This window comes from Vipera berus (assembly GCF_964194415.1).
Source record: "Vipera berus genome assembly, chromosome: 1".
Classification (NCBI taxonomy): Eukaryota; Metazoa; Chordata; class Lepidosauria; order Squamata; family Viperidae; genus Vipera; species Vipera berus.
The window spans coordinates 285,825,735-285,947,630 of record NC_138202.1 but is presented as its reverse complement, the minus strand read 5'-3'; the positions used below and the strand labels follow the sequence as shown (position 1 = coordinate 285,947,630).

Below are 121,896 nucleotides of genomic sequence, written 5' to 3'. Positions count from 1 at the left end.
TTCCTTTCCCTCCCCCCCCTCCCCCGTTATATGTAGCATTTAGCATGCTAAGAAACTATTAGCCATATTGTATATGATGCTTCAGTGCATCAGCCTTAGATCATAAAAGCCTTAGATATGGTCAAAAATACTTTACCACCCACCCACCCCAAATAAGTCTTGCTGAAAGCTCTAAAGGTATAGATGGTACATTAGTAGTGTGGCCCAAAATAAGTTGTACCAGCTGAAGCTACCAAGCCTGTGCAGAATTGTAAATCTCTTTGAATTTCCCAGAAATAGTCCTTTTTCCTCCTGTATATATTGCATCAAAATACTAATATATTGCATGCATCAAAATGCTGAGGTATCAGAAAGCTTAAATTTCTTGGATGAAATATGCAATATATTTGGGTATATTTAAACGACTGGAATGTGTAGCTTTTTAATAGCTTATGGATATTTTCTATGATATAGAAATGTGATGAATAAATGCATACATTTTATAGGTCTACAGGCAGGAAATTATGCTTGCATTGCATAAATGAGAGTGAAATGGTATCTTGAAGGAATTGGCCTTGGCAGTTTATCTTCAGCATTAAATGGAAAATTCCCATTATTTACCATAAATAAGGTAATGACAGTGTCCCCATTTAGCAACTATAATTGGGATCGGCAATTCAGTTATTAAGCAAAGTGGTCACTAAATGGAACAATAGCTGTGCTTTTGATCTTACTTGTTTTCCTTTGCTTTACATATCTATAAAGGTCGTAAATGTGAGATTTGGTCGCAAAGTTACTTTTTCATCACCATTGTAATTGCAAACTGTTGGTAAACAAGGCAATCATTAAGCAACTCCCTGTAATTTGGTTGGCATTGTTGAACAACAATTGATTATTTTATTTTATTTTATTGGAATTATGCAAAATCATAAAATAAAAATTCCTGACAGGCTGAAACAGAATAGTTTGAAGCGATAGACAATATTGTCCACAGGATGTCACTATTGGACTGCATTAGGAACCCATACAGTACCTTTAAAGTATGATACTGTGATTTCTGTCAGCAAAAAAGCTGCAGAATTTTAAAAGCAAGAATGGGTCTTTTTCCCCCTTTTTTTTAACAAAAGGTTGTAGGACTTAGCCTACAGAAAGCAAATCATGATTTATCCATGTTTGGAGCTACCTCACGTGTTTCACTGGTAAAATGTAGAAACAGTCAAAAGTATCAAGAGTGGAATCTGGAAATATTTTCCAGGAACAATTTGTGAACACTGGTCATTTCTCAAATTTTGTTCTTCATATTCTGTTTATAGACATTCCAGGTAACCTATATAACGTTCAGAATGAACCCCTAAATTTCAGTAGTTGCTATGCAAAAAGACATGTTGCTTGGATTTTAGCTGATTATACTTCCCCTGGTTCCAAAGGAAGTAGACAGAATAGACATTGGCAAAAGGGTATATTATGTGCTTCATTCAACTCACTACTTTCTAAAATAAAAGTCTTCTCATAGCTCAAAGCAACTGATTGCCTTAAAAGGAAACAGCTCCCAATAATATAGAATTTTGTAGTGCAAAGGAACATCTGTTTAAACAATGCTTGGATTTTGGCTGAATACCAAGCTTATGATCAAGCCCAGGCTTAAGCAGGCTAAGAAATGGGGGTTTTGCCACTTATTGTTGTGTGACTTCAGTATCATTTTGCCAAATACTCACAGCAGTCATGTAAACTTGAAAAGGCATTTAACTTTCTATAGCATGTATTTTTTACGGAGGGCCAAATAAATGATAAATGGTGATCGGGACTGGATCTTACTTCTTTGTTTTTGTTTAATATAGCCAGAAAGCTCTTTTGCCATTTTTCCTTTGCAAATCATCTTTTTCAAAAGTATTATGGGCTCCATTAGGACCGTTAAATGCTGCTAACCAATTTAAACATGCAAATTCCACATTGACTGACCATCTATCTAAATGTGAAATGCAATCTACAAAATCTGAGAATTGGGCAGTCTCTAAATTTGAAACATGAAATAAAAATGTAAAATAAATACATAAATTTAATAAAAACACGTGTTTTTACTCTTTTCTGGAGGTGCTTTTCCAAGGATCCTGATTGCAAGATTGCTGTTGAGCTTGACCAAACGTTGATGAAAGCAGAATCCATATTCATCTATAAATAGGTAATGGGTAAGTGAGCAGCTCTACTCTTCCTAAAAAACCTAGTTGGGTGAGAGTAAGGATATTACCCTGTCAGAATTTTACCAAGATGTCGGTCTTTAAAGATCAGTGTCTGATCCTAAAACAGCCAACGTTCCAAGGCTGGGAAAGAGAAGGGGGGCTGCTGTTCCCTGGGACTAGGGATTCTGCTTTGAGGTGAGAGATGTGAGAACTTTTGTGTTAAGTTGGATCAAGGGAATAAGATGAAGAGCTTATTTGTGCACCAGCCATCTTATTGCCTGAACTTCTGGATCTGATGTCAGCTTTCCGGTATTATCAAGGGTTGGACTGGGCAGGCCTCAGGATTTCATGACTTCCATTGGAAAACATTTTGGAAATGTATTTCCCAAAACACTCCCAGGGCTGACTCATGAATATGCAAATGAACAGGGACAACCTTTAGGAAGAACAAAAGACTGGCAAATAGACCACTCCTTTGTATCTCTCCAAAGAAGAGATTGGGAGGTCACCTACTACTCTGTAAACTGCTTAGAGAGGGCTATAAAGTACTGTAAAGTGGTATGTAAGTCTAAGTGCTAAGGAACTGTTTGCTGAATTAGGACTGAAAAATTGATTTGGGGATTATGCATTGATAAAATGCTAGAGAGGGGGGCGGGGTTTATTTGTAACTTTTAAGGAAGGTGAAAAGGTAATGTATTGTTATGCTTGGTATGGAGGTTCGAAGCCACTTTTTATTACTTTTGTTGTCTTTTTTCTGGTATTTTTTTTCTGCACTTTATGCATTTTATTGTCCTATTTTCTTCTCATTTATTAGCTTTTATATGTTTATTAAGAACTTCAAAAATTATTTTTAAAGACCCACTTGCTTTCACCATTATTTTGACCTCAGATGCAGGCATATGTATGACAAGTGTATTTCTAGGAAAGCCTGGTGCTTTTCCATAGCATTTATTAATGGTGATCAACTTGTATTACGGAAACTTCTGAATAAATTGAACAGAGAGTACCGAGAATGGAGAGTACCAAGACTGACTATGCAGTCAGAATTGAAGAAGTTTCTTGAATGAGAAGCAAAAAATCTTGAAGCAACAATAAAATCCAGTTGCCTTTTGAAAAAGCACCTTTGGGACAACCATGAGAATCTCCATAGACAGGTAATCTTATATATTGTCTTTCTTTTTCCAAAGACCACATAGTTCCATAAGGAATGTTTGCTCATCACTTCAGAGAACAATTTGAATTTCACAATTTCTACATAGGTTTTAGACTACCAATCTCAGTCTGGTGCCTCCCACACACTAGATTGCTTGTTTTTAGCCGTGTTGGCTATGTTTGATCAGTTTTTAATCCAACACATCTAAAGAACATCATATTCAGGAAAGCAATGGTTAATTATGCATAGACAACTAACTACTGCCTAGGTAAATGTATTTCAGATACGTAGGACAACTTTTTGAGTTGGTGAGCAATTTGGAAGTTTGAGTACAGTAGATGTATCATGACTCAAAACACATTTTCTAGAAAAAAGATTGACAAAGCAATTGATCATTACCCCCTCTAGACACCCAAATAGCATTTTTCTCCACAGCATACTGTTGTCTTTTTTTCTGGTAGATAGCAGATTTCAAAACCAAGTACCTGACTGCAGCTACTCACCATTTTCATTTCAAAATATTGCTTATGGGATCTCTGAGGGGCCATACAGAGGCATTTTTGTAAAGATGTTAAATTTTGGCATTTTATTTATTTATTTATTATTGGGACTTATATGCCGCCCTATCTCCCGAAGGACTCAGGGCGGCTAACAATAAAACACAATAATACAAATGTTAAAAAAAAGCTTGAACTAACAAGCCCCAGTGATAAAATATTAAAAACATTTTCTTTTTAAAAACCCCTATCATCAGTCCAGGTCAGCCTGATGGAAATGTTTTGAGGTCGCGACGAAAGGACCGGAAATCCAGGGCCATCCGGAGCTCAAGGGGAAGCTGATTCCACAGGACAGGCGCTCCCACAGAGAAGGCCCTCCCCCTGGGGGTCGCCAGCCAATATTGTCTAGCTGACGGCACCCTGAGGAGGCCCTCCCTGTGTGAGCGCACCGGGCAATGGGAAGTCGTTCCTGGCAGCAGACGGTCCTGCAAATATCCCGGGCCTAAGCCATTTTGTTTGCAATATGCCACTGCCACCATCCCCTTGGGGATGGGGTAAAAAATCAGCAGGGAATCTTGTAAGTGCTAAAGGAGGAACCATGGGTGCCTCTGACCCATCAAAAATCAAACAAAAGTTTTTCTTTTGATCTCTCCACAAATAAAATATTGGAAACAGGACAAGCAACGAACTGCCAATACCTCTTTTATCTTGAATGGCAAGCCAACCCAAAGTTGTGAGCATTATGAGCGACACTACAATTAGAAATTTTAATTTTTTTTGCAAAAAATTAATTACATGGCAAATTTACTATGTGGCAAACTGGAAAGTGTCAGGGAAGAAAGGATTTCCTTTCATTAAAGTATGAAAAGGGAAAAAAATTGTCTTGTCAGAAAAACAAATGCCAAACAATACTTTTACAAGATTCCTTTGTTTATTATATAAAAATATATAAACATCATTAAGCCTTATAATGGGAGGAAAACGCTGCTTTCTAAATTTTTATCACATGAGAAATACTGCTCTACTATATCATATACTGAAAACAGACCATGCTAAATATCAACAATATAAAAACATGGAAGTTCTGTGGTAGGAAATTCAGTGGGTTTGTGTATAGTGGAGAGCCTGGATTCTCACCTACTAATACGTTTTATATTTCCCCAAGAACACAATAACTGGAATCCTGAATTCTTTCATTTATACATGGAATTACTACCAACCAGGCCTTTTATAATTTATTCCACTCCATGCTCAAGAGTTCCCTGTTCTCAGGAACAGATTTACAAGAGATATAGGACTACACAGAGAAAAGGGAAGCAGGAAAGCCTGTTCTATAAATTTAATTCTATTCTGTTCACAGAAAGGAAGTTAAAGTCTAAGCTGGAGTCGCTAATCAAGAATTTGAACCAAGATATTAACTAAAAACACAAAACAATATCGTAATCCTTTAAAGAACACATGTAGGATACAGTAGATACATAATTTACAAATTCTGTCAACTTCAATTTTAAAACATATTTCAAATATTTGTCTTATTTACTTTCTCAAGCATTCGCTTCCAAATTTTATTTATGCTAAGACTCTTCACAAAATTTTTGCTTTTGTCTGGCTTAATTTCCAAGGTGTTAGTATTAACCTTCTATAAAAAGTCATCATTAAGATACACAGAAAGGTATCCTATGAAAGAATAATGTAAGCTAAACCTGTTAGCTTTTCCTAGGTTCTTTTCTATTCAATTAACTTTCTCTTCGGTCATTTAAAAATCAACATGTAAATTTTAACCCCAGAACATTCTGAAAGGTCAAAGACTTTAACCATTTAGATAAAAGCAACAACAAAACAAAGCTAAGCAAACAGTTATCATATTGCATGTATATTACAGACTATGGTCCTTCACTGATACCTGGTTTAAGGTAACCTGCAGTATGCCCACAATACTAAAGTAGAGAACATAAGAAGTGGTCCTTGTATAAAATCAATATTTTCACTGGGCAATAAGCTTGGTGGGCACGTTAAATCATTACACAATAAGAGTTTTAGAATACAACATATTCTACTTCAGCTATTCATAAAACATGAATTATGGCTAAGATTTCTGATTGGCTTTGCTCTGATCCTGTATTTCTTGATCTTGTGTGTTGTGAGGTTCCCAGTATGGTTAGGAAAGCCCGTCCTCTTGATCAATTATTTCTGTTTTACTGGAAAATAAATCAGCTAACATATGCTTTGGTATCTCAGAACCCCTGACTTTCAGTGTATAACAGGCATTCTCCACTTTAGCTAAGCTCTGTTTCAAAGTATAGAGCTTCTTAGAAACTTCATACGGTCCAGTGTTACCAATGTAAGAAAAGCCATCATAAATCTGACAGAGGAACTGGCTCAGCTCAAATGGTGTATCTATATCACCATTGCCAACGCTATTAATACACATCCGCATCAATTCTCCAGTTAGATCAGCCACTCCCAGAAGGTAATCCACAGGTGTCACTTTTATGTTCCAGGTGTCATTTTGATTATTAGGAGAATCCGAAGATGGCTAGTAATACAACATAATACAAAACAGCTTATTACAAAGAGAAATTTCAATTTGTAAATTAGTATCGTTTTATAAAACCCTTGTAAGACCACATCTGGAATACTGCAACCAATTCTGGTCACCATACTACAAAAAAGATGTTGAGACCTTGAAAAAAAGTTCAGAGAAGAGCAACTAAAATGATCAAAGGCCTGCAAACTAAAACATATGAAGAATGGCTGCAGGACTTGGGTTTGGCTAGTCTAAAAAAAAGAAGAAACAAGAGGCGACATGATAGCAGCATTCCAACTGCCACAAAGAAGAGGGGGTCACGTTATTCTCCAAAGCACCAGAGGGCAGAAAAGAAACACGGGTTGGAACTGATCAAAAAGAGAAGCAACCTGGAATTAAGGAGAAACTTCCTGACAGTGAGGACAATCAACCAGTGGAACAGCTTGCCTCCAGAAATCGTGGGCACTCCATCATTAGACATTTTCAAGAAGAAGCTAGACAGTCAATTGCCTGAGATAGTATAGATTCTCCTGCTTGAGCAGGGGGCTGGACTAGAAGACCTCCAAGGTCCCTTCCATATTCTATTCTATTCTATTCTATTCTATTCTATTCTATTCTATTCTATTCTATTCTATTCTATTCTAATTTCAGGAAATTAACAAAAACATTTTTAGAAATAAGATGGCTTTGCTATGGAACTTTTTAATGGATGACTTTCTTGATGGAAGTCTCATTTCAGCTGGCAAGATGCCAGTCTCTAAATCAAAGAGAAGATGCATATGTATCTGTATATGTATTTTCTATTTCTATTTTTGCATTACCGGTATTTCTATTTTGAAAACAATAAATATTTTGCCACTACTATATATTTATCATCACCACTGTGGAACAAACTTCTATATATTGCTGTTAGTTTTCACAGCTTAATGAACTGAACTAAAAAAAATAATCCCATAATCAACAAATACACATAAAATTTATCCTCAAGATGCACTCTTTATCCAAGGATCAACTGAGAGAGGTTGTGATATTTCAAGAAACCGATTGCTTTACCAGACACTTAGGTACATGCAAGTCCAACCATTTGTCAATTTCACAGACGCAGTTTACAAGAGGAAGAGACTAAAGAAGAATGGAAATTTGCTGGCTGGCTGTGAAATTCTGGAAGTTGAACACAGCCTTATATGACAAGATTGAGAAACCCTGGATTAGATATATGCAGTTTTTAAGCAGCAAGATCAGATTAACTATAAATCCCAAATTTGAAGGGCAAAAAACCCTTAAGAACAGAAATGAAAAGCTAAGTACTCCTTCTGCCAAGCTCTACAAGCGATGGAAGGATGGTACTCATTTTGAGCAGAGGAAAGGACAAGCAGCTGCTGGCTAGCCTAATACTGCATGGCTGCTGCTTAGTAGAATGCCTGGAGCTATGGCAAGCTAGAGGGTCCATATAAGGCACGGGTGTCAAAGTCGATCGTGTCACGTGACGTATCGTGACTTTTTTTTGCTTTTGCGGAGCTGGGGTGGGCGTGGCCTGTGCGTGACGCACCCAGCCCACGGATATAAGGGATGATGAGGGAAGACAGTACAATGGGGTGGCAGACAAGAATTGGAACTTCCTATAATTTTGAAGTCTAGATATAGTATCCCTAGTATAGCCTGATAAGCTTTTTTTTTTAAAGCCAATTTTGTAAGTGGAAAATAATTGCAACCTTCAGAGGAAAAAAAAAGAAATTGAAAAAAGGAAGTTCAGACTTCCAACTACTATAGACATTTACCCTAAAGAAACCTTTCTTTTCTTCATTCTGTCTGTCACAGGACCACAATATCAGTTGTACACTCCTAACTTATTCCCAGTGCTGCTTTTCTTCAGTTTTTCCCTGACCCCAAAAGAAAAAAGTAAGGATTTTCAAACCGCCTCTGAAAAAGGGAGACAAAACAAGAAGAAAGACTTGCAGGAAGCAGGAACACAAGGAGATTTTTCATAATCAAATATTAGCTTATTGTCCATCTTCTATACCAATTCTTTATAATATCCATTTAGAAATGATCAATGAATTGCGAAAATTGTATAGACAAGATTATGGTACCTTCCTTTCTTCTTCTTTATTAACTTCTGCAAATACCAGTTGTCTATTGATGTCCTCTAAGCTAATTAATGACCGGGTTTTGATAAAATACTGAAATGAAACAGCTTCCACGTACTCTTGAAGACCTGGTTGACATGGAAAAATGTAAAGTATATTATTACACTGTAGGGATTCACAATAAAAAAATTTAAATGATATTCTAGGGAATGTCAGCTTTTAATCACTTTTTGATTGACACAGACTTTTCTCGGTTATGTATTGGAGACTCTTTTAGAGTATGTATATGACAATTTTAGTTGCAATGATTAGATTAGATTTAGATTAGATAACCTTTATTATCATTTTTATTGTGAGCACATTGGCACACATTAAAAATGAAATTTAGTTGCTTGCTCTCAAAGTGTACACACACAGTACATAACACACATTTAAACATGCTATATACACCATATGTATAAACCTACACTCATATAAATAACATAAATATTAATCATTGTCCATCTTGAATACATAACAGAAAGAGGACACTTTAGAGCCTCCTCTCTAAAGGCAACAAGGAAAACAGGTCATGAAGAGGACGTGTAGTGTCCCAGACAATCTTGCGGACCCTGCTCAAACAACACTTAAATGCTATGTTCTGGATGGAAGGCAGGGAACTGCCAATAATCTTTTCAGCCATCCTCACCACTCTCTGCACCGCCTTCCTGCCTGAAGCAGTGATGCTTCCAAACCAGGCTGTGATGCTGTATGACAGGATGCTCTCGATCGTCCCTCTGTAGAAAGTGGTAAGAACAGCGGAAGGAAGATGTACTTTTCTCATGTGATGCAGAAAATGCAGGCGCTGCTCTGCCTGCTTCACCAGTGTCTCACTGAGCGACTTATTAACTGCGACTTATTAACTTAATAAGCTACTTATTAACTGCACTCCCAAGTATTTTTAAAAAATATAAAATTAGTATTTTATAAAATTAGCCTTTACTGCAATGATTCTTGGAGAAGCAAACTATCCAAATGTATGTTTCTCCCTGCCCAAGCTAATGTAATAAAATATCTTGGAAATTAAATCAGCATGACTGAAAGATTGTAAACCATAGAGAACATGAGATTAAGGGGAGAATTAACCTATGGAAAAAATGGTCAGCATAAATTACTGCATGTATTTTCAGTTCTTGAAAAGAATTAAATGCTGGTCTTCAATTTTTAGGAACTTAAAAAATATATAACAAAATTTGGGTTATTCTGTTTGTTTTTATAAATATACGTTTAATTATCTTAACCTTTATATTCTGTAGATAATTGCTCATTGATAGTTGCCCCGCCATTTTTCTAAAGATATAATCTGTACATAAGACACAATTTAAATTGTGAGGGATTCGTTAGATAATATGTAAGTCATGACTGCATTGAAATGAAAATAGAAAAGCAGGATGTGTTTCTTTGTTTGTTTGTTTCAAGCATTTATATATCCACCAAAATCAAATAATGTGATCCTGTCAGCATACAATAAAAATAAATATTAACAAAAAAACCCCTAAACATATATAATTAAAACAATAGCCCAGTATATAAAATGGCAAATTGAACAGGATAATTTAAAACAATCCACAGCACATAGTAGCATCAAATAGCAATGGCTGAGGACACGAGAAGTGCAAGAACCAAAACTTTGTATCTCCCCCTTGATACCTGTAGTAGTAAAAGAGGAAGAGAAAGATGAAAGGGGACTCTACTCAATTAGACCCCAATGACTGAGGAAAACAGTTTTTCAGGGCCAGCAAGGTTGAGGTCAGTTATACATCATGTGGGAGGGGGAACTGTTTCAGAGCACAGGAGCAGCCACTGAAAAGGAAGGCCTCCAGGTCCCATAAGACACCAGTGTTTAAATGAGGGAATGTGCCTTCCTTCTGGGAAGGTGTAAGAAAAGCCAACATTCTTGAGAGCGAGTCCTAGGCCTCGCATAACGTTAAACGTACATAGACACCTTGCATTACGTACACTTATTGGAAAGCAGGGAAGCTCACGAGTAGCCATGTTGCATGAACTTTACAAGTTGAAGAAAATATTCTACACACATTAGTCCTAGATTACACTGAGAATTGTTTTAACAGCATCTTCTTTCTTACAATAAATGTTTGACATTAAATACGTGCCTTTCAGAAGTTCTCCACAAAAAGCAGCTTGGTATTAACATTTAAAATGACCCAAGAGCTTGACAAAAGGTGGTTTTGCTAAGCAGGTAAAAGGATGTTTAAATATATTGTAGTTTTAATGGAAGGACATCCGTTATTTTCACAAATAATTCCCAAGGTGGAAAAAAAAAATCCCTATCCCACTTCACTATTTCATCCAACAACATCTTCCTGCTTTTAGTTTTGGATTGTTTCCAAGAAAAAAATTACTTAGAAATCTCACTGCTGGGAAGTGAGTAGCTTACAAGAAAGCTTAGAATGGAGATCCTTTAAGATACATCAAATCAATACGTGTTCCTTTTATACTGTCCAACTTTTTCTCCCTTTTCTCTCTCATCTCTTTTAAAATATAAGATTAGCATATAAACAAATAGGGAAAGTATGCAGAATACGATTCTAGAATTCTTTCCAATGCCACTAGAGAAGTCGTGGTAGGAAGCATTTATATTTTGTTCTGCTTATATCTTTGTGTTTGATATGTGTGCACAAGACCCTTGCAATAGGGTCTTCTGGCCGCATGACTAGGGGAAAAAGAGCTTAGAATGGAGCTGCTGGCAACATTCCAATCTGTTGCCCAATTTTGTCTCTTGTAGGGCTCCACCATTATTTTCTGGAATGTTTTGCTCTTTAACCCCTAGCGAGATTCAGCTCCTTTTTATACTCAATTTTCTTTTGCCAACGTCCCCCCTGCCCCAATAAATTTGATTCTGTTCTGTTTAGTTTTCAGGGAGTTCTCCTAAGGATGGACTCAGAGGCAGCCTTGATCCAGATTACACGATTTTCAATATCATGCTGGATTGAAAAGAACAGGGCACAGAAAGCAGACTTCTGGATTTTCCCCCCCATTCCTTTATAGTAGCTCTGCTCTGGGTCATGTGACCAGGAGGCAGAGCGTTTCTTAATGTAAGCAACTTGTATCACAATTTGTTGTTTTGTTTAAAAAAGACCCAGACTCACCTGCCATGTTTGTCACAGCCACCACAAAATTCTCAAAATATTATAATTGGACATAATTCAAAGAATGATTTTCTTCCGTATTCTCTAATATTAACCCAATCTGGGCTATTTGTCATACTCCTGTCAAATAGTACCCTTCTATAAACCTCTTCATGAGATAACAGTTTACTTTCAGAAGTCACCCATTTTTTTCTTTTCTATCATAATATATCCTTGCCTAGATCTGTACTTATTCAGCTCCACAACAGACTTTTCAAAGGTCTTCTGCTCTTTCTCCTTTTCTGCTCCTGTGAGTTGCTTACCAAAGCACCTGTGTGACACCTTTTCATGAAACCTTGATAAAATTCCATTTTTATGTTCTTTTCTAGTTCAAACACAAACCAATTTCCTTGCTCATTTATATTGGGAATTTCCCTCTGCTATTCTTCCTTTATCAAATTTTACATTATGTCGTCCTTATATTTTGTAGTGCATAATAATAGTGCTTTATGGATTATGGAAGACATATAAGGCTATACAGTTAAAATATGCATACTTACTGCAAAATAGAGGTTTTATTGAAATTGTTAGGATTTACTTCCAACTAAACAAGCACAGAATATGCAAAGTAGTAAGGCGATAAGTAGTTATCATGATACTTTATTCACATGTTTCAAGATACGAGTACATTAATATTAAGGAAGAATCTTATTTTAATGTAAGGCACTAAATTGAAGTATATGGGAATTCCCTTTATTAAATAAAATTAACTTTTCAACCAACGTAACACTATTAGAATAACAAAAGCAAGTACTGTGCAAAATAAGTCTTGCATTTGTCTACCACTATTTCAGTTTTAAAGACGAATTGTTCATATATTCCAAAGGATATGTATCCTTTACAGAGTAGGAAAGAGAGATTTTATTATTGCAAACCTACTTCAAAAGTAACCACAAAAAGATAACAATAACAATGTGCAAAAGTTGGTCTGCCTTTGTTTTTTAACTAGTTATTTCAGCGTATCTTTGTTTGCTTGTTTAATTATCCCTTGGGACAATCTGTACTTTAAGAAATGTGTAGAGAACAGTCATCATTTTTGTTATTGTTCAATTATTAGTACTATACTCAGCATTTGAGCTCATATGAGTATCCTTAGGGGAAATGTTCTGAATGCCATTAGCACTACTCTTAATGAGGGAAAAAGTGGAACTTCTTTAGTGCTTTGCCAGAATTATTTTATCTTTAAGTCAAAGAACAGTGGCTTGGAGTAACCCCAAAAAAAGCATTTCGTAACAACCAACGCCAAGCAATATTCCCAGGAATCGTATTTATGGCACGTCAATTTATAGATATGATTATTACACTCAATGTTTGTGTAGCCTTGTTAGATTTTTTTTGTTACAGTCACTACTGTAACTACATTTAAAAAATTTAACAGATTATTCCATTCTTTAGCCTTTATTGTTGCACCATTTTTGATAAAATCTAAATAAAATAAAACAATACAACCAATTTAGTTAGGATGTACAGAGTAAGATCTTCAGTTACTTTTTCTCAGCATGTCACCAAAATCCTACAATTTCTTTTTGATTATGTAAAGTTTGAATGCTATACCATAAAACGGGTACCATACTATACAAAATTTCTGAAGTACAATATGATCTTATTGTGATTGCTGACCATTAAAAGTTCAAATGCTATTCATTAAAACTTAGTGCTAAAACCTCTGAAGTCAAACCTTTAAGTGCATATTTTCCAAAAAAACAACAGCTCTTGTGAACAGTATAAAATAGAACCTTTTTAATGCTTCAGATGGCCCTCAAAATAATTTCAGCAATAACATGTATAGCTTGACTACTCTGTTCCTTGAACAATTTGAAAGAATGATTTCAAAAACCTATTTGAAATATTACATCGCTGCCTCAAGTGAAAAACATTCTAGAAAATGTAAAAATGTAAAAGCAACACGACTGGGCTGCCATACATAGGTTACAAACATCCAGACAACCATTAGGTAACACACAAGTATTATCCTTTGCTGTTATCTAGTGATCATCTGCACTAGAAGATTTTTGCAAATGACCTATTGGAAATGGGAGAAATAAAACTAAGTATTTAAAAATACTGGCTAAAGATGAGAAAACAGTGAACAACAGTCCATACAGGAACCAGCAGTCAAGCCCAATTCACAGCAACTAAGTATTAAACCACAATCCTATTGCAATATTAAAACAAATGAATGCTTAAACCAAAAGAAGTCTATACAGTATCTCTGTAATACTTTTTTATTTAACTTAAGTGCAGACTCTGGCCTCTTTCTCCCCAAACATTGTGGAAGTCTAATCTTTGGATGTTAATATCAGATCACAATGAGATCTTTATCCTTGTCTACTAATATGATTCTCAATATTCTCTGTCTTTTCTAAGCAATTAAAATGTCTGACAGCAATCAGAGCACCATCATGACACAAGGTCTTTCTCAAAAGGGGATCAAGGTAATGAACCTAACAATTCAGACCCTGAGGAACTAAACACAATACCAGCACTGAAAGACCAAATGTGGGCATTTCCGTTCCCAAGCACAATATAGATCACTGATGACCTGAAATTGGAAACACATGCAGAAACAAAGGAAAAAGCCAGCAGCTATTTCTTTCATCCTAAAATATTTTGAAGCATCATCTTCCAAGTCCTATTATATTTTTTGAATTGTGGCTTTTATATCTCACTGGCCTATAACAATCTTTTCCTAGTGATCTATTTTTTTAAAAAAAAAGACATAAAAATTGATCTACTTATTCCTTTTTGTTTATGGTCTTCCTTGGCTATTTCTAGTTGGCATCTGGCATGTTATTTCTCGTTTCTCCAGGTGCCCTTTCTCTCATGAGCCTTGTTTTATTAGACTTCAAATCTTCAGCAAGAGCCTCTTATCTTGTATGACGCACAGTAATAAGTGTACACACAGAGATTTATGCAACAGTGCAGTAATCTGCACTCACAAACTTTAGAGTAGAAATCAATTATATCCCTGAACATCTGGAGGTTCATTCATCAATACTGACTTGTTTAATATAGTTCTGATTACAATTTAGATAAAACCTCTTATGTTGGAGCTCAGGCTACATATGAAACACCAAATAGTAAATTCTTCCACATTTCTTGAATCACTGTCAGTTTCTATGATTCTACTGATGGTTCGTGGTCTGAAAAACTACCCAAGAATGTGATTTTTTAACTCCTGCTTAAAAATCCTTGGATTTGTTGTAAGCACTCTATTGCTTTCCAAAGTATCAATTTAGTTCTGGTAGTTTGGATAATTAGTATGCTTTCCCAATTTATTTTTCTAAGGATTTCTGCCATTATCTTGCTCAGTGTTGAATTATTGAGACTGATACAGAGGTGTTATTTCCATATTTCTGAGTCTATTCATTGTTCTAATACAACTGTTCATCCAGTCCTATAAAACATTTGAAGAAATACAGTACTTTGTAAAAATTCCAAGAATTAAAATAATCGCATTCTTTCTTACTGAACATTCACAGAGTTTAATTTGGGAAAACTGTCCTTCTTCTGATGAGCTAATTGAATGTTGTAGAATTTCATTATAAAGTGCTAACATTTAAGAGAATCACTAAAATTAGTAAGGGATAGTGTGAGAAGCTATATATTGACAATACCTGACCGTACCATTTTCCACCAAGTATAAAAGTTGCAGTCCTAGTACCTCATTAAAATTTGACCAGATTTTTTTTAATTAGAACCCATCTACTGTAGGTCTTTTAGTTAATTAAAAATGTAAAACAAACTGAAATAATTGCTGTGTCATTAGTAATTCTGTACCAAATTGAACTGTGGGCCTGGCTTTTCCGTTTCCTTTTGCAGCATTAAATAGGTGTGTACTGTTGAACCACCTTAGTGTCTGTGTATTTCTTTTTTTATGCAAATAGTCCTCGTTTAACTACTACAATTGTGACCAGAATCCCATGAAGTGGTCATTAAGTGAGATGTCCAAAGACTGCCAGGACTGCTTTGCTCAACACCCACAATTCTGGCAATCCCAGTGGATGTCATTAAGCGAACAGAGTCCCAGATAACGACTGCAAGGTGCCTTGGAAGAGGATCTCCCTGGGAGGTTCCCCTCAGGAGCTGAAAATCCTCCCTCCCAAAATTCAAACAGGATTTTTGGGTAGGATAGATAGATGTATAGCCAGCCGCCCCAACAGGCTGAAGAACAGTTTCTATCCATGGGCTGTCAGGCTCCTGAATGGGAAATAACTCTACGTATGATAGACTTGTGGGGCCGGCGCGTTGTGCAATTAGCTCGCATGGTGTAACAAGATGGTGGGTTTGCTGTCACTGTGAGTTGCGGGGGGTGGGGGGTTGTACGAAGGGAGGCTCAGCCAATCTCACTGTACACCTGTTGTACTTTGATAATAAAGGTTCATTCATACTCCCACTCACCTGAGGCAAACCACATTCCTTACGTTGCTGCACTGCTGCTCTGCTCGGATTTTGGCTTCCTCTTGTCTCTAGAGGCTGGCTGAAAGAGTTGCCAAAGGAGTTCAGCTCCCATGAAGACAGCTCATATCTTCAGAATCTGGGTTCCATCTTTCCACCTCTCATGAGAAGATCATCTTCCCTTCACTTGTAGGTGGGAATTCCTTCAGTAAGATGCAGTAACCTGGGGATCTGAGCTCCGTTTCTCCACTCTGCCGGAGGATGTCAGCACTTCCTTCACATGTGGAAAGGAATTCTTTCAATTCCTTCAGTGCAGGAATGGAGCTCAGATCTTCAGTTCTGCTCTCTCACCAGGAGAGCTCTTTCAGCCACCCCCAGTAACACAAGTCCTCTTGGCAGGCAGGCAATTTCCTGCTGAATGCCCATATTGTAAGTGCAAACAAGTTCCAGAGTACCCAGATATTGCTATCATAAGACCACAGGGGGAAGAGCACATTTTAGGATATGCAGAAATGATTTACAGGCCATTAGGAACCCTTTCTGAAGGTGTCATAACCTTGGTCATTCAATGACTTGCCATAAGTTGATAGGGCCCGCAACGTGGGCGTCCTCCTGGATTCACGGCTCAGTTTGGAAGATCATATAGGAGCCGTGGCCAGGGGGGCTTTTGCCCAGGTTCGCCTGGTGCGCCAGTTATGGCCCTATCTGGACCGAGATGACCTACGCACAGTCACCCATGCGCTCGTGACCTCCCAACTAGACTACTGCAATGCTCTCTACATGGGGCTACCCCTGAGGACCACTCGGAGGCTTCAGCTGGTGCAGAATGCAGTCGCGCGAGTTGTGATGGGAGTCTCCCGATACTCCCATGTAACACCTCTTCTCTGCGAGCTGCATTGGCTTCCAGTTGCCCTCCGGGTGAGATTCAAGGTGCTGGTGATGACCTATAAAGTCCTAAATGGCATGGGCCCGGATTATCTAAGGGAGCACCTGCTGCCAGCGTCAATTTCCCATCGTCCTGTGTGCTCCCACAGGGAGGGCCTCCTCAGGGTACCACCGGTCAAAGATTGCCGACGGGCGATCCCCAGGGGGAGGGCGTTCTCTGTGGGAGCGCCTGCCCTATGGAATCAACTGCCAACGGAACTCCGGACTGCCCCCAACCTTCGTTCATTTTGCCGGGACCTAAAAACCTGGCTCTTTGAGCTATCTGGTCTGGACTGAGGGGTTTAATGTTTTTAAATTGTGATTTTAATTTTTGCGGCTAGACTTAATTGAATTTTAATTTTATATTGTATTGTTTTTAAATTTTGCCTTGTAAACCGCCCTGAGTCCTTTGGGAATAGGGCGGTATATAAACCAAACAAACAAACAAACAAACAAATAAATAAATAAGTTGAGGGCTAGTGTAAACATGCTTTCCTTGATCAAATTGACTTGTGGAAATTATTGAACCAAGTAGATTTTTCTGCAGTTTTTCCCCACTCAGAAAGCTTCAGATGTACGGCTCTGTCTTTTAATCAGTTTCTGGAAGGTTTCTGGATTAAGATCAAATGGTCATTATCAATTGTTGTCAACGAAGTTTGTGGCTCTTGCTCAGCGCTACAGATTCACAGAAGGCTGTCACCGAATTCACTTCTTTGGCTTTTGTCCCAGTCAGTGCTTGGGGGGAGGGGGAGGTCAAGCCCTAGGCTCCTGCAATGCAAGGTACCTCAGGACTCTCACTGTTCCTCTTTAACACCTACATAAAACCGCTGGGTGAGATACAGTATGGTGATCGTGCCCTTTCCTTTCTCTACCCAAGGTAGCATTTAGTGTTGACCCAGGTCCTACGAGAGTCTGTATAAGAAGAAACCGGCTCCATTTCAACCCTAGCAACCCTGGAGAGGCTTTGGGTTTCTGATTTCTTTCCAAGTGCAATACGATTTATTGCTTCATTACTTTTAAAACCCTACATGGTATGGGGCCAGGTTGTTTGTGGAATGGGCTCTCCCCGATGCCATCTGCCCACTCTATTAGGCTAGATAGCATGGGGACACTCAAGGTTCCATCTCTTAAATCTGGTAGGACTCAGGAAGCATACCTTTTCCAAAGCAGCCCCTTCCTGTCTGGGATCTAGCAGGCTCCCATACATTTAGCTTCCAAAAAGCCATAAAGAATTACCCTAGGCACTAAGGTAAAGCCCAAAGATTTCATTGTTTGTTGGACTAAAGATTGTAGATCAGATGACTGACTTATTACCTTTGGTTTGTTTTTTTATTATTATTGTTGTAGTTTTTATTGTTGTTGTGAGTTGCCCAGAGTTGTGATTTTCAAGATGGGCAGTCATATACTTCTTTTAAATAATTAAGTAAATATTTATTTATTTGGGGGGGGGGGTTGCATCTCTTTGATTATATAACATAAGTAGAATTTTATAGTAGAATTCTTATAGTAGAAATAAGTACGACAGAAATTAAGGTTTAACCCTCTAATTAGATAGCCCAGAACAATTGCAACTGATTTCTGTACAATGCAAAGTCTCTCCCTAATTCAATGTTATAAATTCCTATATCCAAATATCTTAATGGAATCAAAACAGACATTGACAGAATCAAACGATGTCATCAATATGTTGCCCAATGCAATAAAATCAAGACTGATAAAATATCTAGAATTATCCCTTTTGCAAGTTTTGTTTGCTTTTTTTATTTTTCACACATACCTGGAGAAATAGCTCTATGGTACTGATGCATATCCTCTCCCATCAATTCCTGTGCTACTTGTTTTATCTTCTGTCTCACAAGATCTAATTTGACTTCAGATTCTGCTAGTATTTCTTCTACGTTGGAAGCACTGTGATCACAGAATACAATCAAATTTAAAAATGACTAGTTAAAACATCAGCAAAGAAGCTAATGTTATATGCTATACACAGGTCATTTTTATTTTGCTCTAAAAGTATCACATTTATCCTTTTCAAACACTAAGCCCCAGACATCTGTCTATATATAAACCATCTTTTGCTAATGAAGTGTTATATCACTTGGCAAACACGCTTCGGATTAACAAAGATTAAGTTACCCTTTACAGTATAAATTTGAGGTACTATTTTCTATTACTGCCACAGTAATTCAGTGAATAAAAACTGCTTCTAAATATTACATATATGATTTTGAAAATAAAAATAGCATTATCTTGAAAATAGTTGTGATCTATACCAAAGCTCATGTAACTTATAATAATGGAAAGGGAATTAACATATCCCCTTTTTTTCTAAACACATATAAACCCTAACATATCCTAAGAGCACCATTCATATCAAGAATGAAATGATGTGGGAATTATAAGGTTTGCATAAATTTTCATTTGTAGGGAAAAAAATCCATTAGTATGTTTAGTATAATACTGACCACTGTTAAGGAAGGGATAAAACTCTCGTCCAAAAATAAAGTTAGGGAATAGAATGTTGGCCTCTTGTATATCCAAAAATATATAGAAAAAAATTCTTCCCTCCATTCCTAACTCTTTCTTTTATGTTACCTATACAGGATTCCTTTGTTTTTACATATCTGACCAAAGGGATCAGGAAATGTGAAAGACAAACATAGATACCTGCCTGGTAATTCTATGAAGTAAGAATATGGTCCTTTTACTTTCAATAGTTATGTCACGACTAAGTTTCACAAGTCTTTCATATTTATCATGTCTTGTATCAAGTTCCAGCTGAAACACTGAAAATGAATGCCGATAAATATAATAAAACAATATTAGAAATACAGATATGAGCACGCAAACTCTACAAAATATATATGTATAAAAACAGATTTCATGTGTTCTGAAAAACCCACAAAGCTACTAAAATACATTTTAATCTTTATTTAAATACAGCTTAACTGTTTAGAATGTTAATAATTTGCTAAAGTTTCATAAACTTCATTCTGCAAAATTCTGACCCAAATCTTTAAAGAATCGTATCCAATTCATACATATCAAAGGAAAAAATAGTGCAATCCCCCATTTTTATGGAAGTAATCACTTACAATATGAAGCAGTCAATACAGAAACCATCTGTAACCATCTCTGCAAACACAGTACTCTGTTATAGAAATGGTGCAGAATTGTTCTACCATAGATTAAGAGGAATTGCATGGGAAAATCATGTATATCATTACTTCATATACAACTATATGAACCACACAATTCAGGTCTCTAAAATTACTTACTCTTGAAGGATGTCATTACAGATGAAGAAACGTTAATGCTATCTTTTTCTTCCCTATGACCATGTGGAAAACTTTCATGTTTCCTTTTTCTGAAGCCACCTGTTTGTGTAAGATTGAAAAAAAGTATTATCAAATTATAATATAGTTCTCAAAAAATGTTCACAACTTTTCATAGCTGAAAATTGTATACAGTACTTGATATCATGGGCATTTGAGAAACTAGAAAACTGTCCACAGTTCCATTCACTGTTTTGTACAGAAAACTGGATTCAGTCTACTGATCTGGAAACTTTGATTTCATGGTATTTTAAGACGAGAGCTAACTGTCAAACAAGGCAATGGCACTTCATATATAACAGATAAAGCTTATCATTCAAAAAAAATGAGGCAACATACAGAGTCAGCTGATTTTGGTTGTTTCAAGGGTCAGCTAACAGTTTTTAAATTTATTAAATTCATTTGATTGAACAGGCATAAAAGTAATGTAATATTAATTACATTTCATGTTTCCCTATTTTCATGGACAATGTGTGCTTCTCTCCAGATATTACTTCTATACGTTCTAAGTGAAATGGCCATTAAAACAGAATTGTTAAAATCTGCTTTCTGAGGAAGTACACATTGCCAGTCTTGCCCTATGCTTCATGTGTAAATAAGAAGCAACAAAAACAATGCTATGCTCTGATATGTGAACTCCTGGACCAAAGGTATAAATAGGATATTTCAGATGGTGGGTTTCTGCCTCTTCCATTATATGAAGTGCTTCATCATACTTGTTACAGGCACAAGAGCTTCCTGCCAAAAAACAACCCTTGTAAATTTGGTTGTGTAAGGCATTTGATAAAGTAGACCACAACCTACTTCTTGGTAAGATATGAAGTGTGGGATAGACAGCGTCACTATCAGATGGATTCATAAGTGGCTGGCAAACTGCACTCAACATGTAGTCCTTAATGGAACTACATATACACGGAAGGAAGTATGCAGTGGGGTATCACAAGGTTCTGTCTTAGGCCCAGTACTCTTCAACATAACAGAATAACAAAGTTGGAAGGGCCCTTGGAGCTCCTTCTAGTCCAACCCCCTGATCAAGCAGGAAACCCTATACTATTTCAGACAAATGGTTGTCCAATCTCTTCTTAAAAACTTCCAGTGTTGAAGCACCCACAACTTATTCCACTGATTATCTGTTCTAACTGTCAGGAATTTTTTCCTTAATTCTAGGTTGCTTCTCTCCTTGATTAGTTTCCCTCCATTGCTTCTTGTCCTGCCTTCAGGTGCTTTGGAGAATAGGTTGACCCCCACTTCTTTATGGCAGTCCCTTAGATATTGGAATACTGCTATCATATCATCTTCATAAAAGAATTAAATGAGGGGATAGAAGGGAAACTCATCAAATTTGCAAACAACACCAAACTAGGGAGAATAGTCAACACTTACAGGTGTCAAACTGCCGGCATGCGGGCTGGATGCGTCACGCCAAAACTGCACCCACCCCATTGCTAGCAATGGGAAAAAAGTCACGTGACATTGCAAGTTCGACACTCGTGCTTTAGAACAGGGCTTTTCAACCAGTGGTACGGGTACCACCTATGGTACATTGGCACCTGGCAGGTGGTACGCGACCATCCTAGAAAAGTGGTAGTGCGGGAGGAGAATGAGCTGAACCAGTGGCAGCACCCCACAAGCCTGAGCGAGAGATGGCTGGAGCTTCAGGGCTGTCAGGGCAAAAGCGGCGGGATCAGCATTTCGGGGCTGTCAGGGCTCAGCAAAAGCGCCAGGATCAGCACCAGGTTCCAGCTGGAGCTCAGCGCTGATCCTGGTGCTTCTCAGCCCAGAAGAAGTGCCCATCAGCTGGAATGTTGCAGCATCTCCAGGGTCTTGTGATTTACATTCAGATGCTTGGCAACCGATTCATATTTACGACAGTCACAGTGTCCCAGGGTCATGTGAAGTGACCAAAACCTGCTGCAACCACCCAGCAGACGGGGGTAATAAAAACCAAACACCCCCCCACCCCACCCCTGCTGCCAATCATCAACAGAAATGCTCACAACAATGAAAACCTTGGACAGGAAGAAGAGCGCTGCCGGGTGGGCAGGCAGGTGTCTTGCTCGGCTGTGGCTTGCGGGGCACTTTTTCAGTGCCATTGTAACTTCGAACAGTCACTAAGCAAACTGTTGTAAGTCGAGGACTACCTGTACTTCATCACTTTTTTCCTTCTTTTTTTTGGTCATCATGTTTTTGACACCTTGCTGCCATATCCTAAAAGTGGTACAATGGGTGAAAAGGTTGAAAAGCCCTGCTTTAGAAGACAGGCTCAAGATCCAGAAAGACAAGACTTGATCACTTGGCTCCATCCAACATAATGCAATTCAGTGGCTAGAAAAGTAATGTTTTACACTTCATATTTAGCTCAACAACAGTAACTGCAAGAGGGATTTAGGAGTCCTAGTGGACAATGATAGCAGTTTCCCAACATTTCAGGGGCTGTCATTAACAAGAGAGGGATAGATAACCTGTTCTCCTTAATCTGAAGGCAGGACCGAAACTTATTAAAGATCCAGCCTAGAACTAAAGAGAAACTTCCCGACTGTGAGAACAATGAACCAGTGGAACGACTTGCCTCCAGAAGTCGTGGGTGATCCCCCATTGGAGGTTTCTAAGAAGAGACTGGACGGCCATCTATTCGGAATGGTATAGGACAGGGGTAGGCAACCTCGGCTCTTTTATGACTCATGGACTTCAACTCCCAGAATTCATGAGCCAGCCAAGCTGGCTCAGGAATTCTGGGAGGTGAAGTCCATGAGTCATAAAAGAGCCGAGGTTGCCTACCCCTGGTATAGGACTCCTGCTTGAGCTGGGGTTGGATTAAAACAGGGGTCTTCAAACTTGGCCCTTTTATGACTTGTGAACTTCAACTCCCAGAATTCCTCAGCCAGGCATGCTGGCTGAGGAATTCTGGGAGTTGAAGTCCACAAGTCATAAAAATGCCAAGTTTGAAGACCCCCGGATTAAAAGGTCTCCCTTCCAACTTTTGTTACTCAATTATTAGAAACGAAGCCATGAAATGAAGAACCACGGTTAAATAAAGAGCCTGGGAAAGGCACCCGGTGACGAAAGGGGCCGCTGGCCTTCCCCCACGCCCTGGCATTTTGCTCCTCGGGCGAGGGCCTCTTCCCTCCTCCCCTTGTCCCACCGCCACCTTCTTTGCTGCTCATCTTGCCCGCGCTGATCCCGACACAGCAAGTCCGCTTCTGTCACACTCGACCTCGGCAACCGACACGCGTAACGGCTTGTCGCGCGCTCAGCAGAGATTCTCCGTTGCTCCCTAGCTCTAAATTCGGTCTCCGCACCTGTCAGGACCTCAACCAATCCACCCTCCCACCGCTCTTGGGGTGTCTAATCCGATCCCTGATTGCCACGCTTAATTTTTGTTAAATCGAGCCTCGCTGGGATTAATACCTCCACTCCGCCAAGGCAGAAAAGGAACCAGGCTTCTTCTCAACCCATAATGAAGTATTTTATCAGGCAGAAGAATCCATTCATTTCTCTAATCAGGCATTAGTGTGTCAGGTATTTCCGGTTTGCTGTAGGGCTTCTTTAAGACCTACAGTCGAGCAAGACCTTATGGGAAACGTAGTTTTACTTCGGGTGAAGCGTGCACAGCACAGTAACTATAAGAACTTCAGGAATGGGAGGAATGAGAGCTGGAATCAGAATTGGCGCGTGAAATACTTACAAATTTGAGATATGCCGATTATGACACTTTGTTAATCAAAGCTAAAAGGAGGTTTTCGTTGTGAAAATAAAACAGTGAAAAAATCTAGATTGTTAAAAATTTAATTCCTTGATTGCTAATTAATATTAAATATTTAGAAGATAGATTTCTTATAGTGTACACTGTGAAAACTAAACATTAAGGTACAAGAGAAAAAAATATTAATAGGCAGTCATAGGTATGGTTCTCTGAACTGAAAGTCTGTCAAGTCAGACAGTCATGGACCAAGGAATTCTTACACATGCATAATAAGGGGATTCTTCCACACATGCATTCAGGTGCTTTCATCCTGCCCCAACCTCTTCTGTTTCCAGGGTTGCAGGGAAAGCTTCAGAAGTGGCTCATTCAGAAACAGATGTTGCACTTGTAATCCTGCACATTCCAAAGCTTTTTTTCCCAAGTTGGTTTTAAGCTTTGCCTAGCCCTACAGAGACAATAAGGGAAAGCTCAATGAACACACTACTATGTTATCCCTTCAGGCACAATGCACAGTTGTAATTAGAAACTCAATTTGTGTACGTAACTAGAAACCTCCACTGTTTGGATGTTCAAATAGCAAGTTACCAATAGAAATCACTGAATTTAACTTATGTCAGTTTTTGTTCTATACTCAAGGCAGACAGCAGTACCAAATGATGGCAGACAGAATGCCACTAAGCCTTAACAGAATTTGCTTCCAGGTTGTTTGTATGTCTATCATATTTAAGAACTACCTATCTTCTTTGCAGAGGGATTCTGGGTGGTATATAGTAAAATGTGTAATGCAAGCATAATCAAAACATCTTGACATATATAAAACAAAAATATACGATGACAGTTCAGTGAATAGGGTGGCCAGACACCTGGAATTTTGCCAGATCATCTGGATTTTAAAAACGTTGCACTCTATTCACACTTTTGTCCACCTTTTTTGCCCGCTCTAACCTTGATCTACTTTTCTGACAGCTCGTGTGATGGGCCTTGGAGCAAAGCTATCATACCTGGGTTGCCAACATCTGGATGGCCACTAGAGAGTAACAGATTTTTTTTTAATCTCTTTACTGCCATTAATGGTTGTCTCAATTTCTGCAGCGCAGATGTTATAGTCTTAATTTGGAGGCAGTAAAAATTCACACCGCTGCATGACTGATTTAGCTAGCCTCAAGGAGTCTGCAGGGTAGTGAGTCAGAATGGTCTGGATAGGAAGGAAGTGTATGAAGCAAAACAAACAGTTGGACTCTGAGACAAGCTGCTAAACCTTTTTTCCCTTTTTGGCTGGCAGTGCAATTAAAAAGTCTGCTGCCAGTATAGCAGACACTGGCATTATCCTACACTCAAAAAGCCAAAAACACCATGTATGTATAAGACAGAGAGCAGGAAGGGGGGAGGGAACAAAAGTTATATTTGTGGGGGTGAAAGGTTTTTTGGGGGGGGAAGAGAAACCAAACATAAATTTGCTTATGTCAAGATAAAATAAGATGGGCAGTTTAGAAATAGGAAATACAAGTAAATAAAATAAAATAAAAAAGTATGCTGTTTAGACTAAATGTAGAAGTGCAGTGTAATAATATTTGTTTCAGCAAACCAAGAGAAGTTACTATTAGATCTAGCAATTGTTGGACCGCTGATCCAAATGCCAAAATAAACATTATTTAATTGAGAAAGGACACATATTAGTAACCAAGAGTAAAAAGGTGAACATCTTGCATTTCACATCTTGTGATGATGCCATTAGCAGCAAGACAATAAAGGACTGTTCTTCACTGATATATACTGCTCAAAAAAATAAAGGGAACACAAGATAAGACATCCTACTATTAAATACAGTACATTGTGTTGTTTAAGTGTTCCCTTTATTTTTTTGAGCAGTATATTTTGTCTAAAGAAAATATCCTGAATACTCCAATGTAAGGGTATGCTGTCCTGGTTTTCTAAATCCTCTATGACAACCCAGGAAGATAAAAATCATTGTTGCTGAACTTTGCAAGGTCTAGCCTGTTGCATAAGTTTGGTGAGTATGTAACTTTACCCTTTATTATAATTTTTCATATGGGAGGTGCATCAGGTTGTAACATAAATCACTGTCATTCTTCCACTGTCTTCCTTTCTTTGGATCTATCTTAGGTTGCTATGTCCACTCTGTTAACAAAGTATTGTTTCCAACCTAGTGCTTTATGCTGTTGATTTGTGAAATGGACAGCACTCAGTCATGGTTTCCTTAGCCAAGGTTCATTGAATAAAATACACCTGGCAGGTAACCCATAACATATTGTACTGTAAACAAGCCACGGACATGGCTTTACAAATTACATTGGCTGCACTGATAACAATGGGCTAAATTAAAATTTCACAAACCATATCCAACCATGAATGAAGGCAAATATGCATGTCCCAGGATAATGTTTCAGGATCCAATCTGGGTCGAATATTTCCCTGAAGAGGGGCTCCAGCAAGAGTCCAAAAGCTCAGAAGGCAAAACCTCTGGTTCCGGTAACTGATCCAGATTGGATTCTGTATATTCAACCATATTAAAATTTACTTATGAATAAGTAATGCCCATATTTGTTAAAAGGAAAACAACTTTTCCTGTTTTGTTTCTAAATTAATATATATGCAGAGTGAAACTTTGTACATTTTACACACATGCACTTACCCATATTATACATAACATACATTTTACAAGAAATTCTTAATAACATCAGCCCAAATCATCACTACGTGAAGGCCTCTTTGTTGAGGGTTTTGGATGGATGAATGGATGGACAGGCAGTCAAGACACATACCTCTAGATAAAATATTAGCTTGAACAAACTCTGAATAAAGGATAAAGTCCATTATTTCCAAAGTAGTACAGATGACTGATGATTTATATTATCTGTGTAGTTACTTATTTGCACAATAATGTAAATATACATACAATGTAAATTACATCAATTCTATTAAACGGACATATGGCTCTAGTCTATTGGATATTTCTTCTCCCCAGTTAGGCTGTAAAATTGAGGTTTTACTCTGTGCATAATTTGGTTTGCTTAGAAAAGTGCTAAGGGTATAAAATGAAAATGAATTTATTGACAAAGATGATACATTTATTGATTTGCTTTAAACTGTATTTAATTTGTGTGACAATAAGAGCAGATTAGATTGCTGAAGGATAAGAATTCATGTCTCTTCATTTTTGCCTGTTTAAAAGAAGCAGGCAGGCAGAAGGTAACACTGAAATCAAAAGAAACAATGCTCAGCAAAATGAAAGAAGTTGTATATTCTGAATTTTCTCTTTCATTGTGTCAAATATATAAAATCCACTGATTTTCAGGAGAAAACAGAACATGGGGGAACAACAAAAGACAAGTGTTAAGGACCAGAAGTAAAATCTAGCCAAAGAATATCTGCAGCCTGAATACTCTATCAGCTACAACTGAAAAATCCTGCACCTGGAATAAATTTAGACAAAACCTTAGTTCAGATATAAATAATAAAGTATTTCTGCTATTTTTGGCTTAGGGAGATATGTGAACCTGTTCATTAAAGAGAAGTGTGATATGAATGTCAGATTATCAGAACTTATTCAAATAACTGGTTTTTTTTAAAAAAAAATTCCAGTTTAACTTGATACATTTCACATTGGTCTTTTCCCTCAAATCTAATGATCCAAGCTGTTTTTGAATAAACTAATCAATACTTTCATGTTTCAATAGCCCTATTCATGGTAAAATAAAGCACTTGCTTCAGGTTGTGTTTCCCTGCTGTCATAGGTGAAGGGATTTCTCGGAAGAAACCGGTGAATCAATCGATTCTCCACCAGATGGTGGGTCCTCCTGGGCCTCCTTTGACAATAGCTACATGATATGGTCTCAGCTACTTGGTATGACTTGATATTTTCTCATTACTCCTGAAAAATATAGCAGTGTGATTCTTGGAACGTGAAATTATGCAGGAATTCATAATTGCATTTCTTTTAGATCTAATTCTGTCATACTAGCAAGACAAAATGTGCTTATTTTGTAGAAAGAATTGTACATATTTCAAACAACATTTTAGTTATTTATATTTCGTGTTTCTAAACCATGCATCTTCCTCCACATACAGTGGGTTTCTCCTAAAGCTCCTAATATTAATGCCAATATTGTAAAGAAGTGGAAGATGTATAAAAATACATTTTTGTTATCTATTTAAAAATAAAACCTTATTGTCAGAAGTTAGAATATATTCTAGTAGCAGTTACAAGGCAGTCAAATGTAGATGTTTTCTTTATGACTGCATCTTCATGCAAAGCCCACATGTCGAATATTCTATTGTTCACAGCTTAAGAACAAAGAAACTCAAAAGCAAAATGTAACAAACATCATGTGGGTTATAAAGCTGTGCTTTTATTATTGAATTGTTCCATATCACAACATCCAGCTTTGTAGGATGCAAGTATTGCTAAAGAACAGAAAAGTCACAGTGTATATGATTGTTCTTTAGAATTTAAACGATGCATAAAAACTGCTGTAAAAAGAACTGGATGGACATAAAATAGGTTAATTATTAAACAAATTTTTGCAAAAAAAAAAAGCAGGAATTGGCATTCTACTGTTGTTTTCACAAGATCGGCTCTCATGTTTCTATGCTGAGTCATGGTGATGTAACTATATTAAGTAAACATCACAATGCAAAGTAAGGTCATGGCCAGATTGTGCCTTTCTTTGAAAGCAGGGAGGGAAAGAACATTGCTAAACAGATTTCTACTAAGCATTTGTAAATTTAATATGCTATGAGGCAATTTCCAATCATTTTTGTTTTTAGAACTGTTTTAGAATTATTGTTTGCCAAGAATTTAATACCTAGAGTCATAAATATTCTAAAATTCGCTACTCAGTCAACATTTATACCTTTTGAAACTTATACAAACTGAATATGTTTGAGGTATATTGTTCCCTTGGCAAATACATTTGTGACTAAAATGTTCTGGTTATGGAAGGCATTTTTTTTCCAAGCATACTCTGGTTCTGCAGCACATAACCTACAAACTGATAGTGCTAATTATGCATATCATCCCTGGACCACCAGAAAACCTGACAACCACTGAAGGGAAACGGAGGTATAGAAAACTATCTCCTATCTATTGCCATCCAATAGTAGTCCAGATTTTTGAAGCCAAAACATGTAGGCTAACCTAATACTGATCGATATTATAAACAAGGCTACTTCAGAAATTTTTGTAATTCGTTCTGCTGAAGCTGACTTGAACTGAAATCAATTCTTCTGGAGGTTATCAAATTGCCTGCCTATTACTTCATGGCTGTATAATTATTAAGACTCTCATTCTGACATTACATGTGATAAGTTGATAATTATACTCTACTGAATGTTAGATAGTTCCTTTGAAAGCATTCTTCACAAATGCTTTCAGTTTCTTTCAAAATGCAATGTTTGTCCTGGAAAAAAGCCTCTATTTTTTTACACTGATGTGTTAAGATTTCTTGTGTATACTATTTGTTCTTCTAGAAATTAATGACTGCTGAGTTTTTCCAGGAATCTGTTCTAATAGTTTTGCAATGAAGAACACTATTGCTACTGTACTGGATAAACTTCCTGGAATTTGTAAGTTATTTTCCTCAGCTGTCTTGTATCAGAATTTAGCACTTAAGAGCAAGTCATTTACTTCAGTAAGAGGGCATATTGTATAGTCCAAATGTCTCAAGTACGGCAGCTACTTGAAAATCTCCCATACAATGTATTTCAGTTTTTCACAGGACAGAGTTTAAAATGAGGACAAGGGCAATATAAGAATGTCTTACAAGTTTTCAGAAGTGTTATAAACTGTGAGCCTGTTAGGATTGGCTATAGAAAAATTAATAGAAACAAGCTGTATCAATCCATGAAGTGATCTTTCATTTATAGAAGTATATTGAGGCCAGCATTTGCACTGCACTAACCTACAACTTGGTTTCTTTGATCTTGTTTTCTGATTCAAATTGTTATATAATCAATACATTATGATTAAATACTGGATTAAATACAATGTGAAAATCCAAGCTCACAATGAAAGTGCTACTACTAATTCTTTATTAAAGCTCAAGGCCATGTCACATTCTGGTATCACAACAAAAACAATCTATTGTTTGGCTACATTTTTCAGAAAGACGGGGTGAAGATATTCTTTAGTTGAATACATGTTCAAGATCATCAGCTATAGAAGGCTCAAAAGTTGTTTACTGATAGCATCTAGACAGCAGTACCACAAGTAGGACTATAGGTTACTCACCATTTATTAATTCTAAAATTTCCATCTTATCTTAGCACATATGTTTTAAATACTTCATTAGTATATTCTTTTTCAGCAATGCCTATCAATGGCTATCATGAGCAAGGTCAAGGAAGGAGCAATACACATTTTTCTTCATCCTTATGTAACCACGACATAAACTAAAGCGAGCCCACTGATAATTGGAAATATGTGATCACTAAGAGCTGACATCAACTAGATAGCCATAATCAATCAAAACCAATCAACCTGATACACCCACGGTTGGCAAGTCGGGGGTGGAGGGTGGATAGCCCAAATAAACTTGTTTTTCCTCTGGCACGAATAGAATTCCAAGTAGACCCAACAACGCAGTAGACTCTACTCTTAAGTAATAACGTTAATCTTTTTTAATGTAAACTTTCTAAATTTTTACAAAGATCCCGACCTACATAGCTTCTACACATAGGATCACACATAGCTGGATACAGAATGGGGGTGGGGGTTCCGTTATGCAAGCGTTTTTCAAACTTGGCAACTGTGTGGAGTTCAAGTCCCAGAATTCAGCAATTTATAGACCAAACTTATACATTTGTAAAAACGATTATTGAAAGAATTGGTCAAAAAGTTGCCATGTTTGAAAACCGCTGCTTTATGCGTTCTTCTGGTGGAAGGAATCCTGGGCTTTAAATCTAGAAAAGCTTCCTGTGTTTTCACATTAGCAGCTACAACGTTTCTCGGCACTGTAAATCTCCTGGTTCAGGTTCACATGGTAGGTAGGCAGGCTCCCTTTTGCTTTATTCAACCAGATTTCCTGGGTTCGACTGGCAGACCAAATAAACGACGCACACTGAATTGCGGGTGGCTGGATGCTTTAGCTTCGGAGAACCAAAAGTAAAAAATGCGTCGACACACACGCACACACACACACACACACACACAGAGAGAGAGAGAGAGAGAGGGAGGGAGGGAGAGGGAGAGAGAGAGAGAGGGAGAGAGAGAGAGAGAGGGAGGGAGGGAGAGAGGGAGGGAGGGAGGGAGAGAGAGAGAGAGAGAGAGAGAGAGAGAGAGAGAGAGAGAGAGAGAGAGAGAGAGAGAGAGATGGAGAAGAAATTCCGAAATCGCGAACAAAATCTCCTTCAATCGGCCCAACCGGGTCGCATAACTCAGCTAAAACGGAACTTGAGGATTCATCGGGTGGCGCTGCCGCCGCGAAGCTCCCCCGCCCACAGCCACGCGGCCCCGACCCTCGCGCAAGAGAAAGAGGGAAAGGAAAGCCCCTAAACGCGCGTGGCCACCCGGGGGTCCGCCTTCTACTGAACCTCCCGGGTGGTTCGGGAGCGAGCGCGCGCCCGCCCGCCCGCGCGTGCTCCTCCCCCTCGCCCTTCCCTTCTTCTGGAGTGGACTGACTGGAAGTGGTGTACGTGCAAAGCAGAGCCGGAGAGTGGCGGCGCAAGCCACGCCCCCAAGGCCCGGGCAACGGTGAGAGGAAGAGGAGATAGGCGAGGGTGAGAAGGGCTCGCGCCGGCAGCGGACGCGTCCCTCGCTTCTCCCGCTGCCTGAGGAGAAGGCAGAGGAGAAGAAAAGGGAGTCGGCGGAGGTAGAGGACGCCTCAACGCCCCGTTTGCCGAGGCTGCTATGAGGCGGCGGTAGGAGGGCGCCTCTTGAAGCGGCAGGCGAGAAGGCGGCGGGCTTTGGTGGCGGCCCTCCGCCCATCGGGAGGAGAGGAGGCGGCGGACGGACGGAGCAGCCGAGCCGCGGCGCAGCTCTGACGGGCAGGGGGCGGCCATGATGAAGTGAGCCACTCGCCGCTTTCCTGAGGCCGCGGAAAAACAGGGGCGGCCAAGGAGGGGGACGCGAGAACATGGCCAATGACAGCGGTGGGAGTGGCGGCGGCGGGGGGGCCGGCCAAGGCGGGGGATGCGACGGCGGCAGCGGCAGCAGCAGCGCCGCCAGCCAAGAGCGGGACCGGCAGTACTGCGAGCTGTGCGGGAAGATGGAGAACCTGCTCCGTTGCGGACGCTGCCGCAGCTCTTTCTACTGTAGCAAGGAGCATCAGCGACAGGACTGGAAGAAGCACAAGCTCATCTGCCGGGGAAGCGACAGCGGCGGCTCTCTGGCGGCAGAAGGGGGCGCTGCTGAGCCTCGAAAGTCCGGCGGCGGCGGCGGCGGCGGCGACCAGCCCTTCCACCAGGGCGCTCGCCACGGCCGCCCGCCTGCTGCAGGACGGGACGGCGAGGAGAGGTCCTCCAAGAGAGCAACGGCGCTCCCCGCCAAGTCGCAGCGGGACGCCAACTCGGAGGAGAGCGCGGTGGTAACGAACAACCACGTTGCCAAATTGGCGCCAGGAGCCCGAACACAGGAAGAAGAGGAGGACAAGGAAGCGGCGGTTGCCGCGGCAGGTCCGGCCGCGGAGGCGGGGCACTTCTACCGGGATAAATCCAACTTGACGGGCGAGGCGTCCCTGCGCCCCAATGGGCAGATGAAGTCGCTGGTGCCTCAGCGTCTGGCGTTGGAGTACATCGTGCCTTGCATGAACAAGCATGGCATCTGCGTGGTGGATGAGTTTCTGGGCAAGGAGCTGGGCGGGCAGATCGAGCAGGAGGTTCTTGCTTTGCACCATACTGGACGCTTCACCGACGGGCAGCTGGTCAGTCAGAAGAGCGATTCCTCCAGGGACATTCGTGGCGATAAAATCACCTGGGTGGAAGGCAAAGAGCCTGGTTGCAAAACCATCGGAAAGCTTATGAACAGTATGGACGATCTTATACGCCACTGCAATGGCAAACTGGGTAACTACAAAATCAACGGCAGAACGAAAGTGAGTGGCACCCTCCTCTTTCTTGCCATCCTGTAGTCTGGTACTTAAGCAGCTATCTGAAGTGAGAGGCCTTTTTTCTTTATGTTCCCTAAGCGTATTTATTTTTAGGGCGGTTTAATAGATTAATTGAAGGCCTCAAATTGTGGGTGAGCGACAAGGGTCAAGAGAAAGATTGTGAGAGACCTTCTATAAGAGATCCTTGAGGGTTTCTTAATTTTTGTATGCTTGGGGTTAATCCCAGCCGAATTTAGTAGAACTTCAATGCTTCTGGTTGAATAATTATGTATTAAATAAGCACTGGATTAATGAATGAAGGCAATGGTTAAAAGATCCCAAACCTTTATCAAATGACCATGTGATAAAACTTGTTCTTCTAATTCAACCATAATACCATTTTAAAATTCATAGAGGAGAAATGAAGACAAAATATTGAAAAATTTAAGTTTTTCCCTATCACCGATTGATGCCACAGTTACCTATTTTTTTTCCATATAACCAATTAATGCCACAGTTGTGTTTCAGAGCATGTGTTGAGGTGATTGAAATGAGGCTCTTGTAAAGTGAGGTTCTTGAGTAAAGTGTGTGTGTGGGGAGGAAACAGTAAAACAGACCATAGTGCCAATATGTGTGCTGTTTATCTTCTCTCATTTTACCCATATGCCTATAATAGTATATAGATGCTAAGTGTTAAATTAGCTAGAACTACAGTATTTATCATGATGTAATCCTGGGGAATTTGAATTTACTTCTTGACAGTCTATTCAGTCTTAGTTATTTTCTAATGCTAAAAGTACATCTTGTTATCTATAGCACAAGGCTCCTAATGTCAATATTGCACAATTATACTTACTGAGGTGTAGTAATTATTTCTTCTAGTAAACTGAAAAGGCATTCTTTACTTTGGATATTATGGCAAGCATAAAATTAGTTTTTAATTTTCTTTTAGGACCAAATACATTTTTTGATCTTATATTGATATAAAGGACCAAAGTTTCATGGTGTTACCACATTACATAACAGCAGAACTGTATTATAATTAGACAGTATTATAAATCTTTATGGTGGTTTTGTTTCTTTGCACATGATAGAGGTAAACTAATGTAGATTAGCAACAGTTCTTTTTAATATATAAACATTTGATTAGGCTAGTTGAAGATGAAGAAATTGCCTGGATTATATGCTCTCTTCTCAGTCTGTAACCAAGAGGATAAAGCAAATTTTGATGAGGATTAACTGAGTGGGAAGAAATTATCAGGTTTAAAATACAGACAATATCCACTCATTAGAAAAAGTGTTGGGATATGTGCTAATATTATAAACATTTATAATTATCAGTGATAAAACTAATAATGTGCTGCTTAAGTCCAGTATGATAGAAAAGTTGTATCTTTGCTAACCATCAGTAAAAATATAATTGGGTAGCACCATTGTTTAAAATGTTTCATGATTAGGTAAGTATAATTTTAGGGAAAAGGCTCCTGTCCCCATTTTTCTATAAATCATTGTGCTAGGCAATCATAGAGAATCAGGACTGTTTTTATTTTATTTATTTATTGTCCACTTAAGAATATACTTTTGAAGAATACAGTTAATATAAAGCAGGCATGTCAAACTGCCGGCCCACGGGCTGGATGCATCATACTAAAACCACGCCCACCCCATTGCCGGCAATGGGGAAAAAGTTGTGATACGTTGCGTGATGTCACAAGCTTGACATGCTTTATATAAAGAGGAGAAGAGTCATCTACACTTTTGTGTCCCACATATATTAAGAAAAAAATGTTTATTTTATAAAATAGGACAAACTGGTACATAATCTGAATTATGAATTCCTTAAATCTGTTTGTTAGACAAATCATGTTATTTGGTGGCTTTTGAACCTCATGGGAATAGTGCATTTGATAGTGCTAAGAAAAAGACTGTGTGAAAGCCCTTCTAGAGTTTTTATGGGCAATTGAAGAAAAAAATCATTTAAGGCTTGCCTGGAATATTTTCCTGAAATATGAATGTGTATATTACAGCCATGTAGCAGTTTAGATTTGAAGACACAAACCCATATCTTCTCCCAGAATTGTGCAGCAGTTTCAGAGGGCAACCCTCCTGAACAAAATCCCAAGAAGAGGTAAGGCTGCTTTAAGAGATGCTACATTTGCTCTCTGAGATCTGGACTATCTTGTGCCTTCAAATCAAAACCTATGCACAGACCTATAATTATACATGAAAATAATTTATGGAACAACTGTGAAGTCAAAGTAAAATGAAATGTAGAATCAGTTACAGATTATGTAATGATCGGATTGAGAAAAATTAACATTTTTAAAAAATTTCTACTCGAGCTGATTTGACATATGATGTGAACAATATTTTATTTACAGGAAATAGTTAAATTTCTTAGTGAATGCTGGTGAACAGGAGTAGCTGAGATTACTACTCAAACTATTTGCTAATATTTCACTTCAGATGCTTTAGAACACATACCTTTCTTCTCATTCCATTTTTTATTCTTGTTATATAAAATGCAATTTTCTTTATAGGATTTTTCTTATATTCAACTGAATGTTATTCCAGGGGTCTTCAAACTTGGCCCTTTTATGACTTGTGGACTTCAACTCTCAGAATTCCTCAGCCAGCATGCCTGGCTGAGGAGTTTTGGGAATTGAAGTCCATAACTCATAAAAGGGCCAAGTTTGAAGATTCCTGGTTTATTCCATAACTACCTCTGTATGTAGTACGGTGACTTCAATGTGTCAGACTAACTTTCTGCTTTCAAAACTCACCCCCCCTCTGATTACAGGTAATCCTTGACTTACAACCTTTTCTTTAGTGACTATTTGAAGTTACAACAGTTCTGAAAAAATGCTGTTGACCATTATGACCATTATTCACATTTACAACCATTGCGGCATCCCCATGGTCACGTGATCAAAATTCGGAAGCTTGGCAGCTGGCTCATATTTATGACAGTTGCAGTATCCTTGGGTCATGTGATCGATCACCTTTTGTGACCTAACAAGTAAAATCAATGGGGAAGCCAAATTCACTTAACAACTGTCTTGCTTAGCAACATAAATTTAGGGCTCAATTGTTTCAAGTTAAGGATTTACCTATATTTCTTAAATTTAATAATTTAATTTAATAATTTGATTTCTATACCGCCCTTCTCCCGAAGGACTCAGGGCGGTGAACAGGGCAATACACAATAAAAATTGAATACAAAAATTAAAAACCATTAAACATCATGCCAATAAAATCAATACATATTAAAGTTAAAACTAGTTTTAAAAACCCAACCCCATCCCGTCAGACCAGGCCAGCTTGTTCGAAAAAGAATGTTTTGAGATCGCGCCGGAAGGAGCGAAGGTCGGGGGCCATCCGGAGCTCAACCGGTAAGCGGTTCCAAAGGTCTGGCGCGCCCACAGAGAACGCTCTCACCCTGGGGGTCACCAATCGGCATTCTTTGATCGGCGGCACCCTGAGGAGGCCCTCTCTGTGGGAGCGCACTGGACGGAGGGAAGTTGACGCCGGCCGCAGGTGTTGCCGTAGGTAATCCGGGCCCATGCCATGAAGGGCTTTGTAAGTCATAACTAACACCTTGAACCTCACCCGGAGAGCAACCGGTAGCCAATGCAGCTCGCGGAGCAAAGGTGTAACATGGGAGTATCGGGAAACTCCCAAGACAACTCGCGCGGCTGCATTCTGCACCAGTTGGAGTCTCCGGGTGGACCTCAAGGGCAGCCCCATGTAGAGAGCATTACAGTAGTCTAGACGAGAGGTCACGAGCGCATGAGTGACTGTGCGCAAGGCATCCCGGTCTAGATAGGGCCGCAACTGGCGCACCAGGCGAACCTGGGCAAAGGCCCCCCTAGTCACAGCTCCAATATGCTCTTCCAAAGAGAGCTGTGAGTCTAGAAGGACCCCCAAGTTGCAGGCCCTATCTACGGGGGGTAATAGCTCACCCCCCATGGCCAATGATGGAATAATCGGAATTTCCCGGGATGCCGGCATGAACAGCCACTCAGTCTTGTCAGGGTTGAGTCGAAGCCTGTTCCTCCCCATCCAGACCCGGACCGCCTCCAGGCAACAGGACATCACGTCGAGGGCATCACTGGGGTGGTTTGGGGTCGAAATAAAAAGCTGGGTATCATCAGCATATTGGTGATACCCAACTCCAAAACCACGAATGATCTCACCCAGCGGCTTCATATAGATGTTGAACAGGAGAGGCGAGAGAACCGATCCCTGAGGAACTCCACAAATGAGAGGTCTCAGGGTCGATCTCTGCCCCCCTGCCAACACCGACTGCGAACGTCCCAGAAGGTAAGAGGAGAACCACTGGAGAACTGTGCCTCCCACTCCTAACTCCCTGAGACGTCGCAGCAGGATACCATGGTCGATGGTATCAAAAGCCGCCGAGAGATCTAATAGGACCAGGACAGAGGAACAACCCCTGTCCCGAGCCCGCCAGAGATCATTCACCAGCGCGACCAATGCCGTCTCCGTGCTGTACCCGGGCCTGAAACCCGATTGGTACGGGTCTAGGTAGTCAGCTTCATCCAAGAACAAAGGGAGCTGCTGCGCCACCACGCTCTCAACAACCTTCGCCAGAAAGCGAAGGTTGGAGACCGGACGATAGTTGTTTAAAATTGCTGGGTCCAAGGCAGGATTCTTGAGGAGGGGTCTCACCACCGCCTCCTTCAAGGCGGCGGGAAAACTACCCTGACTCAAAGAAGCAGTAATCACTGCCTGGAGCCAGCCTCGTGTCCCATCCCGGGCTGCATAAGTCAGCCAGGAGGGGCACGGGTCCAAATGAACTTGTCTAAATGAACTTGTCTAGCCTTGTTACTTTTCAATTTCATTTTTTTAAATTTCATTCCATACTATAATTTTGTCAATTGAATATAACTTACAACTGTTTATGAAGGGACCATGATACATTTGTGTGCTGCGTAAAAGTTAGCACAGTTTTAGAAGAAAAAAAACAGGTATTGCCTATTGATATATTAATATTAACCATAAGTTGTCATCATATACCTTTGAGTAAGTCTCATAAGCTTAACTTTAGTAAAATATTTTGTTTTGAGTGAACAACTATTTAAAAACTCCAGGATTGTTAAAAGGGTAATATAAAAACCTTTGATGTAAAGTATTATTTAGAAAGGGACATGGTGGCTCAGTGGGTTAGGACGCTGAGCTTGTCGATCAGAAGGTCGGCAGTTTGGCGGGTCGAATCCCGAGTGCCACGTAACAGAGTGAGCGCCTGTTACTCGTCCCAGCTTCTGCCAACCTAGCAGTTCGAAAGCACGTAAAAATGCAAGTAGAAAAATAGGGACCACTACGGTGGGAAGGTAACAGCGCTCCGTGCGCCTTTGGCGTCTAGTCATGCCAGCCACATGACCACGGAGACGTCCTCGGACAAGCGCTGGCTCTTCGGCTTTGAAACGGAGATGAGCACCGGCCCCTAGAGTCGGAAACGACTAGCACGCGTGTGCGGGGGAACCTTTACCTTTACCTTTATTATTTAGAAACCTTTGCTTTATATAAAATATTCTTTGTAGAAAACAACCATTTGCAAAATCATATGTATCACACTATCATACATATTTGATTCTCAGAATATTGCTGCCCTTAGATGCAAGTACATTCTAAATGAATTTTGCTTATTTGAAATGAACAAGGTAAGGGTATCATAAAAAAATGAATGTAGCTTAAAATGGCAGGCTTACAAGTCATTTTTGAGAGTTGGCCACTCATCTAGTATCCTGTAACTCAAAACTTAATTTATTTTGAAGACATTTTGCAATTCTGATTTTAATGTCATAAATGTGTTGGTCAATTTTGCATTAGATCCGTTTGTCCTATTTATTCACTTATTTTAAAGGTCAGTAAATATTTACCATAAAAGTAGATTTCTATAAAGTTGCTTTTATTCCATGTTGTTGCTTTTTATATACCAGCAAAATTGATTGGAGTCATATAACTGTTTGAAATATATACAGGTACTCTTCCACTTATGAATATGACTGGGCCCCAAATCTTAATGGTTGAGGGAAGTGATGATTAACTGAGATGCCATGTGACCATTTCAGTTACCTGGCTAACAAGGTCAGTCATAGTTTCAGAAAGCAAGCTATTGGTGCTTTTTCCTGCTGCACTTTGTGTCCTTCTCCCCCCACCTCTCTGTCATTCTAAATTTACTTTTTTAAAAAATTATAGGCTCATAGAATTTCAAACCAAATATTAGCTTGTAGCCATTACTCATTTTCACTTTCTAAGAACAGACCCCAGGGACATTGATGTAAATAAAGACGATGGTATAGGTAAGGTAATTGATATGCAACTGAACAGCTTTCCACTTTTTTATTATTAAAATAATTATAAATATATTTGATCAGGGAACCTAATAAATGCTGAAGGTGGTATCAGTAAAGTCTTGCTCTGTTCACCTTGGTTTAAAGCTATTAGGAGTAGAATAGAGTTGGCACACTCCAAATTTTTTTGGTTAAACTACTATGTCATTTCTCAGAATTCTGGAAGTACCCCTTCTCTATAGCTGTGCTGCCCTCTGGAATGAGGTTTCCCTCGAGATTGAGTGGCTTTGAAGGCCTTGCTTTTGGCAAATGTGATTGCGGACCTTCTTTCCTCTTTTTCTTTATTCCCATCTGAGTTTGTTACTTGTGCCATCTTTGTTCCTTTTTGCTATTTGGTGTTTGTTTGTTTAAAAAAAATATTTTTTTTTGTAATTGCCAATTGGATTTGGTATTTTTATCCACCTATGGAGTCCTTCCCAAGGACCTAGATTAGACAGGTGTTGTTTGATGGTGTTAAAGATATCAGCATCACAGGATGTAATGTTTTGTTCCAAAAAAAACTTCCTTTTGCAATTGACCGATAGTCAATTTTGTCTATGCTGTTGCTGTTCAGTTGTTTGGTCATTGTGGTTGCTCCAGTTGTTTTGGTATTGCACCTAAGGTGCCTATGTACTTTTTGTTTTCTTTTGTCATAATCATTGAAAGTCTTTGCATATTGTGATTTTCTTCAGTTCTTTTTCTTCTTTCCCGCTATCTCGGGGTACAACGAAGTCCGCTATCCAGATTTTTTGTTCTTGTTATCAACAATTGTTATAGTAGTTATCTGTTTGAATTCTAAAATCCCAGAGCATTTTAGCTTCTCCATTTTCTATGTATCTATTTTGTGGACTCACAGGTTCTTCCTTGCTGGCAAATGGTGTTTCTTACAGATCTTCCAATGCACGATTGTTGTTACTTTGTCATGCTGTTGTTTGTCAGTCTCTGCAGTCTTCTTGCAGCAGTTAACTAGGTCTACTGTTTTTTCAGCTTATTTGCAGAGGCTTCATTTGTTCCTTGGCTTTGTATGCATTTGTTCTTAAGGCTTGGTCTTGTACAGCCAAAATTATCCAGTATCTTTCTTTAGCTTTCCTTCTTTTGGCCATTGTTATCTGCTTTACCTGATTTTTTTTTAATATACTGGCCATGTAATATTTTGCCTTGTCTTTTTTCTATTCTTCTTTTGGTCTGTCTTATAGGCCAATTTGGTCTCTACAGTACTCAATAAGCCTTCATGGTATACTAGATTGAGTTCATCTTCTTAGCTGTTCTTATTAAAATATTCCAGAAGATGAACTCAAAGTAGGTTGAATACATTTCTGCATCTTAAATTTTATAAATTCTTTCCTTTTTCTATTTTATTTTTAAGTTATGTATTCTTTTTGTGCAAAATAATATAAAGAACCGCAAAGGTTGATTGAGCTTATTTAATAGAGAATTAGTTACTTTCCAGGTTGGCTTTCTCTTGACTTAGGAGTTGACCACTTTTGTAGGAGAAGCATCCTTTTCTCACTTGTAGTGTTGCTGTTGTTGTTGAGGGGGAAAAAATAGACAATTAGCTTATTGGGATATATTGGGCTTAGTTTGTGGCATACCAATTTTTACCCTAGGCATTTTAGTTTTCTTATCTCTGCAATAGCGGTGAATATCTACAGCTTGGGTGTAGGACGAGGATGAAGGTTCATTCTCTGAGCTTGTAGATTGATTTCCAAACATTTCATTACCAGGCTAGGTAACATCTTCAGCAGAGTTTAGGGAATGACAGTGTCAGTGTTCTTCTGTTTATAAGGGCTTTGTGTGGTCAGTAGTAAGGAGGAGTCCTGAAATAAAAATATTTAAGAAAATCAAACTGAAAAATTTGTGTTTATAACACATTTAAAGGTATCTTAGTTATAGTATGTTGCTACATCACATAGTGCCAGTTGAATGGGAACATAGAATCTGAAACTTATCTTAGAAACAAAGACTAATTTTAAATTATTGTGTAAAAATGAAATATTATGCAAAATGTTTTCACGTAGCTGTTAAAAACACTTTTAATAAAGCATATCCATCCATCCAGTTCTCTAACCATCCACCTATCAATCACGTTTATATTACCACCCATCTCATGTAGTGACTCTGGGCAGTGTACAAGATAATCCAAAAAAGCCAATTAATAATACAACAATTAAAAAGATTTTTAAAATGGGGGGAGCTGTATAGAGAATTCATTCAGTTGGCCATCATGTAACCATCTGGCAGGTTCCGCTCTATTATGGGATCCAAGCCAGTTGACATAACCATGTTTTGAATGATTTCTAGAAGATCAGTAAAATTGGAGCTAGCCTCACTCACCTTGGGTGAAAGAATGCACCACAAGGTGAGCAGCATGGCAGAAAAGGGTTTCCTAGATCCCACTTGAAAAAATTCCCTATCTGAGGAGTCCTGTAACATGCCCCTTCTGCCAGACCTATGGGACAGGTAGATGTAACTGGAGAAAAGCAATTTCCCCCAAATAACCTAGGTCAGGGGTAGGCAACCTTGGCTCTTTTATGACTCGTGGACTTCAACTCCCAGAATTCCTGAGCCATTCTGGAAGTTGAAGTCCACGAGTCATAAAAGAGCCAAGGTTGCCTACCCCCTGACCTAGGGCCATGATAATGATAAACTAAGTATCAATACAAGCATTACATCTTTGTACCTGATACAACAATTGAACACACTCATTTTTGTATTCCCAAGCAGACACAAAGTTAGATTATTAGATTTGTTGTAAACAATTAGAAAATCAAGCATTCAAAGAAATTCTGTATCTAACGGAATCCAGAATCTTGCCATATGTATTCCCAAGATTTAAATCTTGAGTCCCTTTCTCTGAACCTTTATAAGCAGTGACAATTTTGCTGCTCATTTCCTGATGCTAAAGATATGCAAAGCAACTACCGGTATTTTAATGGTGAGAATCAGATCCCACTTCAGCTCTTAACAAGTGCTATGAGGGGAAAATCTATAAGAAACAGTACTTTTTTTTCTTCTACTTGATTGTATGAAATGCAGTGAGGTTCATTTTTCCTAGCCTCAGGACTCATCTCTGCTTTCAGGTCTCCATTCTTTATTGAAAAGGGTTTTCAAAGCCTGGTCAGACACAGAGAGACACGTTCCGTAATATTCCAAGAGCCAGACCCTGAAACAAAAAAACCTGGGTTTATTTATTATCAGCCAACAAGGAACTACAGACATGTAAAAAACATGATTGGTTACAAAGAAGTCTGAAGCAAAAATAGACACATTATGCTGCACCTGTCAAATGTGAAACCAAAACTTTCCCCTAGTTTTAATGAACAACTTCCTTTTGAAACCCTAACCGCTTGAAACTATGATGCATGCTTGCTTGATTGCTTACAAAACAGTGGCTACTATATTTAAAACTCTTAACATTCTGCACGGGAACACTTAAATTCATTCATACTATGAATGTGCAAAATGTTTCATGCTTGGAACACACACACACACACACTGTTTCGGCCTAACCGAAGGCCATCCACAGGCAGTAGTCACAACAGTGACAGCTCATATTTGTGTAAATTTTAGATTGCTAACAAAGAATTAAAGGGAGACTGATATGCATTTCAAAAACAAGTAAGTTTGAAATGCATATCAGTCTCCCTTTAATTCTTTGTTAGCAATCTAAAATTTACACACACACACACACACACACACACACACACACACACATATATATATATATATATATATATATATATATATATATATATATATATATATATATATATATAAAATAAAAACTATTTTTATTATATTGCTTCTGGTAAAAAAATACTCCTTTGGTATTCAATTTCTTAATTCATTAAGAGTTCTATTAGTTTTCTTGTAACTATTATTTTCTTTTGGAATGTTTTTGGAGGGGAATCTAAAGGTACTTACAACAAAATTACTTATTACTGCAGATAAATGGAGAAAGAGATAATCTTTAAAAGATTACAGATATATTTCAGCTGACCATACTGAGGGTAATTAGTTTGCTGTGGGGATGATTATGGCCTAGGGCTTTTGTTTGATTGGTTTACTGTTTTATTTTATGGTTGTTTTATAGTTACTGGTTTTACTGTTGTTATGAGCCACCCAGAGTTGCTTAAGATGGGCAGCCATATAAATCTTATAAACAAACAGACATGATGACTTCATACAACACGCTATACTAGTCTAAAGTGCTGTTGGATAGTTTGTAATTCAGTGTATTGTTGGGGTTCATATCACTGTCCTAGCATTATATGAAGTAACCAGTCTTGTTTAGCTCTAGTGTATTATATTTGCTTTAACATAGCATATAATTCAAATATAGCAGTTTTGTTTTGTTTTTGTTAATCTATTTTAAGGTGTAGAACCCAAATAATGTTTACAATTCCTTGCCTTGCCCATTTTGAAACTTAGGTTTTAGTGTAGAATATAAAGTAACTTTCCAATTCTTTATAGGAAAGTAATAGTTGAATTCCTTCATGTGTCTGTTTTAAGTGTTCTTTGAAAAAATTTATAGTGTTTTGAAATGCCAGTGAAAAGTCATTCTTGTTTCTTTGCATGTAACTACATATAAATCAGTGGTGGAATTCAAATATGAGAACAACCGGTTCTCTGTGTGGATGCCATTTCTGGAAGTCCATTCCGGGCTTGGGCAACAAAAAGTTAGCTACCAGTTCTGCCGAAGTAGTGCGAACTAGCTGAATCCCACCACTAATATAAATGTATTAAAAACTAACTTTAGACAGCAGCAAAAACACTAATCATCTGTTTCCTACATTATTGTCACAATAGAATTTATAAACAGCAGGCTAAAAATTAATGGAGAGCCCTCTGTATTCTCCTCCAAATTATAATATTCTTATACCATAATAAAACAATGTGGATGATTCAAGTTATATCAGTTTACTGACAGAAAAGATTTATGCCGTTTAGGGAGGTAAGGAACCCAGGAACAAGAGAGGGCTGCAGAGGAAAAAAAACAGAAAAAGTAATTGTGGGAGCAAAAATACACTTGAAAATGATTGAATATAGATGTATTGCTTATGAATTTATTTATTTCATCAGTTTATGTAGCTGCCCATCTCAGTGAATAACTCTGAGCAGTGAACAATAAAATAAAACAATGACAATTAGAAAAATTAAAACACATGGCAGCCAAGAATATCATTATCACAATCAAGAGATGGGACCCTTCATATACCAGAGCCCAGAAAAAGTTCTAGCAAAATATTTTTGGTTTCTTCCTGCTTTAAACTTTAAATTGTAAACTCTGTTGAGCGTTGACCTGTGATGTTGTTTTGTTTTTTAATTTCTCCATATTTGCTGGCACAATAATTATACCAGATGATTAACACTTACAAATTGTCAATATGTATAAGGCTATCATTACCTAATGTGTTAGACAACTGTCTGAATGAATATGCTTTTAAAAAATAGTTTCAGGGATATTACACATACTCACTTACATATTTATTAAATATTTTTACAAGATGAATTTCAAAATTCAGAAATTCAGAAATCCATTTCTTGAGATAGAGAAAAACTCAATTTATGTTCATGTTTTATGCTTTCTTTTTAATTGCAGGCAATGGTAGCTTGTTACCCAGGCAATGGAACAGGATATGTGCGACATGTGGATAATCCAAATGGAGACGGAAGATGTGTCACATGTATATATTACCTTAATAAAGACTGGGATGCCAAGGTAACTTTCTATTTTTGGAGAAGGTTGTAGTACATATATTAAGAAATGGCATTATTTTTATATTAATTGTAATAAGTGGTTGAGTGTTATGCTAAGTTGTTTAAACCTGCAAAAGATGAAGTGAGGAAAAAGCTAAGGTTCAAAATGAACCACGGCTTGCGACAAAAGTAAAAAATAACAAAGCTCCTTTCAACATGTAAAAAACAAGAAAAAAGTTAAGGAAATGATTGGTCTGTTAGTGGGAGAAAGTGGCAAGAAGGTGACAAGCAACAGGGAGAAAGCAAAACTACTTAACTCATTTTTTGCATCCATCTTTACACAAAGAGAAAAAAACCAGTCCAACCACTATCAAAAACAGTATCGTAAAAAATAGAATAGAAACGCAAGTTAAGATAGGCAAGAAAATGGTAAGTGAGCACCTGTCCACCCTAGACGAGTTCAAATCACCAGGACCAGATGGATTACACTCCAAGGTTTTGAAGGCACTGGCAGATGTGATCTCAGAACCACTGAACTATATCTTTTAAAGAAGGGGTCCCCAACCCCTGGTCCATGGACCAGCACCAGCCTGTAGCATGCCAGTAAGCGGGCCGCACAAATAAGCAAAGTTCCATCCTCAGGATGCAGGCAATATTCAAAACCACAGGCCCTCTGGTCCGCGGAAAAACCTTTCTCCATGGCACCCGTCCCTGGTGCCCAAAAGGTTGGGGATCTCTGTTTTAAAGATCCTGGAGAACTGGGGAACTACCAGAGAACTGGAAAAGAGCTGATGTAGTTCCCATCTTCAAAAAAGGGGGGAAAAATGGATCCAGGAAACTACAGACCTATTAGCCTGACCTCAATACCTGGAAAGATTCTGGAAAAGATAAGCAACGAATCAGCGAACACCTAGAGGCAAACAAAGTCATTACTAAAAGCCAACATGGGTTTGTCAAAAACAGATCATGCCAGACAAGGCTTATTGTATTATTTGGCCAGGTGACAAAATTAGTGGACAAGAGGAATGCTGTGGATATAATTTACTTGGACTTCAGTAAGGCATTTGATAAAGTAGAACACAACCTACTACTTGATAAGATAGAAAAATGTGGGTTAGACAGCATCACCACCAGATGGATTCATAGCTGGCTGACTGGCCATACTCAGCATGTGGTCCTCAATGGAACTGCATCTACATGGGGGGAAGCGTGTAGTGGGGTGCCGCAAGGCTCTGTTCTGGGCCCAGTGCTCTTCAACATCTTCATCAATTATTTGGATGAGGGGATAGATGGGGAACTCATCAAATCTGAGACAACACCAAGCTGGCAGGAATAGCCAACACTCCAGAAGATAGCCTTAAGATAGAGAAGGATCTGGACAGACTTGAACACTGGGCGCTATTTAACAAAATGAAATTCAATGGTGAAAAAAGTAAGGTTCTACATTTAGGCAAGAAAAACCAAATGCACAGGTATAGTATAGGTGGTACCTTGCTCACAGTAGTAACTGTGAAAGGGATCTCGGAGTCCTAGTGGACAATCACTTCAATATGAGCCAGCAGTGTGCTGCAGCTGCCAGAAAAGCCAACATAGTGCTAGGCTGCATTAACAGAGGAATAGAATTAAGATCATGTGAAGTATTAATACCACTTTACAATGCCTTGGTAAGGCCATACTTGGAATACTGCATCCAGTTTTGGTCACCACGATATAAAAAAAGATGTTGAGACTCTAGAAAGTGCAGAGAAGAGCAACAAAGATGATCAGGGGACTGGAGGCTAAAACATATAAGGAACGGCTACTGGAATTGGGTGTGTCTAGTTTAATGAAGAGAAGGACGAGAGGTGACATGATAGCAGTATTCCAATATCTGAGGGGCTACCACAAAGAAGAGGGAGTTAAGCTATTCTCCAAAGCACCTGAAGGCAGGACAAGAAGCAACGGATGGAAACTAACCAAAGAGAGCAGAAACCTAGAACTAATGAGAAATTTCCTGACGGTTAGAACAGTTAATCAGTGGAACAACCTGTCTCCAGAAGCTGTGAATGCTCCAACACTGAAGTTTTTAAGAAAAGACTGGAGAGCCATTTGTCTGAAATGGTATAGGACAGTGATGGCGAACCTTTTAGAGACCAAGTGCCCAAACTGCAACCCAAAACTCACTTATGTATTGTCAGGTGCCGGGTGGGTGTGGCCCATTGGTTGGGCGTGGCTGCGGTGATAACGGCAGACAGGGTGGGACTAAAAAGTTCAATCAATTCCAACTTTGCGAGATCTTTTTTTCCCCACGAGAAGTTGAAATTGATTGATTGAACCTTTTTTTTTTTGCACATGGTGGCAGAGGCCTAAAGCGAAAAGATATTATAAAACCCAGCTAAAGGCCTAGGGACAACTGGGACAACTGCATGCCAACTGTGGCCCGTGTGCCATAGGCTTGCTACCACGGGTATAGGGTTTCCTGACTGAGCAGGGGATTGGACTAGATGACCTCCAAGGTCCCTTCCAATTTTTGTTGTTGTTGTTGATGATGATGATGATAATAATAATAATAATAATAATAATAATAATAATAGTAATAATAATAATAATAATAAAAAATAAGATGGTTTTCCCTAATTTTTTAACTGACACCCTTGAATACCTGGCATACCTATTCTTAAGATTGCATTTGCAACTAAGCCTGGGTCTCCAGGGCAAATATATTCTGTCTAGGACCGAAAATGTTATCGAGTTCTACTTTTGAAAAATATATTGAAAATTCTATTATGTAAACTGAGACCTTTAGCCTTAAGTAATTCTCCTACCCTCAGATTATGTTTTTACGACAATAAACGTCATGTTTTGTGGTTGTTGGTAAAGTAATTCAAATGAAAATGTAATAAATGTACCGTATTTTCCGGCATATAAGACTGGGCGTATAAGACGACCCCCTACATTTCCTGTTAAATTATAGGGTTTGGGCTATACTCGCCGTATAAGACTACCCCTCTTCCAACGCACACCAAATAAAAATTAAAAAACATCAGATTTGATTTTAATATGGTAATTTTAATTCAAATGCTTATGACATGCAGGTACTTAGTAGGAAAACTGTCACTTATAAACATAAGGCTGTTTGTCATCAAACATGTAAACATAAAACAGTGCAAGTGGATTAAACTTTAATAATAATAATAATAACACGAAGAAGAAGAAGAAGAAGAAGAAGAAGAAGAAGAAGAAGAAGAGGAAGAGGAAGAAGAAGAAGAAGAAGAAGAAGGAGGAAGGGACCTTGGAGGTCATCTAGTCCAACCCTCTGCTAAGGCAGGAAACCCTATACCATTTCAGACAAATGGCTGTCCAGTCTCTTCTTAAAAACTTCCAGTGTTGGAACATTCACCACTTCTGGAGGCAGGTTGTTCCACTGGTTAATTGTTCTAACTGTCAGGAAGTTTCTCCTTAGTTCTAGGTTGCTTCTCTCCTTGACTAGTTTCCATCCATTGCTTCTTGTCCTGCTTTCAGGTGCTTTGGAGAATAGCTTGGCTCCCTCTTCTTTGTGGCAGCCCCTGAGATATTGGATCACTGCTATCATGTCACCCCTCACACTTCTCTTCGTTAAACTACACATACCCAATTCCAGCAACCGTTTCCTATTTTCCTAATTCACTTTTTCACTTTTCCTAATTCACTCTAAAGCTTTCCCTGCGCAGAGCCTTAAGTAACACCAGCTGCCTGCAATTAGTGCAGGTTCGCATCCCACCAGGCTCAAGGTTGACTCAGCCTTCCATCCTTCCGAGGTAGGTAAAATGAGGACTCAGATTGTTGGGAGCAATAAGCTGACTTTGTAATAATGCTGCTTGTGGGGGGTGGGTGAAAGCTCTAATAAGCAGGCATATACATAGAATGAAGGCTATTGCTAAGCACATTGATTTGTGCTTTAAATTGTAAGCCGCCCTGAGTCTTCGGAGAAGGGTGGGATATAAATGGGATTAAAAAAAAAGACCAAATGGGAGATCCGCTCCAGGTTTTCCAGCCAGCCCGCCCAGTTCCTGAGTCAAATGTGTCCTTAGAGCTAAGCAGCTGCTCTGGCTGTGGCATTCCCCACCTGCCTTTCAAGTTGGGATAGACTACAGCTGCTCTTCAACTTTAGAAGGAAAGACGCCCAGACCCCAGCCTGTAAAAAATCACAGACTGCAGCTTCTTCTCCAATTGGTCCCGCTTTCCCTGCGCAGACTAAATGGGAGATCCGCTCCAGGTTTTCCAGCCAGCCCTGTCCCTAAAGTTTCAGCACCCGGGGTATAAGACGACCCCTGACTTTTGAGAAGATTTTCATGGGTTAAAAAGTCGTCTTATACGCCGGAAACTACGGTACTTATGATAAAATACCAAATGTGTTATATCTTTAATTGTGGTGTTCAGTGTATATGTTGAAAGGGAGGAGGGGAAGGAAGAGGAAGAATAATCTTTTGGAAAGTTTGTGAAAAGACAGCCAGAAGATAATTTCTACCATCTTCGTTTGATGGCCCTTTATAACTGTAATTTTCTATTACTTATGCTTCCTCCTGAATAATTTTGGAATATTAGGAAGTATTGCCATTATTGCTGTTATCTATTGTAGCAGATAACAATATTTTACAATAACTGATAACTACTAAAACTGTGAATTCCTGTTGAATTTTTTTCAAGGTAAGTGGGGGTATTCTTCGAATATTCCCAGAAGGCAAAGCCCAGTTTGCTGATATTGAACCTAAATTTGATAGACTGCTGTTCTTCTGGTCTGATCGCCGTAACCCTCATGAAGTACAGCCTGCATTTGCTACAAGGTGAGATGAATGAATCGTACATACAGATTTTAAAGAAGCATGGCAGAGTGTGAAATGTTAAAAACTTGTTTTAGCTTTCAAAAATTATTATTAATTGTGTTAATTACATCTGGAAAGTTACAGATGAACAAAACTTTCTTCACATTTAAAATATTTATTGCAATTTGGGGGTCTACCCTGCTGCTGCTATTTGTGGGCCATCAGAGTCAAAGTCTATCAGTTTAAGTACTGTAGAATATATAATAAATAAAAAGTTAGAATTTTGGACTACTATTTTGCAATAATGAACCTTTAATGGATCTTGTTTTAGTGGAGTTGGGTTTAGTGAAAAAGTCTAGTGATTATATTGAATGTAAAAATAAAGAAATAAACTTTGGCTGGATTGTTCTATGTTGTTCTTGGGCTGGGCCTGTACTCTTTCAGGGATTGCAAAAAAAGTAAATAAATTTAATTTATTATGGTATTATTTTAATTAATGCTATGGCAAAAAATAAACCATTTCAATTATAAATTGAAAAATTAAGAAACCATTACATGGTGTAAGTTAGGAATATCCATCAAATGTTTTATTAAGAATTAATAGACTGGTAAAATTAATTTGAAGCATATTAATCAGAAGATACTTCAATATTTCTTCTTTTCATATTGATTTAAAAATGAATTTCCATAAATTACAGAGGTTTCGGTTCTAGAGAGATTAAGATAGCAGGTATCTTGAGCTTCACTTTAAAAATTGCCTAGTTCCCTAATAATTTATATAAACTGAAAGATCATGATATTCATGGACCCCATTTAAGGGGGAAATAATTCTATAAAACTGATAAAATGTTTTGGAATTGTACTTTTCAAGTATAATAGAAATAATCTAAACTAATCTTGACAGAAACATGATTTTAATGTACCATTACTGCTTCATCTTTTTCGTTATTTTAAAGGTACGCAATAACAGTGTGGTATTTTGATGCAGATGAAAGAGCCCGTGCAAAAGTAAAATACTTAACAGGTAAGTAAGTTCCCATATTTTCTTACTGGGTGTTTTACAAATATCTTATTTGAATTTGGTCTAGTAGGATAATTCTAAATTATTTTTAAAAACTATGACTAATCAAAATTACGCTGTTATCTAGAGCATAGAAATTGATTTACTGTCACTGTATTAAAATGTCAAGCACTAGCCACTCTAGGGGGATAGTTTACTAAAACTGACTACTTTGGCAAAAATAGGATTATATATTGTGTTAGATTACTTTTCCTGTGTAAGAATTAAGAGTGAATTGGGGGAAGTATGTAGCCTTTGAATAGGCACATTGCATAGTTTCTAAAAGATGAGGATCTATTTGCTTGATTCTTTGAAATGTCCTGAAATTTTGCTTCTACTTGCTGACTGTCCATCAAAGGATCTGCATTGTCAGAATTAACAGTCTTAGTTTGTTTAGTAACCTGTTTGTTTTATGTCCTATTTTTCTGCAAAAATTGCTTGAGACAGCTAACTGTACAAAATATGGAACCAAATAATTCCAACTATTTTAAAACAGAATCAGCCATTAAAATAGGGAGATCCAAATTCAAATAGCCCCTCAGTGGGAGATTCAGTGAATGATGATCCAATTTACCGTACATGGTTGCTGTGGGGGGGGGGAAGGAAGAGGGAGCACTCTTGTCTTCCTGAATAAAAAGGAGAATATAGGTAATCCCTGAGTTAGGAGCATTCACTTAACGCTCATTCGAAGTTAAGTGATGAGCACCCCCTAGTGCTTACGAGCAACTCCCGAAATTACGAATATTGCAGCACCACGGCAGTCATTCGCCCTTACGAGCGACCGCAAAGGCTCTGCAATATTCACCCTGGTTATTCCCTCCCTCCCCCACCCCCGCCCCGGGTCTCCCTAGGCACCAGGCCTTCAGTACTCACCCGGCAAAGATCGAGATCCTTTGCTTTCTTGGCTGCTCCAGGCCTTCGGTGCGTTTGTAGAGAATGGAGGCCTAAAGTGACTCCAAGATCATGCAAGATCCCACGCTACTGATCTTGCATGATCTCATGGTACTTTAGGCCTCTGTTCACTGCAACAGAGGGGGACGCTTCCATGTGCCTCTGGAGGCCGGATCGAGGCTCTGGAGGCCTTTTCCAGGCTGCTGCCGCCTGGATCTGAGGCTGGGGAACACTTATGTATCCCTCCAGCAGCCCATTTCCAGGTGGCAGGGAGGGGGCATGGAAGCGTTCCCCAACCTCAGATCCAGGCGGCAGCAGGAACCGTGGCAGAGAGGAGATGGATCTTTTCCAGGTCTGGTGCGGCAGGAAGGGAGGGGGAAGTATGAGGTATCTTAGTGGGTTGGGGAGGTCTTAGGGGCCTGTTCCATCACTAGGCCCCCCCAGTGGCTTCCCCACCTGAGATACCTCTTGTTCACTTAATGAGCTGTGTGCGTTTTAACGAGCAAGGGAGTGATCTTGTTCGAGGTATGAGATTCACTCCACAGGTTTGTCAGTTACGAGTGGAATGGGCAGGCTCCATTACACTCATTTATTTATATTTATATTTAAATTTATATACCGCCCTATTCCCGTAGGACTCAGGGCGGTTTACAGGGAAAATTAAAAGTTAAAATACATCATATACAATTAAAAACGATTAAAACTAAGATTAAATTAATCCCTGAACTTAACTAAAACCCCATTAATTAAAAATTAAAACCCCTCATAACTCGAGGTCTACTTGTATAACTCAACAAGCAACAGGAACAGTCAGGATGCTGGGTGGGTGGCACTGTGTTGTGCTGATTCACCTTTCTCTGGATTGATTCTAGTCAGTGGGTGTTGGAGGGGGAATCTTTGCCTTAGCCCTTACTCTATGGGGTGCCAAAGGGTTCAGTGCCCTATTCAGCATCTAGTTAAGATCGCTACGTGAGCTTATCCATCACCATGGGATGGGGTGTTATCGGTATGCTGGTGATACCCAATTATACATCTTTACCCCTGGTGAATTAAGCAATGTCCTGGATGTCTTCCCTTGGTGTTTAGAGGCTGTGAGGGTCTGGATGGGGAACGATAGGCTTCAGTTGAACCCTGGTGTTGGGTTTGAGGGGTTGCCAGATCTAGGACTATGCGAACTTCAGTGCTGAGATGGGGTTGCCCCCCTAACAGATCTGGTGTGCTACCTGGGATCCTCCTGAACTCACAACTCCTGCTTAAATAGCAGGTGAGTGTGATGGCTAAGAGGGCCTTTGCACAATTTCGTATTCTGTGCCAGATGTGCTCATTTCCATCAGCTCTGTTCACAGTCACTGATGCCCTAATCACCTGATTAGACTACTGAAATGCACTCTATGTGGGACTGCCCTTGAAGAATATCTGGAAACTTACTTACTTTGTTTGTTTGTTTGTTTGTTTAAATGAAAATTACAAATTTGAACAAAGCAAATAAGAAAATCAAAATGTGACAGACAAGCTAGGCACGTCAGTGCACTTACACACTCCCCCTTAGGGACCTCTTAAATGTGGAGTGAGGTCCACAGAAGTTAAATTAGAATTAAAACCATAAACCTTTAACTTCAACTGGTATGAAATGCAGTGGCACTTGCAGTTATATGTGTCTCTAGACCAGTGTTTCCCAACCTTGGCCACTTGAAGATGTGTGGACTTCAACTCCCAGAATTCCCCACTCAGCATAGCTGACTAGGGAATTCTGGGAGTTGAAGTCCACACATTTTCAAGTGACCAAGGTTGGGAAACACTGCTCTAGACAACACGCATTACAACCCTGGTTACCAGTTTGTTTTTTAAGTTTCAGTTCAAGGTGCTGTTTTTTTAACTTGTAAAGCCCTACATGGGCCAGATTATTCGAGGCACCACTTCTCCCCAATTATATCTGCCTGTCCTATTGGTTCCAGCTGAATAGAGCAGTCCTGTCAGGGAACTAACTACATTTGATGGGACTCAGGAGGCAGATTTCTCTGCTGTGTCACCCACTTCAAGGACTAATTGTGGGCTCAAACATGGTTGTAAGTTGAGGACTAACCAGTAAAGGGACTTTTTTGTGAGATGGGTGGCCGTATACATTTGATGAATAAATAAATAACGTAAAAATGAAACTAAGATGCTGTGTTAAGTATAACAAAATAATAATTGTTTTAACACTCGAAAGCCAAGTGCAAAGATGTGCCTTGATGCTGGGTTTTTTTCCCCAAATTCAGTCATTAGCTTTGTATAATTCAGTATGTCCTGTTAGTTAATAATTATTTTAATAGTGAATTAATATTTAACTTGGTTTTAAACAGGCATTAATTGTGAAGTTCTAAAAATATGTATTATATTTTGTTTTAAAGTTTAATAAAAGGAAAATTATAACTTATTTTCAATCCATGTATCACTACCATCTCTCCATATTAATATCCTCCCTTTTTTGCAGGTGAAAAAGGTGTGAGGGTTGAACTAAATAAACCTTTGGATTCAAATGGAAAAGAACATTTGTAAAGCCTTTGGTCTTACAGTTCCCTCCTCTACATCCTGGCTCTTTTCACCTCACCTTCATCAAACTTTGGTGATCTATTAACTTTTGAATGTGAATAATAATAAAAAGAAAATCAACACCAAATCAGGATTTTGAATCAGTAAACAATGGGTTTCAATATTGCATCAAATGGCATTTTAACTGCTGAAGCATTGTAACTCCACGACTATGACTCCAGTCCTGTGACTGCTAATGTAAAGATAAGCATTGACAAGAAACAGTTTACACATGAAGTGCCCAACAGTAGAGATTTTCTATCATTCATCTTTTGACATTCAGTTCAGAGCTGTTCATCTTACTCTTTAAAAAAGTGATAAATATGGAGTTTAAATAATTTTGTATGACTAGGCTCAGTGATCAAAATTGAACAAAACATTGTCCAAAGTAGCATTTATCTATTTTTGTAAATCTGCTATTTTCCCCATTATTCTACCACATAAAACTTAATTTAAATAAATGAAATGCCAGTAAATGATTGTCTTTTTACCTAAAATCTAAAAAGGAGCACTTTAATAATCATCTAAGAACCCATTTTTTCATATCTTATACTGATTTGATTGATTGTATTGTGTTCTCTCTGAAACTTAAGCAACATGAAAAAGATGCCTGTCTTTCTGTCAGTTACTTATGGCTTAACTTACCGAATCCAGAAAGTAACCATTTTTTAATCTGTTTCATTTGGGTTTTTCTAAGTGACTGGCTGGCCACTAAGTGAACTTCACACTATCTGTACTGTCATAGTGTTGAACGCTATGGGTGTACTCCACTGGGAACTTCAATCTGTGAACCCATTTGATGGAAACGCAGTTCTTCAAAGAAAAGCTGGGCTCTTGTGCAACTTCTGCAGATGAATTACTAGGTGGATTCTGTCCACAGATATCATTCAATACCTAAACGGAAAGGGCTTTTCTAGGCTTTTAGATGAAGCAACACCCCCATCTATTACTTCGATGGGAGATCTGTCTTAACTCATTTCAAAGCTTTCTCTCATTTGTGTGAGTTAAAATCAGAGATAACGTTTTCTCTCAAAACATTATCATCCCCCATCATTTACTGTTTGCCCCTTGATCCTCTTACATAGTGTCAGGGGTAGATTAAATACATTAAGACTGAAGTGCATCACTGCAGGCTTAATATGTGAAGGATTTCATACTGTGGAGAAATTTTTACAATGGTCTGATGTTTCTGGAAAAATAACAGTGAGGAACAGTAACATTCATTTACCAGCTATGTGAAATTTATTTTAGTTTTCTGCTGAAATGTGATTTCCCTGAAGGGGGAAGCTTTTAAATTCTCCCAGCCTTACCGATAGCATCACCAATCCCTTTTTTGCCTCACTTAATCAAAATAAAGTAAGTGTACAGAAATGTTTCTCTGTATACAACTTAACATCTGTATAGTTTGTATTCTTAAAAGTCCTTTTCTATGGAAAGCTCGGTAATTTTTATTTAAAAAAAACTTACTATTCATGTAAAACATGAAAAACAACAAGGATCGTGCTTAACGACCATTGACAGAAGGGAGAAAATTCAACATTATAATAACATGCTGGGGAAAGTTACAAAAAAAATCTGGGTGTTTTTTTGTTGTTGTTCCCTTCTGTTCCCTTCTCCAAAAATTACTTACTAGCTGTCAAACTTGCAATAGTTTAACTTTTCTCTCCATCCTGGTAAATCAGAAGAAAACACATTTTTTAAGTGCCTCTGGAAGCCTGGCCAAGGAGTGTAAATTCTTTACTGACTGGTCTGCAGCGCAATGCACAGTTTAGGTCTAGTAAATCTAACTTTTAACTGCTTTTGTATTATGTTTAATGTGTTAAAATGCAAACCTAAGACTTTACTTTGTTGTCCCATTATTCAAAGGTATCAGCATCTTACGTTTGCGCTTGCTGGGGAGATATATGATCTCTTTAATATCTTCATTATTTACAAAATTTACCAAACCGGGGCCTCTGATGCCCATTTGAAAACAGTTCACGTCAGTTAAATTTTCAGCCTGGGGCATCACCAAATAGAAACCTGTTTCCGACTGTCCTATGGCCTGTATTTCTATTTAGTCCTGGTTAAAGATAAAGCTTCATGATGCTATTTTTATTTCATGACATTAGCCAGCTGTAAAACAAGACTTTTATCTAGCAGGCAAAGAAATGCAGGATTCATTTGCAGATTTATTACAAAGTCATGTAACTTTTGAAAATCGGTGTTCCTTCCTGAAAGAGCTCTGGAGTTGCTTGTAAAGCTAATCTAATTAAAAGATTATAAAAGTTCTTGAAACAATGTGGTTATTTTGTAATTATGTAACTCTTTTAAAGCCTATGCCACAGCCACTGATTTGTAATCTGATAAACTGTGAGTGCGCGTGTGTGTGCCTGTTTTTAGCAGGCAGTGACACTGTAACTGTAGCCCAAAGTCTGTTAGCTTTATTTATAAACCCTGTTTTTAATTATCTAATCTAGCTGTGATTGTTTTTAAAAGTGAGGCTGCTGAGGGAAAATAAGCAGAGGGAGAAAAGTGCTGTGGCCTGTTAGTAAGTCAACACTATGATGATAAACATTTTATCTCTTACTACCTTAGTGCCTCCCTTGCTGTAAACACAGTTCTTGATTGAGAGTCGTAGAGAGGTATTCTGAGTATATCCACACAAACTCAATTCAGAGATTCACAATCCTGCCCTTGTGTCTTCTAATCCAGGGCTTTTCGACCTTTTTACAGATTGTACCACCTTTAGGTTATGGCAATATTTGAGTACCACCACTCAGCTAGCATGGTGTCAAAAACGTGATGAAACCCCCCCAAAGGAAAAAAGTTATAAAATATAAGTAGTCCTCGACTTACAATGGTTCGCTTAGTGACTTCGAAGTTACAGCAGCACTGGAAAAAGTGACTTATGATCATGTTTCATACTTATGACCATTGCAGCCCCCCCCAGGGTCACATGATTTACATTCGGATGCTTGGCAACTGATTCATGTCTATGATGATCACAATGTTTCAGGGTCATGTGATCCCCTTTTGCAACCTTCTGACAAGCAAAATCAATGGGGAAACCAGATTCGCTTAACAACCACGTTACTAATTTAACAGCTGCAATGATTCACTTAACGAATGTGGCAAGAAAAGCCATAAAATAGGACAAAACTCATTTAACAAATTTCTCACTTAGCAACATAAATTTTGGGCTCAGTTGTGGTCGTAGGTTGAGGACTATCTGTACACCCACTTACCACACTTTTAATGAACTTCTGCCTGTTTCTTTCAAATTAATCTTTGCACTGTTCTATCCCCTTCTCTCCCTCTGCTTGTCTCAAAGAAACCTGTCTCTTTCTCCATCCCCTTCTTTTTCCCCATCGTCTTTTTTTCTCTCCTTTTCCCACCAAAACCACCTCTTTTTATATCCTCTCCCCCCCCCCCTTCCTCTTCGGTACAACTCCAGCTGTCTCCCCAAGGCTGTGTGCTGCTCCTGGAAGCGCCAATCAGCTGGAACCATGTGCCAATCCTGGGCAGTCAGCTGAGCCCCAGCAATACTGTAGCTCCAGCTGACTCACCCACAGGCCTGTGCAGTGTTGCTGTGTTTCAGCTCATCTCCCCCACTACACTTTTACACTTTTTTTTACAGTGCTTTTCAACCTGTCTTATGCATACCACCTGCCAGGTGCTGACATACCACAGGTTGAAATGCACTATTCTAATCCACAAAAAGCAAAATGTGCTATCTGGATACATTTCAAGGCTAGTCATCTCCCAGGGAAGGGACAATTACATATATACATACACTTGTATACGTACACTTGTCAGAAGACACTAGAAGGATTCACTTTTAATTGCCTACATAAAGCACTGGTTTCAGATTATGAGTTATTTTTAAATTGGTTAGAGATCTTCAGATGGTTCAAACCATCTTTAAATAAAATCAGTAGTTCACTTTGTTTTTTGCATTGTTAGAAGAAACTTTGTTTTGAGAAATTTAATTTTCTGACCATCTTTTTACTACAAATGTGTTTTTAATTGAATAAGTTTTAAGTCAAAACAATAAGCAAATGTCTTTCTACAACACATAAATAAATGCAAGAGCCTTAGTTTACGTTCTGATGTACTTTTATTATTTCTAATATTTAGGGAGACCTCTCTATAAGAGTATACAAGTAACCATACATATAAAAATAACAGTAAAATACAATGCAGTTTAGAAAAAACTACAGTACAAAAATGTAAACTATCAGCCTTTTGGGCTACGATATATATACATTGCTTGACAACAAATTGCCTTTTAAATGTAAATAATGTGACATTCTTGTTATGCAGTATAGTAAATCTGGAGATTCTTCATAACAATGTCTACACAGTTGGTTACAATAAAAATATTATTTTTATTATTTTATTATTTTATCTTATTTAATTCTATTTTAAAGTGTACTTATTTGTATTGTTTTAACTCGCCCTGTAAACCGCCCTGAGTCCTTCGGGAATAGGGTGGTATATAAAATCAAATAAATAAATAAAATAAAAAAATGAATAAATTTGATCAGTTACTTGAATAAGTCACGTATGTCTTGTTCTATGCTTGTTTTATATATTTTTGTTAATTGTTGTTGTTGTTAGCTGCGAAGTCGTGTCCGACCCATCGCGACCCTATGGACAATGTTCCTCCAGGCCTTCCTGTCCTCTACCATCTTCTGGAGTCCATTTAAGCTCACGCCTACAGCTTCAGTGACTCCATCCAGCCACCTCATTCTCTGTCGTCCCCTTCTTCTATTGCCCTCGATCTTTCCCAGCATTAGGCTCTTCTCCAGTGAGTCCTTCCTTCTCATTAGGTGGCCAAGTATTTGAGTTTTAGCTTCAGGATCTGGCCTTCTAAAGAGCAGTCAGGGTTTATCTCCTCTAGGACTGACCGGTTTGATCGCCTTGCAGTCCAAGGGACTCGCAGGAGTCTTCTCCAGCACCATAGTTCAAAGGCCTCAATTCTTTGGCGCTCAGCCTTTCTTATGGTCCAACTTTCACTGCCATACATTGCAACTGGGAAGACCATAGCCTTGACTATACGCACTTTTGTTGACAGGGTGATGTCTCTGCTTTTTAGTGTGCTGTCTAGATTTGCCATGGCTTTCCTCCCCAGGAGCAAGCGTTTGTTAATTAGCAATGTCAATTGAATTCAGATGGATACCATCTAGACTCTGTAATTATGCTCAAGCTGCATTACCCAGAAGGCATAGAACATAATGTACAGATTATAATAGAACAATTATTTGTCTCACATGATGTCATGAGGCAAACTCCATCCTTACATGTTTGTATCAGTCTAATGCAAGCACATAAGTTGTAGATTTTGCATCATGACACATTTTTATTTTATTTATTTTTATTTTAATTCCATTTATATCCCGCCCTTCTCCGAAGACTCAGGGCGGCTTACAAGCTTAGCAGTATCCTTCATTCTATGTTGGCCCCTTCATGGATGCCTGTGATTATAATCATGGTTTCCTTTACATTTTTCTTCATATTTTTCTTCTAAAAGTTGCTTCATATTCTATTTACCTCAATATTCTAATGCAAAGTTTTTACGTCATCCCTCTTTTTTGTATCTAGTGAATCTTTTAACTTTTTTTGTTCCTATATCTGTTGCCATAATTCAATCAGCTTTGGGAGCAAACCTGTTTCTTGTATCTATACGTCTGCTGTTAATACCCTAAAGTTTTGTTTCTTTGTACAGAGTAGTTTTGATGTATTATCTGAATCCAGCCAAAATGTAGCTTGTTTAATACAGTATAATCCATAATGCGTGAACACAATAATTGTCAACTTACATTTGTTTTGGCAAATTTTCTGCTTGTTTTTCCATATTGTTAAATGGAAATGTATTTTACAGTCTGTCTTTTCACTACATTGGTTTGATGCACTTTTCAAACAACTGTAGTTTATGTTTTAGTTGAGCTTATATTATTTTAAACCGGAATAACAGGCAAGTTGGGCCTTGGAGTACAAAATGAAGCAGGGCACAGGCTGACAGAATTTTGTCAAGAGAATACAATGGTCATAGCAAACACTTTTCCAACAACCCAAGAGACGGCTGTACACATGGACATCACCAGACAGTCAACACAGAAATCAGATTGACTGTGCTTTGCAGCCAAAGATGGAGAAGCTCTATACAGTCAGTAAAACCAAGACCAGGAGCTGACTGTGGCTCAGACCACGAGCTTCTCGTTGCAAAATTTAGGCTTAAACTGAAGAAAGTAGGGAAAAGCACAAGGCCACTTAGGTATGAACTAAATCATATCCCTGAAGAATATGCAGTAGAGGTGAGAAATAGATTTAAGGAATTAGATCTCATAGGCAGAGTGCCTGAAGAATTATGGACGGAGGTTTGCAACATTGTACAAGAGGTAGCAACTAAAACCATCCCAGAGAAAAAGAAATGCAAGAAAGCAAAATGGCTGTCTGAGGAAGCTTTGCAAATACTGTAGCTGAGGAAAGGAGGGAAGCAAAAGGCAAGGGAGAAAAAGAAAGATACACCCAACTGAATGGAGAATTCCAGAAAATAGCTAGAAGAGATATGAATGTCTTTTTAAATTAACAGTGCAAATAATTAGAAGAAAACAATAGAATAGGGAAGACCAGAGATCTCTTCAAGAAAATTGGAGAGGAAGGGAACGTTTCATGCAAAAGGATCAAAATGGCAGGGACCTAACAGAGGGTGGAAAAATTACACAGAAGAACTATACAAGAACGAGCTTAACGTCCCTGATAACCACAATAAGGTGGTCACTGACCTCGAGCCAGACATCCTAGAATGTGAAGTGAAGTGGGCCTTAGGAAAGCTGAGCCACAACAAAGCTAGTGGAGGTGACAGTATTCCAACTGAGCTATTCAAAATCTTAAAAGACGATGCAGTAAAAGTGCTACACTCAAATTTGCAAGCAAATTTGGAAAACTCAACAGTGGCCACAGGATTGGAAAAGATCAGTTTACATTCCAATTCCAAAGAAGATAGTTTGAATGTTCAAACTATCGCACCATTGCACTCATTTCACATGCTAGTAAAGTTATGCTTAAAATCCTACAAGCTAGACTTCAGCAGTATGTGGATCGAGAACTGCCAGAAGTACAGGCAGGATTTCAAAGAGGCAGAGGAACTAGAGATCAAATTGCCAACATACACTGGATCATGGAGAAAGCTAGGGAGTTCCAGAAAAACATCTACTCCTGCTTCATTGACTATGCTAAAGCATTTGATTGTGTGGATCACAACAAACTGTGGCCAGTTCTTAAAGAGATAGGAGTACCAGACCATCTTATTTGTCTCTTGAGAAACCTATATGCAGGTCAAGAAGCAACAGTGAGAACTGGACACGGAACCACTGATTGGTTCAAAATTGGGAAAGGAGTCCGGCAAGGCTGTATACTGTTGCCCTGCCTATTTAACTTATATGCAGAGCACATCATGAGAAAGGCAGGGTTAAATGAATCAAAAGTTGGAATTAAGATTGCCGGGAGAAATATCAACAACCTACGATATGCAGATGATACCACTCTAATGGCAGAAAGTGAAGAAGAACTAAAGAACCTCTTGTGGGTGAAGAGAGTGCAAAAGTTGGGTTGAAACTTAACAAGAAGAAAACCAAGATCATGGCATCCGGCCCTCTCAATTCCTGGCAAACAGATGGGGAAGAAATGGAGGTAGTGACAGATTTTATTTTCCTGGGCTCCAAGATCACCACAGATGGAGACTGCAGCCAAGAAATTAAGACGCTCCTGGGGAGGAAAGCCATGGAAACTCAAATACTCTGGCCACCAAAAGAAAAGGATGGACTCACTGGAGAAGAGCCTAATGCTGATGGAATCACTGAAGCAGTAGGCATGAGCTTAAATAGACTCCAGAAGATGATAGAGGACAGGAAGGCCTGGAGGAACGTTGTCCATGGGGTCCACAATGGGTCGGACATGACTTCGCAACTAACAACAAATATTATTTTAAATTATTTCTAAGCACCTTGGACAATTGGTTGATTCTCTAAATTTCCTTTTATCTAGATTAGTGGTCCTCAACCTTTTGGGCACCAGGTTTTTTTCTATGTACTGCCTGCATCCCACAGATGGGGCTTTGTTTGCGCAGATTGGTTTCTGGCATGCTGCAGACCGGTGCCGGTCCAGAAGCCAGGGGTTGGGGATCCCTGATCTAGATCCTTCCTCTCATTCCATCATCTGAGTCTGAAGCTGAATATGATTGTGCTGAAGGTTATTGCCAACCTGCATCGAAGTCACATTTCCCAATCAAACATATATCTGCCAACATCATCATGTATAAATATGTAGCATAACCACAATGGAAGTAATTTATATTACCTATTATTTCAATGCATTCTATTTGGATGACTTGCTTATTTATTTTTCCAACTCAAAATTTCTTAGTGGATTTTGAATATTTTTTTGAGACTGGTTGTGTCATTGTAGAGAAAGGTGTACATGTAATGAAGCAACAACTGCTCTCCTTATTGGCCACTTATCGGTCATTCTAGGCTATTGACAAGGAACCACCATCAGCAGATTGGTAGAATCTCAGATGAGCAAGAACCTGAGGGATGCCACTGCTGTTCCTTTCATAGCAGTGGCCTATTGTAGGTTTTCCAGTCAACACTAATATGCGAGCCTGAATAGATGTTTGCTTGCTTATGTTAACATTGCTGCTCAAAAACAAAAGCTAGTACAGGAGCATCGCATCAGATCACCAAAACATAACTGACCTATAAAGACAAGTTACATTCTACATTTTATTTAAAGGCAGATTATGAAATTCATGATCTATTTTTGGAAGAGTTCTACTTCTGATGCTATTTCTGAAAAGTTATTTATTTTTAATTGTACAAATAGCTGACAATCAACTGCGTTGTGTGCAAGAATATATTTCCATCTCAGAGGAAATAAGTTTCAAAAGTTATTAATAGTAGGCATACATCATTCTAACAGGCACTTTATAAATGAAATGGTAGCATGACATAGCCTTCCCTATATACTTATGATTTAGAAAAACATCTACCTGATCAAAAATTGCATAAGACAAGATATAATCTGTCTAACCCTTCTGAACTCAAAAGAAAAAAGCTTTGGAAATCCAACCCAAATCTATAAATTTGGTAATAAAAAGAGGACATCATAATTTTAAAGCAAACACTTAGTGAGCCATCTCTTTAGGTGGAAACAGAAAAGTAGCCCGTATTGTTTACTATATGACATCAGCTTTCAAGTTCAGGGAAAAACAATCTCATGTCTGTCTCTTACACAATAAATGCACACATTCAAACCATATTCTCCTATGTAGCATTTAAACGTCTTAACAAAACCCTAACCAAACAAAAATGTAAAAATAGCAAATTATTTTTCCCAACATAATTAATACATGTAATATCACTTCCAATTTCTTACCTTACACATGCCTTTTGTTAAATATCAGATCAAATTATTATAGAACTAAGAAACAGTCTCTTAAAAACACACTTTTCTCAAGGCTTATGTTGCATTCGGTGTTAACTGTGTTATTAGCATATAGGTACTGAGAAAAAACTTTCAAACCGAAGAAAGTTTCATACACAAAACTAAATTGAATATAAACTTTTCTCCATAAAACACAGTAGATAAATACAGATAGAGAAATCTTGGGCAAAGCAGCTTTAGATTAAAATCACATTAAAAGATTTCAGAGGCAGAGGTCTAAGTGTTCATTGATTTTGGTTTCCAAAACTTCAGATTGACAGACAGGGCAACACACGTTTCTATTTTGGTCATTAGTGGATGTTTCTGAGATTGCTGGTTTACTAGTCTCCTTGAGTTCTCCTTTCTTTACAAAATAGTTGACAAACATAACTGAATCTTCCATTCTGGCTCGTTTTGCTGGGCCACCATTATGGGTGTTGCTATTTCTCTGAGATGGCGACTGGGATCTTGGAGTCATTGTAGCTGCTATAGAAATTGTGGTTTCTGGAGTCCCTTTGTGAGATATATCTGTTGGAGCCTTTGTAGAATTTGATTCTGACCTTTTTCCAACCAAAGAAGCATTTTTAACTGGTGAGCCATTAACATTAGTATAAGCTTTATGGTTAGCAACTGAAAATCTAGGGAATGTGATACTAGAAGCAGAACTATTTTCAGAATCGCTCTGAGAAAACGGAGAGGAAATGGTTGTGCAGGAAATATTTTGCTCAAACTTGATTTCATTTTTAGGATTTGACCTAGATGAACCAGCAGGTGAATGATATTGTGACTGGATCAGTTCTCTGGTCTTAATGCTTGGACTTACAGCTCCCTCTAATGATGATTCACTTCTTTTTCCTCCAAGGATATATCCTTTCCCACTAAAAGGTATTATGCTCTGTATGAGGCTTCCATGAGCTTTTCCTGAAATTACACCAGAAGTTCTTTTAGTTCAAATAAATGTCAATCATTCCAAATGCTTTCTACTTGATATATTTACATGTACTAAGGAATGCCCATTGCACAATGAATTTAGCAGATTTATTTGTGGGTAGAGAGGGGGAAAAACAGAGCTTGAAAGGTTTCCAGAATATTTGATGTATCAGCCATAAAATTGCACTTGTGGAGTGAGAATTCTGCAAAACCAATATGGGATATGAGCAGAACAAGCTAAATTTTAATTTATGTGGAATTTATTTTTTCTATTTTTATTTTAGAGAACCAGTCTGATATAGTGGTTAAGACACAAGGCTAGAAACCATGAATCTCATCTTAGGCATAAAGCCAGCTGGGTGACTTTAGGCTTAGGTCTCTGTAGACCTAGGAAGGAAACAATGGCAAACAACATCTGAAAATGTTGCCAAGAAAACTACAAGGACTTGTCCAGGCAGTTACCAGGAATCAAGACTTTAAGGCCTACATGCACACAAAGTCCACTATATACCTATTTAAGGATTCTGGGATGGGAAACTAATTTACTAGTGGAGCTGAGGAATTGAGAAAGTCTCTTATGGAAAACTTCATTCTGTTCCAACTGCTTTTAGAATCCAAATCACTAGTTCAAGTTTATCTCAAATCACCCTCATGACCTATAAAGCCCTAAATGGCTTGGGTCCGGGATATTTATTTTTTATTTTTTTTTTTATTTTAATTCCATTTATATCCCGCCCTTCTCCGAAGACTCAGGGCGGCTTACAAGGTTAGCAGTAGCCTTCATTCTATGTATATGCCTGCTTATTAGGGCTTTCACACACCCCAAGCGGCATTATTACAAAGTCAGCTTAATTGCCCCCAACAATCTGGGTCCTCATTTTACCTACCTCGGAAGGATGGAAGGCTGAGTCAACCTTGAGCCTGGTGGGATGCGAACCTGCAATAATTGCAGGCAGCTGGTGTTACTTAAGGAGGCATTAGCCCACTGCTCCACCAAGGCTACATCTGAGGGAACACCTGCTGCCGGCATCAAGTTCCCTTCGTCCAGTGCGCTCCCACAGGGAGGGTCTTCTCAGGGTGCCACCGGTAAGAGATTGCCGGCGGGTAACACCCAGGGGTAGGGCCTTCTCAGTGGGGGCGCCTGCCCTTTGGAACCAGCTGCCAGTGGAGCTGAGGACTGCCCCCGACCTCCGTTCATTCCGCCGGGGCCTGAAGACCTGGCTCTTCGAGCTCTCTGGCCCAGGCTGAGGATTAATCTTATTTTAACTGGGGTTTTATTTATGCAGGGACAAATATAATTTTTTTTAAATTTGTTTTTAACTTTTGTATCTTGGTTTTTTAATCACCCTGTAAACGGCCCTGAGTCCTTCAGGAAAGGGCGGTATATAAATGTAATAAAATAAAATAAATAAATGTAGAAAATAGAAATTCAGTGCCTTTTGCTTTTGTACTGAACACAATTCTATATACTATTCTATATACAGCACTACTGAGAAAAAATTAAGTAGCTTTCTAATTAACCTTTTCGTTTATCCTTACAGAATTTAGTTACGTAGTTGGTAAATAACAAAAGGTACATACGTGAATCATCACTTAGGATTTTTGCTTGATCATCTTTCTTTTTGCACTTCTTGGAGCTATTATTGGGCTCTCTGACCTTGGTAAATGTTCCTCCACAGCTCTTTTGGTGCTCTGCCCACCAATAGTCATTGGAAGACGGTGCCCTATTCATTACACGTTTTACATAGCCATAATAAGGCTTCCTATTTTGACATGGTCCATTACAACGCCACCAGTGCTGACGATAGAAATCCACCTCATCGTGAAATTCATGATAGATCTGAAATTAATCCAAGGAGGGGGGAAAAATACAGCACAACTTTCATTTTCATTTTATGTAAATACGTACATATCTGTAATGCTATACTATACTATACTATATTCCCTTTCAGGGTAAGCAGTGATAATTCATAGTGCAGAAAAGGAGTGAGATACAATAAATCAAACAAATTACAGGTATAAGAGGGTCTGGACACCCCCATCCAATTACTACTTTCTTGATCTTTCACTTTCTCTTGTGTGTACTGATTCTTCCTTCATATATTTGTTTTCCAAACTGATTAACATGTATTTTCTTTACATAAGCAAACTATTTTAATATATATTTTTTGTATTACTAATTCAAAGTTCAGTCCGTATGAATTAATCACCCACTCATTCTTGACCGTAATCTATTGTCCAGAAGACTAATTTTCTCACTCTCACTACTTTTCTTATGTTTCTCCTGTATACTCAAATCCTTACTTTCACATTGTTAACATGGGCAAAAGGACACTCTTAAATACAACTATTTTTCACTTCTTCCAACATTCATTCCTTTTTTACAGAATATGTGTGTTTCTACCAGCATTTGTATGTATTACACATCTACCCATTTTCCCACTTTCAGTAAACATTTATGAAGGTATACATTCTTCTACTTGCTCTAGTTGCCCTCAACCCAAAAGATGAAACTACATCTGCAAATAATAGAACTCTTGAGGATTGGCTGAAAATATCAACTCTGCTAGAGTATACTATCCCTCCCTGAACTGGCTTGCCATCTCATCATGCAATCTCTTATTCTGTGCTTGAAGAATCAAAATGAGTCTATATATCGCAAAAAGCCTTTACCGTAATATTGGCTCCTGTTAAGCGATTTATCCGATGCATATGTTTGCAGAACTCTGGACCATGGGACTCGCGATCCTTGTCATTATTAGTAACAAACAACAGGGCATGAATCATTTCATGCAGGAGAGTCTGAAATTAATTGATTACTTAAGTATCCATTTTCTAAAAAAAGACAATTGCATATGCATATTTTTTAAAGAAATTTCTCAATTTCGGTTTATCTTCCATATGGTAAGAAAAATATGAACTGTATTGTGAAATTTGATGCTTAGAATTCAGGTTTGCACAAATGTACTTGATGTACAATGGGAATTCATAAAATTGTTTTTACTTTGCATTTATTCCACAGCTATGTAGAACTGTTTGCAGTTATCAAGCAAATAGATCCATTGAAGTTTTTTGCCCCATTAATGAGTTAAGCAAAACAACTTAAGAAAGATAGCTTGCTTCTCTCACAAAACAATCATGGAGGAGAGAACAGATCTCATGAAAACTAAGACAGGCTGGATGGGATGTCTTAGCTAACTGGCCATGGACCAGAGGCTCTCCATCCTCATAATAACAAAATTTTGTATCTCCTTGTTTGAAATCCAATAACTAAGAGAAGCCCTTGGTCAAAATCACTATTATGTTATAATGAGGAAGAAAAAGAGTCTGAGAAGCAGATCTTGGATTTTCAACATATGACATTTCTCATCTCATTATATAAGAAAGTAAAATACTAGTATAGATCAGAAATAAGGCACATAGTAGTACACGGGAGTTCCCTGGTATTCTTTACAATACAGAATTTGTTATTTCTTCTATCTTTGTAGAATTAAAACATTCTTTAAAGCAAATGAGAGCTAATTCCTAGGAAAAAGTACTTCATTACATATATATAGTACTGAACTTCTGCAACCACACAGAATACTAACGTATCAATCAAAGTGCTCTATTCATAGAAAAGTTCTGGCTATTCATATGATTACTTGCTACATTTAGATATCTTACTATTATCCAGATATTATTAAGCATATTTCGAGATCTGATTTGTTACTGACAAAATATATTCCAGTTTATATATGCCTTCAACCAGGTTAGGCTGCAAGAAATGTACATGCTGCATTCCATCTTTGTAGAAAGAATTCCATCTTGCAATACCTCCACAAGATCTTTTCTTGGTCGTAATTTTAAAAGTGGTTCACTTAGTCGGATGGAGCACATTCCACCATGACCTTCATAGCAGCAAACTCCAGCACACCTAAAAGGCAAAGCAGAAGCTATCATTTTTGTTTCCCAACAACAAAAATCTACCATAGCAGAATGTGACTGGAACAGTTATCCATTGTGATCTACTAGTTTGCTAATAAGAGGGCAATTTTTCAAGAAAGAGAAGTAGAAAAGTATTTAAAAGCAGCCCAGTCCTCGGTCTGAATTACACTGCTACCTCATCCTGCTGGTTTCTTGTAGCATAAAATCCAAGATTCAGGTACAAACACTTTATTGATATCGCTGATCTTGACCAGTATATGTATCTGATTATGCATGCCCTGCTTGGCTGTCAGGTAAAAACTCTGCCTGCTTGCAATCAGGCAATCCAACCTTGGCTGACTAGGAAAGCTCATCAGAATCAGAAATATCAGGGTCGTAACTTAAGCTAAAGGGACGCGGTGGCTCAGTGGGTTAGGACGCTGAGCTTGTCGATCAGAAGGTCGGCAGTTTGACGGGTCGAATCCCGAGTGCCGCGTAACAGAGTGAGCGTCTGTTACTCGTCCCAGCTTCTGCCAACCTAGCAGTTCGAAAGCATGTAAAAAATGCAAGTAGAAAAATAGGGTACGGTGGGAAGGTAACAGCATTCCGTGCGCCTTTGGTGTCTAGTCATGCCGGCCACATGACCACGGAGACGTCCTCGGACAAGCGCTGGCTCTTCGGCTTTGAAACGGAGATGAGCACCGGCCCCTAGAGTCGGAAACGACTAGCACGAATGTGCGGGGGGACCTTTACCTTTAACTTAAGCTATCAAACCATCATCAGATAAAAATGTTGCAAATTTTTAATGGGTAGATGTGCTCTACCTTTTTAAAAAGGGGGGGGCGCAATGGGAGCAGCTCTAGAGGCATCTTTGTTGACAACCTGAGCCTGCGAGACAGTCTTTCCTTCCCCCGCCTCCCCCAATATTCTCTGCACTACCATTCCCAGAACTGCAAGCAGCAGAGAATTCTGGGAGTGGTAGTCCCACCATCCCTGGAGGGCGTCTCTTTAGGGATGCCTTTCCCCGGCGCTTTCTTCGGCGTACACGTACAGAGTCATGCGCGGGCTCCATTTTACTTCCACCGCCGCCAGGCGCCCCCAGAAGAGGGTCTCGTTGAACTGAAGGAAGAGGCCCCTCACGTCGGGGTTCGGGTCCAGCAACTCCCAGGCATCGTCCATCAGCGAGAGCGGCCGCGGAGGATCAGAGGAGATCGTCCGAGCCCGCACCTCCTCGTCCTCCGCTTCCCATTCCTCCTGCAACTGCAGGGCCAGCAAAAAGTCCTCGTCCATCGTGCCTCGGAAGAAGCCACATCCGAGCCGCCGACAGCCGCCATCCACCCGCCGGAAGCGGCTGTTCAATCTGGCGCATGCGCTAAGCCCCACGTCTGGTAAAAAAAAATCTCTCATTAGGCTTCGATGCTGCAACGCGCTTGCGCATCTCTCCAGACATCCGGAACTGAAGGCTGGTCTACGCGAGATACATCTATGGTAACGTGCGAAACGGAGAGCGACGTGTCGCCGTTCCTTGACGTTTGACGTTTCCCGCAGGCTCTTCTCGCCTGAAGATCCTCGCGAGCGACTCTTCCTTTTTTTTTTCCCCCGGCGCAGGCGCCCTTCGGAGTGTTTCCTCCGTGGGCCTTCTTCCTTCGTCTCTGCTCTTTGGGTCTTTCGCTGCTCCGGCTCAGGCATGGCGGTGTCTCTCGGGGAGGTGGCCGCCGTGGGTGGCGCTAGCCGTTTGCGGCGGCAACTGGAGTCCGGCAGTTACGCGGCGGAGGAGTACGTGAAGCAGCTGTCCCAGCAGTCGGACGGCGACCGGGACCTGCAGGAGCACCGGCAGCGCATTCAGGCGCTGAGCGAGGAGACGGCGCAGAGCCTCAAGCGCAACGTCTACCAGAACTACCGGCAGTTCATCGAGACGGCCCGCGAGATCAGCTACCTGGAGAGCGAGATGTACCAGCTCAGCCACATCCTCACCGAGCAGAAAGGCATCATGGAAACCGTCACCCAGGCCCTCTTGCTGCAGGCCAATGCCGGCGAGCGAGAAGACCCGGCTGTGGCGGGAGCCCGGCGAGCTGCCGCGGCCGCCACCGACCCCCACGCCAACCCCTTCCTGCCTCTCTCCGGCAAGGACGCCTCGGCCAACGAGGAAGGCCGACAGCGAACTCTCACCACCCTCCTGGAGAAAGTGGAGGGCTGCCGAGACCTGCTTCCAGAGAGCCCCGGCAAGTACCTGGTGTACAACGGGGACCTGGTGGAATACGACGCCGACCACATGGTGCAGATCCAGAAAGTGCACGCTTTCCTTATGAATGACTGCCTGCTGGTGGCAGCCTGGCTGCCCAACCGGCGGGGCGTGTACCGTTACGATGCCCTCTACCCGCTGGATGGGCTGGCTGTGGTTAATGTCAAGGACAACCCCCCCATGAAGGATATGTTCAAGTTGCTTATGTTCCCCGAGAGTCGCATCTTCCAGGCTGAGAATGCCAAGATCAAGAAAGAGTGGTTGGAAGTGCTGGAGGAGGCGAAAAGAAATCGAGTTCTCAGTGAGAAACGAAGGCTGGAGCAGGAGGTGCCGACGCGGACTCTTCCACTGCCTGCTGAGACTACAAATCCTTTTGAAGCAGACGAGGAAGAAGAGGAGAAGGAGGAAGGGAAGGCAACACCGGAAGAAGAAATGGTGGATCTGTCATTAGAATGGATTCAGGAACTGCCGGAAGACTTAGATGTCTGCATTGCTCAGAGAGACTTTGAAGGGGCGGTTGATTTGTTAGATAAGCTGAAGGAATATCTGAGTGACAAACCTGTGACCCAGATGGTTAAAGAATTGCGAGCAAAGGTAGATGAAAGGGTCCGACAGCTCACTGAGGTCCTTGTGTTTGAATTGTCTCCAGATAGGTCTCTCCGAGGAGGGCCCAGAGCTACCCGACGAGCTGTTTCTCAGCTCATTCGCTTGGGCCAGTCAACGAAAGCATGTGAGCTTTTCTTGAAAAATAGGGAAGCTGCTGTTCACACAGCCATCCGACAGTTGCGCATTGAGGGTGCCACTTTGCTGTATATTCACAAACTTTGTCATGTCTTCTTTACCAGCCTGCTAGAGACTGCAAGAGAGTTTCAGACAGATTTTGCTGGAAACAGCGGGTGTTACTCAGCTTTTGTGGTCTGGGCCCGGTCTACCATGCGGATGTTTGTAGATGCCTTCAGCAAACAGGTGTTTGATAGTAAGGAGAGTTTATCTACTGCTGCTGAGTGTGTAAAGGTAAGTAAATGGAGGGGAATGGAATAAAAACTGGAAAAGTCTGTCAGTGCATCCCTAATGGAGAAGTATTTGAGCAGTGTTTTGGAATGTAGTGGCTGTTCAATTCTAAATCCTTCTCCTGCCTAGTCATATCAGCAACTTGGAGATTATGCTGATGCCTCCTAATACAGATATACACATAAATGCCACACAGGAGAGCAGAAATACACATACAGCATTTTGTTTTGTTACACAAAACAAAATGCCTATGTTCAATTGGTAAAAGCTGGAAGACAGCAACATTTTCATTTCCAGTTCTGCTTGTGGTAAACAGACTCGCCCTCTAAAATTTGGAAAAGACAGGTTAGTCATGTGCACTGCCTTTGCACAGCAGCTGGATCTTAACCACAGATCCTGTCTTACCTGAAAAAGTACATTTTGCTTTGTAGAACAAAGGATGAGCCTCCTTATAATGTTGCTTTTTTACTGTTCAAAGCAAGTTGCAAGCACATCCGCCCTGAGTCTTCAGAGAAGGGCGGCATATAAATGGAATTAAAATAAAAAATAAAAATAAATATCTGTCAGGTTTTATTTTTTCTCTTATCTCTGAAAAGAATGGAATGGACTACAGAATACTCTTTTCTGTTCACCTAAATGGTGGGAGTAATGGAAATGAAACTTGTCTTTTATCCAGTTTTATTTCATATTGACATTAACATTAGGGATATAATTTAAATTACTGGAGAATACGTTTCTTTTAAATGTATGAAGCAAGTTTCATTTATATGTTTTAAATTAAGATGGTTACAGCAAATTTTTTTATTTTTACTTAAATTTTAGCCTAAGTAATGTTACATGGAATGTAACATTACTAAGTAATGTTACACGGTGGGAAGGTAACAGCGTTCCGTGTGCCTTTGGCGTCTAGTCATGCCGGCCACATGACCACGGAGACGTCCTCGGAGAAACGCTGGCTCTTCGGCTTTGAAACGGAGATGAGCACCGGCCCCTAGAGTCGGAAACGACTAGCACGCATGTGCGGGGGAACCTTTACCTTTACTAATGTTACATGGATTAGATCTGCGTTGTCTTTAATTAAGTTAAGTGGGACAATAAAAGCCAAGTATGAGGCTTAAAACTGTTCATAAATTTCATTCTTCCTCTGTCATATGTTTGTGGGCAGGTTGAATAAGAAACTTAAGAAATAATGTATCTTGAAATGCAGTCTCCAAACATGAGACAGTCTCTGTTCATATTTATTGAGTGGCACAAAGCCTCTTTTGAGCTTTATACAAACTTTGAAGTACTTGTGCCATATATTGAATTAGGTCCTGGTAGAAAAGAACCACCTTCTGAATTCATATTATCTTTAGTATTTATAACTTTCCTTCCCTCATCCCCTTCATCTTTCTGCCTATTATGTAATAGACGTTAACATCCCTCATTGACATTCAGCAGCAAATTCTCCCAAGAAATGTGATTGTCAGCTGATTAAAATGTGGTCCACCCCTGGATTAGACAATTATCTATTAATGATCCACACTGTGATACTATCCAGAGATTGGTTTTGAAGTAGTCCTAAGCCAGGGCTTTTCAACCAGTGGTACGGGTACCACCTATGGTACATTGGCACCTGGCAGGTGGTACGTGACCATCCTAGAAAGAGGGTAGTGGGGGAGGGGAATGAGCTAAACCGGTGGCATCACGGCACAAGCCTGAGTGAGAGATAGCTGGAGCTGCAGGGCTGTCAGGGCTCAGCACCGCTTTCCAGCTGATTGGCGCTTCTTCGGGGCTGTCAGGGCTCAGTGGAAGTGCCAGGATCAGCACCAGTCTCCAGCTGGAGCTTGGCACTGATCCTGGTGCTCCTGCTGAGCCCAGAAGAAGCGCCGATCAGCTGGAATGTTGCAGCATCTCCAGGGTCCTGTGATTTACAATCAGATGCTTGGCAACTGATTCATATTTATGATAGTCACAGTGTTCCCGGGGTCATGTGAAGTGACCAAAACCTGCTGCAACCATCCAGCAAAGTGGGCAGAAGAAAAACCAAACACCCAACCCACCCCCGCTGCCAATCCTCGACAGAAATGCTCACAACAATAAAAACCTCGGACAGGAGGAAGAGCGCAGCCGGGTGGGCAGGCGGGTGTCTTGCTCGGCTGTGGCTTGGGGGGGCACTTTTTCCAGTGCCATTGTAACTTCGAACAGTCACTAAGCAAACTGCTGTAAGTCAAGGACTACCTGTACTTCATCACTTTTTTCCTCTTTTTTTTTGGTCAAGTTTTTGACACCTTGCTAGGCGACTGCTGGTACTCGGATGTTGCCATATCCTAAAAGCGGTACAATGGGTGAAAAGGTTGAAAAGCTCTGTCCTCAGCTATGTGTCAGTGTTCTTTAATGTTTCCCATGGGAAGATAATTTTACCATCTCTCTGTTGTGCAATTTCTTTAGATTTAATTTAATTAATCATGTCATTTGTTGTTGAAGGTGGCCAAGGAACATTGTAAGCAACTCAGCAGTATTGGTCTGGATTTGACCTTCATTATTCATGCCCTACTAGTAAAAGATATCGAAGGGGCTTTGCAGAGCTACAAAGACATCATAATTGAGGCCACAAAACATCGTAACTCTGAAGAGATGTGGAGGAGAATGAACCTGATGACCCCTGAAGCCTTAGGCAAGCTTAGAGAGGAAATGAGGAATTGTGGTGTGACCAGTTTTGACCAGTACACTGGAGATGACTGCTGGGTGAATCTTAGCTACACTGTTGTGGCTTTCACGAAACAGACCATGGCTTTCTTGGAGGAAGCTCTCAAGTTGTATTTCCCTGAGCTGCACATGGTTCTGCTAGAAAGTCTGATGGAGATAATCCTTGTGGCCATCCAACATGTTGATTACAGTTTACGGTGTGAACAGGATCCTGAGAAGAAAGCATTCATCAGGCAAAATGCATCTTTCCTCTATGAAACTGTCCTTCCTGTTGTGGAAAAAAGATTTGAGGAAGGTGTTGGAAAGCCTGCTAAGCAGTTGCAGGATCTGAGGAATGTTTCACGACTAATGCGTATTAATCCTGAAAGTACTACCTCAGTGGTGTGACATGTAATGCCTCAGTAGTTTTTATATAAAGATTGTATATATTTGTGTACATACATACATAAAGATATGTATGTACATGTATGCATAAACTAATGCTTATCAAATATAGCAAAGCTCTCGTAAGTTAATTATGTTCAGCAAATACAAGAGACAAAATAAAGGAAAAGAAAGCAAATGATGTAGTTAGAAAGCTCAAGTAACATCACTTTTTTTGAAGGTCTGATGGCGACCGTTTAAATTTCAAGATGCCCTATATGATGACATCTGCTTATGTTAATAAATTTTATTTAAATATATAAATGTAATTAGGTGCTCAAGAAAAAAAAATTCTGACCCTTTTTAGGAATGTAAATTATGAGATGTATCTATTGATTTCTTCACGTTAGGTAGGAGTATACGTACATGACATGGGAAAAATGCTTTAAACAATCTGCTGTATTCCAAGCGTTCTGTTGAATTGTTCCTTATCAGCCAGAGCTAAGCAGACCCCCAAGCCCAGAATACTTTGGTTATTCTGCGTTTCAGATGGAACAAAATCCAAGTGGGCCAAATAGGGCTAAGGTGGCATGTATTACTCCTCTTTCCCTTCCTCTCCCTCAGTGCTTCCCAGTGAGCCATAGCTCCTCATACTGGGAACAGCCAATGGAAGGAAGGGAAAAACAGATCTGTGCCAGCCTTTTCCCAGTACTTTCCCTTAAGCCATCTCCAGTGTTCTAGTAGGGCATATCCCGGTGGCCCTTGTCCCTATTTCCCTGGCACCTTCCCTCTTCTTTGCCATTGCTGACATTCCAGAATGGCATGTAGCACTGGCTTGCCTTTCTCCCTGATTGGCCCAGGATTTGCCTTCCCTTCAGGTGCCAGGGTTCCTGTGTGTCTCTCTTCCCCCTCCCACCCCCACCCCAAAAAGATCATTTCTGCCTGAAACAAAACAACTCTTGTTTGCTATTCACAATCCATAAAGCCAAAACATGCGTATCAGTTTGGGCATTGTCCTCCTAAAGCTGGCTATTAATGCGGGAAACATTTTGTACATCTTTAATATTAGCCAATTTCCCTTTGTTTCTAAAGCAGCAAAACTGGTGTAGGAAACAAAGCAGTCTCGCATAAACCCCTCTCGGGTGATGAGGAAATACTACAAAAGCTGCAATCCGTAGTTCAGTTCAAAAAAAAATCCAGCTTAAAAATTCTTTGAAAATTAACATTCAGCACGGGGTCTGCACTCTTAATGATAGCATTTCTATTGTACACATATTTTTTTGGCAATAATAAATGCTACTTTAAAACATACCACTTCTTTTTGATTTTCAGCAAGTGAAGAATAATTTCAAATAATATAATAGTTGTCTCAAAAAGGCAAGCCTGCCGCTATCTCTGAATTTTGCTGCAGTTTTGCCAGTGCTTCCTGACATCACTGAAGCCAAATCTACTTTTAAAAAAATGAAACTCTTTTTAGTTAGAAATGGAGTGCTATAACTAACCACAAAAGTTGTGCTTGATCCAAGTTTTCATGTACGGTATCCATTTACACATATCCTTTCAGTTGCAAACAGTGATGTTAATTTGAGAGAAGATATGTAATCTATTCAGTTCATTATGTCTTTATGTGGTCATCAGTGCTCCAGTGATCAGTGAAAACTAGAAAGAAATGAAGAACAGTTTTACAATGTTAAGAAATCTGATTCTCTGAAAATTCCATGGTATGAAAAATCACCCATGTACAACTAAGTAGTGAAGGATGGAACATTTAGGGTACGGCAAGAAGAAATTGGATGGGGGCTTACCTGGATTAAAAAAAATAAAAATTTACCCAGGCAATATTCATTGTGTAAAACTGTAGTAACTCCATAGTTTTGCCTACAGTGATTATGTATTAATATGGGTAGAGGGTTACATTTGTTTCTCTTTTTAAAGAATAAATACGCTAAACAAGGTAAATGCCTATTGAAGGAATCCCTATCAAAATATACTGGTGTAATATAATTATCTAATGAGCACTAAGCCAGAATGAATAATTCCAGGAAAGTGCTCCAATTTGTTGGAAGAAAACAACATTATGTTCAGTAGAATGTAAAATTAAATGCTACACTGAAAATATTAAAGACTTGCTACTACTGTGTTGTGGCCTTTAAAATTGTGGAATGGAGATTGGGTGAATTGACTTTGCCATTTAAACAAATACTCCAGAAAAAAAGAGGCTAGGGGAAAATTATTCTTACCTGCATTTATAGTTGAGTCAAACTGTTATGAATGTGGGACTATCATACATGTTCTGTTCTAGCTGATGGTCATGGAAAAACATTTATTAGCAGAATATCTGCACCTTTCTCCAGAGGAATGTGGGTATAAAAATGTTTTGAACATAACCAATCTAATATTCACTGGAGATATATAGGCCTGTATTTCAAAGGACACAAAATTAAATTCTGCCACTTGATTTGCTGCAGCAAAAGAAAAGCCCTAATGCTGAGGGTTATAGCAGTTTCATGTATAGATAGAATGACACTTAGGACTGTGCTTACAGCAGCCTCAGCAGACCAAAGAAGCTACAATTTAATTGGAGGGAAGTTTATAGGGCAGATCTGGGTATCTGAACAATACTAAATAGTTGGAATTTAGGAATTTATGTCACACCCTAAGAATGCATGCAGACTTAGTGAAGGGAAACACTGCCCAATGTCCAGGTTTTTTATTTAATACAAACAAGTCGGCATACTTAGCACCCCTTCTATTTTCCCCCACAGTAACAACCCTGTTAGGTAAGCTGGGCTGAGATAAATTGACCCAAGCTCATCTAAGAAACCTCTCTGGCATATCTAAGGCTACTTCATATTCAGTCACTTGAACTTGATACGAAGTATGCAATTGAGGACGGTTTTAAATATTGACACTTGCTCTTCATTAATCAAAGCCCAAAAGAAGCCTGATAATGTTGCAAAGGACCAATTTTCAGCAGCATGTTTCCAAGAGTAAAAAAAAAATCAGGCCTAAAAACATTTAGGGAAAAAAGGTTGGCTGCCATCCAATGTTTTATGTAAGGAACCCTGATTACCTATCCAACTACACAAAAAGGTAAAATTAAAGGCAGCAACAGACAGCTACCTTATTAGCCTTTTTTTAATTAATAAATTTTATAATTGTCCATTATGACAGCTGCTTTGTGAAAGACCAGCCTCCCATTTGGTGAAATGCCTGTAACATGCCCACAAAATTTCAATTCACAAAAATGCTAATAAGCACTCCCCAAAGATAGGAGAGACCCTTTTTGAAGACAGCTTTATAAAAGGAATAGATGCCTTTATGGAGAAAAAGCGTATCCAGTGCTATTAGCCATGATGCTGGGCTGGAGATGAGACTTGATGCTATGGGTCTTGGATTGATTTATGATAAGCATTCTTAACAAACTTAAATTTGTGAGATGCGGAGATTAAGATTGCTGAATCCACATTGTCACCGTCATGGTGCTACACCAAATTATTATTCCAATGTTCAGCTGCTAATTCGATCAGGCACAAGCCTTGTCAGACTCTATTAACTGTATTTATGTTTTGCACTGAAGCTTGAAATGACACATTAAATGCTGATACGAATAATGCTATAACCTCCAGATGAATGAAATTAGCTGTGTTCAATCATTTATGTCCATCGGTTACCTATTTATTTGATCAGCATAACTACTTAGGGAGACAACTGGAAAATGATACATATTTATCATATGCAGTATTTTGCTGTAGGGCATAGCTTTAATACTAATATTTTTGAACCTCTGAAATAGTTGCTCTTATCTTTTGGTTAGACATTATTTGGTCAGTTAGTAACCATTCAAGAAAACATTTGAATATCACTTTACTTCAAAGAGTGATTTTCAAAACATACGGTAGTTTCTTCTCTAATCTATATCCTCATATTCAACATACAAAATGCAAAGAAACAGTTCCGTTCTTACCAACATGTTGGTAATCTGATAATACGGGGGATTCATTCTTGTTTGTTTCAAAATCTGCCTCTAATTTGGTTCAGGATACTGTATCCTAGCAAATGTGCCAATATATAATCATTCAGAAATGCTGGCACAAAACCACCATATTAGTTTACTTTTTCCACAGGTTACAAGTCAGGATTGCAAAGTTCAAATGTGTAATCAGATAAGTTTTGTGGTTGGTTAGTTTTTAATTTAATTACATAATAGTTACAATGCTGAATATTATAAACCATTATGCATTGTGGTATGAACTTTATGGGACAATCAAAATTAAGGCATTTTACCTTGCTATAATTAAGGTTTGATATTTGCAAATTTAAAAAAAACCAGAAGGTAGGGAGCAGTGTTTAATTTTTTTAGCATGTTAATTTAAGAGCAAGATAACCTTTGCGCATGATCACATTTAGGGTTACCATGGATATCATAGTAAATTGCATCAAGATTCTTTGCATGGTTTTCCTGGATTTTATGGAAAAGCTTGGAGGCCTATCAATATTCTCTATGCATGTTAAGTTTCCCTCATAATGGTCCTCAATTTTCAGCAATCACCGTCAGAGAGGGCTTCAAGTTACCCAACCTTGTTTTTTAAAAAAATGTATCTTAGATCTCTATAGTTGCTCACTATAGATTACTTATTGATATATTAATAATTAAATTGGTGAATCATCATCATCACTAGCTACATGCAAGACTAGGCAGATAATTAAATTGGTGATTAACAATAAACTAAATTATCAGCAGCTACATGCAACAAAACTAGACAGCCTGTCTCAAATCAGATACTGATGAACTAAACTCCCAGCAATTGTCTTGATTAGGTTCCTAGGAATTGTAAGGCACAACAACTAGCAACCTCTGATACCTATGCTTAGCCAGCCAACTTTGAGTATCAGCTGTGAGGAGTCTTGGCATGCTCTGAGCTAGTTTGACTTTTCTCCCCTCATCTTATAGTTTCCAGGCTGGTTGTTGGGAAATCCTCGGTCTGTCCAATTAGTTGCCTGTGTTTTAAAACATTGACTGTATCATGCTGGAATAAAACACTGGCTAATCGCTGGCTTAGAGTGTTTTGCAAAGTCAACCAGTATTACGGATTACAGTTCAATCAATTTGGGTTTAATTCATTAAACAATTCTCTTAACTATAGATTAACTTATATGAACACTGGCCATTGGCCGAATCAAACATAAGCAATAGATGATCTGTGCAGCAGGTGGCAGTCTTCTCCCTCTAAATTAAAGCAGCTGAATAAATAAAATGTGCCAACAATTTAGTGGACGCAATTTAAATCTAACTTGCAACACAGAGGGCATCATGATAGCAATCATTTTTGTATATTTGAAGTAGTATGATAACACTGTAACAGAGACAGCTATAATGCAGTGGCGCATAATATCATTTATCAGGTCAATTTTAGTAAGAAAAAACCTTCAATCTGTTGCTGTCCAGACCGAATAGGATCTGGAAAAGTGATGAAATTTTATGGATAATTAAATGTTTCAATAAACTACACTTTGAAAGTTATGGAGTGAATATGTAAACTTTTTGTCACTGAATCCTGGCTAGTACCTAATTTCTGTCAGTATTTTAATCCTTCTGCAGCTCATAGGGTCCTTTCTGTCTAGGTTTTTTTTTAAGGACAGAATGATCAGTTTCTGATTGTTATGGTCTCATATCCAGAAACACAGGACCTCCACACACATAAAAACACATGCTATAAACCAGCGTTTCCCAACCTTAGGAACTTGAAGATGCGTGGACTTCAACTCCCAGAATTCCCCAGCCAGCTATGCTGGCTGGGGAATTCTGGGAGTTGAAGTCCACGCATCTTCAAGTTCCTAAGGTTGGGAAACGCTGCTATAAACTAAGTAGACTTGCATGTGACAAAGATTTGTGAGGAATTTCTTTTAAAAACAATTGGACTGTCTCTTGATACAAAACAAAGAACTTATTTGAGAAAAGGGGAAAATTAGAAAAACGAGGAAAAGAGCCACCAAGCCATAATTCCAGAAAAAATAAACTGTAATCATTTAAGTTCTTTACATATTGGGATACTGAAGTGAACTCAGGACATATTCAGAATTTAAGTATTGTGTAGAAGGAGGTCGATTCAGACCTTGGAACATATAATGAGATGCTCAAGTGTGGTTATATCAAAATGTAGGGTTTTTTCCCCCCACCGGACCTGAGTTGAACTCATAGTCTTCATTTGAATGAATAAGAACTCTGCTACTACTAACGCATGAGTTAACTTGCATGCATTGCTGTTGGCTAGCAAGCACTTAACAATCTTCTCCCCCTCCCAGTCCCCCCTTTTTTAAAAGCTATGTTCCTTTCCTCGTGATTTTAATCAGTATGGCCTTCTACTTCATGCCCCTTTCCTGTGCTTTGCGTAACACTATTTACCTTGAAAGAGAATAACGTGATCAGTATCTATGTGGCTTTCCGGACAACTTATTTACCATTCTGAACAATCTTTATGGTCTCTTCCTTGGTGACCTGGTATTCTTCCATCTTTTTTGTGTCCTTTTTTTTCTTTTTTAAAACCTTTGGATCCTCACTCAGCTTTTTGTGTGGTCAAGATGAAACCTGCACACTTTCTAGCTCAAGTAGGATTGAAGTAAATAAGGACAATAACACAATTGGTAGATGGCCAATAATCCGATAAGATGCAGTAAAGATAGCCATCGCTTCCATCAGTCATTACATCTCTGATAGGTACTGAAAGTCACAAGACTAAGCAGGAGTTGGCACACTGAAACGTAGAATGCAGGGATTCCCGAAAGTTTATTCTGTAGTTCTGGCGGTCTTCCAAATTGTGCCACTGAAACTTCATAATGAGGCTTTCTGCCAATATTTGGAATATTTGTGTCATGGATGTCCCATCTTTTGGCTTGCTGGGGCAGCATTGAATGAAGAGGAATTGTCTTGGGCCACATGTAAAATATATAATAAATGTAAATAAACAGCAATCTTCCTTGTTTAATGTTTTTTAATTACAACATGGGGCTGCATTATTAGTTGTCCAGGACTGAATGCAGCCAGCGGTCACAGGTTGGACATGTCTGGTTTGTTAAGACTACATTTGGAACATTTTCCAGCCTTTCATGTGACTAAAATTATTTTAGATAATATTTTTATTTTGTATATGTGAAGGTATCATAGGAACCAAGTGATTTGGGGGAAAAGCAGCAAGAGTGACAACACACACACACACACACACAGAGAGAGAGAGAGACAGAGACAGAGACAGAGAGACAGAGAGACACAACCAGAAAGTTAGTATAAGATCATTCCATTCTTTTCTTTAGCAGTTTTTTTACAGGTTCACGTAGTAGTTCCTATTTTATGAAAGGCTTTCAGGAGGGAATGTGGGCGAAATAGTTCTCTCCTTAAAGGTAATCTGAAATCTCATATGCTTTTATAAAGTAAGGAAAAGAAAAGAAAAAGAAAGAAAAGTAAAAGCCAAAAGTGCAAGAAAAGAAAACTAGAAAACAAAAAAAGATACAAAGAAATAGTTTCCAATATTCTTCACAGCAGTTATATAAGTACAATTATATTTTAACCTGTTTCTAAATTACATTGTCAAACTCTTTCTATAATCTAGCCTCTCTAATCATCAAAGCCATAAATCACAAATTCATTTTTTATTTTTATGCAAAAAGTGCATAAGAGGTTTCAGTTACCAAAAATGTAGATGTCTTTTCTCTAATCAAAGAAGTTAGTGTATCTCAGCAAGATCTGTCAATTCCAACCACCATTCCGCCATAGTGGGTAGTATCGAATCATTCCAACTCTGAGTATGTAATAATCGCAACACAATCGCATCTTGAAATATGATATTATTGAAATAATGTTCCATGGCTTTTTTTCTAATTGTTTATCAATCAGTCCTAAAAAAAATATATGTTCTGGCTTCAACTGAAGCTACTTCTTTGTGTTTCTTCTTTCTTACTTTATATTACTTTGTATTAATTTCTTACCTTTCTTTTTAAAAGTTCTAATAAAAGGTTATATGTGAAGTCTTATTTACTAAAAGCTATATATACCTTTACCTTTACCTATATATTAAATCTTGTATGCTATTATTTTGCAGGGTTAATTCCCACCCATCTCACAAATATATTTATTCAGAAGAAGCTAGGGGAATTTCTTTCTTAGTAAAAATGGCTAGGATTACAATTTAAGCCATTTGTGCCTTTTATTGTGTCCTCTAGATGAATTGCATAATAACTGCCAATCAGAATTACCCTTTTTGACTGGAAGGCTCTTGGTTGGCAGGCTTGATTTAATAGACACTCATTAGCCACTGACATCAACTGTTTTGAATTTGGGCTTGGGTCATTCAGCTGTTTATTATTTCAGCAAATGTTTTAAATTAGAAAGCATGCTTCAGCTAAAAGGTAAAGGTTTCCCCTGTTCAGTCACGTTCAACTCTAGGGGGCAGTGATCATCTCTGTTTCCTAGCCACAGGAGCCACCATTGTCCATTGACACTTCAGTGGTCATGTGGTCACCATGACTATATGCGGAGGCACATGCAATGCTGTCACTTTCCCACCTATTTATCTACTTGCAATTGCATGCTTTTGAACTGCTAGGTGGGCAGGAGCTGGGACAACACAGGGAACTCATCCCATCCCACAGTACTTGGGTCTCAAACTGCTAATCTTCTGGTTGACAAGCCCACTAGGCCACCCACCCACCCACCCAAGCTTCCGCTATAGACTGTTAATTATGTCTGAGTAGAAGGGCAACTGGTCTAGTGGCTTGGTCTAATAGTTAAGGCACCAGGCTGGAATCCAGGAAACTTGAGTTCTAGTCCCACTTTAGGCCTGAAAGCCAGCTGGGTGACCCCCCCATGTCAGACTCAGAAAACAAGCTGGTTGGTCAACTACTGCCACAACCAATGAATTAATACTCAATTGATTAAAAAAACCCTTCAAGTGAATCCCGCATTTGCAGAAAAATGCTAGGAAGGAAAAAAAAGGTAACTGGATATAACCAGAAAATGTCTCATAATTTGACATTTAAATGGGATCCAATATACTGCTTGTCTGGCAGAATGGAAACAAAAGCCATTTTTAGCTGTCAGTCCACTAAGCATCACTCACTGGATTCAAGTGATACCTTTGCACGTGAGCCCATGAAGGAGACAGTGGATTAAATCTTGAATAGTGATTCATTAATTAATTGAGATAAAACTGTACTGTATGTTGGGGCAATATTCTTAAACCCCCTCGTATCATGGTTTACATTTTAATTACTCAACTGCAAAATTACCCGTTCATAACAAAGAAGTGCTTGAACTGATTTATGGAATAGCCTTATTGAATTGAGTTTTGGTGTTAGCTGGATTTACATTTTTTAGTTTAATCCCAATTTGGTATAAAGATATATTGCTATGAGGAGCCTAGTATTGTTATCTTGTTCTCCCTATCAGCACTAACAAACCCTTGCAACAAACTTTTTTCATATCATGGTAAGATTTAATGTGAATTTTGAAAGCTTCTTTGGAGTGCATTCAATATTATTCTTTCTTCTTGCTGTGTTCCAAAAATTAGTATGCTTTTAAGATCATTGTTGTGAATATAATGGAATCATTACAAAAACAGACTCCTAAATGCTTGAAATGCTTAATCTAAAAAGAAGGGGACAGCTACAGTACCATCTTCCCTTCTTGACCAAATTGATTCCAATAGATCACTAGCTTGTGATCTGACCTTTTAAGTGCACCTTGTTTTTCGTTCTGTTTTCTTCTTGACCTGATCCTTCTGTCTTGTTCTTCTAGAACATGGGTACATAGTATAGTATTTACGGTTACAGAAGTAACCAGAAGTGCTTGGATCACATTGCTTTCATCAGAATGTCAAAAGCCCTGTAACGCTGCAAGCTCCACCTTTTGGGGGATGATACAACACAGGCGAGAGAAAAGGGGTGGGGCTTGCACTGAGATGCTAGGATGTTTATTATTATTTATTTATTATTGGGATTTATATGCCGCCCTATCTCCCGAAGGACTCAGGGTGGCTAACAACAATAACATACAATAATACAGAAGTTAAAAGAAAATTAAATTAATGGCCCTGTAGAATAAATTAAAATTAAAATAAGTTAAAAATTAAAGTTAAAAATTAAAAACATAATTAAAATCCGTCAGTCCAGGTCAGCCTGGTGGAAAAGGAGTGTTTTGAGGCCGCGGCGAAAGGACTGGAGATCTGGGGCCATCCGAAGCTCAGGGGGGAGCTGGTTCCACAGGGCTGGCGCTCCCACAGAGAAGGCCCTTCCCCTGTGGGTCGCCAGCCGACATAGTCTAGCCGACGGTACCCTGAGGAGGCCTTCTCTGTGTGAGCGCACTGGGCAATGGGAAGTCACCATTCATCATTCTGACCTCCCTTTCCCATCCCCATTGATATCAGTGATAGCAATACCGTGGATGACTTTTTCCAGAGCTGCAACATCCTGTAAAGCTACAAGCTACATAATTGGTAGGGCAGAGTTTTAAAGAATGTGAAACTCACATTCTGTGATCTGTAAATGCCATTAGTTGCACAAAATATTTTTTTCCATATTTATTGGATACCTACCTTAAAGGATTTTAAAGAAATAGATTGGGTTTCAACATCTGCATGCTTGGAAGTGTAGTACTTCCACTACATTATACTAAAACATATTTTTGCCTTGTGCCATGGTCGATCATTTTGGTTTAATATTCGTATGACTGAAATACCCAATTTGGGAAGAGAAATAAGATTTATGGATGTAACATTAAATTGCATCCTGAATTGCCTAGATAGAGAAGTACATCTCAGAGTTTTCTATATGCCAGTTTGATTTCTGTGAGAAAATAAAGGTGAGATGTTGATAACAAAAATATGATCAACCCATTTGCATTTTGCCACTTTCTTTTCAACAATGTTCTTATCAGAAATGTTCATAAAAGTTACTTTAACTATGGACCTGTTTCATGTAAATGAACGATAAAAATTCAGCAATAATCAAAAAGTTGATGATGTTTACACATTAAGTGAAATAGCCACAATGCCAGACAAATAGGGCTTAAGACGTCAGTGCCGAACACCATGGCATCTTAGGGGAGGGGAGAGCTATTTGCTTGGAAATTTTTATTATGAATTTTATAAATAGCAGATTAATTGCAGGAGGCATGAAGGAAGCAGAAAACTAAAAACAAAAGCTTATGTTGTATATACATTTTTAGAGCATCAGTATCTCTACATAAGCTGATTGTTTAAACTGAAATATAAATAAATAAGTGCTCATTGCTTAAATTGAAACAAAAATCAAAAGGTGTTTATTTTACTATAACAGAGTTACGCCAAGAGTAACTCTGGTTCACTATATAATACTGTTAACAGCATCTACGTACTATACCTTGAATGACTGAGGCTGTCTACCTCGCTGCTGGAAATAAGGAGGAATTTCCTGACAGTGAGAACAATTAATCAACAGAACTGCTTGCCTCCTGGCATTGTGGGTGCTCCATCACTGGAGGTTTTCAAGAAAATATTGGACAACCATTTGATCAGGATAGCATAAGGGCTTCTGCCTTGGGCAGGGAGTTGTACTAAAAGATCTCCAAGGTCCCTTCCAGTCCTATGTGTCAAGAGTAAAAATTTGGCAGCTACAGTATGTGCCTCTTTGTTTTTATCTTGCTATTAGAGTAAGTTGGGGAAAATGATGCTTTGACTGGGTTAGTTAGAGAAATGAAACCTCTCCAGTTCTTTGGAAGTTTGATGAGAGAAGGCTGTCTGGAAACCTTTCAAGGACATTTTAGCAGGTGTGAAGAAGACAGCAGCCGGTTCTCATAACAAAGAGAATTTGTTTATATGAGCTATGTGAACATCTGGGGTGGTTTGGCTGGGAATGTCCTTGTTATATGCTATGGTTAGATGCCTTGGGATTTTAGAGTTAGTTTTCCTTCACCTATATACCATGCCATGTATTCAATAAACCAGTAAGCTTTTCAGAAATGAAAGTAATCCTGCACTTTATTTGGAAAGTTGAGCTGGAGGGTAACACTATGATTCTATAATTGCAAACTTTTCCTTTTTTCAAGAGAGCTATGGAATTTTTCGGGTAAAATATCTATGAGGTTTTTCAGTCCTTCCTCCTGCACAGCATGAAATTTATGTTTTCACCATTGCCACTAAGTGATAATTTGTCTCCAATATCTTATATTACTGCTATCTGGTGTAGGTGTCTACTTGCTTCAGCTTGGCAGCTGAAGTGATCTTCACACTTTGCTGGGAATATGTACTCTTGGTATATTCCTTGCTCATCCCTCCCAAAAGAAAGCAACACAACAAGACTTGAAGTGGGAATGCATTTCCGTAGTTGTGTTCCTATGGATTCTTTTGGATGCAAAGTCAAGAATAGAAAATTGTGATTCAAGCAAGCATATTTAACTAAACTGTATAAACTCCAAAAGTCTGTTTATTAAACCAAATACTGAACAGCATATAATCCATAAATTCCATCACAACAAAGCATTTCTAAAACTCAGAAGTTAATCTTGAGAAGCACAGTCCACAAAATATATGATCTATCTTTTTATCTGGTATTGATTTTATTACCTTGACATCAGCAAAGATAGAGTCATGCCAACACATGCTATTTTTGTAAATTTGTCCTGTTTTTTTGTTCATTATAAATGGAACAATCTAGTTTTGTCATACCTGACATTAGAAGTGAGATCAAGTATAAATCCTAGCCCATAACCTGAATCTAAAAACTCTTTTGGTGTTACCTGTATACTTGGACCTGATCCTAGGATCTGAACTTTGTTTGCTGGCTTCTGTCCCTAAACATGAATCACATTTCTTTCTTTTTATATATTGTTCATACCAAAGGTTCAAAGAAAGTATTCAGAAATCTTCAGAAAGAAATCTATAGATTTTACACATAAAAAGGCCTTTAGTTGTACAATAAAGAAATGTCACATCGCCAACAAAGTCTTTTTAATTTCACCATAGCAAAAAAATGGTTTAACTGGGGGTGTTACACAACAGCTAGTTGATCATCCTGTTAAACAAAAGCCTAGTGTACTGTACTCTGAAAGACACATTACAGTTCAATACTGGCCACAGAAGGATAAAGCAACTTTGAAAATTTAAGAACAAGTTGAATATTCATGTTTCTTAGACTGAAGTTGGACTACATGTTTAAAATGAACACAGAGCATTTTTCCCACAGTACACAGTCATTTCATTAATTATATCTCTGCAGTTACCGGTATTTTTGCTTCTAGGATTCTCAAAATCATTTATCTGACCAAAAGATCAGTTAACCGTTTCTATATGAATGATCTTTCTCTATGGTGGTAGATTTTCCCCCACTGACAAAGATGCTGTAATGGGAATAATGAGGGAGGTATAAAACTGTCTTTTGTCACCAAATGTGATGTACCGGTACTTTATGTCATTCGTGCCATCTGCATAATTCCCAGTATGAACACCAAAATTCTTGGCATCCGAGTTCATGGCAGATGAAACAGTCACCAAAAGTGTCACCAAAATAAGCATGTAGAGGCCAAAAATGATGAGTTTCCAAAAGCAGCAAGACAGAATATTATTTGTTTTCTTAGACAGTAAAACTTTTACATCAGCCAGTCTCAGAGAAGAGGTAGCATCATCTGAGACATGCCTCTCTGCTAATCATAAAGTTGGTAGACTGCAGCAGCCACAATGTCCAATATTTGCAAACAATTCTATTGCAATCTTTGTCCTATAATCTATCTGGCAGTAATCTGGCGATAATCACCTCCACTTATTCCATTAATTCTTTATTCAAGATCTGGACATTGGCAGCAAACAATGGGAATTGTAGCCTCCCACATCTGGAAGGCTTTTTATGTGGAAGTCCCATTATACTTAGTGGCTGAATTAATACATAACCTAAACTATAGTATGGTTTGCTAGGTTTCAATTTAATAAACTGAGTAAACACAACTTTTGGATGTAATGATTGGATGAATCCAACCCATTTTTGTTTATTCAGCAATTCAGTATTAAACAATCAATGGTTTAACAGGGAGCAGAAAACATTTTTAATTTTTAAAATGTCATTCATAAATATTTCTCACTAATATAATTCAGTAACCCATGCATTTTTGAAAGTTTATAGGCTGTTGTCTCCATATTTATGACATTTTCATTAAAAAAGTACAGTATACATATTTGCACACCCAGGTATGCATATACACAGATAGATGAGAGGGAACTTGAACACAGAAAACTAAAACCACTACAGAAGTGGTTTTCCATTGCCTTTTAAATTTCCCCCCAATTTTTCTAGTCTAGCCTACCATCCTGGATTTCCCATTTGCCTTCTGGTATTAACCAAGACTGGTTTTGCTTAACTTTTGGCATGGACGTAAGCCAAGCCTGTCTGTCTTAACACGGGATACGGAAGGTAAGGTCAGCATTTAGATTGAAAATTTAGGCCAGACTGAAAACATGAAAAATATATTGGAAGAAGGGAATGGCAAATGAGTTTGGCATTATTGCCAAGAAAACTGCATGGTGGCATCCATATAGTCGCCAAAGTTAAGCTCCAATCAATAGCAATATGGATATCTTTAATTTTAAAAATGCAAAGTCTTAAAGAGCTGGAAACAGGTGAGAATGAAGTATTGATATTCAGACATCTTTGCTCTTGGATTATTTAACATATATCAGAATAGCTAGGGTTGCTGGTTGCCTATTACACACACATTACACTTCTTTATACTACTTTGTGCCTATCCTTGAACATCTCAATTCTCAATAGCACTGTACAACAGGTGTTCCAGATACCGTAGCCAGAAGAGTAACCTCGATGGGATTTATACTAATATTATTTCATAGAAAATATGCTGGAGTACTATCGTGGCATCAGACTGAAAAACTCCAAAATACGCTTTATTATATTAGAAAGTTTAAGGTATTTGAGTCCTAATCCCGTAATAAGCGTCACCCCTTAACGTGTTCTAAATTTGATTTTTATAACAACGATCTTATTTCGATTACCTTTCCGGGAAAAAGAAATGCAATTATTCTGGCAGAAGACAGAAGGAAGACACGTGCAAAAAGAAGAACTACGGGAAATTGGAAAATAAAAACACAAGGGACCCGACAAGATTGAAGAAACGGCTGTGGAAAAAAAAATTAAGTTTTAAGAAACGAAGGGAAGAGCGGTTTTTTTTTAAAGACTGGAACGAACAGATCGCGCTACGCCTCCGCAGGCGGCCCGGTTTACGTGGCCTCGTTCCAACGTCCAGCCAAATGAGATACCCAATTGTCGTCAGCGTTCGAAAAGAAGCAGATTGGCCAATGGGAAGCGCCAGATTACAGCCGAGCTTGATTCCACGCCGGCCCAGAAACGTCGCCTTCCTTCTTCGCGCTTTCGGCCCGGTCGAGCGGCGCTGTGGTGGAGCGCCCCCTGCCGGCAAGTCCCTCTCCAGAAAGCCCCGCCCGTCCCAGGCTGGCCCGCCTTCTTTGGCTCGTTTTCTCGCTCTTCTTCGGGATTATGTCATCTGGCGGCAGGTCGAGCGCTTGGCTGCTGTAGTCTTCCCGCGAGCAAAGACGGCTGCTCCTGCTCCTGCTGTTGCTGCTGCTGCTGCTGCTGCTGAAGGAGCGAGATCGCACGTCTTCTGAGGTGCCGGAGCTGCAGAGATCGGGAAGAAGGAAAGCTCGGCGCTCGGATCTGGAAAAGCTCTTCTCCAGCAGGCGGTTTTTTTCCCCTGCCCCGGTTGCTTCCCGGCGCCCCTCGCCGCTGCCTTCCGCGGCTGTGGCTCGGCGGATCTCGTCGTCTTTGGGGGTCTCCCGCAGCGGAGCCGGGCGGATGCCGCCGCAGCAAGAAGGAGAAAGCGGCTACATCAGCAAGCCGCTGCCGGGCGGCTGCGAAGTGCCTCCGGTGCCTCCGCGTCGGGTCCGCAGCAGCCGAGCGGCGGCGCTGGGGGCTGCCTTGGGGAGCCGCTGCCGGGCTGGAGCTAGCGGAGGGGCCGGAGCGATCGGAGCGGAACCTCGGCGGAGCATCAAGTGTGTGCTGGTGGGAGACGGCGCGGTGGGTAAAACCAGCCTGGTGGTGAGTTACACCACCAACGGCTACCCTACGGAATACATCCCGACCGCCTTCGACAATTTCTCAGGTAATCAGCCGCTTGGGACGGGACGATTCCTGGTGGGTTTTCGTGGAAGCATTTTAATGCACCTTACCGGCTCTCCGTTCCTATATGGGAGAGCACCCCCCCCTCCTCTGGTCACTTCCGACCTCATCGGGGTCCGGGGATTCCTCGCCCTATCGGCGACGTCTCCTCTTGTGGATTTTGAATCTTCCAACTTGGGAAGGGGCGGTGCCCGCGGACTGAAGTAGGTACGCGTGGAAGCGAAGGTTGGCCTGGCCGGCCAGATCGCTGTTTCCTAGCGGAGGGGAGTGCTGGGAAGAAAGGCTTGCAGACCAACGAAACGGATCGATCCCCAATTGCGATTGGGGCGGGCTCAATCGTAAATTACCTCGTAAAATCCCTGCGGGGTTAGTGGGGGGGGGGAGAAGAAAGACATCAGCGTGCAAAGCAGCTCCGATAGTCGCTTGTCCGACCTTTTTGTGAGAAGGAAGAACGTGCAGACGGCGCCTTCCTTCTCCCTTAAGGCGGGCAAGCCCATTTCTGACCATTACTGTGGTCGATCCAGTAGTTAAAAAGAGTCGGAACGCATGCGGCTAGTTTTCCATACCCATTTGTGTAGCGAGCTCTTGCTGTTATTCATATAAAATACTGTGTTAAATCCTGGGCATCTTTTATTTTTTGCAAGGTGTATATATGCCTCTTGCAGTTGTTAAAACTATAAGGGTAGCGGTACGTTTCCTATGTTTTATTGGGAATCTTCAGTGCATTCAGGGAATTTATTGTCCCTGTAGCATTTTTAAAAATGTAGTGTTCTTTCTGTTTAGTTCATTTTGGAATATGTGATCCTTCTGGGCCATATTTTTTCCACTAGTCCTGGTGATGAGGACTAGTAACTTGTTAACTGCATTAAAATCAGAATCTTTAGGAATGTTGCTAAGGCTTGCTGGTGGGAGTGCTGTGTGATGCAGCATATAGAGCTTAGTAATTTTGGGGTGTTGGCATAGTTTGGTTTATCTGTTTATATAGCAGGGAGTTGCATTAGACTTCCCAACTGTGTTATTCTGTTATCTCAGGGTCAGGGAAGTTACACTCTGTTCTCTAGCCTTGGATTTCTTATTATTGTCTACAATATTGCACTTCTCTCTTGCTTTGGAAATCCTTTGGGCTAACTCATAATCCTTATCCCTTAAAGATAGTGGATAACTCCTACTCATCCTTCCCAGCAGGTTACTTTAGACTTCCTTTTATTTTTCTTGAAAACCATTGTGGAGAGAGCTTTCTGCTGTGCGCTTTGTGAATGTTTGTAATTACATTCTTCCTGACAACTTCCCTAATATTTAAGAAAAGGGTGGTGCTCTGAATTAGAATTCTTTATTGGCCAAGTGTGATTGGACACACAAGGAATTTGTCTCTGGTGCATAAGCTCTCAGTGTATATACAAGCAATAAGTGATAAATCATGATCCTAATCCTCATAAAAAACATCATAAATCATAAGAGACAACAACATTCAGTGACAGTCAGAGGATACTAAATAAGCAATCAGCATAAATCATACTAGAATACTAAATAAAAGAACATAAATTGTAAGATACAAGCAACAAAGTTATAGTCGTAAGAAGATAAGGAAATAAGTAATAGGAAAGATGAGAAGGATAATAGTAATACAACAGCCCTGCTGGGTAGTTTGACAGTGTTGTGGGAATTACCATAGTTTTTTAGCAGAGTGATGGCATGGGGTGGGTGGGAAACTGTCCTGTCTAAGTGAGAAAACACTGGCTCATCATGCTTCTCTTTGGAAGAAGATATTCATTGTTACTTGACTTTTCCCCCAAAAGATGGGTTCCTTGAGTGCAGTATCTATATTAGTTGAATCTTTTCTGTAAGGTTTGAAGAGTTTTTATGTGCTTGAAAGCAAACACCAAACAATAAACACAGGGCTCCAACTGTGGGAGTTTTGTGTGAATTTCATTCGGTGCAGGAACATGTTTTTCCAGCCAGCATTACAGGACACACACTCTTTAATTAACCTGATGTCAAAATGCAAGGATTTTTGTTGTAATACAAAATATGAGTTGATTATCTCTACTCTAAATTGTCCTATTTCTGCAAGACCTGTAAGCCAATCTAAGTTTACTTGAAAATGTGTTCCCTTGAATTTAGTGAAATTGACTCCCAAATAAGCTTATCTGGGGTTTTGCAAACTTGTAGTTCTACAATGGAAGATTTGCCTTTCGTATTCATTTTTTAAACGTTTATTTTAATCACTGTAGTGTATTAGATTTCTTAAAATATTATATAATCACTAGTGTATATAGTTTGCTGTTGTTATGGTTTGTTATAATTCACTGGTTAAAAGAACCAATGAAGTATTTGGTTTTTGTACAGTTTTTGAGACTTCACATTTATTGCCTTATGCTTATAGTAAACTGGTGTTATAAATACCTGAAGGGCACAATTTTGCTATCAGTGTTGCAGATTGATAGAGTGGTGACAATAAAGTGATGACAAAAAAGGTTATCTCTAGTGCTTAATCAAAAGCAGCATTTATTTATTTATTTATCAATTAATCAATCATATTTCTTAACCACTTTACCTTGTATAATGGGGGGGGTGTGTGGGGGGGAGAAACCTAATCCACAAGGAAGAAACAGCAGAATAAGAAGAGAAGATTTTTCCACAGGGGAAATATGTAAATATTTGTATTGTCTTCTTTGTGATTTAAAGCACTGGGGAAGGATTCCCTAGTCTATATGCTTTTAAAACAGAATCTGGTCCTCCTCCCCCCAAAATCAATCTTCAAGCATGTTTAGAGGATGCTTGCAGGGCAAAATCCTCATTTTTGTTTGGGACAACTCTCTTTGTATTGGGCAAAGGTCTTTTGGTCACAATTTTCTGCTTTGTAACGAAAGCCGGAAGCCCTAAAGGGCTTGTGTAAACCCAGGGATTGTTGAGAATAGGGGGGGGGGAGGAGGCTGGGGAGAAGAAGCTGACTTGTGGCTGTTAACCACAAACTGACCCAAAGTTAAATGATTAATGTGAGGACAGATGTAATCCTTAATTCACAGTTAAAAGTTTTTCTGACTCTCCCCTTCCTTCCATTTCAGCTGTGGTGTCTGTGGATGGCCGACCAGTGAGACTTCAGCTCTGTGACACAGCCGGGCAGGTCAGTAAAGCTGCTTATGTACTTGACACAGCGGTTTTCCTGCTGTGTGTATGTGAGTATATGTGTCTCACATATGTATATCAGTACACATCTGCGAATCTGTGATGGAAAAATCATCCTTAGACTTCTTTTAGAAGATTCCACCTCCTTAAATCCTCAGAAGTCCTTAACCTTGTCCCTTGATTTTCCCATGTTGGATTTGCCCTAAGACCCTTTTCCACCTTCTCACAGCTGCCATTAAGGAACTGGCTCCCTTTTGCCCACCTCATGGCCTGCTTTTCTGAACCTTCCCCTGCTGCCTTTGGCTGGACACTTGGGTTGCCGTGGTGATAGCCTGGGAGCAGTGCCACTCTGTCCCAGATGGTTTCCCAGGGTGACACGAGGAGCCCAGGAGCCTACATCCCCCCTGAGCCATGGCTGGGAAGTGGCTATTTTGTTACCCTGAGGGCCCAAGATTATAATGGATTCTTTGTCACCAGGACAGTGACAATCCCTAAACAGGATAGGGCAACAGTGGGAAGAGGAAAAGAGTTGCTTCATTTGTTTGCAAGAGTGTCCTATATGTGAAAGAAAGCGTGTGGCATGTGAATATGTGCAATGGAGAGAAAGAAAGAGTACAAGAGAATTAACTTGTATTTGTGGGCATATATATTTATATCTGGCAGCCTATTTACCATCCAGAATCTGTAGAAAAAGCCTTTTTGTTCCTTGTGGGGTCTGGGCATTGGTACACTGGGTTATAACGGGACTGAATAACATTTTCTAGGCTGAAGGCTACATTAGCTTTCAAATCCAAAAAGTTGACAAGAACAGGACAGAAACCTTAAGCTGAGGTCATTTCAATTACATCCAGTTAGAATTAAAAGTGATTGTGATATCCCTCTGGTCATGTATTAAAACATTTTCCTCTTCTGGTCCATGACATATTAGAGTTCAGTAACAAATTCTGGAGGTCTCTTAGGTCCAGTCAAGCCTTGAGGGCTAGATTGTGCTCCTCTGTCTTGGAAACTTATGTCCATCAACAGTAAATGGAGTGTTGTTTCTTTCTCTCTCTCTCTCTCTCTCTCTCTCCATCCATTCTTAGAGGAAGGTTTAATCCCTGGCAACTGCCTCAACAAGTTCCTGCGGTTTTCTTGGCAAGGTTTTCAGAATTGGGTTGTCACTGCTTTCATTCTTGAGCTGAAAGAGAGTGACTGACCCAGAGTCACCCTGCTAGAGGGCCAGAAAACAGCCTCCCGATAGCGAGTGCCCTAACCACTACATCAAACTGACTCTCAAACATGACTTCAAAGTGCTTCAAAGCACAAGCCAAATCTATAGAGTAGAACCTTGGGTTTTGTCCCCTAAATCTTGCCTGCTGTATGTACTTCCTATTTTCTTATCAAACCACCCCTGTGCTTTTAATAGAAGAAGTCTGCAAGATCAGGGGGCTCAATGCTCTTATTTCAAGATGGGATTAGTGCAAAATGCCTTTACCCAGACGCCCTTTCAGGATTACTTGGAAACTGCTGCTGCACACCTGGTGACACATAAGAACACGTAAGAACCACTTGAGCACAGTAATAATAAGGCACTGCATTCATTTCCAATTTATTTTTATTTTATTTATTTATTAAATTTACATGCTGCCCATCTCACTTTGTAAAGTGATTCTGGGCGGCCAATAAGTTTCTGAGTACAGTTCAAAGGAAGGGGTAGGAGAGAGACAGCACCCAAAGAACAGGTTTTGTCAGTCACTGTCCCTGCCCAGAGGGACACCCTCACTTGAAGCTACCCCCTCCCCCCAATATTTCTAAAGAAAGGCAGTTAAAATGCTGTTATTCTGTAAGATTTGAAGTCTAGTGCTATTCATTGTGTTGAGTTTTAAATTGTGGACACTGGATTGTATTATGGTTTTGATGAAGTTTTCTGAGATGGTTCAAGTTGGAGATTTTATTGCCTTTTAATGACTTAAAATCACCTGGAGTCTTATGATAAGCGTGGGGTACATACATTGTAACAAATAACACTTATTTTAGTACTTCTGATTGACGTCAGATAATCAAGTCAGAGGAAGCATCAGCTGTAGGCCCTGGAAACCTTTTCCCCTGGGTTTTAGAAAGCCTCTTGGAACTATGGATGCTAATGCCATTTTTTGTCAAGCAAGGCTGTTTCTGTACTGTGTTTGGTGATGATAAGGGATGAGACAAGAGCCTTCGATTATCTAGGGGCTTTCACGTTTCTACCTTGCCCTGACCTCTCCATTTACTCCTTGGTTGTGTAAATTTACCATTATTCCCCTGAGCTATAAGATACATGACATGATTTCTAATTATGCAATTATTTAGAGCGGCAAACCGTGTAGGAATACATAGCTGCCATACGGCATCCCACATGCACGATCCTTTAGCAAAGAGATGAGTGCTTTGTTTTATTCTGTGTTCTTGAGGGGTGTTAAATCTGTCAAATAAGTGAGCTAATGAAACCTTGCCTCTTAGACCTCAGTTTTCTTTTGCAAGTACCCCCGCAGATGACTTCAAGAAAATGGGGTTGCACATCTGTATTTTTTCCAAATATGAACCTCAAACCACCAAAACCTCCTTTGTAAATTGATAAGTTCTACCTTGGCAACAAAATGTTGGCACAAGAGGGATATTTCAGAGCGTATTTGTTAGCTCTTTGCATGTGTTAATTTAAGGCCCTCTGACAAACATTGCTGGATTTTAATTAAAATACCAGCACAAGAGATAAATCCTACCTCTTCAAGAGGCCATTGTTGCCATGTTAATATTTTCCTCTGTTTACTTTCCTTGACTTTAGCTCTTGGAACTTGTATAATTATCAAGCTGTTCCCTTTTTACTTTGAGATCTCTCTTTTTTCCAAGAAAAAAGTTGAGTTCAGATCTAACAATAAAAGCCAAGCTTTTTCAAAAGCGTATTGTGTAAAGAGTTCCAAAATGGAGCACAGGACAACGTTCATTGTACTGAACCAGGAAGTTGGGGAAGGAGACCATAAGGGGCTATTTTTAGTGCAGATCATTGCAATAGAAGGCAATAATAAATATTAATCTAAAGCAGGCTATTGTATTATCTAAAGATTTCTTCAGCATGATTTTTGGATTAGCAAAAACCCTTCAATATTCAGTAAGAACAAACAAACAAATTTCACCTGCTCACAGAAGTGAAAGAGATGTAAAGGCAGAGACTGGTAGAAGAGTGTTGTTCTTTGAATACAAAAGATGCTTCAGGTTAGGTTTGGGCATGTATGCATTGTTGGTGCTTCTTTAAAGAAGCCACATGATCCAGGGAGTAGGGGAACTTTTGGTCTAAGGAGACGTTGACAACCAGCAGCAAGGTGGACAGACCCAGTTACAGTGGCAATAACTGCACCATTGTCACAGTAAAAATTAAAGTCATCCAAGGTTTGGATCACTAATCATGAGCCAATACTTCACCAGAAACAAAATTCATTTTGGCTGGGTTCACATTTTATGTTAAACTGTAATTTTATCAGAGTGTGGGTAAATCCCATGGTTTTAAACCAGAGCTTATTACTGTATGAAAGAAGCAGTCCCTTGTGGTTTGTCAAAAAAAACAGTATTAAAACTGGCTCAATGTGAAATGCAATCTTAGCAGTTGTATTTCGAGGAAGATGTTTCTAAAGTCAACTTAAAATCCAGGATTTTGATTTATTCAATTTGTTTATTTGATTTATGTATGCAGCCATTCAGTTTGCTACCTCCAAAGCTCTAGAGCAGAGGTGGGAAACTATGGCCCCTTTATGACTTGTGGACTTCAATTCCCAGAATTCCAGAGCCAGCCAGGAATTCTGGGAGTTGAAGTCCACAAGTCATAAAAGGACCTTAATTCCCCACCCCTGCTTTGAAGAAGGACAATGGAAGGGACCCTTCTGAATAAATCCCATGCCAATGGATCATAATAGAAAACCACATGCTATTCTGATAAATCTAATTAATGTATAAATATTATGTAGTTTAAGATAACAGATTTAAGCTGAAGAAAAATTTGGGGTATATGTAATTACTCATTCTCTGCTTCTGCCGCTGCCACCATTTATCAAACTAGTAATAGAGTGGTGTAAAAAGCTAAACTGGCCCATTAGTAAGTAAATGCAGCAAAGCAGCTATTAAAAAGAAAGCAAACAGTAGCAACAATGACTCATGTACAAATTCTGTGCCATGGTATTGTGTGTGTGTGTGTGTATGTACACACACACACAGAGAGACATGCAAACACACACACACACACACACACACACACACAAATACTGTTTGCTAGATTGTAGCTAATATGTTAGATTTGATCTAGCCCTGAATTGATTTTCCCCATTTGCATAGGCAGTTTATGGCAGTATTATGATTTTGATTCCTGGGAAATGTTAGGCAAGCCTTCTTCAATTGAAGAAGACCACATATGGCAGTGTTGGTTTTTGATTGAATTATTTTTAATACTTTAATACTTTATGGTTCTTCACTTTGTGAAGGTCTTCAGTTCTTCCATTTTCTCTAATTCATATAGGTATTCAATCCATGTTGTACACAGGTTACCCTTGAGGTCTGGGAGGGGAGTTACATCCCCACCTCATGATCACAAGACCTTAATAAATACTTTATGTATGTGTCAAAACCTGACACCCCCCCCTCAATTTTGCATGTGCATAAAGTAGCAAAAAGCAAGGCGAAACCCACAACAAGGTGAAACTTACACCTAACAACTATAGATATGCAAACCATGGGTAATGGCCCCACAGATAATGAGAACCACCTGTAATTTCTGTTCTTCCAACATCAACAATAGTTCCTGCCTTTTGTGAGAAGGCTGCCTCTTTGAAATGAATGAACGAAGATTGCATCATAGCAAAGCCAATCCCTTGAATCAGGGGTGTCAAACTCTCAACGTCACCTGATGTGTCACAACGTATCATGACTTTTTCCCCATTGCCGGCAATGGGGTGGGGGTGGTTTCGGTGTGACGCATCCGGCCCGTGGGCCGGCAGTTTGACACCCCTGCCTTGAATCAATTCTGTTTTCCAAATATGGTTGCCAGCTAATGTTCATGCTGAATGATGTACTGGTTGTGTGCTCACTTCTGTATTGTGGAACCATATGGGACAGTCTATTTATGGTTTGGCCGAGTAGTTGTGCTACAGTGCACAACTAAATAATTTAAAACAGTACACAACTAAATAATATAATATAAAACAACAAAACAACAAAAATATAATTGCATCAAGGAGGAGAGTTCTAATTTCCTCTACAGTTGTTAGTTTTCTTTGTTCAGGGACTTTTGCCTTCCATGTCCTCTTTCCTTCTCTCTGAGGTAGCATTCAGACAACTGGTTCCTTGCTACATGCCACCTTGGTACAGTTGGTGGGAATAACCCTGCTCTGCAAAACAATTATGGTTGTTATTTTTATAGAACTTGTTGTATGCCCATTTAGTAGCTGATAAGAATGGTTTTGTTATATTAATAAGGAAAACCACAACTTTCTATCCTGCACATTGGTTTTAGGGAGCATAGAAAGGTCTTTTTCTTACTATAAAGTTACTATTCACATTACTTTTATTTTTGCACAGGATGAATTTGACAAGCTCCGCCCACTGTGCTACACCAACACAGACATCTTTTTGCTGTGCTTCAGTGTAGTGAGCCCTTCATCTTTCCAGAATGTGACCGAGAAATGGGTCCCTGAAATCCGATGTCACTGTCCCAAGGCCCCTATTATTCTCGTCGGGACCCAATCGGACCTCCGGGAAGACGTCAAAGTACTAATTGAGCTTGACAAATGCAAAGAGAAGCCTGTGGCGGAGGAGGCCGCAAGGCTCTGTGCTGAGGAAATAAAAGCCGCCTCTTACATCGAGTGCTCCGCTTTGACTCAGAAAAACCTCAAAGAAGTCTTTGATGCAGCCATTGTGGCTGGCATTCACTACTCGGATACTCAGCAACAGCCAAAGAAATCCAAAAACAGGACTCCGGACAAAATGAAAAACCTCTCCAAGTCCTGGTGGAAAAAATATTGTTGTTTTGTATAAGGTTGGGGCATTTTTTTGGTTTTTTTGTTTTGTTTTGTTTTGTTTTTGGAGTGAAGGCCTTGGAAATGGCAGTTTGACCACCGAGGGTGAATTGAGGTGACTTTTGCTGAAAAAAAACACTCTGTTCCAGAATGCACAGTCAAAATCCACCACTGAACATGCTGCTAAAATTATCTCTTTCCGATGGAGATGGGGATGAGCGTGAGCTGAGAAGCTGAGGTTGACCAAATTGGGGGTTTTCCCACTAGTGGCAGTTTCTTTTTATTGAGGACTGCTGGCCTACACTTTGGTGGAACTGAAAGTTGAATCATGAATTCACTATATACAGGTGTAGGAAAGGCTAGAACCAAGGCTTCTCCTAAGAAGTCTACATGACGACTGTGAGGACTACTCTATAGTCCAATTATTGTTTTCCAGGTGGATGTCTAAAACTGTGCCTCTTAGGACATTTGGCTCAAAATGGAGAATTTCCCTGCCTGCATCTGCCTGCATTTTTAGTCTTGTAGGCTTCAGGAACACTACATCACATTTATGAAATGAACATTGTGTTGCTAAATTAGCAGAATCTGCACGTGAATCTGATATATTTTTCTTAAAATGATATGCCTACTTTTATGCACAGTGTGGGGAATGTCATAACAAATAGAGCAGCTGTGCAAAATTGTATCTTCCTTGTATACCCCGATTGACAGATCCCTTTTACACCATGAAATGTGCATGCTTGTTGGCTTGGAAAAAGGGGAAATCATATTTTGAATAGCAGTGGGCTTCTTTTCTATTTATAGAGCATATATGACATCAAAGATCTATCAATATCTGCAGAAATATGGTGCAAAATGTAGATATTGGTGGACTTGGTGATTCCTAATCTGATGCCAATCAGTGCGAACCTGACTTACCTTTGTTCATTTGTAATCTATAACATGAAGGGTTCTAAGTTGGGAAAATCTTGTTTAAATTCACATGGAAACCTTTTTCCGTAAGATAATCTCAACTAATTTTTAGTCTTTGCTGAATCAGGTATCACAATACTGTGTCATTGAAACAATATTTGCTCATCTAAGATAAACTGGAAAGAAAAAAACTATTAACTGTTCAAAATTCCAGAAAGTCTATTTTTTAAAAAAAAAAGTCAGGAAATTTAATCTAAGCAAATGTGCATAGTGTTAGGAATTGACTTTCTTTCAAAAGATGCCAAATCTTTTACTGGCAATGTTCGTGTAGCAATAAATGATGGCAAATGCTGGTTTACCAGTGCTCATAAGTACTTGGAGGACATGCTTTTGTACCAGTTTTATTCCGTCTTCCTTATTTGAATAAACCGAACATTGGCTAAATGCCACACATTTTCGTGGCTTGAGTGAGTTTTTAGGACCATGCAAAGAATAACAAAAGCAAAACAGCTTTTCTTTGCAATAGGTTAAACTAAACTGTGTCTGAACTGTTGTAGATTTATTATGTAATTGCACATCTGTTTTGGGGGATTCCTGTTCTAATTAAGTAATGCAATACAGAGATTAATTTAAACTATAATTGGGCTACTTTAGTAGCTTGATTTTTCTGTCTAATTTTCCTTCCTTGCTTTTATGTAGCCCTTTGCATTTATAATATGATCAGCCTATGTTTGAACTTAAGAAATAATTCTTTATCATTCATGGATGAACCTTGGTTTCAGGTGTTCTTTCTCCACATGGCTCTTTTTTATATATAAATAGATATATTCATGTGCTAGGGTAAAATAACCCAAGTATTAGCTTTCATTTTTAAACTAACTACAATTCACTATAACATCTGAATGTGGGAATTCTAATTTTTAAAAGCAGATTTTTAAATGCCATTAACAAAACATAATTGCTGATCTGTGTTGGAATAGATCAAAAATATTTTGTCTAAAAAAATTCACACTAGGATCATTAGTACACCGTGGCTGGTGCTAACCATAGCTTAGATTGAATGAATCTTTGGGTTTATCTCCCTTCTACAAATCACCAGCAATTTATTTTGCATCACCTGTATCATGCAAAATTAATATGAAGGCTACCTCATATCAGGTGTCAGAGAGAGAACCAAGATTCAACCAGGATCAGAGATGTTGAAACATGTGACTGCATCCCAACAAAAATTTCTACATCACACTAAACAACTGAATATCAGGATAATAATTTGTCATCCCGTATCTTCTATGCTTATTTTACCATTATACAGATTCTCTTCTGCTGCCTTGTAGTTTTGTTTATTTTGGATTTCATATGATGCATGACCATTGGGACTTGTTCAACAAGCCATGTTAAAAGGTGTTTAGCACATTGCCTGAATTGCAGCATTGCAATCAGAGGCCCACATCAAATGAATATTCTATGTATCTGATGAAATGAAGGTAATTGACAAATCAAATCATTTTTTAATCCCTGAGTATCTTTCTGATTATCCTGCAGCAAACTCAGATGGCTACTTTACGTATAGGAATGCTGGTTCCTTTTCACTAAGAGTACTTGCATTGCTATCAGAGGAACTGTAGATAATTGAAGTTACAAAAGTGATGCTTTGATTTCCTCCTGACACATAAATGTTGGTGTCCATACTTCCACATTCCTATTGTGTCTGAATTGGCCTCACTGGGGTCCATAGTTATAATCTGAGAAGCCCAATGAATAAAACTGACATGAGAGCCCTGTGGATGGCTACCAATTTTTTCTTAAGTCTTGTGTATGAAAAATGCCAGCTGGATGCCAAATGGAAAATTCCCAGTTACCTGATGGTCCAGCTGCTGAAAACTTTTACTCTCTAGGAGTCCATTTTCTCTCAACTTTGGGATGAGTTGTTGCCTACGAAATTGGTTAAAGATGTTGTGGTTTTAAAAAACTGATCAGGATGTGCCTCTTATTGTTAACTTTTTTAATGGAGAAATAATTAAGTGCATATAGTAATCACATATACAAATGTGTAAATTAGAAAAAAAGGGGTGGAGGCAAAGAATTCCTTTCAGGTGGTTTTTCACTGCTGGTGTCACTTAGACTTTGAATTTTCTCTGCTCCACTTGTGCTATGCAATAGCCTGTCCAACCTTTTACCTGCCAGCTATCTTGGACTATAACCATCAGCATCCACAGTGGCTGGGGAGCCTCTGAGTCATAGTCTAATGTAATCTGAAGGGCTTCACAATATCCTCTTTTCACCCATTCATATGTATGCAGCAGAAGGAAAAAATAGATATGTGGTCATCTTTATAGATAATATGTGAAAGACAGCAGAGATATCTAAGTGTGTGACTAAGTCTGGCTAAAGAGCAGTTCTCTGGATCCACCAGGCTCCCTGTCCTGTCTTGCATCAATTGATTGTTGTTGTTGTTAGTTGCAAAGTCATGACTGACCCATCGCGACCCCATGGACAGGCCTTCCTGTCCTCTACCATCTGCTGGAGTCCATTTAGGCTCACGCCTACTGCTTCAGTGACTCCATCCAGCCACCTCATTCTCTGTCGTCCCCTTCTTCTCTTGCCCTCAACCTTTCCCAGCATTAGGCTCTTCTCCAGTGAGTCCTTCCTTCTCATTAGGTGGCCAAAGTCATCAATTGATTAGTGGCTGGGTTTTTTTTATGGGAAACTGGCACTTTGCAAAGGAAAGTACTAACTTTTGGCACCCTCAGAATTTAGAACACTCTTTGGAGACTATAGACGTTCAAAAATAAAGATGATAGCTATCGGCAGCTGAGGACATTGTTCTTGCCTCTGAAATTTAAAAAAAAGGGGTAGGATAAAAGAAAATTCTTTTGCCTCTTATCTCTCATCCCCTATTTCCTGGTGCTGGTTTGGCTCAAATTCTCTCCAATATAAAAATCAAACAAACAAAAACAAATAGGTTCTTCCAGAGAAAAATAAAGGTTTTGAACTCATTTTTAACCCCAAGTATGCATAAACTAGAATGCACATAAATTGTTTTACAGTTTCTCACTATCTAATGTAAAATAGCTTTCAGTTTTTTTTAAAAAAAGATTAGATTTCCCCTTCTGCTTTTATTACCGTGTTATGAAAATATAAAATATGGATGATTTTAGAAATGGTAACTTCCCTTTTTGCTGCTAAAATTTGGGAACAGAAAAGAGAATAGGTGCATTCCATAAGTGAATTGCGATTAACTTTATGTAACCCACTAAAGATTGCTTTGTTTCAAGAGAGTATGTAACTTGTAATAAATATTTTGTTTTGGTGCAAACAAATGCAGCATTTTTGGAGTGCTGCAGATACCAATATAATGAAGGCTGCCTACATTTTTCTAGACTTTGGATGAATTTTTTGGGGGAATGTTACTAGAAATGTGGAAGTAAAGATTTTTTCCTATAGTTTATTATCTGCTGTGCCTTATGAAAAGGTTTTCAAAAGTATAGTGCATGTTGAAAAATAAGCTTTCCAGAAGAACAATATAAATCTGTTCTCCATCCTGAAATAAATCTAAAACCCTGGACTTAAGAGTTCACTACTTCCTCTTGTTCAGTCTACAATCTGTCACAGGTAAGGCTTCTTGGATACATGGAGAATTTTATCCAAAGAAGCATTTCAAGGCTGATGTCTGTCATTGTGGCTTAAGTTCCTTTTTTCCCCATCTTAACATCCTAAACTAGATCAGTGTGATTTCACTATAGCAAGGATGAATGGAGCTCCAGGAGACCGTCTTCGGCCTGCCCCACCGCTTTTAATTCCCAAGTAGATTTGGTCCATCTGACTTTGGATGCGGTCTCAGTAATGGGAGGTCCAAACCTTAGCTTATTGCTGGATTGAACGTTAGCCTTAGGAAACAATTTTAAACCAGGAAGATGAAGAACCTTCATTGCTATGCAAGAGGCAGTCCTATCTGTTGAGTGTTTGAAGGACTGACAGTCTAATACTATTTCTGATTAATGAAAAATAAGTAAATCTACACTGGATTTTTAACTAAAATTGTTTGTGCACTTGTTATTAATAATATCTCCCCCCCAAAAAAAAATAATCCTGAAAGCCTAGATCCGTGAAACAATTGAGATTGCTGAAGGAAGCCATGGTTTCTTGGACTGCCTGGATGAATGGTGTTATTTCAAAACTTTAAATGTCAATTTTATTTCATTATTATGTCCCTATTTCTTTGGGAAGTAACAACAGCTGCTCCTGCAAGCCCAGGGGGATTTTTCAACCTTAGCAACTTAAAAGATATCTAGGCTTCAATGGGCAAGTGGTTGAGAAACATTGTTCAGGACAGTGTATGACAATGTAAGTAGGTCTCCCTGCCCCATCATCCTGCAAGCAAGCCTGAAACTTGTGGCCCAGAATCATTCAATGAACTTGATGGTAAACGGGGAACTTGAAACTGAATGAAGTTTCCCACTCCAAGTCCTACCTCTTAACCTTTATACAGTATTACCCAATGGCCAATGATTTCCAGGGGATGTGGAGGCACAATGAGCGACTCTTGAATGCGAGAAAGGATGGCTTCATTCGTTTGCTGCCAAAGTCCAAGCTTTGGACAGGCTGCTCTGTTGACATGGTTCAGACTTCCACTTCACTGACATGTTTACTGAGCTTTTTTTATAGATCTGTTTCTCCCGTCTCTAGGCATTAGTGGTTAAGAACCAAACTGCAAACTGCCTTCTCTGCTATGCCAGTCAGATTCTTTTTTGTGATAATTCTGACCAACTGTTTGCTTTTCATTCAGGCACTACAATTTAGGCTTCTTTTTCATGCATGTGTGAAAGAAGATAGATAAAAAAATATACAGTATGGAAAGAATCCAACCGACATGTTATAGAACTTCTTAAAGTAATTCTGTGGTGCGCTGTTGGCATACTTATAGTAGTACTGAAGGTTTTTTGTTTTTTTCCCTCTTCTGTACGGTAACAGTAGTTTGGATTTGGGACATTAATAGTGTTGTAAGAGAATAGAAAAACGTAAGGCTCACAAAAAGCAATGTATTTTTTAAGACTATGCAATCGCCCATTTTTACACAACTACTGAGCTACTTAATTAAAACGTTTCAACTATTCAAAACAAAAATGTCTGTGAAGGTTTTGGTTATTTTGATCCTGCACCAGGGAAAAAAAACCCTCTAGCAATATATTATAGATTAGCTTTTCTTAATCATCATATTTTATTTTTTTATTTTTTATTTTAATTCCATTTATATCCCGTCCTCCAAAGACTCAGGGCGGCTTACAAGCTTAGCAGTAGCCTTCATTCTATGTATATGCCTGCTTATTAGGGCTTTCACACACCCCCCAAGCGGCATTATTACAAAGTCAGCTTATTGCCCCCAACAATCTGGGTCCTCATTTTACCTACCTCGGAAGGATGGAAGGCTGAGTCAACCTTGAGCCTGGTGGGATGCGAACCTGCACTAATTGCAGGCAGCTGGTGTTACTTAAGGAGGCATTAGCCCACTGCTCCACCAAGGAGCAGTGCTTGGATTATCAGACTAGACCAAAGGGTATTCTAGGTAAACAGATGTTTATCCCCAGATTTTGTTAAAAGTACCAGACAGAATGAATGCAGCACTGAGTCCAAGGAATGGGTATGGGGTGTATAAAAAAAGTCAAGATGGCAGCTATGGCTGTATAACAGTAATCCTAGCCATTTGTTTTTGTTCCACACATGTAAAAAAAAGTGGTGGATTTTAATGGCTGTGCAATATCTACTTTTATTTGTATTCTGGAAACTAAGGCAAAGAAGAGGCCCCTTTGACTTCAAAACTACACTTTTGTGTTTAAAAATAAAACAAACCATCCTCTATTAAAATCCAGATGTGATAATTGGGTAACTAAGAGCCAATAAACAACCTGAATCCTGGGAAGATGGAGATCTTTCGCATGGCTGGTTGCCAGGTATAGGAACTGGGAACTGGGTGGATGTGACTAGCACTCTCAGAATATGGTTAGAAGGTGCTCCAAGAAATCACTAATTAAACAAGTTCCAAGTATCCTATTGCACCTTTTGGTTACTGCTGCAGTTCTGCTCTTTCCTGGGAATCGTGTTTATGCATTGGTGATCTCCTGTTTTAATATTGTAATGTTCTCTACTACAGATGGTGCAGAAGGTGGTTATTATTTTGTAGAACGGGACAGCTGACTGCATTTGTTTTGCTGAAGCAGCTGCACCAGTGGCGGGGTTCAAATAGGTGAACAACCGGTTCTCTGTGTGGATGCCGCTTCCAGAAGTCCGTTCTGGGCCTGGGCAAAAAAACATTAGCTACCGGTTCTGCCGAACTAGTGCAAACCGGGCTGACTCCCACCACTGAACTGCACCAATCAGCAACTGAGTCAGGTTCAAAGGTTTGCTTATGTTTATAAATCCTTAATACAACTTGGGATCTAAATATCTAAATATCCAATATACATTACAAACCTAGTTGACTATTAAAATCATCAGAAAGTCTTACTTCTTCTCTCAGGCTTTCCCATGATGGTTCAGATTTGTTTTCTTATCCTTGTTCTGTTTTTTTAATAAACAAACAAACAAACAAGAGTGTGTTTTTAATTGTTTTAATAAAATAAATAAAAAATGTGATAATGAATAGTTCAAGGTACGCGAGCTTCTCACGTATAAAATATCATAAGTAGATTTAGTTCCAATAAAGAAGGTTTTGTCATTTGATTTTTGGGATATGACTCAGGCAGTTCTCATTCTTGGAACTTTTTCAGACATACATGGATCTTAGAAGCAAGCCTGACTTTTCTCAACTTATGCAAACAGACAGTGGTGGGATTCAAATATGTGAACAACCAGTTCTCTGTGTGGATGCCGCTTCCAAAAGTCCAATCTGGGCCTGAGCAACAAAAAATTAGCTACTGGTTCTGCCGAAGCGGTGTGAACTGGCTGAATCCCACCACTGCAAAGAGGAGCTGTTTTATGACTGCTTTTGTCTCATTTGTTTTAAGAATGAAAGTGGGAAACAGCATTTCCTGAAGACAGCTAGCTAGTCTTTTGATTCTATACCTCCCTTTCCTCCCCTGAGCAATTCTCATTAACTTTCTTCCCTTTCCTAGAGCCATTTCACTTCAGGATCCCCTAAATTCAATTCTATCACTGTGGTGTGCAATAAAATGTCTCCAGCATGCAGGTCTTCTGCATAAGAGGCAATGCTCTCCTGAAGAATAGACCCCATTTCATTTCCATTTCAGTTCCCAATTTTAATGATTGGCTACTCTCATGAATCTTTGCCCAAGAGGTCTTTGTTTTATTTTTTTTATTTCTCTATAAAGTTGTAGGTACTCCAGCCTGAGGATCCGTTATTCTAGTACACAGATGATGCTCTATTTGGTTACCAAAGGATCTATATTTGGAGAACATAATTAATTTTTAGAACATATGATTGCTGTCATGAGCTTTGGAATTTAGTGCCCCATTTGTAAGAACTAGGTGTCTGAGATGTCAGAAGTGAAGAGGAATATTTGGCACCACCCCTTTCCATTGTGTTGCTTTTGATCTGCCTGCTCATCTTTTCCCTAACTCGAGTGTGAAAGACAGCACGAGATGAGTGGCAACAGCAGAGTCAGAATTTGTCCAGTTATGATTTCCATTGTTATCATATTGATCTAGAAACCATCCCAGCTTTTCTATAAAATAGTTTTAGGAGGTAAAGGAGGCCTCATGATGGGAAACCTTGCTTTCCAAACTGCAACAATATCTCTTGGTTTGGAAGAGATTTATTATATGTAGGTGTCTAAGTGTCCCAGAGTCTCTCAGGGCCCATCTTGCAAAAGCTTGATGATCTGGGTTACCATAAAGAGACTATAAAGCCTTTGAATTTATTGGATGGACTAGAGAGAGAAAGTCTTCAGTTAGAAAGAGGGTTTGGACTACTTTAAACCAAGACCCAAACAAGAATTGTATATGGTCATGTATACCATGGTATTTTTCCCATGGTACATGAGCTGTGCCTGAACCATCTGCCTGGGCTAATCAGGTTATGAAGGAAACCCTTCTTGTTAAGGTGGGAGCACAAGAACTAGTTATAAATATCTGTACCCAATTAATAGCATAATGGAGCAAGAACCAGCCTGAAATAGTTATTGCTGGTACTAAACCAGCTCAGACGTCTGGAGATCAACCACTACTTGCCTGTGCACAGCATCAGAGAGACCTGTGATTTGTATGCTCAGATGCAAAAAATATAGAAATCAGATCTTATTACTTTTTTATCCTTACATTTTTCATCAAGCTCAGTTAAGCTTACAAGCTGTATTTAATAACATTTTTATTGCTACCTTTCATGAACTTCCATTTCTTTATCTTAACCTCCAAGACGGAGACTTGGGAGATTCTCTGTCTTTAGGTATATTTGAGAAGATCCTGGGAATTTTGATCTTGACTTAGAGCAGCTCACTATTTATTACACTTTTCATGAATTTGATGAAAAGTGAAGTTCATGAAGTTTAGTTGGACAAGCTCAACACCCAGTGAAGACATGGGCTGGTGGATGTCTGAAGTATCTGCAACTTTCATGTTTCTGGCAACTATCTTGAAGATGGCTTATATCTTTGACAACTACTGGTTCAACTTAATCCATCCATGCAACTGGAAACCTTTGAAATGTAAACAACACTTGTTTTGTTCATTGGAGGATGTGATGCTGATATCCTGAGCAGTTCTGGTTGTCTGTTAACCTTCAACGAATTCTGTCTCATTCATGTTATTCAACCCTGAATTTCCCCAAAACTGGAAGCATTGCTTGGATAAGCTTTAAGTGATATAACAAGCTGATATCCCTTATTTATTTTTGCTGCCCTGTAAGCTGCAGCTGTACACATCTGGAAAGCACCCAACTTGGATTAGTAAGATCTGGTTGTGCTTAGCCCTGTGGTAACTTGTACATGTGCACTGTGGTTTGATCAAAAGAACTTTTCAGCCTCTGGATCTGAAATATGGGGTGAGGTAGAATCTGAGTTTGATAAGAATGCATTGAAGTAAGTCCATTGTAAATAAGATTTCCCAGGACACTAAATCCTTTGTCATTTTCTGACGGATGAACATTCCTGGAATAGGATTTTATATTAAAACCATGTGCTTTGAGAAGTTGTAATTAGGAAAAAGGGACAAGGCATGCGTACGTTTTGATTCACAAGAGCACAGTCTGAATACAATGAACCTTTCACTCTGGACGTGTGTCCTTGTGAAGGAATTATGTATTTATCAAGCTGCTTACGTTGCTGTAGAATCTCTACAAGCTGCCAGTATTGAAGGCTGGTTGCTATGCCAAAGGGACAATTCCAGTAGATGTATATTTTGACTGCATGTGTGTTGCATTAATCAGCTGAGCAGTCTCATGGTCTGAGGGTGGCTTCTTCTATTCCAGTTATAAGTGATACCTATGCTGAGGACAGCAAGTTCCCTTAGGAGCCCCAGGGGAGGCTGTATCTAGCTGCCACTTCCATCAATTTTTGCATCCTCCAAATAAACTCATTTAGAACAAAATCTTGTTGTTAGCTGCGAAGTCGTGTCCGACCCATCGTGACCCCATGGACAAAGTTCCTCCAGGCCTTCCTGTCCTCTACCATCTTCTGGAGTTCTTTTAAGCTCACGCCTACTGCTTCAGTGACTCCATCCAGTCACCTTATTCTCTGTTGTCCCCTTCTTCTATTGCCCCTTTATGGATTACTGCCTTGTTGCGGCGAAGGGGCTTGCGTAACTCAATGAAGTGATGAGCTACAGTGTGCAGGGCCACCCAAGATGGACTGGTCATAGCAGAGAGTTCTGACAAAATGTGATCCACTGGAGAAGGAAATGGCAACCCACTCCAGTATCTTTGCCATGAAAACCCCATGGACAGTACCAAAAGACAAAACCTTACAGAGGCTTATCAACTACCCTTCCCTAAAACCTGGAAGAACAGACAGTTTTTCAGCCCCTTTTAGAAGATGGAAGCCATATTTATTTCTGGAGGAATGCCATTCTAGAGGGCTGGTGCCATGACACAGAAGGCATCCCTCAGAGACCTTCATAGGTGGGGGTGTTTGTGATTGATGAGGGTGGCAGGAAGATGTAACCTGTCATGTGACTCCTAAGGAACCTGTTTAATTGAGGGGTGTAGAATTCACCACTTAGTCAGATCCTACCAGATTTTGTGAAGAAATACATAATACCTTTCCCCTGGTGCTTCTGATTTCTTTCCTTGTCACATTGACTTTGCTTCCTTTTCTTCTGTACCCCATGCCTTTTCTTGCCCAAAGTTTACAAGGTTGGTACTTTTTTGAATATAGAGAATCTTCTAAAACCTTTTCAACCCAGAGCCAACATAAAATGCTGTATAAAAAAAAATCAGTAAATTTAGGATTGGTCAAGGATATTCTAGGAATATCTTAGGAAGGACCATAGGTCTATCCTAATATGAAGGCTGTCCAGTAAAATACTCTAAAGTATTAGTGTCCAGATCTGGTCACCATTATACAAAAAGAATGTTGAGTCTCTGGAAAGTGTACAGAGAAGAACAACAAAGATATTAAAGGCTCTGGAGGTAAATCATATGATGAACAGTTGGAGTTCCCTAGCCTATCAAAGAGAAGGATCAGAGGAAGACATGAAAACTGTGTTCCATATTTGAAAGGCTGTCACAAAGAAGAAGGGATTGACTTATTCTCTAGGACACCAGAGGGCAGGACAAGAAGTAATGGGTGGAAGCTTATCAAAGAGAGACGCAACCTAGAAGTAAGGAGAAATTTTCTGACAATAAGAGCAATTAACCAATGGAATAGCTTGCCTACTGGGGTTGTGGGTGCTCCATCTCTGGAGGGTTTCAAAATCTCTTGACTGAAGGTGAAGGTTCACTCTCTGAGTTTCTGGGTTGGTTTCTGGACGTTTCGTTACCAGGCTAGGTAAGATCTTCAGCTGAGTTTAGAGGATGTCTGTGTTTAGGGAATCTCTTGACTGGGATGATTGAACAGGGAGTTGGACTAGAAGACCTCTGAGCTCCCTTCCAACCCTATGATTCTATGTTTGTTGATATCTGTTCCTATAGAAGTTGATACATGTTCCTAAACAAGTCATTTATACCCTAAAAAGTTGGGGAATAGGATTTGATTTTTGTGTAGAAAATACACAATGTGTAGAAGCAATTCAAAAGACTGGAGATACCAATGAATGGTCATTTATAGGACTGGTCTATTGCCAGGTTTTGAATTTTATGCATAACAATTTATTGATGAGTGAGGAAATCAGGGATAAAATTATAAATAACAGGTTAAGTGCTGAAAGCAGAAAAAGAGAGAAAGAAATGAGCCAATTTGGAATAATAATAATAATAATAATAATAATAATAATAATAATAATAATAATAATAATAATAATAATAATAATAATAATAATACCACCAAAATGTGAGCAGGTACTTGAGGATGGAAGCAGTTCCTAATAAAGCCACCTTTTGCAATTGACTAATGGTGAATTTGTCAATGCCAGTGGTGTTCAGGTGGTGCTCCAGTTGTTTTGGGATTGCGCCCAAGGTGCCTATTACTATTGGTACTACCCTTGCTTGCCTTTGCCACAATCTTTCTATTTCTATTTGTAGGTCTTCGTATTTTGTTATCTTCTCCAGTTCTTTCTCATTTATTCTGCTGTCTCCAGGCACTGCCACGTCCACTATCCAGACTTTTTTGTCTTTCTTTTCAACAATTGTTAATGTTGCAGGTGCTTGTCTGTTTAAATTCTGAAGTCCCATAGCAGTTTAACTTTATCATTTTCTATGACTTTCTCTATTTTATGATCACACCAGTTCTCGCTTCCAGGCAAATGATATTTCTTGCAGATCTTCCAATGCACCATTGTTGCTACTTTGTCATGCCACTGCTTGTAGTCAGTCTGTGCGATCTTCTTGCAGCAGCTTACCAGGTGGTGCACTGTTTCTTCAGCTTCTTTGCATAGGTGGCACTTACTGTCTGTTGCTGTCTTCTCAATTTTGACTTTGTGTATATTTGTCCTTAAGGCTTGGTCTTGTGCAGCCAGAATTAGTCCCTTGGTCTCTTTCTTCAACTTTCCTGCTCTTAGCCATTGCCAGGTCTTGTTATTATCTGCTTTCCCAGCTATTTTTTTTAATGTACTGGCCATGTAGTGCTTTGTCTTCCCATGCCTCTGTTCTGTTCTTCATTTGGTCTTTCTTGTAGGACAGTTTGGTCTCTCCAGTAATCAGTAAGTCTTCCTGATATACTAATGCACAGATGATTTTAATTTTATTTTTATCTTAATTTCTGTACTTATTATATGTTTTGTTGTTAGCCGCCCTGAGTCCTTCGGGAGATAGGGCGGGATATAAATCCCATTAATAAATAAATAAATAATTTCAGTGCATCTTCATCATTGTCCTTCAGATATTCTTCTAAAGCCATTTTTTCTTCTTCAACCATGGGATGTTGTTGTTGTTGTTATTGTTATTGTTATTATTATTGTTATTATTATTGTTATTATTATTATTGTTGTTGTTGTTGTTGTTGTTATTATTATTATTATTATTATTATTATTATTATTATTATTATTATTATTATTATTATTTCCAGAATGTCATAATTGCTTCCCCCCATTCCACCATAGAAATTTCATGAAGTCTAAATAATACCAACAAGATAGTAACTTTTAGACCAGTTCCTGGTCACATGCATTTAGAACAAACTTGTTTTATGAAAAACAAATTAAATCCCAGTTCAGCTAGCTAAATCATTGTTTGCTTAACAATAGTTAATTTAATAAACCATAGTTAGTTTATTTGCACATGCAGAATCTAAACCATGTTTTACCAAGCACAGTTAGCTTGTACAATATGTTAGGCCAGAAAGCAATTAGTTTTGTTGAGTTTGGGGAAAGAAGAAGTCATTTATTTGTTGCTGGCAGGGTCGGTGGTACACATGGGGCATTTTGCCTGGGAATGGAATATTCTACCAATGAGTTAAAAAGGTGAGAAGCAATCAGGAGCTTGCAACCCAGGAACAACAAAGTTAAGGAGGTGTGATGGGGAGAGGAATACACTGATCTTCCCCCTCCAAACACTAAGTAGCAAAGTAAATTTAGTAACTGCATGAGAAAGTAAGGAATAGCTTACTTATAAAGCTGAATGGAATGGATTGGTGATATGCAATCAAGCTGGCGCTGACTCTTAGTGACTACATTGATAGACTGTCTCCAGCAGGATTTGTTACCAACCTGGAACATAACTGAGTCCATTTCCCTTGCTGGTGATCGTCCTTTTTCCTTCTACCTTTCTCAGCATTACAGGCTATATAGGACAGGAGTTATTTTTCGGTGAAACATTCCTGAAATTATACATATAAAATATACATATATGAAACTTTTCAACAATAAGTACACAGGCAAAAAGTCAGTAAGAAAGAAGGCATCTTCTATTTTGTTGCCTGAAATGTCAAATTTATAATGGTGAGTTTATGTTTGGTGAAATAGGCGCCTGGCTCTCAATAAAATTCACTGCTTTTGAAACTAAGGAAGTGAAGTTGGAATTGTTCGGAGAGCCAGAGAGTTATGTAGAGGAGATCTGGAATGTAACAGCTTTATCTCTTCCCAGAAGGACAACTCTCTGGGTAGCAAAAGACAAGGAACCAGAGGAAGAAGGATTTCTTCTATATTTGCTTATTGCCGATATCCATCTTTAAAACATTGCCATTTAGCAAACTTTGGGAAGTTGATTATACACATGACGGGGGGGGGGGGGGGAAGCAGAACTCTGAAAAAAGTGTGGACAAAGGCAAGATCATTCAAGAGATGGCATGAGGTTGCCCCTTGTTTGCAAAACTCTGAATCAACTAGAGAGCGTACAGGATTAGTAGCCTAACAGTTTTTTGTGTAGGGTTATTCCCCCTAGCTCTTTGTGTGATCCTCTGTATTCTGATGTTTAAATAATGCTCTCTGTAGTTTTGAACAATTGTATTCATGGTTACGTCTTGTCCTCCACTTTGACTAGAAACAGGTTTCCTTAGCCTCCTCAACTCATCTTGCAAATTGAGAGTCTGTTTGTGTTTCATTTATTTGTAATTGAAAGTGACGTCTGGTCCCTTTTGTCTGCTTTTGGTGCTGTCTGCATTTATTTCTTGCTTGGCCTAACCTTTCAGTAATGATAGTTCCCGTCACTCTGACTTTTCCTCTTCTTCAAAATGAATCACATATGGATGTGCCCATCCACTCCTCATCAAATTGCAGCAATCAACAAATCTAAAGTTCAAAAAAAAACAAACCCTGACTTTTGCTGACAGTGATAAACAATAGAAAAAGAGACAGCCAAGAGGTGAAGTCTGATACTTTGCCACAGCAACACATGCCTGATAAGAAGGCACCAAATGCTTATGCGGAAGAAGGACGGGTGACTGACGTCTTTGAGGGAAAGGACTGTTTCTGGGCTCTAATTGAGAAAGAATCCTGGCCATTTCCAAAAGACTTTGAAGTAGCTTTGGATTATCTTCTCCGGGAGATAACTGATGACAAAGAGAAGGAGGAGGGATTTTCTCTAAAAATGGTTATTCCTTTATCCAGCTTGCTTAACTGTAAATGCCAGACAAAACAAGGCCCAGATGTGTGACCCACAAAAGGAGGCACAGGAAATGTTAGGAGAAGGAAAGTGAAGTAATGCACACAGCATCATATATCCAGACCTCCCGTATCTGTTGTTGTGTTGGCTTCCCAAAGTAAAGAATGGGAATTAGCTGAGATGTGCTTGTAGGACTGACTTTCTGCTTTCTTTCCTTCTCTCTTTTCCACCCTTGGGTACATATAAACAAGCCCAAAATTGCTTGCCATTTCAAGTTAAAGACACTTCTGGGTAGATGTAGGCCAGACTTCCTAGACTGAGAATTCTACCCCAGTGAATTTGGAGGGCACAAAATTGAAAAAGGTTGACTTAGACACATCTTTTTCACCACAGGCACAATGGCTCACTATTTTCCCCTATTGTCATTTCTGGATTTGGCTCAAGGGAAGCAAAGAAATCCCATGTATCTATAAACCGAGCAGATTTGGATTGTTTATTTATCTTTTAGATTTATATCTAAAATTTATATCTGTAAAATAGAGTTTAACTGCAAATTTGCAGGCTCTTGAAATCTTCAGGGGTGGGGCAAAATATTTGTGGAAAGGTGCATGCAGGTGTGTGATTGCGGGATATTGTTGCTGTTCTGTGCAATATTATTCTGCTCAGATTCAACTTTGTAGGGTTTAAAATTTCTCAAGCTATACAGTCGGTTTGCTGGAATTGGGTATGTGTAGTTTAACGAAGAGGGGTGACATGATAGCAGTGTTCCAATATCTCAGAGGCTACCACAAAGAAGAGGGAGTCACACTATTCCCCAAAGCGTCTGAAAGCAGGACAAGAAGCAACGGATGGAAACTAGTCAAGGAGAGAAGCCACCTAGAACTAAGCAGAAACCTCCTGACAGTTAGAACAATTAACCAGTGGAACAACCTGCCTCCAGAAGTGGTGAATGCTCCAACACTGGAAGTTTTTAAGAAGAGACTGGATAGCCATTTGCCTGAAATGGTATAGGGTTTCCTGCCTGAGCAGGGGGTTGGACTAAATGACCTCCAAGGTCCCTTCCAAATTATTATTATTATAATAATAAAGGACATCCAACTGATTCACAGGATTGCAGCCAACCTTCACTAGATACTAAGTGGATATGTGAAGAGAAAGCTCTAATAGCCAGCATTATCAAATTGATATTGTCCACTTAGGAGATCAGGTAAGCTCCTCAATTTAGCATTTGTACACTAGACAAAGATAGTCCTTGATGCTATTTCAGAATTTTACAGAATAACTGGAGGAATTACAAAGGATCAGAAATACATCCCAAACATTTTGTTTTTCATTGTTTGGACCAGATGCAGTGCCAAATTTTAACAAGACTTAAGGAAAAGTAAATTAATGCTGGAAACAGAGTCTCAGCTTTTTAATTCCCCCCCCCCCCCATTAGATGCTTTACTTAAACAATTTGCTCTTCTCTCTCCTTTATGGTCACAACTGATGAAGATTAGATCATGGAGGTTATCGTTGGCCACAAGCAGCCTCATTAACTAAGCCAAAGGCTCATTTATTAGCAATTCAGTAATTGTGTGGGGAAAGCCAAGACTTCTGCAAGAAGCCAGTTGGATAAAAAGCCTGTTCCCATCATTTGCTACTTGCTTCCTTTTCTAAAGAGTCTGTTGGGTGGGCTCTGTTATGCAATCAGGCAAGCTAAGCTGAAATTGATTGAAGGCACTCCAGGCAAAATGAGCTAATTCCTGCATGGTGAAATCCTAACCCTGAAAATGCAGAGACCGTACTGTGTGGTCTAACATATCATCTCAGAATATAGAATAGTGGTGAGGAGGCCAAGTACACTTAATGGCACTATGGATGAATATATGCCCTTGCTAGCTGTTCTCATTTCAGATAAGGATATGTTGGGGGGGGGGGAATCAGAACAAGCGAATCTATAGATGTCCAGTCTTTGCAATTGCTACACTTATTTTGAAGTAATCTAGGTTGCCCATAGTTTATATCAATGGGAGTATGTGTTTATTGAAGTAGCCGAAGGACCGCTCGGGACGACAGGCTAGTTAAACAACAAGTTTATTTAGAGCAAGGCAAGACAGAGAATAACTTGTCCGGCTTTTATAGCCGGCAGCTGGTAGCGAGGACCAATCAGATGTATTTATTTTGGCGCCGTGTCAGGCAGGGACCAATCAGCGTCGTCTTCTGTTGACAGCTCCGGCTTCCGCGTGGTGTGGTGTTTTGACAGCCGCGAGCTGTCAGTGGCTGCGCCTGCGCAGTGTGGCGGACGCTTTGACAGCTCAGTCTTCTTCACGGTCCGGAGTTTGACAGCCGCGAGCTGTCAGTGGAGGCGCCTGCGCAGTACGGGGAACTTTGACAGCTGTCAAAGTTCCCGCGTGTATTCCTGTCAGGCGGCTTCCCTTATATATGCTTTGACGATGCTTTTGTGCTGTTAACATATGCACTCAAGGGAATGTTTACATCAAGTTATATCATATATAATACACCCCTTACCCCTCCCCTGGTGAGTTTCTTTCCTCTTGGATGTTTGACCCTGCCCACTGATAGTCCTTTAGGTAGGTGGGTGGTCTTCGATTCCTGGATGATCGGCGAAGGGGTGGTGGATGGTCTGGTTCTGGTTCTTCGTTTTGGTGTTCAACTTCCTGGTTTGGGATAGGCAGCATTTCCGGTGGGGGTTGTAAGTCGGCGTTGGTTGGTTGCTTGGAATTGTGTGGCGGTTGTCTGGGTCTGAGCTGGTCAATATGGCGGCGTATGTTGCCCTGTGCCTGCGTAGCTATGAGGTATGAGATGGGCCCTGTTTGTTTTATTACTGTCCCTTGAACCCACTTGTTTTTATCTGTGTATGATCTTGCCCATATTAATTGACCAGGGTTGAGTGTGCGGCCGGGGTGGGGGTGCTGTTTTTCTTCTGGGTATGTGTCGGGGTGCAGTCTGTCGAGACGTGTTATTAGCCTCCTCCCCCATCTTAATTCCGCTGGTGATTTGCCCGTTGTGGAGCATGGCATTGTGTGTTGTGACAAGAGGAACTGGCTGAGTCGCCTCTGCCAGTTCCCTTTAACGAATTTTTTTAATGCTTCTTTCGTGGATCGTACCATAATTTCAGCCATTCCGTTCGACGACGGGTGGAACGGCGCCGACGTGACCAGTCTAATACAATTCTTCGTAGCGAAGATCTGAAATTCACGAGAGGTGAATTGAGGTCCATTGTCGGAAACTATGGTGTCAGGTAGGCCGTGCGTTGCGAATATTTTTCTTAAGGCTTGAATAGTGGCTGCGGACGTTGTTTTCCTAAGGGGCGTGACTTCCAGCCATTTGGAATAGCTGTCTACTGCTATTAAGAAACTTTGGCCCTGGATAGGTCCTGCAAAATCTATATGTATACGTGACCAGGGGTTCCTTGTAGTCTCCCATTTATGGATCGGTGCCTGGGGGGGTTCACTCCTGGTCTCCTGACAGGTATAACACCCACCCACATACTTTTCAATTTGTTTATCTATGCCAGGCCACCATACATAACTTCTAGCCATTGCCTTCATTTTTACAATTCCAGGGTGCCCTTCATGTAAAATGTGTAATGTTTGGTCAATGTTTTTCTCTGGTATGATGACCCTATTTCCCCATAGTAGGCATCCTCTATGTGTTGAAATCTCGTTTTTCCTGTTATAATAAGGTTGGAATTGGGGTTGTGGGTTTTGAGCTGGCCACCCTGTTGTGGCCCATTTGAGGACTCTGGCAAGTATTTTATCTTTTGCTGAATTATTAGCTATAATGTTTGCCGTCAGGGGGCATTCTGGAAGCTGAGAGATTGCTAAAATTAGGCTGGCTGGGGCTGGATCTGAGTCCCTGGTTTGTATGGGCAGTCTGCTGAGGCAGTCAGCATGTCCTAATTCCTTACCTGGTTTATGTATTAGTTGATAAGAATAGGCTGCTAAGAATGTTGACCATCTTAAGATTCTCGGGGAGAGAATTTGTGGTGTAATTTTATTCCAAGTAAATATGCCTAGCAGGGGTTTGTGATCTGTAAATATCGTAAATGGTCTTCCATACAGATAATCATGAAATTTTTTGACCCCTGCTACTATCGCTAGGGCTTCCCTGTCAATTTGTGCATAGTTTCTTTCTGCTTTGGTCAGAGTGCGAGAATAGAAGGCTATGGGTCGTTGTGTGCCATCCTTGAATAGGTGACTTAAGACTGCCCCAATTCCGTAGGGAGAGGCATCGCAAGCGATGCATATTGGGGTGTCTTCTCTGAAAAGGGTGATGGTTGAGCTTTGACAGATAATTTTTTTTAACGATTGGAAACTATTTTCATGTTCTTTGGTCCAGGACCAAGTTGTACCCTTATCGAGGAGCCTATGGAGAGGCTCTGCAATAGTGGCTTTGTGGGGAATGGAAGCATGGTAAAAGTTTAACAGTCCCAAAAAGGATTGAAGCTCTTGCTTATTCCTAGGGCTGGGTGCGGTTTGAATAGCCCTTAGTTTCTCAGAGGTGGGGTGGATGCCCTGGCTATCGATTTTATACCCTAGGAATTCTGTAGAAGTGACTCCAATGGAGCACTTTTCCCGCTTAAGTTTGAGACCGGCTTCTCTGAGCCGGCTCAGCACAGCTGACAGCCTGTCAGCTAAACTAGCTTCATTTTCTCCGGCGATGAGAACATCGTCAAAATAGGGGCAGACCCCGGGTATTCCTTTCAGGGTCTTTTCCATGATACCCTGGAAGATACCCGGGGCTGCAGATATGCCGAACTGAAGCCTCTTAACTTTAAAAGCACCGCGGTGGGTGACAATAGTTTGCGCTTCCGCGGTGTCGTCTGTGACAGGCAGCTGTAAATATGCCTGCGAGAGGTCGAGCTTGGCGAAAATGGTGCCAGAGCGGATGGAAGCAAATACGTCCCTTACCGCTGGCACCGGGTAAGCATGGGGGCTGAGGGCTAGGTTGACTGTCGCCTTATAGTCAGCGCATACTCTCACTTCGCCATTAGGTTTGATTGGGGTGACAATAGGGGTCTCCCAGGTTCCCCCATCTGTTGGCTCCAGCACCCCTAGACTCACGAGTCGGTCCAGCTCATTTTCAATTTTTTCTTTGAGGGCAAAGGGTACCCTCCTAGCTCTTATTTTAATTGGTTGGATTGCTGGATTTAATTGCAGGGAAATGGGGGGACCTGTATATTTCCCTAAAGTGCCCTCGAAAACGTCGGCGTACTTTTCGCAAACGGCTTCCAGGCTGGGTGTTTGAATGGTATTAACCCCAGATAAGGCGATGCCTAGTGGCGTGAACCAGTTAAGCCCTATCAAGTTGGTACGGTTCCCTGGCGTAACTAAAACCTCCAGGGTGCCTTTGAACCCCTTATACTGTACAAGGACCTTGGCTTTCCCTTCCAGCGGAATAGGGGTTTTCTGGAAGTCTGCAAGGTGAACCTGAGTTTGTTTCAGGGGAATTTGTCTTCGGCCTTTCTGACAGATCTCCTGATAGGTAGTTAGCGAAATTAAGGAGACCGCTGACCCTGAATCCACCTCCATGTGGCAAGGCACCCCCTGAATTCTGACCCAGACCTTAACCTTGGAACTTATGCAGTTTACCCTATCGATTGTCTCAACCCGGTTGCCTGGTGGGGTTTCCCTGTTGGCCTGGGCAGCTGGCCTACCTGGGGGGTTTGCCTCCACCTCATTGACGTTGTCCCGGCCCTTGCTGCGGCACACCGGCTTGATGTGGCCAGTCTTCCCGCAGTTGTGGCATTTTGCGTTCCTAAAGCGGCAGCTTCCACGGGCATGGTTGCCCCCGCAGCTGGCACAGGCGGCTCGTTGCACGTAACGCGGGGGTGGCGGTGGAGGGTCCCTGACTCCTCGGCGGTCCGACGTTTTTCCCCTCCTCGGCTGTCGGTGCTCCATCCTGCGCTGTAGGGCTTCTCCATCGGTGAAATCTACCGACTCTCCGCTGTCGCTGAAGGTTGCGCTTTCCTGGTAGACGGTCGCCGGGGTCTCTGGGGTCATGTTCGTCGGCTTCTTTTTGTGGCTGTGTTCATATGCCATGATCTCCCTGGTCAGCTCAGCCAGATTCATGTCAGGTTTGGACGTCAGTTTTTTTTGTAGTTTCTCGTCCCTCAGACC

The 121,896-nt window shown here is 39.6% G+C and overlaps 5 protein-coding genes across 5 annotated transcripts; 3 read left to right on the top strand and 2 right to left on the bottom strand.

Moving 5' to 3' along the window:
- Positions 1-4,678: 4,678 nt before the first annotated feature.
- On the bottom strand, positions 4,679-23,578 carry TSNAX (translin associated factor X). Its single transcript, XM_081313903.1, has 6 exons — positions 23,414-23,578; positions 20,209-20,307; positions 19,602-19,716; positions 18,708-18,838; positions 8,424-8,548; positions 4,679-6,342 (listed from the first exon to the last, which is right to left on the bottom strand). Exons 1-6 carry the CDS (start codon positions 23,427-23,429, stop codon positions 5,965-5,967), a joined length of 864 nt encoding a protein of 287 aa, XP_081170029.1. The 5' UTR covers positions 23,430-23,578; the 3' UTR covers positions 4,679-5,964.
- An 8,072-nt stretch (positions 23,579-31,650) lies between these two features.
- Positions 31,651-61,181, top strand: EGLN1 (egl-9 family hypoxia inducible factor 1). The gene is made up of 5 exons (XM_081315290.1): positions 31,651-33,018; positions 44,968-45,087; positions 49,731-49,867; positions 50,803-50,870; positions 54,271-61,181. The coding sequence occupies exons 1-5, from the start codon at positions 32,062-32,064 to the stop codon at positions 54,333-54,335; spliced, it is 1,347 nt and encodes a 448-aa protein (XP_081171416.1). The 5' UTR covers positions 31,651-32,061; the 3' UTR covers positions 54,336-61,181.
- A 1,972-nt stretch (positions 61,182-63,153) lies between these two features.
- Positions 63,154-70,009, bottom strand: SPRTN (SprT-like N-terminal domain). Its single transcript, XM_081312804.1, has 5 exons — positions 69,724-70,009; positions 68,583-68,682; positions 67,440-67,568; positions 66,348-66,606; positions 63,154-64,757 (listed from the first exon to the last, which is right to left on the bottom strand). The coding sequence occupies exons 1-5, from the start codon at positions 69,960-69,962 to the stop codon at positions 64,060-64,062; spliced, it is 1,425 nt and encodes a 474-aa protein (XP_081168930.1). The 5' UTR covers positions 69,963-70,009; the 3' UTR covers positions 63,154-64,059.
- A 78-nt stretch (positions 70,010-70,087) lies between these two features.
- On the top strand, positions 70,088-76,681 carry EXOC8 (exocyst complex component 8). Its single transcript, XM_081313899.1, has 2 exons — positions 70,088-71,928; positions 74,392-76,681. Exons 1-2 carry the CDS (start codon positions 70,360-70,362, stop codon positions 74,998-75,000), a joined length of 2,178 nt encoding a protein of 725 aa, XP_081170025.1. The 5' UTR covers positions 70,088-70,359; the 3' UTR covers positions 75,001-76,681.
- Positions 76,682-90,575: 13,894 nt separating this feature from the next.
- RHOU (ras homolog family member U) lies at positions 90,576-102,553 on the top strand. Its single transcript, XM_081334313.1, has 3 exons — positions 90,576-91,123; positions 94,206-94,264; positions 99,841-102,553. Exons 1-3 carry the CDS (start codon positions 90,817-90,819, stop codon positions 100,294-100,296), a joined length of 822 nt encoding a protein of 273 aa, XP_081190439.1. The 5' UTR covers positions 90,576-90,816; the 3' UTR covers positions 100,297-102,553.
- The last annotated feature ends 19,343 nt before the right edge of the window (positions 102,554-121,896 follow it).

Bases quoted from the DNA above. Each gene is read 5' to 3' on its own strand.
- RHOU (XM_081334313.1), top strand. From the start codon at position 90,817: ATGCCGCCGCAGCAAGAAGGAGAAAGCGGCTACATCAGCAAGCCGCTG. The intron at 91,124-94,205 runs GTAATCAGCCGC...CTTCCATTTCAG, and splicing joins CGCCTTCGACAATTTCTCAG to CTGTGGTGTCTGTGGATGGC. The intron at 94,265-99,840 runs GTCAGTAAAGCT...ATTTTTGCACAG, and splicing joins TCTGTGACACAGCCGGGCAG to GATGAATTTGACAAGCTCCG.
- EXOC8 (XM_081313899.1), top strand. From the start codon at position 70,360: ATGGCGGTGTCTCTCGGGGAGGTGGCCGCCGTGGGTGGCGCTAGCCGT. The intron at 71,929-74,391 runs GTAAGTAAATGG...TTGTTGTTGAAG, and splicing joins CTGCTGCTGAGTGTGTAAAG to GTGGCCAAGGAACATTGTAA.
- TSNAX (XM_081313903.1), bottom strand. The intron at 18,839-19,601 runs GCAGGTATCTAT...CTGTGATCACAG, and splicing joins TTACTTCATAGAATTACCAG to TGCTTCCAACGTAGAAGAAA. The intron at 8,549-18,707 runs GTATGTGTGAAA...CATGTCAACCAG, and splicing joins CCATAGAGCTATTTCTCCAG to GTCTTCAAGAGTACGTGGAA.
- SPRTN (XM_081312804.1), bottom strand. From the start codon at position 69,962: ATGGACGAGGACTTTTTGCTGGCCCTGCAGTTGCAGGAGGAATGGGAA. The intron at 68,683-69,723 runs GTACGTGTACGC...TTTGCCTTTTAG, and splicing joins TGGAGCCCGCGCATGACTCT to GTGTGCTGGAGTTTGCTGCT. The intron at 67,569-68,582 runs GTATTGCAAGAT...AATTAATTTCAG, and splicing joins CAAGAAAAGATCTTGTGGAG to ACTCTCCTGCATGAAATGAT.
- EGLN1 (XM_081315290.1), top strand. From the start codon at position 32,062: ATGGCCAATGACAGCGGTGGGAGTGGCGGCGGCGGGGGGGCCGGCCAA. The intron at 49,868-50,802 runs GTGAGATGAATG...GTTATTTTAAAG, and splicing joins CAGCCTGCATTTGCTACAAG to GTACGCAATAACAGTGTGGT. The intron at 50,871-54,270 runs GTAAGTAAGTTC...CCTTTTTTGCAG, and splicing joins AAAAGTAAAATACTTAACAG to GTGAAAAAGGTGTGAGGGTT.